Source organism: Schistosoma haematobium, chromosome 3 (assembly GCF_000699445.3).
Source record: "Schistosoma haematobium chromosome 3, whole genome shotgun sequence".
NCBI classification, from domain to species: domain Eukaryota; kingdom Metazoa; phylum Platyhelminthes; class Trematoda; order Strigeidida; family Schistosomatidae; genus Schistosoma; species Schistosoma haematobium.
Window position 1 is genome coordinate 33503703 of NC_067198.1, and position 144179 is coordinate 33647881.

The 144179-nt window shown below is 35.2% G+C and overlaps 6 protein-coding genes across 7 annotated transcripts in view; 3 read left to right on the top strand and 3 right to left on the bottom strand.

Moving 5' to 3' along the window:
- Positions 1-28416: 28416 nt before the first annotated feature.
- On the top strand, positions 28417-44933 carry MS3_00005581 (uncharacterized protein). The gene is made up of 13 exons (XM_012936632.3): positions 28417-28689; positions 31446-31532; positions 32589-32734; positions 32850-32911; positions 32984-33073; positions 34833-34950; positions 37620-37748; positions 38540-38726; positions 40911-41017; positions 41816-41957; positions 42830-43154; positions 43321-43510; positions 44563-44933. The coding sequence occupies exons 2-13, from the start codon at positions 31483-31485 to the stop codon at positions 44718-44720; spliced, it is 1704 nt and encodes a 567-aa protein (XP_012792086.1). The 5' UTR covers positions 28417-28689; positions 31446-31482; the 3' UTR covers positions 44721-44933.
- A 1812-nt stretch (positions 44934-46745) lies between these two features.
- On the bottom strand, positions 46746-50167 carry MS3_00005582 (uncharacterized protein; the record flags this gene model as incomplete). Its single annotated transcript, XM_012936657.3, has 6 exons — positions 50114-50167; positions 49151-49273; positions 47611-47633; positions 47063-47126; positions 46942-47031; positions 46746-46913 (listed from the first exon to the last, which is right to left on the bottom strand). The coding sequence occupies exons 1-6, from the start codon at positions 50117-50119 to the stop codon at positions 46746-46748; spliced, it is 474 nt and encodes a 157-aa protein (XP_012792111.2). The 5' UTR covers positions 50120-50167.
- Positions 50168-60837: 10670 nt separating this feature from the next.
- RBM15_1 (RNA-binding protein 15) lies at positions 60838-70333 on the top strand. 2 transcript variants are annotated; one of them, XM_051213673.1, is made up of 3 exons: positions 60838-61333; positions 65865-66210; positions 67938-70333. In XM_051213673.1, the coding sequence occupies exons 2-3, from the start codon at positions 65876-65878 to the stop codon at positions 69922-69924; spliced, it is 2322 nt and encodes a 773-aa protein (XP_051069670.1). In that variant the 5' UTR covers positions 60838-61333; positions 65865-65875; the 3' UTR covers positions 69925-70333. The 2 variants fall into 2 exon arrangements, with proteins under 2 accessions (XP_051069670.1, XP_051069671.1); XM_051213674.1 differs by lacking the exon at positions 60838-61333 and having other exon boundaries at positions 62545-68139; positions 68186-70333.
- PIK3R4 (phosphoinositide-3-kinase, regulatory subunit 4) lies at positions 69965-113715 on the bottom strand. Its single transcript, XM_051219037.1, has 20 exons — positions 113528-113715; positions 109027-109173; positions 104400-104595; positions 103062-103379; positions 100826-101205; positions 98569-98698; positions 97026-97207; positions 95307-95909; positions 93647-93701; positions 92074-92307; positions 89382-89824; positions 87944-88196; positions 83840-84053; positions 82480-82549; positions 81442-81852; positions 78478-78769; positions 76546-76867; positions 73876-74129; positions 72242-72663; positions 69965-70736 (listed from the first exon to the last, which is right to left on the bottom strand). The coding sequence occupies exons 1-20, from the start codon at positions 113653-113655 to the stop codon at positions 70439-70441; spliced, it is 5352 nt and encodes a 1783-aa protein (XP_051069672.1). The 5' UTR covers positions 113656-113715; the 3' UTR covers positions 69965-70438.
- A 2272-nt stretch (positions 113716-115987) lies between these two features.
- On the bottom strand, positions 115988-119935 carry OTUD3 (OTU domain-containing protein 3). The gene is made up of 2 exons (XM_012936630.3): positions 119741-119935; positions 115988-117176 (listed from the first exon to the last, which is right to left on the bottom strand). The coding sequence occupies exon 2, from the start codon at positions 117078-117080 to the stop codon at positions 116199-116201; it is 882 nt and encodes a 293-aa protein (XP_012792084.1). The 5' UTR covers positions 117081-117176; positions 119741-119935; the 3' UTR covers positions 115988-116198.
- Positions 119936-140550: 20615 nt separating this feature from the next.
- The window catches only part of USP49 (Ubiquitin carboxyl-terminal hydrolase 49), an 8551-nt gene continuing 4922 nt past the window's right edge, over positions 140551-144179 (top strand). The window contains exons 1-8 of the mRNA XM_051213675.1: positions 140551-140587; positions 142916-143109; positions 143146-143186; positions 143222-143380; positions 143416-143472; positions 143505-143562; positions 143601-143728; positions 143768-144179. The exon at positions 143768-144179 is cut by the window's right edge and continues 544 nt beyond it. Of these exons, the coding sequence (XP_051069673.1) occupies positions 142921-143109; positions 143146-143186; positions 143222-143380; positions 143416-143472; positions 143505-143562; positions 143601-143728; positions 143768-144179 (1044 nt within the window). The 5' untranslated portion in view covers positions 140551-140587; positions 142916-142920. The remainder of the gene's footprint in view (positions 140588-142915; positions 143110-143145; positions 143187-143221; positions 143381-143415; positions 143473-143504; positions 143563-143600; positions 143729-143767) is intronic.

Below are 144179 nucleotides of genomic sequence, written 5' to 3' on the forward strand. Positions count from 1 at the left end.
ATTTAAATATATGGGAAATAGATTACATTAATTCAATTTTAGGTCAATCTTCTGTGAGCAAAAAGACACATATATGTGTAACTAGTTAGTCAGTTAGTTAGTTAGTTAGTTAGTTAGTTAGACAATAGTAACTATGTTTCAAGAATTAAATTAACAACTGTTAATATTGTAACATACAAATCAAGGTTGTAACGTTACTTTCACTTCTCTAAAAGATATATATGCATGTAGTTGTCAACATTAGCATTCGATTAACCGAAGTTTCTGAATACTGTGCTTCAGATACCATAGCATTAGAAAAATATTTTTAAATGATGTATGTTTATACACATATATATTGATTGATTGGAGTTAATAGGCAGTAATCCCAAGACTCAGGTTTCGCACTAGCTGACACTTGTCAACAGGATGTACTCGAAATCTTGCGAGAACTAATGCTCCTAAACGCGTTCATGTTCTTAGATATTATCACCGAAGTACCGCTACTTGGTTGATAGAAATCAAACAGTACTAAGGACCAGACCAACATGACAGCGGTCATTAGTGATAAAAAAGTTGTTTATTCTAATCTAATCTAATCTAATCAGTTATTGGTGATTGTTTTCTCTTTACTAAATCCAGAGCTTGTCAACTAAACACACTCGTATATATTGTGACCATATATTGACCCACAATACTTTTAATTATTCATAAATTAACAACTTAGCTATTTACCTACATCTTTTATAAAGCTGATCTTGTTTAATAATGATGCACGTTGTTCTTTTCTACTTAAATTATTCCAGTCTGTACCGAGACTTCGCTTAAACAACGTAGTTTTTATTTCATATCACTGGATCAATAAGAATAACACAATCAGCATTATGGTGAAAGATTAATTTATCTAATAAAATACTAGTGAACTTCTGTCTTCTCTGATGATGTCTTATTTAAAATGAATTTTTAGTTTTGCGTCTCAATAGAAGCATCAGTAATCTTATCCGAATTCTTAATCATCTGATAAGTTACAAAACATAGGACATGGGTATCAGGATTTTACTGGGCACTATTATTCAATACAGTCAAAGTTCAGTGCATCCTACAAGTACCAGAATTAGGATGTCATGTTCACTGAAAAAAACTATCAGTCACTTTGTAAACAAGTAATCTGACAAAAACATTTCTTAAGGAAACTGAAATCATTTGATGTAGTTTTGTTGTTCTTTGTTATAACTAACATAATATTAGCAATGTCCGTTTCGTGTTATTAGTTGGAATAAGAAAAAAGAAATACATGTCAAGTCAATAAACTTCAACTTCAACAGTAATATTTCTACATTTTGTGATATATCAATGAGTAGAATGTTGTATTTTCAACATTTTGTAACTTAATACAAGTTACTTCTCCAGAGCAAATAAAAAATAACCTATCTGAGAGTGTTGTACATAAAATGTATATATATATGGGTAGCTCTATGAATAATTGTCATGTTTATGTTTGTTTCAGTAAAGAACCTGTTGTTACTTACTAAGTTGATTTGTGGAGATTGATATGGTTTAATGGTGGTATTCATTGTGAGCCAACATTAGCTCGTAAAATAGTGAAAACCGCAAATCTACAAACAAGCAATTTGTCCAAGCCTCTATAGTACAGATCCCTAATTCCAGGCGCGATCGAACCAAGAAAATCGAAGTCCAGCAGTTAGCATAATATTTCCAGACAACTAGTTGAAAATTAAGCAGTTTAATTGACAAGCATTCAACTGAATTTACACTATCACCTGATCCTTACTCGATATAACCGGTAAGTCATTATCTAACTCTTAATCTGGTTAGACAAACAAGTGGCAGAATTCCACTAGAGCTCATGGATACAATTTTAAAAAAATATTCAGTAGTGAACGAAGCAGATGTAATCAGTTGTTCATGAACCTGATCACATTTGAATTAAAACCAGTCTATACAGGTTACCAATTAAATGAAACTACTAAATCTAACAGTTAATGGATCTCAGCTTCATTCCATTAATTAGGTAAAATCAGAACAGAAGTATTTTTAAAAAAATTCATATTCTAATCAAGCACAGTGTATAACATATAAAATGAAGCGAAGTTTCCTGCCTTGAACCTTCAATCACTTAATATAAAAAAATAATCTACATGATATCTAGTCATATAGATTAAAGGCTACATTGTAACTTAAACGTTGGAATTCCATTACCACTATAAATTAAGAAAACATGACATAAAACACTTGAAAAATCATCTTAAAATTTAAAAATCCATAACAGTATTCTTTGTAAAAATCTTTTTAAAACCCAATTTAATCTCCCTCCCAACTCAGAAAATACTTATTATAGTTCATTTCTTTAAAGATATATTCAAATGACCATGATTATCTATTATTGATGAATTCTAAGCCATGATAAAATTGTTTTCCGATGTTGTTGTTTTTAAAAAAAAATCTCCTACTAATATTTGAAGAATAATTTCGCAATTTTATTGATTTATCACTTATCTCTATGAGAAGGAGTAACTAGTTCAATATTATTGATTATTATATTTATAAATGGTTGATCATGCAATGAATGACAAAATGCAAAGATTAAATAAAGATCTATAACTCATTTTTCTGTTTTGTTTTTTTAATCTCTCGAAAAGATATTCATGTTTCAACTTTATATTATATTTAAGATGTAGAAAGAGGGTAAATGAGTGTGACAATAAATGATATGTCGAGACATTTTCTCCTATTTAAATATTCATTTGTTTGTCTATATTTTTGCAAAAAAAAACTGCTTTCATTTACTTTCTAGAATATATATATGTTATTTTCAATGAAATTAAGGAACAAACAAATAACAATTTTTACTTGGTATTGATTGGCTTATATCTTCCCATTGAGGTTTAAGACTACAATTGATCAATCTGTTATTGGCATATGTACATACTGTGTATATGCCTCGATATTGACTTAATTCACAAGCTTTTTGTAAGCAATGATGGATAGTGGCTAGCAGTGGAATCCAGGACGCGCGTTTCGTTCTATTTGGGACTTGTCAGCTGGATGTACCTGAATCTGAGAGAGTTAATGTTCACTCCGGGACTCGAATCCAGTACCATTCGCTTCAAACTCCATCGCGTTATCCACTCAGCTACTGAGTCCTGATAGCCATTTGCTTGTGCAATGGGGTGAATTTAAATTCACTTGGTATTGTTTGGCTTGTATCTTCCCAAGCATGAGATTGATCACCACCCATTAATCAATCAATTGTGAATACTGTGCGTATGCCTCGATAATTTATTTTATGTTGTTTGTTTTGTTAATCAAATTATTTTGTAATATTAGAATGGGAATTTATAAAGATTGTAAAGATTTTAATAGTTAAATTCACGAGTCAATCTAAGTTAGAACACAACTGGAAACCTGAAAGCACAGGACGGTCATTCTGTTCTAGTATGGGACTCTTCAGTAATGCATGTGGAACTTAAACCCAAAATCTTCGGTATCGCATGTGAACGTTTAACCTCTAGTCCACTGATCCGGGATTCAGTGGTGTTATTGTCTAACTTCAGTTGATCTATGATCTTACGCAACCCTTCAACCATTGTCTGAGGTGGATAACTGTCTCACACCTGATACGGATTGGACTCCACTGGTCACGGCTTCTTGAAGCTACTCACTAGTGAGCACATGACTATTGTTAGAATGAGGATTCGAGGAGATTGTAGTAATTTTAATAGTTCAGTTCAAGAGTCGATCTAAGCTAGACCACAATTGAAAATCTAGAATTTCTCTAATGATATTGTTAAAACAAAACTATAAGTAGAAAATAATCAACCTTCTGTTTTTCATATTTAGTAGTGGAGGTCACCAATCCATATAAAAAGAGAAATTTATTTATAGTTTGAATTCATCACATTGATTTTCATAAAACCCCTTCAATTAAACTGAAATAGCCTGCTCACTTATGACTTACTTCAAACTATTCCTGGAATTCTTGTGAGAGGATTTGATTGGTGGAGTTCAGATATCCTGAAAGTAAAGCACTTGTCTTCAATGACTTTAGATGATCATCACTCTATATCAAAAATGGATTGAAATCAGAGTTGCAATACTGGATGGTAAATTAGTGCTTCTAATGGTTAAGAGTCCGTCAAAAAACCTGAAAATCCTGGGTTTAATTCTGGATGCGTTCTTTGGTGAACACCTCTAAGAAGTCACAAGGCAAGGTGAAACAGATATCCAGTGCCTTTTAGTCTTTGATGTCATCTAAGATAAGATCAATACATTGAAGAATATTATCTGGCAATTAAATCGATCTTCATGAAACTCATTTAACAAAACTAAAAATCGATTTGTTGAATATGCTGAACCTCTTTACTTCCCGTCTTCTGTTGTTTATAAAAGAGCTCAACAGTGTGTAAAAAGTTATTTTTTCTTTTACTTCAACTTTTCTCAAGTGATCATTCATGTTACGTAATGATATAAAATAGTCTAGGTGACTTTCATGGACTTGGAGGTTCTCAGTATATGGTTATGGAGATTGTTTAGTTTTAAATTGAGATCATGAATCAATTGGTATTAGGTCACCAGTGAAAACCCGGAAGCACTGTATGGCCATTTCGTCATAGTATAGGACTCCTCAGCAGTGTGCGTCTACGATCCTGCCCACGAGATTCATGACCCCAATTAAAAAATTAACAATCTCCACAACCCCATACTGATAATTACCATGTGCTCAAAAGTAATAAGTTTGAGTCCCAGAGTGAACATCAGTCCCGAGATGCAGGCGAATCCACTTAACGAGTCCCATATAAGATGGAACACGCGTCATGGATTCTATTTCTAGTCAAAATTCACTCATTTTATATAATGTCAATAAGTTGGTTCAGTATATTGTATTTTTCTTATGGTTATTGTGAAGATTTCTCAAGACAAGAACGATATATACTGACTTGTACAATAATCTGTATAATTTACAATTATCAGCGAAAGGTTATGGAGATTATTAAGTTTCTGGTTGAGATCGTGAACTAATTGATGTTAGACCACCACTGAAAACCTGGAAGCACTGGACGGCTGTACCGTCCTAGTGTGGAACTGCTGATAATTACCATGTTCTCACTAGTGACTAACGTTATGAGGGAATTCTTGGAGTTCTAGTCAGAAGCTATGACCAGTGGAGCTAATTCATGTCAGGTTGAAACAGGTATCTACCTCAGTACAATGGAAGATGGTCGCGCAATTTCGTGGATTGTTTGAGGTTAAACATTAACACCATTGGATGTCGGCACACTGGTCTAGAGGCTAAGCGAAGGTTCTGGGCTTGAATCCCGCGGACGGAATCGTGGATGCACACTGGTGAGGAGTCCCATACTAGGACAAAACAGCCGTCTAGTGCTTCCGGGTTTTCAGTGGTGGTCTAATACCAATCGATTAATAATCTTAATCAAAAACTTGGGGGTTATTAGACTATTTTAGTGAAATGACTGTTTTAACTCTTGATAGTTATGATGGTCTTTACACAATCTATTTTATAAAACAATAGACTAAATAAGGCTCTCATAATAATTCCTACATTCTGTTAGTGAGCACGATACTTACGGGACCGAATAAAGGTAACACAGCATTTTAGTATATTGTGCTATTTGATATTATTGTGATTATTTCTTTCACTTGATTTTGATCAAGAAAGTAAATACCGTAAAAATGTTTCAATATTCTTTCACAAATAACATTATTAAAGAACAGATAATGCTCATCTTATTAGGTAGTTAGAGGTAGTCTCTAGAAACTCCTAGACCTGAGCCTCGTGTACGATGACACTCGTCAGTAAGATACACGTAAAATTCTGGGAGATTGATGTTTCCCGGTGGATTTGAACTTGGTTCTCGCAGGTTTATGATTTGAGATATTGTCACTGGGCTATTCAGAATGACCTATTTCAGGTGATTAGTGATGTTCACTTTATTAAAGTTAATTCAATAGATACTGTAACCTAAGATGTATACATATTCATAGTCGCCTTACTTTACACATGTATGATATCAAAAAAATTAAAGCATCAGTTACTTCTATTAATATAAGTGAAATAACTTTTCTCACGGTTAAATGAAGTCAACAAACTTTTCTAATGTAAACAATCAAAAATATAATGACTAAATGAATTATTTATAAAAGCTGAAGAATTATTGAAATCAACGGAGAGTGTACAAAACAATAAATGATTAATATCATTAGATGTGAATTAGAAAATGAATGAAGCTGGAAAGTATAAATATTGGTCAAACTGTAATGTGTATCATGCTTACATTAAAACTTAAATGTTCCTCATTCGACCACTTTTGGTACAGTATATTAGCACTGCTGAGAAGTCACCATTTCCAGTTTCAGTGCGACTTCGGAAAAGGTGTTTTTACGTAACATAACTCTACAGAATTTGCTTCATGCAACTATGAATTACTTCAGATTACTGGACAGTTATATATAAATGCAAGTATTAACCTGTGAAAATGTTACCGAGTGATTCGAAGATTAAAATATTCATAGAGAAATATTATAATGATTCCACATTAGACTTCTTAAGAGTTTATGAATACATTTTGCTCCCAAATTATCGACATAATTTAATACAATTGTCTACTAGTCCTTATATCAAACTATTTTTAAAACTATTTAAATATTTTAATCCATTTTTGTATTGGTTGTTTGAATCTTTCCATTAATGGTTAGAACTACAATTAGTCAGTCTCTTATTGGCATATGTGCATTCTGTGCTGACTGTCTTGACATCGCCTTCAATCACAAGCATTATAAACAGAGATGAATATTGGCTAGTAGTGAAATAACGAAATGACATTTGAAGCGAGTAGTACTGGGTTCGAGTCCTGGAGTGAACATTAACTCTGGAATGTTGATACATCCAACTGAAGAGTCCCAACTAAAACGAAACGTACATCCTGAATCCGACTGCTAATCACCATCCATCTCTGCTTATTTAAATGTTTATTATCAATTTCCCTAACTTATCAACTGTAAATGATCTGTATTTTTCCAGTGAATTGATTATCTAAAAATATAGATTTACAATAGTTGTTTGCCATTCACATTAAGAAAATGTATAGTTGTAGTTACTACTTTGAACTTGTCATCCAAATCTGTAATATGTATATATTGGGAAGTGTTATTAGTTAAAGCGCTCAAACATCATCGTTCAATTATTCACTCTTCATAGAGTCAGATAATTTACAATGATTTATACATCATTTAGTTTTCTTTTTCCTCCATTTCTTATCTTCGATTTGTAATTATTAGATAATTGAACCATAATAAATTTAGATCACAGTTGGAAATTGAAAAGGAAAATAGTTGACTCATTCATAAATATATAGTTGATTAGTTTACATGAATAAAAGATAAATGTTTATTGCATGAACACTAGTAACCACTGAAATGAACAATGTAAACAAGTATAAAGGGAGAAAAAAAAACAAGTCATTATTCACTAAATTTCAACTCTTCATTTTACTGAATATTGTCTATGATCATCTCAGTATAAAGGAGTTAATCACTATGTCATTTTACCACAGCAACTTAATATACAAGTTGAATTCACGGTTGATTAACAAAGATTTTCATTCCTTTTTTCATTTGTTGACGATAACAAAAAGCCGATAGTAATATTATTATCATTATTATCAGCTTGAAAAGGTGACAAGTTGAATGATATAAAGAGAAAGAGAAAGTTATTATTGACGATTTTATTCTTTTTATTGAATCTGATGAAATTCGTTATATGAATTGATTGAATGGATAAATGCGTGTAGTAAGCGTATATGTATGTGTGTGTTCATGCTCATTTACATGTATGTATTCTTTCATAACTTGTCAACACGTAGATAATATTAAGAGAAAAGATTCAATGCTCTACTTTGTTTTGCTTGTTTCCCATTGAAGAAACATTTATGATTCTCCCTATTCAGTTTAGGATGCTTTAAACAAAACAAAAAAGAAGAAAACAAGCAAATAATGAAGGAAGTTTTAAAATAAGTAGTTCAAACAATAGAACATCGAATAAATTAAAATAATCACTAGGCTACTTTGTCTTTAACATCTTTTAATTTATTATCATGATATGATTATTTTCACTGTAATTTTAAATCAAAATCTCTTTCTATAGTAATTGAGATTGTTGTTGATAAATATAAGTGTTTGTAATAACTGTTAGAATAAGATTTGTGTGGATTATAAAACTTCCATAGTTTGATCTTAGTTAAACTACGGTAAAAACAACCTAGAGACACTGAATAGCCGTTTCGTCCTAGTCTGGGATTCCTCAACAGTGTGCATCCACGATCCCACATCTAGGGATCGTGAATTTACATGTGAAGATCCTACACTCTTCACAAATTCTTCAACGCTAAAAATAACTATGTGCCCGTCAGTAACTAGCTTCAAGATGCAACTCCTAAAGTTCGAGTAAAAAGCCTTGTTCAGTGGAATTGAACTGTGTCAAGTATGAGATGGTTATCCATAGCTTGCAATGGATGATGGTTGTACAAGATATTAAATTGATTGAATTTATACACTTACATTGTTAATTACCGACTTAATAGTGTAAAAATTCAGAGTTTTCTAGTGAGGTTGAAGGACCTGGGTTCAATCCCATTTGACGGGGTCGTGGATGCTATATTCTAAAAAGTAACATGATAGAATGGAACGGCCATCTAGTGCTTTCTGGTTTCCAATGGTGATATAGTTAAGATCAGTTCATGGTTTAAACTATAATAACCCCTTTGAATGAATATTCTTTTCATTTGCTAAACAATAAGCACAGACTTTAATGTGGCTCGATCTTTGACTAAAACAAGCAATTTATGTTAAGCCGAGTTAGATTTATGTAATTACACTGAATATATTCCGTCATAAATAAGTAAGTAATGTTGTAAATAGTACTGGATGAACTGAAATATATTTTCTTCATAAAATACATCCCTATAATCTCTAGTGTTATGATATAAAACATTATTTTTCAATATTAATTTCTAGTGAGCCAGATAACTCGATACGGAATCGAATGTTCAAACTTTAGCTCTCGGATTAAGCACAGAACCTTAACAGTGGTACACATTCATCGATTTATGATATTAGTGTGACAATCATTTAACACTATTGGGGATAATTATTTAACACTTTACTTTCGTTTCAACTATACTGATCACTGCTACATTTCTTGGTTTGATTGTTTCACTCAATTCAATCAAATAGTAGTTAATCAGAAATGCGAAAAGGGGTAGTATACGATCATGGTTACTGACTGATTACATGACTATAAGTTTGAATAGTTCCACATGTTTCCATGTCTCTAAATGACAGTGTTAATTAATGAAGTTGTGCATATGATTGAAACAACATCAGTTTCCTTAAAGTTTTTTTTTAGATACTGATACTATTGGATTAAGAATGAAATGTATATTCTCTAGGAGATACTGGTATTCAATAACTAATTATATATATAGATTAGGTGGTAAATTTCTAAGACTGAACAAAAATCGAGTGGGAAACAGAAAACAATCTTGTTCTTTCACGGTTAATGCTTGTTTTTTTTCATGAAAGAATATCGTATATTTTGGTTATTTATCCAACTTTCGATTGTTTTAGTATTCCTATTAATTCTAACGTAAAACTTAAACTTGATATGTTTTGTGTTTATTTGGTTCAGAAATAAAAATACAGAATTATGTCAGAATTAAAAAAAGACGGTTGGATTATCGTGAGGAGTTAACTAGACTATTTGTATCGAAGAAAATAGAATGAAATTTGAAGATAAGTAATTAACGTCGATTATATGTGTGTGTGTGTGTGCGAATGTCTATTTGTTTGTGCACTAACGTTTTGATTATTGTGTGTCAGTTAACATTTTTTAACCTCTGTAGAGATGATCATAACTGAAATGTCATCATCAAGACGGAAGCTACTGCTTTGAATTATTGTTATACTGAAGGTATAATGGTCTAAATCATGGGTAATAGACACTCTATAAATGATCACATTCATTAAGTTCAGGTTTCGGTTCAAGCATTTTGACAATCAAACACCTGATTGGTTAACAGTTTCCTTCAAACTAAGAAAATGTATAACAGTTTCGTGTTTATTAATGAAATACTGGGACAGCTTTCTTAAGTTCACGTTATTCAAGTCAAAAAAAAATATTTCGCTTGCATATCAGTGGTAGTGAACACTATTTGTTAAATACTGAGAAAAACGTGCAGCTGGAAGGAGCAAAACAATGAACTCCACCACAGTGACTGAATGATAGACTGTTACCTAGAAGAGTTATGAGTTCTTTGCTTGATCCCATAATAAGGGTGTTTATGAGATACTCTGAACTGAGAAAACGATTACTTAGTATTCTTTCCATCTCAGTCATTTCTTATGTTACAGTACAATTACATAACGGGAAATTCCTCATCAACATATAATGTCATAACCTATTCACCATTAAAGATTTTACATACATTTGATAGTACGAAAACTGATATCACCCTAAAACAATATTTAGTTATGTATGAACCAGTAATAGAACACAATAAATTATGATTGATCAGATTATCTATAATTAATTTTATTTCAATGGCTAAGATCATGAGTCAGTTGAAGCTAGACCACTATGGGAAACCTGGAAGCACTGGACGGTCGTTTTGTCCTGGCGCAGGACTCCTCAGCAGTACGCAGTGGAGTTCAACCGGGTATGTTATGAGATAGTAACTCAAGACAATGGTGGACGTGTTGCTCAGTTTTGTGGATTAGTTGAAGTTAGACATTAACACCGATGGATGTCGGCTCAGTGGTTTAAACGTTAAGCGCTCGCGCATGAGACCGATAGGTCCTGGGTTCGAATCCCGCTATGTGGGAATGTGGATGCCCACTACTGAGCAGTCCCACATTAGGACGAAACGACTACCTAGTGCTTCCAGGTTTTCCATGGTGATCTAGCTTCAATTGACTCATTATCTCAACTATTAAAATTACTATAATATCCACTATAATATCCCCTTCTGATATTAAATAACTAACTCATACGTTTTTTTGGGCATTAAAGTATTTTTCAAGATAAAATCACTTGATAACTAAAAATAACCATCACAATGGATAAATTATCTAATCTAAAGTCTTTTTCTTTTCAATTAGACAAACTCTTCAGAGGAAATAATCATTAATGTCATAAGGTTCATTCCTTAAAATCAACCAAATTCTTCTAGTCTTTAATACACAAATTAATCAGATTATGCAATTAATTTATCGTCTGTATTGTATACTGTAATTAGCACTAGTTATTTAAGAAGATATTAAAACGAAGCATAGATTTCATCATTTCCGTCAATTAGATACAAACATCATCTTCATTTTTTAAAAAAATAGCACGTAGTATTTAGTATTGGATTACATGCTATTCATCATAATGGTCAACACGTTCCTGTTGATACACTATTCAAACAATCATCTTACAAACCAATCACCTTAAAATTTACGTTGTTCTACTGAGCTAGTAAGTTTTCATCAGAAATATAAACTGAAACATGAAATTAACTTATCATCATTAAATGATATCAATACATTTCTATATATGATCTGAATCATGTTTAAATTAAAATAATTGTCTATATGAAATCTTATCATTGCGTCTCATTTGATTATATGTGGTCAAACAGGTATTTAACTCATCAGCTTAAGTATAAAGAAAGACAAAATTCTGACTAGCCATCATTCATTATATTTTTATCCTGATCAATTGCCTCAGTTACTTTCAGGCAGTAACAAAAGGTGAATGAGAATTATCTAGAATTCAACAACCCATTCTCATTTGTAACACGCAATATATTTATACATAGTATGGTTAAAAAGATAATAGGGAACAACGGTTTATATTTAGTATAAAAACGTTGTTAACTGTCGTTTTCAATTGTATTTAAAAGAAATGAGATGTTGTCGATCTGATTTCAACAATCAAAACACCAATTATCATTTGATTTTTTCTCTCATTGTGTTGTTGTTATGGTAATATACGTATATATTACCCTACTTATTGATATATGTTGTTGACAACTAATGATTTCTAATTTATAGTGATTTTTGATTTGGAATAAAAGAATTGAAAGAAGCAAAATAATGTAAACACGTTTACTAAGAAGAAGAATAATAAACACTTTAATCTTATTAACATCATAATCCTATTTGATAAGTAAATAATGATAATACTCAGAGAGTTTTAACCTCTATAAGATTACAGGGTACCTTGTCAATATGTTTCAACTTGGAAGACGCTTGAATCTAAGGAATCCCTCCTACTAATTCCAACTATCTGATAACAAGATATAGTTCGAGACACAGTGAGATACTTTGATCTCCCATACAAATTTACAGTAGTGAATATTATGTGCTATAACTAATTACTTCTTTGTTAATCATTCCCAATTAAGAACAGAATACTGTATAGATTTACTTAGTTTTCACTGGGCAAATAGCAATATGTGATTTCAATCTATAGTTAAAAATTTGAATGAATCCTTGTAGATAACGCTGGTTAATGCTTGATTTATATCTCAAATCTCATAAAGTCAGAAAAGTTTAACAATTAAAAACAATTTCAGTAGCTGAGATCATGAGTCAATTGAAGCTAGACCACCATCGAAAACCTGGAAGCACTGGACGGCCGTTTCGTTCTATTGTGGGACTCCTCAACAGTGCGCATCTACGGGATTCAAACCCAGGACCTATCAGTTTCGTGCGCGAGCGCTTAATTAACAATAAATTTAATCATTAGACAGAAAGTAACATATTTGTGATGAAGAGTGAATAGATTTACTTCCATCTCATTTCAGTCTTGAAATTTTACATTTCGGTGACCACTAAACGACTTGAAAATTCTAATATCCTGTAGTTAAATTACTAGATGTCACTAAAATAAACAAAGCTATTCTACATAATGAAATTTTTACTTCATATTTTTGTTTACAACTAAAGTAGGATTTATTCTGTTGAACGATTCCTTATCATTTTCTGTCATAAAAGATTTCAGAGAACTTACTCAAGGTTAAAGAGTTTCAAACCCTACTACTTAGTAATTCAGGATTATTTAACAAACGACTCACTCCAATAATCTAGCTGTATTTTGTAATAAAGCCACGATTTCATTTCTTTATTCAAGATATTCAAGATATCATCGAATATATTTAAGTTGAATTAGGTTTTCAAACACACGATCTGCTTAGAAGTTGTCATTGTCTCTTATTCCCTGTTCATTTCATTATACCCATATCTATCTCTTTGTTAATAATGACCCAGAAATTAATTTGGTAACGTCGGTACTTTAAATATATATATATATATGTATAATCGTGATAAAGATCCAACTCAAAATAATGTTGTTCATTTGTACGTATTGTTATAAATTACTACAATTACTATCATTATCTTTATTCTTACTCAGATTGACAAGGCACGTACAGTTCATCACGAATGTTAAAAAATATCTACAAAAGGTTTCACAGTGGAATTCAGAATCCAATGGGGGACTCCTCAACTGAATGTATCGTAGACTTGGCGTTCGCCCCAGGACTCGAACCCAGAAATTTTCACTTCAAACGCTAACATATTATTCAATTAGCTACTAACTTCACCTGGTCAGTCACTTGTGTAACGGATAGGAACTTATATTTAATGGTTTGAATTATCCTATTGTTGATATTTTAACTGAAATCTGATTAATCTTCGTTGACATATGTGCACCCTGTGTGGATTGCCTAGATAATATTAACCCTTACAAATTAAATTAGGATTATTGGAATTTATTTTCTGTACTTGCTTATTACTATTATTGTTAATATTACTACCATTAATACCAGTAATGGTAGTGGTAGAAAATCTGTCACCAAAAATTTTTTGAGTCAAGCTAAATATAAGCGTTTTTATTTGAGCATAATGACAGGATGTTTGAGCATATACTAGAACACGCACAAATGGATAGACACACTTATACATAGTAATATACTCACTTGCAAGTACATATACTGATTCTAAAAAAAGGTTATTCTAACTTCGAATATGCTAACGAAACAGATGACTAAAAATCAAATCAGTGAATGATGATATAGTCAGTTTTACAACTCATGATTACTATCCTATTAGATTCCAATTAAACATTGCACGAATCAGTTAAACAACAACATTGTCTAAATTGAACAAATTTGTATACGCCACATGATTTCCATATGGTTAGTAATATCTTCAGTGTATTACAACAGACAACAAGTTGATGGTTCGCTTCTTCACTACTTTCTTCTTACTTCCTTTACTTTCTAACTCCTTTTAAAGATGGGTGTAATTTTTTGGTAGACAGTTTAATATCAACTACATACCTGTAAAATCTTATATATATATATATATATATATATATATATTTGCAAAAATTGGGTTTTATTTTGTTGTTCCCGGAGTTTTCGTCCTCTCCTTACATGAATGTTACATTTATTTACCTCACTCCATGGTATCTATACTTCACTCTATCTCCTATTTTTTTGTCTTTCGTCTCAATTTCAACTACCACCACCCTGAATATATATTTGTTCACAAAAAATATAATTGCGTGTCTGCCAGTTATAGTATGACAAGTAAATTGACCTTTAAAATTATTCTATGAATATTCTATTATAGGAGAAAAAATTGAAGAACTGAAAAAGAAATAATTAGAACGATATCGAGTTTTCTGTGTTGCTTGTATCTTCAGCAAAATGTTTCATTTTCTACTTGTGCTGTGAAATCTTATCAAGACGATATATTTCAGCGTTGCTTCTCTCTCTCTCTCGAACACACACACACATACACTCACACTATCTAGCAATATCAATATACTTTTTCTTGTATGTTGTTGTTGTTGTTGTTTTGTTTCATTCAAGACAGTTGCGCATGACTGATTATCTACTATGTTAAGTATGACAAGTGAATTTTAATAATTTCTTATTTAAAATAATCAAGTCTATCATTTGTACAATATCATATTGCGTTAAATGGTTTCAATATGTACACGTAAACAACTTATGTACATTATTTAATAAATGTAATGGGAATAAACATACTCACGCACACGCGCTCAAATATGTATATACGGATAGAAAAATATCAATGCAAGAACAAGGAAAAACAATTCTGAGTTTTTCATAAATCTAATAAAAATGCTTGATTCCTTAAAAAAATTTTTTTCGTTTGGACTTGTTGATGAACATAAGAGGATAACTAACTGATGATTTTAGAATTGATCTTATTATTTTCAATAACGAAGTTATTTGAATAATACAATATATCACTGTTAATAACAAAAGGAGAAGTAGAATAGGATGTCATGGTTTGAATCAAGTCAAGTTTCAAATATTTTAACTCATTTTTTTTCTGATATTAGCTAAAACCAATTAAGTTTGGGCGTCGAAATCGTTCATTAATCGAGATCTGAGTGGATAGCTGATTACTTTTGAGAACTTGAAAAACATTTGTCAGGGTTCAATAAGTGTTTTATCGTGGATGCGCACTGCTGAGGAGCCCCACAACGGGACGAAACGGCCGCCCAGCGCTTCCAGGTTTTCAATGGTAGTCTAACATCAATCGGTTCATGACCTCAACCAAATATTTTCTTTTTAATTCTCAAACATTAGAAGTTGAGATTTCTACAGATTAGTAACTAATTAAAGTGAGTTATGAGAGTTCGGCATGATTTGCTCTTTTCAATTTGACTTATTAGTCGTTTGGTTTAGAAAGATTCATACAGAAAAATAAAATCAAAATTTATAGACCAGTTAGTAATTTACATTCTGTCTTTTATTTTTAGGAGTTAATATCGAATAATATTGTGTTTTGTTCTTACTTATTATTTTTTTCTTCAATTACATGCGAATGTTAATTGAACTGAATATTTTATATACTAAAGTATAAACCTATGGTTCCATGTAAATTCTTGGAAAAAAATGGTGTATTCTTTTATGATCAGTACTATAGGAAGTATTTGATTTTGCGATTTGTATATTGCCCAGGACAGGGTTAGATGGAGAGTGCTGGTGGGAGGCCTATGCTCCTCCACGAGGGGTAACAGGTGTAAGTAAGTACTATTGTTCATTGAACCGTAAAATTGGTTATGAAACACAGGGTTTACAGGTTACGATTTGAGCATTGTATATGTAGACAACTGAGTATCTGTTAATTTTTTGGCCCATATTTCTTGTTTCAATAAATCCTCGACATAGTGTGTTCTTTATTTTACATTGCCGGGGAATATATGTCACTCTCAACATGAATGCATTCACAGATCATGACCTTATACTGTAACTTTAAGAAATTAATCTTAATGGTTACTGTGAGACATGAAGTTCAAGAGCTTTATACTTTGTAGAGTGGTCGGAAAGTATTATGCAGGAATTAAATGTTAAAAAGACAAATCTCTAATATATATTGGTTTTTAATGATTATTCAGTTGATACTGTTTTATGACGAAAATTAATCTCGAGTAGTGAAAAATATCGACTGAAAATAATTAATTTTATATTTCAATCAACACAACCAAATGGATTTTCTATTTCTAACTATAAAACCCATAATCTTTTTTCCAGGAATCGAAATGGAACTGGTAGATATAACAGCGTAATATGGGAATTTAATTAAAACAGCTGTAATTAATATTCAGCTAGTTTTTAGTTATTCGAAAACCAGCTTTTGTAAATGGATAAAATTGGAAAGTGCAAACAGTGTTTACATAATTAATGAAGCATGCATAAATTCGTTGACCGTCTGCTTTTTGGGCCCTTAAACGGATCCAAATAAACCATTTAAAGTTTGCATATAGTTCCATGTTAGGATTCGAGACTTATAGTTAGTACTAGAGGTTTAGGGTTACAGCTTTCATCACCACCTGAAAATACTTTCTAGTCAATATGGATGAACGAATTTCTTTCAAAAATTCAAAAGTCGCTATTTAAATTATTTGTTCATAAACTATAGTACTAACAGGTAAGGGTTTGTTTCAGAATTTAGTGTTTAGGGTTAGGATGTAAAAATAGTATTGATTTACCTGTCATATACAGTTTAAAGAGACTGAATTAAATGTTTTATACGTTTAAAACTATCATTTTTACTTTATGGTGACAAAATCTTCTGTTGCCATTTTAAACATTTCGAGTAGTATGGTAAGGTATCTCTATTGCTCATTATAGACGATATTTAAATTTCGTACTAAAATCTAGAAGTCATGTCCTCTATTCTGAATGGTTCATTCCTATACTACACTTTCCTCCTAGTAGATTAGTACCTCAAAGTATAGAAGAAGATAGTTTGATTAACAATTGTTTACAAATAAAAATAATAATTTATGATAAGATCCAATATAAGCCAATATATCCTCAGAGAGTAAATTATCAAGTGAAATGTTTTTGTTTGTATGATGATCCGCAAAAAACAGTACACATTTATCATTAAAATAGTTATACATTTTTAATGATCAACACTTCACTACCTCATCCATTTTATTTTTCCCTATCCTATCGAACCCACTTATTTACCTACCTACATGTGATTAGTTAAGCTTTATGATAAATGGGAAGAAAGGTGTTTTAAAATTGTCTTTAAAAACTTTTCGACAATATAAATTATCTGGTTTTTTTTAAAAAAATAGAATAGAAGAAAGGTCTATTAGTTGAATATTTATGTCTATTATGATCTATTATTTTGTGACATTATTCTAAATATTTTTCTCCTAGAGTAAAATAAACAACAAGTAAACAACAGTCCTGCATGTTTACCAGTCGGTAAAAAGGGAAAAGAAACTGATGAAAAGAGCAAAATAACCTGTTGAAATATATATATATATAATTCACCCATTAAATCAAGTTCTTACATGGATTAACAGATATATAAGGGTACGAAAAATATCAACAGAAAACATTTTAAGAAACAGACCACTTTGATAATGTTTGAATGTATCAGTATGCTCCTGTGTGTGTGTGTTGTACGCGTATTTTTTCAAATGGCGAAGAAAGTCAACAATAAATGAATACAGAAGTTATGAAAATAAGAACAGCAAAAAAAACAAGCTATGTAATCACGTTGAAAAAAAATAATAAATGGGTTCAGTTTAGATGGGAACGAACCGTTAAGGAATAAATCATAAGAAAAGAGAGTAAAATTTGGTAGGAAATCTAAAAGTAACTAACATCAATAAGTGAAATGAATAACAAAACACATGAATTAACACATATATATCTTCTCCACCACCACAACCACCACATTGCATCTCTGTTGAACACAACTGTTTAGTAGAATAAGTTGTTAAATTTACATACATTTTCTTTTCTTTATTTTGTACTCTGAAGAGTGATTACTACATGCTTTGTAATAATTTATGGGTTTCTACAATGAAATATTTTAGAACATCAAAAGTCTCTCTCAGTTATATATTTAGAAATACATTTTAACATGTAAGTTTTAAGAACGATTATGTAGGTAACTGAATAATAATGTATTTAAGGGCTGGTACTCATTAGTTTGTCACTTTTTAGGAAAAAAGAGATTATGTAGTGTAAAAGTAAAGTAAGCGAAACTAGTTTATTATTATAGTATAAACGCTATGAGTAATAATGAGACGAAAGGGTAATAATAATTCTAAAATAGTGACAGTTGGAGTCAATTCATTTATCATAGTTATTATTGTGTGACTTAATAAATAGTTCTAGGTAGCAAAGCACAACAGAGTTTTAATGAAAAAAGATTAAAAAATTGCTAACATTTTAACATACACTCATTTTTGCTTTGAATTAAATAGGTTACACTGGTACAATTTGATATAATTCAAAAGAATTAATCCTAAAAGCTGAGTTTTAATCTACTATAGAATAAATGACAAAGTAGATATTCGTTTAAATCACAAATCGATAAACATTCAAAACCTGGAAGCATTGGATGACCTCAGTGGCGAGCATCTACAACTCCGTAACTGATAATCGAACTCAGACCCTTAAATCTCACGCACAAACACTTGATCAGTAGACCACTAAGTCGGGACTTAATAGTGTACAATTCAATACTGTTCAGTCGTTTATTATATTTATTCATGCCATTGGAGACTCTTTGATAAACACAGTGTCGAAGGTCAATTATCTTGGTGTTACCTTTTCCTCTGATCACTCTCGGTTTTATCATGTTTTACTGTTATCGAAGAAAGTTTTCCGTTTGATGTGTTGAATAAAGAGGCTGCATGCTTTTGGGATTACTCATCATTTACTCTTACAATTTATCAATTCCCGCATATTACCTATTACTCTTTACTGTTCTCCATTATTCTTTCCCGGCCTTTTGAGAAAAGACTTTGCTGTATTGCGGAGAGTGCTGAAGGCAGTTCGCAAGGTGTGTGGTGAATCTTTCGAGGTCATAATTAACATGGTTGTGAATAGACATCTAAAGTCATGCAAACTCCTGGCAGGTGTTGTCTTATCAGATATTAACCATTCCCTTCATTTATATCATTCTCCTTGTATACCTTCTGGTAGAACGAGACGTAAATACATTAAAATCCATGCACACAAGCAAAGTCATAAAAGTCCTATAATACATTACCTAGAAAATATAATCTGTGACGAACAGGTTGTTAGAGTTGACCTAGTCAATAACCTGTATTCTTAAACATGTCTCTAATTAAAAAGTTGTACAGATTCAGACCACTTTTTATCTTTTTCTTTTATATCTGTTGTTTTTGTAAAAGAAACTTGTTGAAATACATTGTGCTGAGAATTATATATTGTGCCAAAATATAATATTGAATAAAGTCATTTATAATAATAACGACTGTCGTTAGTTGCTTGCCCTTAATAATGATGAGGGTCTTTGAACTGTCCGACATTCATTTACTCGATTGCCGGATGATTTGGTCAGGGCGCAGGCCCTTGTAGTGACTCACATTTATCACGAGAACACGACTGGTTTAATAAAAACAATTATTATTATAACCAACTGTACCAGTGTTTGTTTTAATGTGCTTTTGTTTGACTGTGCTAATGACAGCTATATTCTGCTTCCATTCTTGTACTTACACTTCGATTGTAACTTCGCGCGAATTCGGTTACCTTCTGTAACCAAGGTTGTATCCTGGCACGATCTCTGTATCCTTTCGATGCCACGAGATCGCCAGCAAATAAACATCGACTTGGTCCATTAATTGCCTTCTGATATTTGGCTTCTCGGGGATTTTATGGAGTCATTTGGAACGAGCTTCTTACGCCTTCTGATCTATTTGGCACGTGTTTCTTGGTAGCGGTGTTCATAGTTAATCGCAACTCGACGCCACGCTATACCCTATATCAAACTTATTAAAAACGATTAAGACTAAGGTTAGCATAGATGCAGGTAAACAAAAACAAATAATTGATCTATAGCTAAAAGAATCATTTGTGTGTTTAGTTATTTATGGAACAGCCGCTGAATATTCTAGAAGATAAAAATGAGAAAAACATGGAGTTTCATGCTTATAGTTCCCTTTACCATCTTGAAAAGTGCAAGAACAAATATTTTAGCAGAATATCATAAATTCATTTTATTCCTTTGGTTCTCGTCAGCTGTTTACAACACGAAAGAGTTTAGTTGGAAATTGTGTTGAAGACACCTTAGTATAGCATAACAAGGTTGTAAAAAATATAACTTCAAACTAAACTCTTTCATGTTGTAAGCAGCTAATGAGAACCAATGAAATACAATGAATTCATGCTATTCTGCTATAATGTTTGAAGATAAAATTTTAGAAATGGAAAACAGACAAAACTGACGTAATAGCAATTACAATAAGTCGATTAGTTGTTTGAAACTCAAGTGAAAAGCAAACAGGATGAGAAAGGAATCCATAGTTAGAAGCTTAAGATATGACGTTGTGAAACTATTTATTAAAATCGAGGTTGCTTGAACGAAATAAGACTAATAATAGCAGGACGCAATAAATTCGTAGTCATTAGCTCATCGATTATATTGAAATATTTTGAAACATTATCATTGTATCCACTACCGAACAAATATGAATGATTGATCTACTAAAAACATATGACACTTTTAAACTCAATATTTCTGGACTGTGAGCAAAGTTATTGTGATGTTTGAATGAACTAATGATTTCTTTGTACTTGTTGAATGCTTGATTTCGAATTTTAAATACAATACATTCGTTCGTGCTTGTCTAGTACTTCTTGATTCAATTGCGTTATTTCTGGGACTCTTAGTTCCTACTATAATTCAAATAATTCGAAACATTATAGTTATGAACAATAACCTTGATTTTTGTCCTTCCAGTGGATATGCTTTGGTATTTACATGCAAACTGGTAGACAAAAATGTGAGTTAACATGGGCAGGAGATTTATTTCTATTTGACTACCAAAACGTGCAATTCTTTTAACATAGCGAAGCTGGTTTGATAACTGATTATTTTCTTCTACAATATAGCTCTTTGTCTATTCCTATTTCATCAATGCTGAAGCCAGCTCTCAAGAAGATGAGAATTTCATGAATGATTATATTATTAGCCTCTAAATTAAAGCAGTTTAGGATAATTAACAAATGTGAGGGTTAGTTTAGACATCCATGTATTACCCAGTCGAAATCCAAAACAGAGTAGTTGCGTGAAGAACGTCCCAAACAAATATTACCATCCACTAATTTAACTGGTAATTGCTCAGTTAATAAACAAATCCAGTTGGACAAATAAAGTTCCCTACTTTGTGCTCAGCACATATTGAATCAAAGACATAGTATTGAATAAGGTTGATAATGTTAATACAAGAATGTTATTTTGCCCTTTCTGGACAGACCACGTACAGATTGCTCAGAAAACAATATTTAACTTTGTTATAACACTGAGTATTTCCAGCTCTGTAAGTGTGCCTAAATTCAAATTCGAAAATGAGCAATTTTAGTCAATTTAAGCAACGCGATAAAAAAGGGATGGATCAACACAATAAAAAAACTTTCAAACAGGATCCTACATGTATTCCTCATTTTTTGTTCTATTCTGCCAAATAAACATTTATGAATCATCATCACTACACAAACAGCATTCATCTGATGTTAATTCCCTGTCAATCTCATCCTTCAGACACAGCTTTTTGTTTGGTTGAATAACGCTCTAGATAAATCACTTCCGTAGCTTATCCGACAGACGTCAGGGAAGTGTGGAAAAATCCATCTGTCCCTTTAATTAATAAATCTACGAAAACAGTCGTGTGTTTAATGCTCAATACAGTTGATATAAAATGAAGTATGTTATGTTAGATCCAACATTGTAGTGTCCTTTTCGAAGATATTCAATTTATGACTGGCATGATGGTAATAACGATTATTACTGACGTTATATCTGAAGTAAATAGATTTTTCACTGATTATCAGTCTTATCATAGTTGACTAGATTTGTCGAAATCATAAACAAGTACTAACTGTTTCATCAAAATACTTATGGTCTACTCAGTGTAACTACTGGAAATCAAAAACAAAAAGACATCATTATGTCCACATTAAAATCTTCAGTAGCGAAAGCAATTGTACGTAATGTCTATATTTTAAGAAAACAAGCAAGATATCCAAACAAAACATTGTAAAAGCGTACAGTAACAAAACAAATATATCAAAATCTCAGAAAATTCCCTATAGGGCCAACAAAATGTCAGTGGACCCTAGTCAAATCATCCGACAGTTAAGTAAATGAATGTCGAGCAGTCCAACGACCCTGATCATGGTCAAGGGCAGGCAACGCTCGTCAGTTAATTACACACCATGAACTGGACCATGCGCCGGTGGACGCACTGTGTTTCTTGTGTTTACTCTTAACCGTATATTTCTGCAATATGGTTGTTTGTATTTTGCGGTCATCGAAGTAGCCATAATACCTGGAAAGGACGAAAAAGTAATCCAATTTAGGTATTAATCATGGTGTGTGATTTCGACATTGGCTGGTTGGTCACACCATTCTAGTCTAGCTCAAGTAGGAACCCAATCATTCCACACAGATCACCCATAATCTACGTGCTCTACTTTGCAAGATAGCCATTTTACTTTGAATTTTGTGCTCCATATTTATTTCGTTTGCGACATTCACTACTTGTGTAGGTGTATTTCGGTACTTTACAATCACTTTCGACCAAATCCATGTAATTTGACCCTGGCTTAGACTTTCCTTGGTATGGTATTTATATTAACCAATGATTTCTTTGTACTTGATACAGTGCTTATTAGGAATTCCAAATAAAGTTTAAAGTGTGTTCATTGGGTTATACTCCATAGAATGAACTCTCCTAGGAATTCCCAGTTAGCTCAACATTTAGGCTACTTCTAATTATCATACTTCAATGTCCTATTTTGTTATAATGTAGTGATATCAACAACAATATCTCACGTGATTGAACACAAGGTTGTGTACTGCAAAGACTACTGTTCGTTGCTCTCTGTCTGTCAGCTGCAAAAGTGCGGTGCTTGTATGAATTGATTATTCATTTGTACTTGATATCTCTCTGATTCGGAATTCTAAATGCAATAGATTTATTTTTGTTCATCTAATTCTATGAGGTGTAAATTGTACTATTTCGAAAATCCCCAGTTCGTATAATAATTCAAATATTTCTGATTATAACAAAAAGACTGCTGCATAATCTGGTTCTTGAGAACACGATTTTGAGCACACTCTGTCGAGAATATCCCAGATAATTGACAGTTGTATTGAGTGATGATTTTTTTGGCGTATAGTAAGTTATTTCGTGACATAGGAAAGTTCGATTTTATTGTGAATGATCGGTATTATTGAATTATTCTCTATTGTTTTATTTAGTTTATTGAGATAGTACCTTAGATTCTTAAGCATTTTAATGTTTATTAATATCGTTGAGGTAAAATTGTCTACTGTAAATGACTCAAGAAGGTTTCGTGGCTTACAAAACAGCCAGTGGATTACCCGAATAAAATTAACAACGTTTTCCTCATTTAGACAAATACATTCGAACTTTGGTCGTAGCGTATACAGTTACCTATATGCTGTCGTTGGATAGAAACACACTTCTAATACGAGGCTTAAATTCACTCAATCTAAAGAAATCAGCTTAGCTGATAAAAATGAGTTTCAAAATGTTTTCGTTAAACTGGTACGTAATATACATAATACATTACCACAGTTTTCTAAAAGAATAATTCAACATCCTTGAAGATTTTATCGAATGTGATGAAAAAAGATACTGATTTCGATGTGCCTGTCAGCGATTTCTATCTTAGGTAAACAAGGACGAGTGCTTTAATGACAAAGAAAAAATTAATTTTCAATCAAATACAGACAAAGAATGCGAAACCTCTGAACTGGCTGTCTTGTTTATCATAGGTCCATGTTGTGATCCAGAAGTTTGTAGTGTTCAGTTTCCTCTAATAAATTCTGCATTATTGTCAAATGCTTGCTAAAGCAATCATTTTGAGTAGTTTTCATGACCAAAAGTGGGTTCTAATATTATGCGCATATTTTTTGTCCGCTAAAAAGCCGTTATATACATTCACTTCGAACGTAAACATTGGAAGGTAAAAGATCAGCACCTAAAGCCAAGCTGCAGTGCACGCCCCACTCTTTCACATCTAAAAGCCTCTTACTGGTTATAATAATTGGAACTTTTTCTTTTAAAGATCTTTAATTAGGAATGAATACTGTTTACAGTCCATAACATGGGACCAAATATTCAATTACCAAACAATTTTGTATTTCATCTTGATTATTATACATAGACCCTTTAATAATAATAATCGTTACATCCTATCTATATGTTTTTAAACGAACTGGTTGTTCTAATCTAAATAATATTTGGTGCTTGACGCGCTCTATTTAAAAGGACAGCGTTGTTGTTTCTCGTTGAGTTAATTAACTGTTTTGATCGTAAATTACGCATCAAAACTACTGTTTACACTTTAATTGCATCTACCCCAGTTAAAGTGATATTGTATTGAGTGTTTTGATTTTGCTTTTGTGTATTTATTGCATCGAAGCATACTTGGTCGACTTTTACTTGATTTATTTAGTTAAGGCTTGAGAATCCTTTTACATATCCTGTTTTTGTCACCGTTCTAGTTGATTTTCAAGATGGCTAGATCTGCTCATAAATGTGGACAACCATATTGTTTATTTCCTGTGGGGGAAGGAATGCAATGTGATGAGTGTAATAAGTGGTTCCATAAGATGTGCACCAGATTAAGCCCCACTGCATATACAAGGTGCTCACAGCACAACTCTCATTGCCTTTGTAGTTTTTGTTGCTCGAGCAAAACATTGCTTATCCAGGAAGCAATTAGTCTCCTGGTGTTGGCTAATAAGACGGTTGATGAGGGCTGTACTGGCAACATTGGTACTGATGGCGAAGATTGCGTTAGTGTCGTAAGTGCTGTCACGGCGCAAACCAGACATCTAACTGTACAACCCGCGATTAAACCGTCTACCCCAAAACAATCAATGAGTGACACCTCATTAGATATTGGTGGCCATGTTGCTACAGCAGCAACCGGTGACCCGGATAAAACAATTATTGTCCCGAATGGTTGTAATGTGGATGCTACGACTGATGGAATATCGATGACACGGAAACGCAGAAGAGTAGGAAAGACAGCTAAAACTAGTGACCGTCTACTTGATAAGTCCTTGGTGGACTCTCAGACCACTCCACCAAAGTCCCATAGTAAAGCTTCGTCTGGCATTGTTGTGAGTCATTCGCTTGACTCCCAGGACTCTGTTAAAATAAAAACTAATCGTAAGATACCATTAGTTAAAATACAGGATCCAACGTCACGGTCGAAAGCTGTGAACACAGTTTCAAAAGAAGCTAAACCCCTCCCTAGTTTAATTATTTGGAATCTAGAGGAGTCGAAAGACAACGACCCTGCTAAAAGACATGCACATGACCTGCAGTTAGTGGAGTCTGTGGTAAGAAATGTACCACCTGAAGAGGTTTCAGGGGTACATACTACAAAAGTAATACGACTTGGTAAATGGGTTGGGGGCGAGACACAACCAAGAAGAATCCTGAAGCTGGTTCTCGGGAGTTTTGAAGAAAGAGACATATTATTGAAAAACGCGCTAAAAACTCGTGACTCAAATATCCGTATTCGACCAGATTGGCCGCTTGAGGATCGAATCAAGTGGAAAAATGCCCTTACGGAGTTGAGGACTCGCAAATTAAATGGCGAAAATCACTTTAGCATTAAGGGTTTTCGGGTAGTCAGGTCTTGGAAGCCAATGCTTCCGAGGCCTGTATGGGTAGAACGATTGGTTGCCAAAACACCTTAAGTGTGGGTTACACGAACGCTCGTAGTCTTAGAAACAAAACGTCCGAGCTAAGTCTGATGGTGGAAGAATTATGTCCCGATATAACCGTTGTTACAGAAACTTGGTTCACATTAGATATAGACTGTTCTCCTTTCATTCCAGGCTATATCTGTATTAGAAGTGATAGTTTCAAGTCGCAAATGAGGAGGTATAATATTATACGTTAAGGATCACTTTCGTATACAGTCAACCATATCGAAGGCTCATATCAGTGGCACATGTGAGGTTGCATGTTGTAAGATTAAATCTAGAAATGGGTTAGTGACTATAGGGGGAATATACAGTAGTCCGTTTTGTCTTGCGGACGACTTTATCCTAAGACACATCTGTTCTTGGAGTATGGCAGAATATTGTCTCATCGTTGGGGACTTCGACGCACCGTATATCAACTGGCTAGAGCTTACAGCTCCAGATGGTGGTTTCGATAGCAACCTTTTATCAACCGTTATTCAGTGTGCACTTGTATAATGTATCACAAAACCGACACATATTGATTTCAATCATGATCCGTCACTGCTGGACCTCGCCCTCACCCACCACTGTGAGGATGTCTTTGATATTCAGCACCTTCCCCCACTAGTGAACAGTGATCACGTTGTAATTCACTTTAAGTTTAGGACACGGTATACAATTTGTATCAGCTCCACCCCGTCCCAATATCTGGCGAGCTAATATTCCGGCAATCAGAAACTGTGCTATCTCGACTGATTGGTCGGTCGACGCAGATGGATCGATCGAAGACGAGTGGAATAAGTTTAAGTATACATTCGAGTTCGTAACGTCGCCGTTTATCCCATGGTCAACACGTAAGCTATCACATTGCCCTCCGTGGATTAATAAGGAAACCCGAAAGCTGTTAAAGCGTAGGAAACACTTCTGGGACTTATTCTTGTTGACAGGTCATGCACCATTTAAGCGTGAGTACCGAAAATTCCGTAATATCTGTAAAAGAACCATAGCCAAATCCCGTACCACTTCCGAACGACAGTTAGTATATGATAGCCGTACTTGTCCGAAACGATTGTTTTAGTATGTTAAACGGCGAATGAAACGTAGTGATGGTATTCCCTCGTTACTGACACACGAAAATTCAGAATTACTAGCTGAATCAGATCGAGCAAAAGCTGAGACTTTTTCAAACTATTTTAGCGAAGTCTTCTCTACGTTTATTGTAACAAATACTTGTCCCACTCACACCGAGATACCAACCATTGAATCTGTACAGGTGACTGAAAAAACTGTCCTTCCGTTGATAACTAACCTCAAACCTGACGGGTTACATCCACGGTTGCTGTCATTTCTTGCGGACATTATTTCAAAACCGCTCGCGACACTCTTCAACATGTCCCTTTCACTCTGGAGAACAATAAAAAGTGCGGCTAATCATCTGGATCCTCAAACTGACTTATACGATTTATTTATTTGGGTTCGAGAGTGAGGCTTAGAAATCAATGCTAGGGAGAGTGTGCTAATGCACATCGGTCACGGTAATAGTTACCGTTACACTATTGAGGGTAAACCTCTTCCATGCGTTCAAGAGCATAAAGACTTAGGAGTAGTATTAAGTCATGATTTAAAAAGAATTATGCATTGCAAAGCAGCCGCTGTCAAAGGTTTTCGTGCGTCATGGTCACTTCGCTGAGCGTTCAAATCGTTTGACGAGGAAACGTTTCGAATTTTATATCTCATATATGTTAGACCAAATTTAGAGTACTGTATCCAAGCAGCTAGCCCGTGTCTGGTAAAGGATACTAACTCCCTTGAGCGTGTCCAGCGTGTGGGAACGAAATTAGTGAAGGGTCTTTCTAGACTCCCTTACGATGAGCGTTTAAAACGCCTAAATCTTTTCCCCTTGTTGTATCGTGGGACACGAGGTGACCTTATACTGGCATTTCGTATCTTTAATTATGATTTGGGTGTTAATATGTCTTATCTTTTTGCTGCCTCCAACACTAATAATCTCCGAAGTCATAACAAGAAGGTTCATAAACCACAACCTAATAAACTTATAGTGAGGTCCCGTTTTTCTCATTGAGTAGTCAATCATTGGATCGCCTTACCCGAACAAGGGGTATCAGCCCTATCAGTGAATACTTTCAAGGAGAAGCTGGACCTTCACTGGAAAGCAATGTGTCAGGATTAATACAGGTTGACCAACCTACTATTCTTATTACTGAAGAATGAAGACTGGTATTGAATTTCGAAGAGGGTCGATTTTGGGCGCATATTTAGGTCGTCTAGGCCGAACCGGTGTTGAGTTTAGTTTATCTTGGACTTCGTTGACTAGATTCTTGTTATCCAGTGAGTATATTGATATTAGAGATCGTTGTGGTGAGACTATAATTAACGGGCGACCTTTGAGCGACTCCAGGCTGACCTTGTGAGTGTCCACCTAATAACCAGAACCAAATGAGGACTATAAACATGTGTGAGGAATTAGAATTAGAATTTACAGCTGATGATTAAGGTTAAAAATTAGATTTTGGTTTTTCATCATGAACTGAATTCAGATATAGTGCCGAAACTCTATTTACCCGGATGAATGAGGGAATTTCGCGCCAAAATCCGAGACCTGTTATACGTGATTGGTTCGTTCATAGATCATAGTCTCGCCAGATTTACATGTTTGAAAAGTCTATTGAGCCAGTTAAATGTCATTCAGTTGCACAAGCTGTCGACTTCCTAATACAGAGAACTGATACTATTTCTGGAAAATTAGAAACGAAACTTTCAGACACTTTTTTTCTTCTGTTTTCTCATTTTGTGTTTCTTTTGATATGTCGGGCAACCATATATTCACTTGTCTACCGCGTGGTGATTACGTATTAAAAGAATGTTGCAACGGATATGTACAGTGTTCCCATATTCATATGCACTCATCTTTGCTTTTCACAATATATTAGGATTCATCACCATGTTTTCTAATGTTACGCGATTTTCAGCTTAATATTCAGTTGTTTCCCATGTCAACTCATTTTAAACATATATGCAAAATGTTTGTGGACTATTTATGCAGTACGTGACAATATCTTAAGAAATTTAACACTACTATCTCATTATAGGTCGTTTTCAGCTATGTAGTTGTTTATATTTTATTTTGTACCTTGTCCTGAAGCACTCTGCTAACAGTTTCTGAGGTTTCTACTGGTCAGTAAATGTTTCATTTTTAGGTGTTCCACTTTGCTAGTGCAAAATACGGTCACCAAAAATAAATGATATTCGTATATCACTAAATTTTGAATAGAAGTGCTTTTGAGGTGTTGCTCATGTTAGGACCACCAAGTAATCTATGTTGAGTTCAGGCATGGGGTTTTAAAGATGGGAAGTCGTCTGGCGACAAAATAAATCCTTATCGACTAAGATAGCGGGTGTATGCATTATATACCTAACCACCACCTACGTTGACGAGATATTTTCTGATGTAGGGTGGTTTGAGAGAAAGCTGTGGGTAGCCAAGCAAATACATCAGTACGTAAAGCCAATAACCTTTGCTCTGAGCCATGTGGGGTAGATCCAGACTACCTGATTAGGGTCCTCGCGATTATCGAAGGCAATGAGTGGAGATAATGAGTAACAAATCAAAATTAGTTAAAATGGTGCAAATGCATTCACTTTTTGTTTCTTCTTAGGTTTTAGGAATACCTTGCCATTTTATACTCTACAAACTAATTTTCTAGAATCATATTGTCTATGATTAGTCCTTTCTAATGCTATTGGTACTGTTATTGCTTCTACTACTCTAAGATTTGTCTTGATCATTTTATATCTTTATACTTATATTGTATAATACCACAGATACACATGTTTGTCAGATTAATGTTCATCATAACCGGTAAATGCAAGAGCGATCATTGTAACTGTTTTACATATTTTTTCCTTACTAGTGGTCTCACTTCACATACCAAGTAAATAGTATGTCTACGAAGTCAGAATTCAGTCGGTTATAATCAGCCTAGCAAAAATTTGTTAGCCCAAGTTGCCGTTTTACGTAAAGAAAGCTTGATGTAATTAATAAATATTTGAAATTTCTGTAGTGGGTGCTAATGAAAAGAATTAGTTATTTGACAACTGGTCTTGAGAAAAAAAGATAAATTGGGAAATATAAGGTATGGAAGTATATTAAAGCTTAGGGCTTGAGGAAAGATTAAAAAATTGGTCTATTTACACCACTCACACCGATTCTGAACAAAGTTACTCAACATCTCCAACTCCGGATTACGGTTGTTCCCAGACCCCAACCAGGTATTCTGTATCTACTAAGATGGCTCAGACCAGCGGCTTATGACCAATCTCATATTTTTGTTTGGGCACCCCTAACTATTTTTCCATGTACTCCTCCACTAAACAATATCTCATGTCAGCCAGTGGTTGTGTATACGTGGCACGCATCCGGTTTATCTCAGTTTATGAAGATTTACCAGAAAGGATATAAAATAATTACCAAAGTAACCGAAACAAACGAACTATTTTTATCCATAAAATTGTATTTAAAAATATGAATAAAATTTTGCTTAATGCTTTCTCAAAAGCACCATCTATGTTTGGTTACAGTAATGCTAAGTGTGGAATGTTTTTAGTTTAGTCGAATTTCTGTCATGTATATAATCAGTTACACCGAACCATCTAAATTGTTTAGTTTAATCACTTGTTTTGTAGCTACCGGCCCATATATTTGTATTAACACAGTTATGAATATAGTCAGGTTTTGTGGAACTTGTGTATGTAGGTAGCATGTGACAGCCATGCACAGACATTTACATACTTTGCATCCATAAATTTTTTGCGAAAAAATCTCAGCTGAAATCAATTTACAAAACCCTCAAACATTCAAACTGTTTTGGTGAATCTGAATATCTGTGGGAGATTCATTAAATCCCAAAGATATACTGCACAATCTCTTGTTAATTCATTGTTTTTCCACAGTTGTAAAAAAGGTATAATACCTAGCTGATTGTTTGTACTATATGTTAAATTAACCAAATTTTATTTCTAGCGCAAAAGTTTTATGTCAAACTGGTAATTCTTATCTATTCGCTTGAACTTTTCTAAATAAACAGATTTTGTTACTTGCACAGACATTTACACCTCTATAATATGGAAAAGGGTCAGACGTTTCGTAAACAGAATAAAGAAAAATTGCAAAAGTAAGACGTTTTTTTTGTTTTCTACTCTGTAAATATTATTTAATGTGAACTTATGTACCAACTCACAGGTTTAATAAGAATCTTAATTTCATTTCTGTGCATCAGCTGCATTGCACCTGTGGAACATAAACTCTCCAAAAGATGGCAAGCTTTAATTACAATCATATGATTTCGAGTTGTGTTCTGTACTCCACTCAATTAAGTTAAAATGTATTCAATGAACAGTCAGTTGATTAATTAATTTTTTCCTTTAGGAATCATGCAATAAATTTGCTACTTCGATTCAGTAGGCTTTTGATTATTTTCTAGTTATTACATGTTTCTTGTCACACGTAGTTGGAACATCTGCTTCTAAGTGGCACCCCCTTCACTTCGGCTCTCAAGAAAAAATCAGAAGAAGCACTGAACTCGTCATTTCTTAATTGGGCACATTACGTAATTCATAATTTGTCAATCCTTTCTAATGGTTGTAGAAATTATTAATTATATGAATTAAATTGTATGAGTGTATTTTTTAGGATCCTTAAGTTGCCAAGGAAAATGTAACTCCTGGTCATGTCTTTATTTCTTCATTCTATTTATTAGCACTATCATTACTCTTTCGCAATGGTATTACTTTATTTCTCCTATTCTGTATCTTGACATTATATTATTAGTTTATTCAGTATGTTGCAACTATTCATTGATTACTATATAAATTAGTTACCCTTTAGTGTTCAGTTCTTATTATTGACAGTTTTCTAGTTCATTCAATAACAATCCAACAGACGTGCCTAAAATCAATAAATAATGAAATAGTTTACTGAGAATTTACATTTTAATGTCTAGTGACTTGCTTTGTTCTATATATATGCGTGTATATATATATATATATATATATATATATATACTTGTCTATGATCTCAACACATGGTAAGGGTGAGCTACTTTTCAAAAAGTATTATTTATTTAATAACTTGAAAAATATAAAGTTCTCTTAACCATAATCATTCATTTTATTCACCACTTATTTTACTATCATTGTTATCCTGATGTTTAATTTCTTTTACTATACAGAGAAAGTCACAGTGAAATCGAAAGGAAACGTCGTGAACGAATGAAATTAGAAACAGAATTTCTACACCGTCAAGTACCACATTCACAATGTAAAGATAAATTATCCATTTTTCTTGCCGGAGCCGAACGACTTATTCATTATAACAGTATGTTTGATGCTTATTAATTGCTGTAATAATCATAATGACCATCATTATTGTTATTATTATTATCATCACTATTATTGTCATTCTTTTTAAATACACTCTATACTTTGTTTAGATAAATTAGGAAAAAGGGAATATATCATCAATGATGAAGAGTATTCGCGAATTGTTATCAATGTAAGATTTGTTCATTTCACCTACTTATCAAATATATATATATATATATTTTTAATACATATATACTATTAGACTATTAATGGATTTGGTATACATGTCAAATGTTCCAGTGGTGAAATATTGTATGAAGAAAACTCTGAAAAAGTACTTGATATTCCTCAAGTTAGTTTTTCAATGATTATTTTCATGTGTTGTGAACTGTATTATTGTTGTTATCATTTTTAACGAAATGGAGTTCATAAGCAAATATAATGTATTTGAAAATCTAAACCTAGTCACATAAGTGTTTAGATTAGCATAAGTGACTCTCAAACACTATGGTCCCTGGTATTTTTTGTATCCACTTAAGACTCATTGAATATGAAACTGTACAGATGATCACTAATAATAACTTGATAGTCTAGATTGGCTCTAGAATTTGCTTTCTGGGGCTTGTGTTATATTTTATCTAGCGACTGTTTAACTGAATCTACCATAGTGAGTAGTAATGTAACCTATAATTATGCGAATGAAACTTTCGAAATGAAATTCACAGGAAGAATCTAAGTAAAGACTATCAGTTTATGAATTAAGTTTACAATGCTATTGAAAGGCAGTATGAATAAAACCATTATTCGTCAACCAAGTCTACTCTTACATTTTAAGGTTATTAATCCAAAAACCAGTGCTTTTTCTGAAATATTTTAAGTGCAAATCCACAGTTTTCAGTAATACACAGTAACGTGTAGTGATTTTCGTGTCTACATCAATAAATTATTTGTCTGACAAATAGCAATTTTTATAAAGAAGAATGAAGGCAGCTCAACCTAGAAAATTTCCTATCCGATGATTTCATTCTCTTTACTGAATCACCTTTCTTCAGTGATACAATGGGTCTCTTTCGTTATTGAATATTTTCTTGTCATAATTCAAGTGACTATTCAAGAAATAGGTTACGTTTTATTTAAGCATCAAGACCTGATACAATATTACAACAAAAATGCGTCACACAATTATTTAGCATCAAATGGTCGTTTGTAAATTAAAAATCTATGAGTCAAATTTTAATGAAAAAGCGATCCCACTCTATATTATGTTTAGTTATTGTAGAGGATCATCGGCAAAAATAGAATATATTACAATTAATCATTGTTGAACATACATTTTACTTGTAAAACTTCGAATAGTCTGTTAAATAAAACTTTCACTAGTGATTATGTACCGGTTATCTCCAACTGTACAGGTTTTTCGACAGTTCTGCCTTTACAATGTGTCTCATTACGAGATATGGATGTTGCTCACATTATCGTAAAGCCTTTGTAATGTATATTTTACGCATGAATATCAATATAATTGTGTCTTTTTCTTCTGAAGACCGGTGACTTGGTGGCTATAGCATTCAATTTTCAGCCGATCAGTCGTAGGCTGAAATCTCGATTCGTCCACTTCATTTCGGGTAGTTGGATGCAAACTGACCACAAGCTCACATACACACAAATGTGGTTTAAAATAGATAGACAAAACTATACGCGACTAGTAACTGATATAATTCTTACAATGAGTGACCAAGGTAGAAAATTTACTAACCACTATAGTGTTTCCACCTCATAAACTTATATATTTAGCACCACAATAAGTTATGAGGTTTGATGAACTTGTGTTTACATTATGAGTTGAAAATACTTAATTCGTTAAAACAAGTCGTAAACCGAAAAATGCATTATAATACTTAAGCAACTGAGCAGACTACTGTAATCAGATTAAATTATGATCCGAAATTAAAGGTTATCAAGTCGCGTATGTTTTTCGTTAGTTATTCTTTAATTATCATTAGAAATTTTTTTAGCATTATCAATAAAGTTATCTGACTACTAATAATTTTTTCAATTGTCTTTTATATTATGCTAACATTATTTGCTGTTCGTTTTTCATTTTGTTCTAGAGTAGTTTTCTAGGCAAAACAATTTATGATTTAGCTGAACCAAGTGTTAATACAAAAAGAATTATCACTGATAGCCTCATGTTTTATGGTTCAGAGATGCAACAAGCAAGAGATGGACGTAAGTAATAGTAAAATATATTTATACCATTGTAAAATATGTATTCATATTTAAATTATTTTCGTGAATATTCTATTTTCTCTTATACTGATGAATCTCAAGCAAACCTATGAAGCTCTTTTTTTCTAGACTATAAACCGTATGTGTAACATTTTTATACGATCTAAACTTATTATCCAATGGTTATGTCGTTGAAATACAGGTCAGTTTTAAGTCAAAAATCTTTCACTGAACGATGTTAGTATGTTTCATTTGCCATAATCCTGTTTAGCGTACAAGGTTAATTAAGTGACTTATTTTTACCATCTTGATTGATACGAAATATCAAGTGAACATAAACAAAACCTTTCAAATCATTTACCAGTTTTCTTTAAATTTAGCGCACAGTTTACGCATTTATCTTTCATATATATAGCTAAACACATCGACATCCTTATTAACGAATCTAACCACTGTGCTCATAAGAAACTTGTGCAATCATTATCGGAATATTCAACACTAGACTGAGTTACAAATAACCTACTATACATTTTCTTTTCTTTGCCAATTTCTTCTTCTCAAAAAAATTCTTCCCGTTTTTTTGTTATAAAACTGTAACATTCACTTCACACTTACGTAACAGTTATCACTTCGAATTATCAGTCCTCGTAAAGCATTCTCTAATATTATACTATTACTTACGCCTGTTACTCCATAGGGCATAGAGTGCCGACTAGGATTCTCACACTAACTCTATACTGGGCTCTCCCTTTCAGTTGTTGCCAAATGCCGTTCATTCTTTTGATTTCACCCTTGAATTTCCGGCGTAGTATTAGTTCTTTGGTGTGCTTCCTTTCCTTTTATTTTGAGGATTTCAAGTTAGGGCTTGCCTCGTGATGCAGTTTTATGATTTCCGCAATATGTTTCCTATGCGCCTCCAGCTTCTTTTTTTAATTTCCTGTTCAGTTGGGATCTGGTTTGTTTTTTGCTGCATAAGGTTGTTGCTGCTGTATTATCTTATGCAATGAATCAACTCTGTAACTAAATGTGTGTCAATTCATTCATTTAATAATTATAATATCTTTCTCAATAATTACCACCGTACCCACCACCCGATCTTCCAATTAATTTGTCAATCATTCAGTTATTTTCATAAACGCATTATTATTATTATCTAACACTACCAATTCGGAAATCGAAATTGAGAGTTTGTTGAATAAGATTTTGAGTGCGCTACTGTAATAAGAGCAGTTAACTATTTTCGAACATGAAATATTGCACAATAGATTTTGTAACCTTTTAACATTGAGAAATGGCACGGTTCAAAAAATCAACACCAAAAAATTATTGTCAAATAATAACTTTTTATAGTTACCTGAATATTTATAAATTCTATGGTTTAAATCACGAACTGATCTTAGATAGAACACTACTAAAAACTGGGAGGCACTGGACAACTGTTTTGTCTTAGTATAAAACCCCTCGGTGATGCACATCCATGATGTCTCCATAGGGGACAGAAACGCAGAATCTTCGGTCTCGCAAGCGATCGCTTTACAGTTGATTTGGCATCCGACGGTGTACATATATGACTTCAATCAACTTACAATATTACCCAATCATTATCCATTACATGCAATGGATAACAATCTCCCACTCGACGTTGTTGAACTCCACTGATTATAGCTTCGCACTAGAATGCTCGGAGTCGCATCTTGAATTCAGTTATTAATTAACATATGATTATTCTCAGTATAGATAAAATCATTCAAATGCCAGAGGAGTTTCCGAGTAACTCAGTTCAATGCCATTAGGTTTTGAGTGATGTTCTAGTTAAAATCAGTTCATGATTTAAAGTACAAAAGTTCTACAATCTTCACAAATCTCTATGCATTGATATTATTCATAACTGTTTATGATTTATAAATGTATACAGTGTGAAATTTCAGCAAATCATGTATGTATGTGAATGTGAATATTTTGTAAAGAAATCATGAATCTAACAAATCACTATTCAGTGTGTTGCGGTTAGATTAGATTGAACAGTATTTAAAATTTCGTTGAGACTCTCTATTTTCAAGTTCGAGAGGTGTTTATCGCAGGGAAGAACAATTATTGGTCTACTTTTTAAGTTTAATGGTTTTTTAATGATATCGGCTGGTAAGAAAAGCTTTCCTCAAATTAATTCTTTCTTAAAAGCCACCGAATTGATTGGTAACATACTTTTTGTCCATTGGTAATTCACCTGAAATTATTTTTCTCAATGTTCCTAGAAATTTCGTTATTCGATCCAAAAAACAGTCAAGCTACAGTAGACGTTTACTGAAATAAAAAATTAACTGTTAATGGTTAACCATCGATGTATTCATCATAACACCCAAAGGACATTGCTCCATTCTCTTAAGGTATGGATGCTGTATACCGCATAGTACCGCTATGCCTTCGTTGTTGACTCCTTCCACTCTACTTTATTTATCTTAGTGCATGAAAAGTCTTCAGACATTTGTTTTATAAACAAATAAATCAAGACTTATTTTTCTAAGATTCAATAACAAATGACTAGTTGCGCTAAAAAAACGAGACTCAATAATTCGACTATTCAGTGTGTAATTTTAAGCAACACATTTAAACATTTGCTTATTCTCCTCTTATTCTAGACATTATGGTTTTTGTTATTTACGCTTTTATAGACCTCATTTCACGAAATTTCATCATTGCCATGCGTTGCGGATATAGTATTCCAGTAAAAAATTGTATACGTGGTTCTGATGGTCAACTGTATCGATTTATAGAATTCTGTGGGGATATTGTTTATCAAAGTACGTTATTGTTTGTTTAAATGCGTTATTATATTTAGAGAAAAAAAACCAACACATGTTTCTGCTTACTGGTAGATTTATTCTTCTTGTTTACATTTTCTTCCAAAAATCATTTCGAACCATAAAGAGATAATTATAATCCAAAAAGTTGTCACCTTTGAGGCAAAATATATCATTTAAAAATCATATCATGTGAACTTAGGATTGTTAAATAAAACAAAATTGTTAATTTTGAGATGACTAACTTGCAATGTCAACTTGAATCAGCTTATACGTTAAGTGAAATTATGAGATTCATTAGCAGAATAAATATGGGTCACATAGGATGAGAGAACTAATAGTACAATTACAAATTTATTCCAATGTCCAATAAAAGACTATATTGTGTATAAAGTTATATGAAATCAGTAAGTGGTAAGTGCTAGGTAGATTTATCCTATGTTCGAGAGACTAATAGCAATGCTAAACCAATAATGATATTAATGTAAAGATATGTGAGTAAATATAACGAAGGGGATTATATTTAACTAAGAACGGCTGTAAGTACATTAGTCAGACTAGCTAATTCACTAGTTAAGATTACTATTAATTAAATAGTCCTGATATTGGTCATTGCAGGAGAAGAGGTTGGAGATATTTCTTTTGTACACACAGCTACGTTTTTTTAATCTGGATGGCATTTGCCTATGCCTGTTGATCAGATTTAACTTTATGCATTCTAAACTTAATCATGATGTTTATTTATTATTGTCGTACTGATAATTTTTGAATTATTACTCCCGTACAATTAGATGATAGTGATTGTTCCGAAGCTTATTATTTATTCCGTGGTGTCTGTCGCCCTTTGGATATAGCCTGTCCAACTGTTCCCGATAATTCATTTGACAAACCCACGTCACCTAATAAAACTATCAGTTCTGATCATGTTACTTTACGCATTGGAGTGAATACTTTGTCAATAACAGAAGTTGTTGGAAAGTGAGTGCTACTATTCTTCTTGCTTCTGAATAAGTTATTGACTGTTTTCATTTATTACATAACAGTATAATATAATCGAAAAGCATTAGGTCTAATGATCAAGTTTAATTAACTGCAGAGTGAAAGACCCGCAGAACTGATTTCTTCAATTTCCGATGACATTTAATCATGCATATTTTTTCTAAGTTAAACTCAGGAGTCGATCTAAGCTAGTCCACCATTAAAAACCTGAAAGCACTGGACGGCTATTTCGTCCTAGTATGGGACTCCTCAGCAGTACGCATCCACGATCCCACACGCGGGACTCAAACCCAGGACCTTCAGTCTCGCGCGTAAACACTTGACATCTAGACCACTGAGCAGGCATCTAACGTTGTTAATGGTTAAATTCGATCGGTCCATGATCTTGCGCAACTCTTCATTCATTGTCTGAGGTGAACAAATGTCTCACACTCAACATGGATTGGACTCCACTGGTCACGGCTTGTGACTAGAACTCCAGGAAACCCATCTTGAACCTAGTCACTAGTGAGCACATGATTATTGTGGAGATTGTAGTACTTCAACGGTTGAATTCACGAGTCACTTAACATTATGACCTTTATGTTTTTCATTTTTGTAATGAACGAGAACACAGGTGGGGACGACTAATTCATTGTTTAATACAAAACTACAGAATATCTTGGTAAAATATGAGAACCATACATTTAATAATTCATTTGTAAAATCCCATCATTTGTCCTTCACACTCCGTATGATCCTTCCAGTTCACAATTCCTTTCAATTTCCATTTCTGTTTTCTTCAACTCGATCTTTTTAACCTTCTACTGCCAGCCATTCAACTTTTGATTGGTGTGACATACTACTTATGTCGACAGGCATAAGTAGCATATACCACAATATTTTCAAAGTTGAATTCACGAGTCAATCTAAGCTATCAACATATTTGATATATAAGGATACTATTCTATTAGAAAAAAAAACCTATTCATCTGATTAGTGGTTTTGTCAGCAGCCATCACTCAGCCGTATGGTATCACGGAATATTACCTATCAATAACCATTCTATTTATTCATTTTTACAACCGGAAATTCGTTTATCAGATCAAAAATTATACTCTTAATAACAGTGATAATATAGAAATCTATTGTTAAATGTGGATTACAGTGGATAAGTGCAAGTAATTATATATTCAGTTAATCCAATCCCAAATAAGACTTATTAAAACACTCCCAAATAGTACACCCTTTACAAATCATTAATGTAAAATAAAATACAAATGCAACCCTCAGTTCATGCAAAAATACCGTTGTATAACCACTTTTTCAAGAACTGCTACAGGTCCTACATCTACTTTAACTTGAATGTCAATTACCCAGTAAGTAAATACAAATATTATTTTCCTCAAGCTGAATAAAGAAAAACGCATTTAGATTTTCTACACCAACAAATGCAGCACCGAAACATAAATTCGTCTACCGTATCGCAAATCAGTCTGCTTTTAATGTTAAGTTGACATACCCTATGTAAAATCTGCCTTTCAATACAATAAATCATATACAGTTGTCTTACGATTGGCTGAAACGGTTTTAGATCTCAAGGCCTTTTTGCAACATAGCTGTTTTATCATAATCCATCCTCTTCTAACTAGTTTAAAAGGTTTACCCAAGAGAAAATTTTTACCAGTACACTCGACTGACATCAGTTTGTCGTCAACACCATCTATTTCATCTTCGGAAGACATGCTTTTTAATATAAACTGTGACCCTAGTGTCTGTTCGTTCGTCGGTATTACCAATAGTGTTTGTATAAAGCCCCCTATACTTGTGATTTTCCATCATCTCTCTGTAGCCCGTTTTATGCAGTGCTTCGTTCTTCCGTATCTCCGAGTGGGACTAAACACCAAAACTGTGCATACACTACATTAACATCTAATCATTGTTCTCGGGGTAGAAGTACCGTAACAATCTCTAACTTTTTTAACACAGCTTTCTGGGTCTATGTTTTTAAATAACTCATAGTCATCAATCTACAATATATACATATTAAACACATTTTTTATTCACTTTCTCTTGAGTTTTCCTAACTATTTCAATGCACTTTTAAACATACGTACGCAGTTATTCTTGATGGTATTATATTTTTCATCCTATATTTATTTATTATTGCCCAAATTTCTTCAGTTCACTGTCAATACTTGGTTGGGATGCTAAAGATTTGTTGGACAAACATGTTGAAGAATTTGTTACCATTCCTGAACAAAATATTGTCACACACGCAATACAAGAAAGTAAGTTATATATTGGCGCTCTCTTGTACCAATATTCATGTGTTCAAATAATAATAATAATAAGTTACAGACTTTTATTTACATGAAAATCTTTTTACATTTTATGGACATAAGTTATATGTATCACTACGGATACCGAGTTTTCTCCCTAAATATTTATTCATCATAGGTTAGATTCTGTCTTTCTAACAGTTCGCGGTTGCGTCGAAAGTATTAAAATAGACATCATTGAAAAATGATGTGCTTTGCCACATCAGCACGACGAGATAGAAACAAAAAGATGAATTGTGGGAGTCTAAAGGGATGTGGTAGTATTGGAAGTCAGAAAGACTAAATACTGGAAATATGGTTTAAAAAGACATAGCGGAAAGATATGTATCGACGAATAATGGGATTCAAGATCCAGAGGAAGATAAAGAGTGGATGCATCTGTGTCATTGTGGCAACTACTAGCCACGGTTATCATATGGACCTTAATTAGATAGTCCGCATCTACTAGCACAGCTCAGACCAACAGTCAGTCATTTTATGGACTGATACCGAATCTTGGTTTGACCTTACCCAACTTTCACCAGCTAAAATAACTCGTCTTGATAGGCATACGTTACACATGTCCTAATCAGGAAAGTTTGTGAAGTTACTGATGGCTGGTATGAGCCACGTAGAGACGTGGAGACTTCTAAACCTTGGGAAAATTGCAATACAGACCTCGATACTTTGAAAAAAACACCTGAATTTCATTCAGTATTGAACTTGTTTGCATTCAGTAATTATAATTAACTCCTTATTATATTATAGCTGTTAAAAATGGCTTATCTACAATATTTATTAATTGGTTAAACCATGGGAAAACAAAGTCAGTGTACTTGAAAGCTGTGTTTACAGCCATCCAATTGAATACCTTTCTTTACTGTATTATCTGCAAGCTATATTCAACTGAGTAAGTTACTTTTCTTCCCATCAAGTATACATTTAATTACTAATACCGAAGTTGAAATCAATAGAAAACATGGACAACCGTAATATTGTAGATAGTAGACTTTGAGTAGATAAACCGAAACTCGTATTTTCTATTCAAAATTAATCATACGTTTAGAATTCAGCCCGATAATTTGAATTGTTAGTTGTACGATATATATACTTGTGCTGTATATATGTGAATCGAATCTTTATAGACTAATTGATTTAAGCTCATAAAACACTTGTTCTTCTCAACTAATGAGCAATTTCAACTATTTAGTATTTTTGGAAGGTTATCCAACACATATTTTATCATTACAGTGTTATAGAGATTGTTGAATTTCATTGAAATCACGAACTAATCAAAGTTGGTTGTTTAACTTCGATCGCTTCGTGATTTCAATATATGTTTACGGTCCATCAGCTTCGTGTTTGTTATTAACGAGAAAACTAACACGCAGTTAACATCGTTCTATATACCAATCAGTAATACTCACAAATTAGATGAGTGACATTGTCATGTTTAAGTGGGCTGATCAGTTTCCGTTTTAACAGTGTCAAACATTTTTCAGGATGACTTTCTGACTTGTAGAATTTTTTATGACATAACCCTACTTTGTTTAAAATCTTCTAAGCAATAGAAAGTCACTTCCAATCAAAAGGTAACCTAGCGATTAAAGCATTATGGATTTGAGCCCTACCTCACCCATTTCATTATGAGCAGATGGGTAGCATCCTTGTCATCTATACGAATTATGGCTCGAGGATAAATACATAGACCTGTGTGATAAAGTTACATATAAAACAATGAAAAAGTAAAAAAAATGAATAGTATACACCTTTCATTTTTAGATTTCCTGCGTTAACTCAATCCAAACCAGAACCACAGACACCGGTTTTCAAATCACGAGAGTACTCAGAATTACAAGTAACTAATAACGAAACAATTGCTCCATTTGACTGGAACGATTCATTTAACTACAACACTACAACTAAAATGAAATCAACTGAATTTTCAATGGGATCATGTCAGCATACAACTAACAACAGCATTAACAATACACCAATCTGTAGACCTGATACACTAAACGTTACAGATGAACATCATATTGATCTAGCGAAAACCGATGGGGATGGACATTTTCATGCTCTGGATATTCCATACAGATCTATGCAGGTAATGAAATCTCATTTGGTCCTGTGTGACTTTAATAGAGCATTAATGATTAAGTAAAAATTCAATTTGGTGCAAATGACAATTTAATAATTATAAATCGCCTTTTTTGTATGTTAGCTTTTAGTATTAAAGTAGTAAAATGCATTTTAACAATATTTTTTATTAGGAAACAAATGGACAATGTTCAGTAACTAGTATATCCAATAAAAATGACACAACGCATATTGCTCCATCTACATGTACTTATGGTGAACATTTTGAAACACTTCAACATCCTATTTTCTCTCTTGATGCAGATGACATGATTTCTGTTGAAGCTAATCAAACAAGTGACTCCAAATACTTGCCAGATAATAGTATGTTTAAAAAAATTTTTTGTTACATCAAACTACTTATATTCATATGTAAATACCTTTTGGACCCGTGTAAAACGAACCGAAATGCGAGTAGCTAATAAGACCGTATGATGGACAGCCTATTCTTGACATTATAATTCCATTGTTATCTACAAGGAAGATTACATGCAGAAGTTCACTGTGAAAGACGAAAACTGCTTATCATGATATTATTCCGAAAATATGTGTATACTTTTTTAATTAGCGATAATGCATAACAACTATTATATTGCATAGACTTTCCGAGTTTAACATACAAATCAATAAAATGTTCTTCCTTTCAAAATAACTTCACAGATATATGAACAGTTACCTTGAAACTGACTCCATGCAATATAGTACATTCGTCATCACCAAGTAGGGTAATAAAAAAACACTGGTGAAATACAGACTTCAACCGTGAAATTAATTAAGTTTCATTTTGTTTGACAAAATATTGGGGTAACTGAAGTTATCGAACTAATATGTTACCCATAAATCAGATGACAGGATTACTGGGCAGTTAAATAATTTTAGCTGAGGATAGAAGTTGTCAATTTTTACAAAATCCACTGGATGATAAACGATTGATCAGAAAATGAAAATATTACAAAGCTACTAACGATTCGCAACAGTATTCACAAGATATATTTTAAACTCACGGTAGTCCTATTTCTAACAGGATATTATAGTAGTTAATTAATATAATGTTTACTGCAGAAAGTCATCTTCTCTTAGTGCCCTATAAAGTATTCTAGTCTAACCGACTAAAATAATTTCACTGAATGTTATCATCCTCACTGGTTAATCTGAAGTTTCTGGGTTCTATTTTGTGCAAGTACTCATGAACGGTTCTAAATTAAGATGGAACAACTGATCCGGTAGAACCTAGTTTTCAGGTCGATTTCAATAGTATCTTCAATTTTTTTATTACGTTGACCGTTATATCTTGATATGATGAACTCGCTGTCCATCCTATTCATTGACAATTATTTGATTCAACTAACTGAACTAATTCAATTTTTTTAATACAGCAAATGACTTAAAGCACAATAATAACGATGGACAAGATTGGCGCCAACTTCCATTGAATACTAGTTTCAGTAGTATGTTTTCTGAAAGTGGACTACCTGAATTATTCAGTTCTGATTATATAAAAGATTTGATTGAAGAAGATGTAACCGACCTGTGATATGTTTTTTTTTGTTTCAATAATTTCAAAACCTTTACTACCTATGAAGTATGTGCAATCATCCTTTTTTTAATTTTAAAACTTGATTAGAGAACAATTATTATTTTTCAAACGACTGATTTCACTGACTGCATAATTATCCTCTGTACAACATACAAAAAATATTCTTGTGAAGTGAAAATTCTTCATTTCCTAATATATTTTGTATTAAATGATCTTGTGAATGATATTTGCAAATTAGTTAAATGGATTAAAAACAGACTATATGGACTACCTTTACTACTGGTCTATTGCCATATAAATGTTACTGCCAGACTTGAAGAAGTATGTTTAGTGCTCTTCTAATTATTTGACACATGTAATTACTATAGGTTAAAAAGATAATGATTCATAGGCTCAAATCTTTGAAACCAGTAGAACTTGGTGTAAAGGGGTTGATTAACCAACAAGGTCAGGAGTAGACGATGAACTTTCAGAATGACTGAGAGTATGACACATGGAATAAAAGTTGGATTAGTCTCGATGGTCTTACTGGTACGCAAGCTTGACTGTTAAGGTTAAGGGAAGACTCGTTCACGTCAGTCAAGCAAAAAATGCTGATGAACACTTATTTGATTCTGAACCACTAAAAAGCGACCATGGTCTTTCCATTTATCCCTCATAATATATGTGGCAAACACCAACAATCTTACAGAAATTATAAGTCGGAAACTCATCCAGTTCATGGGGATTACACACTGAAATCTTTCCGCAGTAAATTTTAAGTCTCGATAAATACCTTGGATAACACGTCGGCCTGTACTTTCCAATTAAGTTCTACTTTTAGCCAGGATTTCAAAAATATTCCCTACAGTTCTTATGGAATTTTTCGATAGTGTAAAGTGCACATCATACGGATAAATGTTATCTCTGAACACAAAGACCAATAGTTTTATATATCAAAACTAGAGTGACTGGCTTATGGACAAAAAGACATCATTAGATTAACAAAGATTAAAAAAGAGTCACGACATTAGGTGTGGTTCGCATAAATATATCTACAGAATAACCTATTCTGTTGCATGCAAAGTTTTATAAGGACGAATCATACCGCCGTTAAATGCTTAGGAGGGACTGAAGCCTACCACATCACTAAGATTGGTGTAATCTAGTTGCACAAAATGGGGGACGAATTTATCTGTTGCTAAAAACCTTGATTACAGCACCCAGAAGTGTACAAGAGGATGCTTTTAGAGGTTCATTTCCCCATAGGATGAAAAAGACAACATTATTGAGAATCCAAGTTACCTAAATTAACCTACTACTGCTGATTTGCTTTAGAAGTGTTTAAGACACAAGCAATTATTCACACTGCATTAAAAGCTGGTTTTGTTTTAATTCATACACCCTTAGCCACAACCAAATTTAACCCACAATGTTAACTGACAAATGATTAAGCTGAATACCTCCCGGATGTAACTCGCGCAATATTTGGAGACGCTGGGGAAAATTTTGAAATAAGTTGGAGTGATACAGTTGCAATAATTTCATTTCACTCTAAATTTCAAGTCCATTGTTATCCTAAACTTTCCACCTCTCAATCTGATTTGCTTCTTTTGAAATAATTCATTACATTTAGCTTTCAACTGCAAATGGTATTATCTCTTCTCTTCTTATTGCCATCTGGTCAACCTCCTATCATTGTGCTGATATGAAATGTAGTCATTCAGACTGTTATATATTCATTGTCTAAGACTGACCAGAATGTGGGTACTTTGAAAAATATGGACAAAAATAAGCAAAAATGAAAAGTCGGCAACTGTTAAACCACCTTGCCTGAAGCATTTAAATTTTACTGTTTTCAACAAACACGCTTCTGTTTAAAATAAACCGTTGAGTGTGATGCAGACCTAAACATACTAGATATACTCTAATTGCATTTACATGCTTAGGTTGGACACATGCGACTTAAGCGAAGTTTTTCTGTAAATTACCAACCATATCGGAGTGTGAATATGTATTATATAAACAGTTATTTGCCCGGTACTACAATTCTTCTGGTTTGAGTGTGATAGTAGCAGGGTCTATCCCCACTTTACTTAATATTTCTTGTTCAGTTGTTTTTTCTCCAGAAAAGGAAATCAGTTCTTGTAGTGCCTTCCAAGCTGCTTTTTTCCATTTGTTTGTAACCGTTTCTAAATTTACCATTTCATTCTAAAATAAATCAGTGGTTGTAACTTACCTCACTATCGTATCGACACAACAGTTGTAGCTTTCTTAATACTTCTTTTTCATCATCGTCTGATATCCCTCTAATTCTTGGATTAACGTACTAAAAATAAGTTGAATATATATGTGACTACTGGTTGCTTTTTTGCACTCGTCATATTTTGGTCACATGTGTGATTAACAGATTTAGACTGATTTCTAAATGGAGGAAAAGTGTACAGAAGATGACTTTATACTACTCACATGAATTTAATGTAATACTTAAACTATTCATATTACACTAACACCGAGGTCATCACGATAGTTTTTTTAAATAAAAATGATTTTATGTATGCTTATCATATTTGCATCGACATACTGCTTGGGCATGGTTTTTGGACTTATTCAGACTTCATTTAATTATTTCTAATAGGACCATCTCTGATTTGTTTCTCCATTGTTTGTTCATGTCAGTGGCTATTTCATTATTTTCTGGAGAATTGTTGTTCTTCAACTACATGGTGCTGTGGGCTAGTGGGACCCCGCCCCATGAACTAAAGCGAGGGGCTAGTTGACGATCAGACCGGTCACCTGCTCTGCTGATTACAAAAAGCCTAATTATACAAAGCAAAATTTGGCTTATGAAATGTCAGAGGATGGTCCCAAGTAGCCGATAGGAAGCAATGCGTGACAAAAGAATTACAAGATAAAAGACAGTAATCGGACCTAGAGACTAAACTAAAGCAAAATAAAATCTATATATGGTACGTTGAAGACCAAAACTCAACCACTAAAATAAAGAGAATTATTCAGAGTCAAATAGACAACGGAAATAATCACAAAACGTCGGATGCGCCAACTACAACTGTGCATGGATTCACTGAAAGCAACTTTCTCCCAACTATTTGAAACACTCATCCAAAAAAAAAAAGATTCAATAGAAATAATAAATATGAGCCAACGATTTATAAGAATAGGCTAAATATACGAATAAAGACTGCGACAGAATGCTTGCAACAATGAACAAGCATTTCGGAAACTATCACGCCTCAGCCTAATTAATAATCATAAACCTGGACAAACACAAATGTCCGCTCATTGACTACTTTAAAATCTTTAGAACAAAAGCACATCCAAACGTCCCATATTCAATACGAACAAATCGGAACGCTTCAAACAGCACACGCAAATCCAAAGACCAAAGTAAATGAACAATCGAACTAACCACATAATAACAATGAATATCAGTCCTCATCCAGAGACTGATATGGAAAGGAGTTATCAGTCATTTTTATGCACCGTACAAATGATCGGGAATTACCGGACAGGGAACAAGACAGAAGCAACTGGCGCATATGTAGTTGTGCTGTTTCATCAATGAAACCCTTCAGAAAGGCAACTAGTTTCGCTAATACCAAAGGACTGGAAATTGAACGACCATATTGTTCTACTTACATCCTAGATGTTGGGTAAGGGAATGGTACACAGATAACTCGTGGCAAAAGTTCGTAAACGGCTTCGTTGCACGAACGCATTAATAATTAGGCCCACTGAAGTCGCCTACATAAATTCGAACAGGATTTTAGACAGTTAAATGGGAATTTATTAGCCTACCATCTGAAGGTTTACTATAGTAAGGTCAATTCAGCATAATATTATTTTAGTTTTGCATGATCCTGTGTTAGTTTTTATGCTTTTTTCTGTTGTTTCACTATCTCCACAGATTATTTGGATGTTATTTTTCGCATACAGTATGATTGTTATGCCTCTGTAACTTAATATGTCAGTTCTGCAGAGTAGGTAGCCCGGGATTCATACTTCGATATCACTTATCTCTTAAGGGATCCAGGTTTCTGAGATAAGTTTTCAATCCCTAGCTTTATTGTTGAGTTTGTGACTGGTGCGTTACGTTTAGTTTCGACTACAGAGACACCAGGCAGGTTCAAATTTTCCATTTTTGTTTATCTCTAGGTTGCCTTACAAAATGTTGAAGTGGATTCCCAAGGTTTGCACATGTTTCCAGGCGGTAATTTCCGCTATGCAGTGGACTTTAAGACTACGGTTGTCATTGCATGATTGTTTACAATGTGCATAGTAGATTATCTGTCAGACTTTACACTAGCTAGATTATGTTTAGACGTAGTTTGGGGTTTGTTTATGAGTGTTTCCGACTTGCGGAAGATAAATAAACCAAGTCTTTGCTGTGTGCATGCTTAAGAAGACAGCTTCTTAAACGCACCAACTGGTGGAGCCAATAATAATTGTTCAAGTGAGGAGTTTTGGTCGATGACTGTCCGATACATCACATCGAACATTTCTTGCATATCGGAAAAGCCAATTCCAACTTTATTATTCACCAGCCGTTTCTAGAAATTTCTTAAGACCTAGAAGAACGTAATTACTAACCACCAAAGACGATTTTTATCATGATGAGTTGACTGAGCTCATTTATTTTGTGTTGATAATTATCCCTATAGACCTTAAAAGAGTAAAGGTTTCCAGACCAGAAACATTCCATGAACATACAAACTATTTGGTTTTAATCAGCATTATATTACAGTATACTCCTTTTCCTTAATACATTATTGTCAAATTAGTGGATTGCATCTGACATAAAGGTACTTTGGGTGCTGAAGGCGAATGGTGTCAGTGAAGAGAACTCGGGAAACAAGAGGAAAAGTGAGCCAGTGGATCAGTATGCACATAAGACGGGCTATCATATATTTAAAGCGACCGATAAAAATCTTTAATATTATGGGACTAACAGTAAAACAACAAGAAGAAGAAACAAATGATAATTTGGATCCGTAATAAAGTCTTTGAGAGGATCACGTCTAAATCGAATGTGCTTAGTGTGCTGAGGTTGAGTGGCAGTATATGGAAGTATTTAGGAAAGAGAAGAACGGTGAGACTAAATTAGACGAAACAAAGAGATTTCAAATAGAAATTATTGGATTTTGGAGCAAGACTCACTAGCTAAGTCCAAACATGGACTAGTCCGTAGGCCTATATAGCATTTTGGCATCACAGCTAATGTAAGGTCGTCATTTAAACAGTAAATGTAATTCGCAACCCCGAAGTAATACCATACATCCTGGCCCTAAACTCTCAACAGTAGCAAGTAGGTCACTTTTGAAGCACACAAGGTTGTTCGTGAACGACAATCTAACCAAAAAATAAGGGATAAATTTAGTCGACAACCTTACAAGCATACAAAATGAAAACAACTATAAATGACACATTCATGAGATTAAGACAACCTGATAAGCAAAACCAGGTTTCGATAACGTGAGGTTTCGAACAACTTCAAATAGTTTTCAAAACTTTAAGGTCATGGGAAACTAAGAAACAAACGATAATAACAAAAAGCGGAAAGTTCCTATGTACAGTGTTTTCAACACGAGCTTACCTCGTTCTCGAATCTTTATGTTAAGGCAAGACTGCGAGTATCTCCGAACCACAGTTACCCAAATTTCTAATCCTTTTGTTTCAAAGGATTTATAGCGACGGTGTAATAACATGGATTTTCAGGTAAATGACTACCGAAACCGAATTTATTATGGCTCAGACGGTAACATTCGGCCTTTGGATAATGCATGAAAAATGGCAGGGTGAGATCAGGGCTCAAAATGGAAAGATCATAGAAACTGCTGGCAACTCCAGAATGTTATGTGTGCTATGAAATTTACTGTATTAAGGTACTCAGTTAAGTTACTATGTTACACGACCTGCCCTTAATAGATAGATTAATTTCAATTTTCTGCACAAGAATATTATCAATCATAAAGATAATGAAGCGAATAGTGTGAAATTTGTCTCTCTTTTTGGAAGCTGATTTGTGATGAAAAACCTGTTCCAGTTCCACTTTCAGCTCGGAAAGTAAGATAATAAAAGCGAGGGCGTGGAAGATGCGAACCCAGCATTAATTTGAAACCTGTGATCAAGTCACCTCCAGTCTTTTTATATGACAAATGGGTTAGATTTAGTTAAACCAGTCTTTCGTCATTGCTTTTCAAACCAAAACATAGCATCAGTCAGTGAAATCATTGAAAGTTGGACTTAACCATGACAAAAGGTGAAGACCACCGTGTCTCGGTCCATGTGATTATCGTAACCAATATTTAGAGACTTTTGTTGACCTTGTTTGTAATAATGCAGGTGCATCCGTTCTTTGTCTTCTCCCAAATTCTGGGATTCCGAATTACCCATAACCGTTGTCGAAAGCCATGAACCTTTCGTGCCTTAAGGTAACCCTCGTGCTATTGATGGAAAAAACCAGACAAGTAGTGAATAGGTCTTTATTTCGATCTTCGCGCAGTCACAGTGGGGCGTGGGATTATTTGTTCAGACAAACAAAGCCTTTCAACATTCAATATAAGATAATGGGAAATATAACGCCTATGCAAAATAAGGAAGTGAATGAATACTTGACCTCTACTGTTTTGGCATATGCTTGGTTGTTTGAGGTCAACTCTTAACCAACCAACCTATGTTGTTACAAACCAATGTAATAAGACTTTGCAAATGTACGAACACCAGTATAGTTTGATATATTTGTCTTAAACCTAAAATGCTTTCCGACATGTAATCTTTCTTGGACCAGATTTTTTCAGTTGGTAAGTCACAATGGCTGACGACACGTAAGCATGAAAACAGGAGATTCTCTGGATATTTTTCTCGAAGGGTGTGCAATGTCACTCGGTTAAACACTCTTAGAATATAAAATATGTGCAAAGTTTGTATATTTTAGACGAAGCCCGACAATGATAATTTATTATTATTATTATTATTCACAAACATCTTATGAGTACATAAGTGTTGTGGGGAAACCATTTCGGGTTTCTTCAAAAAATGCAATAATACACAATTTTCAATAATGTTAGCATTATACTTGCCATATTTTAAAAAAATTTAGAGTAATAATAATAGAATATTAATAATAATAAATCGGTTCTGTGTAATTGAGAAGAATGCTGAATTAAGTTTAAAGAAGGAAATGGAGAAAATAAGGGAATAGAAATAAAGGAGACGTGAAATACGCAAATAGTTTACTTGGCGTGTTTATGAACAGAAAACAAAAATAAACGACTATGTATGTATCGTCAAATTAATAACAAAAAAATAATTAAGAAAAAACAACTTATTATTGTAGTAAGATATGACGCTAGAATAAATGTTTGTGCAGTTATAGTTTGGAGTGATGCGATGAAAGTCTCAATTAAATGAAAAGGATAATGAAATATCAATATGTATGAGACATATATGCATAGTGGAGATAAAACGGGTCTAAGAAGTTAATTTGAGTGTAACACAAGTTATTGTCTTAGTTACAAACTCCATGATCTTCAGAATAATATTTATTTAGAAGAGAAAGAAGAGAGAGAGAAAAGAAGTGAACACCTAGTGAAAAGTTTCATCCATGATAAGAATAATAATTGTGTGATGAATATCGACCTCAGAAGTAAACCAGCAATTGAGAAAAATAAAATAAAAATCCTTTAATGGACTCGGATGAATACATTTCGATTTATGTAATAGTATGCTATGAAAGTCACAATTAATTTCAAAGGACAGTCAGGAATATGTCGGGGGAACAATAATGATATTAATAATAGTAATAATGATAAATACGAACATAAGCAGACTTCATACATTAAGATGAATAGAAATAAAATAAAATTGACATGAAAAGATTCGAGGGTTTCATTTTGCTTTTCAGGCAATTAAATGGATGACGGACCTTGTTTGTATAAATCATTATTGAATACATTGATATTCAATAATCCACTTTCGGAAAGAAAATGTTCAAGCAGACTTCTGAGCCGGGTTGTGGTTTCACTGCAACGGAGGTTCACTGGCAGTCTGTTCCACATGGTTGAGTAGCGAATAAGGAAAAAATTCTGACGTAAGTTTGTGTGGGTTCTTGGAATCGCTTGAATGTTCTCCTTATTGCGTAGATTGTGGGATGATATTATAAGGTATGAAGGGGTGGATACCAAAGAGTAGGAAATACCGTTAATGAACCGGTAAATAAAGACAAGGTTTAATTTGATACGTCTGATCCAAAGAGGTTCTAAGTCGAGTTGTTGACATCTTTGGCGATAGTCTTTGTTTTCGGAATATCCCAGAACAGCTTTGGTGAACTTTCTTTGAAGACCTTCAATTCTAATCAGGTCATTATATCTGCAATTACTGTAAACTAAAACACCATATTCAAGAATGAGTAAGATACATTTTCTGTATAACAATAATCTCGATTCGATATTATTAAAGTTTATCATTATCAATCCGTTCAGCTTTCTAGCTTTGGATACTTGAGATATAATGTGCTCAGGAAAGTTCAGACTGTTGCTATATCTTAAACCCAGGTCATGAACAGTGTTGAGAGGTTTGAGTGTATGTGTGTGTACAGTCAGATTCAACTTAAGGCAGCGACCAATGTGAATAAATCCACTTTTGTCAAAATTAAGTGGCATATTCCACGAAACAGTCCATTCGTACAACTTGTTTATTTCCTCTTGGATTACCGCTGAAATATAGCTTTCTTTCGTAGGAGAAGAGAATGAATATACTACTTTCAGGTGATCAGCAAAAAGAAAAGGCTTACCATACTGAAAGAGGGAACAAACATCATTGATAAAAAGGAGAAAGAGTAATGGACCAACCACACTTCCTTGTATAACCCCACTGGTTACATTCACAGGTTTAGAGTAGCAAGATCCAAACCGAACGATTTGGCTACGTTCTTCGAAAAAAGATTTGAGCCAAGATAAAAGGGGATTCTGTGTGCCAAATGAAGAGAGTTTTAAAAGAAGAAGTTTGTGTGAGACACTGTCGAAAGCTTTACTAAAATCGAAGTAAAGAATTATCACTGACTGACCAACATCTCTTCTCTGGGTAATTTGATCAAAAAACTCCAGGTGCGATGTGAAACATGAGCGTTTAGTCATGAACCCGTATTGGGATGGGCTGATCAGACTAGCTGAAAGTAAAAATGATAGTAGCTGTTTGTGGATGATTTTTTCCATGGTTCTTGAGAGCACGGATGTCAAATTAATTGGCCTATAGTTAATAATATCACTACGTGGTCCTGTTTTGAATCTAGGGGTGATAAGGGATGTTTTCCATACAGATGGATAGGTCCCATATTCCATAGATAGATTGAAAAGTTTCAAACAAAATAGTGGAAATTCTCTACTTCCATATTTCACAACTGATGAAGGTATCCCGTCAGGTCCACCATCAGAAGACCTTTTCAGGGAAGCTATGGCCTGCTTGATGTCGGAGGGTGTGAAATCGATTTTCGACAGATGTCTGGATGTCGGCATTGGAAATGTAATGATGGAGTTTTCAGTTCCAGTTTTGTAGCACTGCGAGAAGTGCTTGCCGAATTGTTCGCATATAGTATTCGGGTCGTTAACAATGCTTCCATTAACTATGAAGAGTTTAGTCGTGCCAAGGGAATTTGACTTTACACGGGATTTAAAAAGTCGAAGTATTGATAATTCTGGGCTTTTACTACGTAGAGCTTTATTTTCTATATTCATGAAATACTTATGTTTAGATGAAGCATTTCTGTCGAATAATTTAAGTATACTCTGAAGTGCATACACATCATCCTGCTCATAGTAACGGCATTTTAATTTCCTCAGCATTCTTTTAAAAGTATTTTGGCCCCTATTAGCATTATAAGCCACACGGCCAATAACTGGAGCAGTGCAGTCAAGGCAATATATCAGGTTGTGGTATAGACTGGAAAGCGCAATGTCAACATTATTTGTGGTAAAATAAGTTTCCCACGGTAAACATTGAATGAGAGTTCCAGTCCGTTTCCATGTTTGTTGATCAAAATGTCTGCTTTGGTACATCAATGAAGCTTTAGAGTTCAATTGTATGGCGTTTAAAGAGTGAATAATACTCAATACAACTCTATGGTCACTCATAAAAAACTCATGAGTGGTATGCACTGAGATAGAGTCTATGTTGATTGTGAACATTAAGTCAAGTGTATTATTCCCCCTGGTCGGTTTTCGGACCTGTTGAACCCATCCACAAATTTCTAATGTTTCAACTAGCTTGTTATATCGACCTGGTACCGGAGTCAAGTCCCATGTAATTTTTGGCAGATTAAAATCACCTCCGATGATTTTAAAAGTATGCGGTTGGTGCGAAGCAATGGAAAAGATATTTGTTAGTAATCTGTCAAACTTAGTATCCGCATGAGGTGGTCTATATATGCATCCCACCAGTAAATAATTTTGGGATCCACAGTTTACAGTAACCCAAGTGGAGTCTTCTATAGCATCAAGGGATTTATCCTCAAATTTGCATGCTTGAATGTCTGAACGGACATAGATAATTGTACCGCCTCCTATTCCATAACATCTATCGGTTCTAAAGAAAACGTAATTATTTACATTCAAGGAATGATCGGATATAGATGAATTACACCACGTTTCCGTAATAAGTACAATGGTTGGATTTACAAGGAATAAAAGAGTTTTAAGATGAACAATTTTATTGGACAGAGAGCGGGCATTGAACGAAAGAATAAGAAACTCAGAGGTATCATAGTGAAGCAGGTTAGAGTATAAATCGCAATTGGTAGTTCCATGAATACTCGTAGGATTAGCTAAGGTAAGAGTTGTGTTGCAAGGGGAAATAGATTCAGCCACTTTGTCATCATATGAAATATGTTTACCGTTGCCGGCAGGAAGGCCGGCGGAATTACAAAAAAGTTTTCTCATTGCTATTGGTTACAACATCTGATAAAGGCATAGTGTACATATTGGGAGCCGGACCAAGAAGGCTATCAGGTCTATGGTTTTGACCAAGTGGCCAATTACAATTCAGATAACTATTTATACCTGACGTACGGGTAACGTGTTTAGGACGTTTATTTCCAAGGTTTGTGGTTGATTTTGGCTTCTTCATAAGTTGGAGAGGATTGTGTGCTGTTAAACATACTTGCGATGGTTTGCGAGGTTCGAATATATCAACGTTAAGTGCGTGGTCAGTTATATGAATGTTATGATTAGTTTTCCTGTTATCCGTTGCACAGCTACTGTAACTGGGTGTTGCACTAACAGGGGTTTGGACTGTGTTATCCCATTCGTCATGAGCACAACTACTTCGGGTTGAGTCTAAGTCAACATTCTTAAGAGGATGGACACCACCTACATTGGGATTGCTTTCTTCTGGGTTTTGAACTTTAGGAGATTCAGAAGAGTTTTTCGGTGGCGGCATACTTGTAAAGCTAGATGTCCTCTTAGAATCAAACTTAACTTTACGACAATTAGGATTATGATGCGTTTGAGAGTTTGACGCTGGTGGTTTGTAACTATATCTTCCTGCTTTTCGCTGGCATGGTGTTTTATCCGGAAGAGTCTTAATATTTCGATAATGATATTAGAAGACGAAGATTGTCAGAACTATGTGATATATAAGCGCAATACATTTCGAACTATCCGGTCACACATATACTTGTTAAGAGCATTTATATATAAAAGTAAAAGGTCAACTAGACAGGTCTAAGTATTCTCTCTCAAATAGACATTCTTCAAGACCGAAGAATTCGGAAGGAAGAACTCATGGGTTAGATCATTCTAGAACTATATCTGTAAGAAACATTTCATCCAAGTTGAGTGCTGATGTTGTTGAACAATGTGTGTACCGGGAACTAGGAAAGTATGGAGACCTTTCTATCAATGTTGGGCATTTGGGTGGCGAACGCGTCGCTCTGGTTACATATCAGTAAGTTTTTCAGGTACACATTAATTAATTCACATAAACAAACAGTGTTTTTCTAAATATTATTCTGAATCTACATTGTTTTTGACGGAATTTTTTTCGTTTCTGTACTACTTCAGTAACACTGGTCCAAGGAGCCTTTTATAACGTAGGTGTATTGTTAAACTTTGTTCAATCTTGGATTAGCAAAATTAATTTAGTTTTGGTGTCAAAAACAAAAGATGACAATGGCAGGAAGATTGTAGTGGAGATGAAGTATTTATGTCAGTATCTGTGTGGAGGCAAAATAGAATATAAAGGAGCAAGATGTATAAATTTTAACATATGTATGACACGAAAAATAGCATTATATAGTGAAGTAATTTAGAGATGTCTATAATTAGTATCAAACAATCAAAGTGAGTACGGTAGGTGATACATATATAAACTGAAAGTCCGTATTAGTAAAAATTGGGAGGTGCAGAGATAAGTAGTTTAAAAGATTATTACCATCTAAGCTTATTATGCTGCTTCATGAACAAATATATGAGAAAGTTTTTGAAAAAAAAATACTGTCAAAAAAACTATGACAGACTCACCGAATTAGACAGGTAATTTCGGAAATTAAATGACTTATAGTACCCAAATACGATTTAAATGATAGTTCATAAAATAGTGAATAAAGTCCTTTAACATAAACGGTTATATATATTTCTTGATATTAGGTAGAGGTTTGAATAGATCCTGTAGATACATAAAGTACGTGGGTTAAAGCATCCAAATACGATATAACCATATATCCCTTAAGAAATTGAATACAGATATGAAATGCAAATCTTCGTCGAATATGATTATATATGGTTTCAAAATGATAGAGCATAGTTTGATCATATAGCCAAAATGAATATATGTAATTATATGATTACGAATTATTGTTAATCAGTATTCTGAACAGCCATCAATTCTATCTTAATATAAACAAAATTCGACTAAATCTCAATCGGAAAACCTTTCCTATCTGAAGTTTTGTACACTTCTTGTTGTCCACTTTTCTGTAAGTAGTTAGTAAAGAGTATAAACTGTAAACTTTGCTGAACACTTCGCCCTCGCCGATGTCAGGAAATTGTTGTGAAACGACATAGTATGCCAAAAGATAATACTATAAACCTGTTCGTCGATTTTGGCGTGATCTATCGTAATGTTCTTGCACTGTATCTGTCGAACACAGAAAATATACTCGAACGTTAGAACCATCGATGATGAGGTCGGACACAAAACAATTAATCACAATTCATATAGTATTTGATGTATGATGCACAGTTTATAGTTTGGCGGTGTCAATAAGATAAAAACAGTTAATTTTGAGCTAGCTACTTCATCATTATATGTTCATGTTAATGATATTAAAGATGCCACAAGTAATTGGGCTTTTACAACACTCCAACGAGTAAAACTACCTATAATCGAAACGCGCTAACCCAGTAAAATCAGAAGTCAGAAGCAAGCAGTTTCAAAAATATGTTTGATAGGCTATCGATATATCGAGAGGTGATTGATCTAAGCTGGCTAGCGTTTGCAGGAAAAGTTAGGTATAGTGTACCCACTCGTGATCTGACACGAAAGCGTGACCGAGCGCCTTCAGCTTGGTCAGTTCATTAAAACTAATGCGGTCAGCATCAAATTACGAAGCCGTAAAAAGCTATTGATTTTGGAAGGTTATTTATCGCTACAGATCACTCCACCCCTTTGTTTGGTAATAGTGACCCTAAGACGTGGCCAGCCAGAAGTTTAAACCCATCGAGTTTGCCGTTGGTAGACACTGTTCTGATAGCTTACTATGTTTTGAAGTGTCTTGTAGTCTTTCTTTACTACAGGGGGCTATGCTGTACAATATAGTAATAAAAAACAAGGTCTTATGTAAATTTCGGTTCGTCGTAAACTTCGCCGTTCTTTTTTTCTTCTTCTCCAGGACGACTGGAAAAGAGAAAAGGTTACGTATGCGCATGTCGAATTACACTCTTATATGTGTAGAGACACAAAAAGAGCGAAAAAGGTAAATAAACTCGTTTATATGCGTTTAATAAACACGCAATAGTGTGAAAAGATTCTTCTAGAGTGATTTTTAAAAAAGGAAATATACACATATAAACCAGCATATTGGGAAATATATATATATGTATATATATATATATATATATATATATATATATATATATGAGCATATTAAGTATAGAAATCAAGACGAAACGAAGCGCTATGTAGTGTCTTACATGCAGTAATCGTTTAGGTGTTCTGGAAACCTATCTCTTCTTCCAGAAAGCATTGTTTTTTGGTCTGTTCTCAGATCACGCACAAGTATCACCGTGATTGCTGGCTATCGCATGAGGTATCACAATTGTGGGGCTCATTTCTTCGATTGTACCGAAGGGAAATAGATATGAATAGCGTTTCCCTCTAAATACGCGATTTTTATGCAATCGATGCTGTTGCTATTGTTAGTTCCGTTCTTATCGATTATATGGTACTTAGGTTCAAGCTGAAGAACTCTGAATGGCACTTCGTATGCTGTTTCGAGAGGCCGTCAAAGTGGGTCGCGCCGTACAATGACGTAAGTACTATATCATAGGGCAGGTAGAACGAATACATTAGTTGATTGAGGTCATGTGAAATTAGGTTTAACCATACTCACGGCGTTTGTAAGCCTTTTCGTGTTAGAGTTTAGATCCGTATTCACTGAAAAAAAAGGGACAACGAAGTCTAACGGAAGTCGAAGTGTCGTTCAAGAAACGAATTAGATCGCAGCGTATCCAATTTTAGCTTACATTGCATTGCGAATACCATGTGAGACGAGTGGGAGAGCATCGGTCCACTGTGAAATGTTTGCAGCTGAGAGAGAAGCGCTGAGCTGCCAGTGAAGGCGTTCTAATCACCCGTTTGTTTATGAGTTGTGGGCAGTTCTAAGGAGTCGTGTGATTCCTAATAGTGTAGTCAGACAACAGAAAAGTTCAAATTCAAACTGTAGTCCATGGCCTGTAGTGATAGTTCAAGGGCCGCCGAAGTTTGCTGCCCATCGTTCGACGAAACGGCGGGCCACTCTTTCAGCAGCAATGCCCTCGATGGGTACTGCTTCTGGCCATCGAGTGCAGCAGTTTACGCAGGTTTAGAGATAAGAGTGTCTTTTTAAATCTGGTAAGAGTCCTACCAAATCCAGATGAACATGGTCGAATCGAGCATCATGAGTTTTGAGTGAACTCAAGGGACATTTGTTGTGTTTAATCACCTTAGACTTCTGGCAAATTTCACAGAAGCGTGCCTACTTCCTCACGTCTTTATTCATAACAGGCCAGCAAAACAGTTCTGCTATGAGCTTGATAATTGCTCAAACACCTGGGTGAGAAAGCTTGTGCAATGTATTAAAGACGTTGCGTCAATAATATCTCGGTGAGAATGGACGATTCCTACGTGTAGATGTGTCGCACAGTATGGTTTACCACTACAATAAAATCCGCTGATCATGTGATGAACGTGCGTAAGAACATTGAAAATGGTTTTAATTGTCAAAAAGTACTAGGCTGTTGGGAAGTTAGTGAAGAGAAACACAAAACCACAGGTTCCGTGTTTTTTCTCATTTTGGTCGATGTAAAAAAATTTGCGAAGTTATGACTGTGGCTAGAGCTTAGGGTTTTCAGAAATCTAGTAAACGGAGGCTAAATACTGTTTTGTCGCAGAAGCTTGATCTGAATTACCTATTTGGTTGCCAAAAGACTCTAGAAAATTAAAATAAAAACATCTTTCTACGTACATGAGAACAGATAACAGATGCGAAATTCCTCTGACTATTTAACCTAATCTTTATTTGAGTTTACACAATGAAATTTTGTTTTCCATTTGTTGTTAGGCATTTTACATTTTGTTTGGGTTCATTGCAGCTATACTTTACATGTGTATAGCAATGGCTGTCGATGTTTATTTTTATAAAATTTTTCAGATGCACTCTGGTTTTGTCTCTTTAATGCAAAGCTATCGTTTTTATTTTTTACTGCCTTTCTGGGAATATAAGGTAAAAATTATGGGTGTGTATATACATTATAGTAAGCTGTTTGTTATTTCTGAAGATGGTTTCCTATATACAAGTTAGACGTTAATTCGGCGAGTAAATTTTATATTTCTGTTTACTTTGTCTTACAAAGAATGTTTGGATATAGTAGGAACGGACAGTAATGCCATGAGAATTTCATCAGACTACCAAATGAACTGAAAAGGTTGTGATTCCTCAATTATTTGAACAGCTAATTCGTGTACCGTAATCATCTACGTAACAGCCACAAGGGAACAATGCACCGTGTAATAAACAATTATATAGGTTGTTTGATGGATAGTGTTCTTTTTATGATTATATTGTAGTGACCTATTTTTATCAACAAAACGCGATTAGTGTAATGAAAATAATTACTATCATAATTAATTGTACCAGGGATTGTTATACTGTAACTGTTTGTTTAACTGTACTAAGAATGTACATTCTTCCGTTGCTTGTGACCTTGCACGCACTTCGTTTGCTCAGTAGTCCTACTTGTATTCCTTTGGCATGATCTTGGTATTCCTTTGATACCACGAGATCCCCAACAAATATATATTGACTACAGCCATCAACGTCTTTTTGATTCCTGGTTTACTCGGAGGTTTAGCCTGTTCTGGTAAGCAATCGTCTTGTAGTGGTGATTATAGTCAAACGTGACTCGACACGACACTACAATGTCGACCGTACCGACCATATTTAATGTTATACTGCATATGGTGATGTTGATGAATTAACTAATATACTGTCAACGAGTGGTTAGTGTGTCGAAAACAGTCAGTGGTGTTTTAGATGTTATGAACCACTTAAGTTTTCGTATTCGTGCGCATAATGAGTATGCTAAACCAGCATTTTATGATGGGTAACGTGGTATGTTTGTGAGTCGTGATGCCGAAATAGATAGCCACTTATTGCAAAGTTTAACGTTTTGAGTTTCATAGATTCTTTTGCGCAAACTACAAAAAGTGCGACGTTAAAGTTAAATGTTTACTGTTTTTCCGTTGCATTTCTTAACGCTGTGGCAAAATAACGATGATGTTATATATACTGACTGCTGCTCTAAATGTGTGTTTGGGTATTATTAGTGTAATAGCTTAGTGAGTAAGGAAAAAATATATATGGAGAATATGGTAGGGTTTGTGGGGATTTCTGTAGACCGTTTAGGAATTCGCAGAACCCGAATTGCATGTAAGTAAATGGATAACAAAATCAGGGTGATGTACGCGTAATAAGAATGTCGGGTAGTGGTTTACCATGACAGAAAACCGTAAATGCAAAGTGGATAGTAAGCATTGTAAAATAAATGGCAACTATCCTCACTACCTGACCGCGAGATGATTTGACTAAAGCCCAGTGACACTTCCTTGGTCTTACAAATCCATAGTTGAAAAACACGGCTGAGAACACACACCTGATTATTTCTGAATACACCACTAGTCGGTTTGGATTCTACACACTACAGGACATCAATATTTTGTTGTAATGTGCATAGCATCTAATCGACGTTGACCTCAGGTTTAATTGATTTCGAGATCATTGCTCAGTAATACTTTCAAGTTAATATATCACTAACGTGAAGTACCTTTGTGGTTGTGCTAGGACTATTTCAGCTGGAGAAGAATGGTGTGACTTACTAGCTTACTGACTTACTCGCGGTTAATTCTCAGTGGTGTTTGGCTGAACGTTACCAGCTATTGGCTCGCCGACTAACACTGCCAATAACGTTTCCGAGAAAATACAAGCTGTCAGAATTTTGAAATTATTTATCATCACGTCTCTAACACTTTTCAACATATTAGTCTATTCATCCTTGCTATTTTTCGATCGGCGGGTTAGAGCAACTGAAGGTCATCCTATTAGTCGCTCAGGTCAGATCTGAGACTCAGGTTTGTATGGTAAGGACATAACCCCTACAGCCTATGTTAGTGCCTTTCTAGAAAGCTGCTGAGAGTGTCTAGTCTTCCTTTGGATGAGTCATTTGAAGAGGTGGACACCACTTCGGGTAACAGGTCCCGAAAATTGATGGACTTCCACGGGTATCTACCCTCTGTACTTTTTTGGTGCATACAAGTCATCTTCCAAACAGGGGTTTAAAGCCTAAACGCAGTTTTCAAGTTTGCATCTCATTAAGGTTATGTATACTGTAATGAACATATTAGTATCCAACTTGGCAAATGTCCGTCTTAGAGCCTATGTTGTTGTAAACCTCTTAGCTGCAAACACGCTCTAGTGGGCCGTAGTCTTAAGATCATGGTTCATTGTTATCCCAATATAATTGTGAGACCGAACTGCGGAAGTGACACTTCACCTATGCTGCATCTATTAACCGTTATGTCCGCAATTTTACATGTAGACACACTTGGCCTCGTTGGTAGGCATGCCACCGTCTAATTTAGTTTTGAGATTTCATATTAACTTATAGGATTCTGGTTAAGTTCACAAAACACATGTGCATTATGTACTCAAAGTAACTAGTGTCCATTTTATTTGTTTATTTATTTGAACACAAACATTGGTACAAGGAGATACCAAATAGATATGCGCCACACCACCGTTTGATTTGTATGGGGGTTGGGACACTGTTTGGTTGCTCAAACCGAAGCAGGTGGTTTTATCAATTGGCCTCTCCTCCAGCCTCTGACCTACAGATCTAACCCACAAGACATTGAAGCAACGTTAGCAGATGCAGTCCCATGGTAGCCGGTGACCAACAATAGGCTCATAAACCATTTGTCCCTTCAGGATCCTGAAGCCCATGTGCATCACTGGTTTGGAATCAGGGTTTTTTTAACTTCCCTAGGTGGATCCTCCGTACCCACCAAACCGGTTAAAGCGCTGAACATTCGCTTTTCGTCCTTTCAATTTCGTAAACAACACCCTCGCCGAGAGAAGGCAGTGATTAGGACTTTCCTGTTAGTGGCTGTATACACATGACCATGTAAGGGCATTTCGAAACTTTCCCCATTCGGCCGTACCAGGGTATTTAAGTACATTTGTCCACCATATATAATGGTACATATGAGACAATAGAAAATAAACTCGATCATATCAAGCTTTGTATTATGTGACTTGGGTCAGAAAAGGCCATTGTAGTGCAGGGACATTTAATCCTTATCTTTGTATCTTGGATCCTAGCACTTATTTTTCATCACTTTATTTCACGTTTCAAAACATTCTTTGAGTCTTTGGGCTCAAAGTAAAGCTATATTTCCTTGCTCATAATACCCAGTTTTTCTACAGAAATTTATTCTTTATACTAGTGTATTTTGGCGTCCAGGACTCGCTGGTATGCTGGAAATATTGCACTCTTAATCGGTTTATGGAAGCTCTCTATAGCGGTTTTCTCTTCTAGTAAATCTTGTAGGACTTGGAGCTTTTTGCTGAGATCTATCGTGAATTTGCCTTAGTACATCTACTTTTGCATGTGGCGCGTTTCCCTCTTCGTGACTGGAGTACAATAACCGCTTTCCTAAAGTCCGTCTTTTTTGTCCAGCTTGGTCAGAGTCGTCTATTCCAAATACGGCCAGATTTTATTTTAATTGTGCCAATTCTTGAAGGGCCGTCATGGCGCCCCACGATTTTCGGACATTTCATATATTTATTTTTATTATTTCCGTGGTTGTCAAAAGGGGAGTTGGGCTTGTGACTTCCGGAGATTTCCGGCTTTCAGCATAAGAGGGATTATAGTTTCTACATAAAGCCCTTTCAACTCTCAGGGCAGAGTTATATTGTTCACCTCTGATTATCTTTTCCACAGAAGTCTCACAAAGTGAGTTTACTAACTCTAACCCAACCCTGCTTTACGCAGTCTTGGGATGGGCAGTAATCCTAAACAGTCCCCAGGCGACGTATCTCACATATTATTAAACTACCCATTATTACGTTGTTTAATATTGTCAAAGGATCTGACTACTGGGGCTACTCACCAAGTGGCAAGTTGCGCGTCCTGGAAAAACACTATATTTGAACTGTTTTTGGGGTAAATGAATCACCCAGCCAGAGTTTATGTTTAACTGTATTATCACCGTTCCTTAATAATGCTTCTCATTTAATAGACGAGTTCTCAAAAATTTATCAACAAACTAACTCGAAATAGATATTGTAGGATTTAATTTGTCTTACAGATATTCTGCTAGAATTGAATACAGAATTCAGCTTGTTGATCTGGAACCTGGGCATATAATGATTCTTCCATTCGGTTCTACAACACTTGAAAAATTTCCCCGGTATTGATAGTAGTATGGTGCCTCTGTAGTTCATATACTTCCTGAAATCTCCATGTTTTGGTATCTTTATGAGATATTCTTCCCAGTCTGTCGGCACTCATTATTCCTCCCAAATCTTTCTAGATAGAACGTTGAGCATCTTTGCAGTTACTTATATGTCTGACTTTGGTGCCTCGGCTAGCATAGTGTCAGGTCCTGCTGTTTTAACGCTTTTGATTTGTCTGATGACCATCTTGGTTTCTTCTGTTGTTGAAGGTCTGTAGGTGCTGCTTCGATATCTGGTGTATTTAATGGGGCTCGCCTATTCAAGTTTTTCGAAGTATTATACTACCCATCTGTTCTCGAATTGCGGTGATTGTCTTGCCTTGTTTGTCCTCGATCGATCTCTCTGGTTTGCTATATTTCCCTGCTAGTTTCTTCATTGTGTCATGTAGTTGTTTCATATTTCCTTATCTTGCAGCTATTTCTGCTGTCGTTGCTAGGTCTTCCGCATATTTCTGGTTATCGGCTCTAATGCTCCTCTTCACTTCCTTGTTTGACTGCAGTGCTTCAGCTGGTATGTTGTCTGGTCCTGCTTCTTTTCTACTCTTGATAGATGGTAATAAATAAATCATGTAGTCATTTTGTCTACGTCATTAGTCTTTCATATTATTAACCTACAGTGACGGCTATAGTGATGTGCCTCCCACTCATTAATATCGTTAGTTTGGAATGTATCTTGTTGGCTCTCGCATTACTATCCAAGTAACTACTGTAGTCGGCAATTTAAACGCATTATATACTTGTTATTTAAGTGCTTTTCAAAAGCCAGGATAAATCCACTGGCTATCTTGAAGCAGTTAGGTGTCTTCAATTTTTTATTATTAGTTGCTATACCACTATGTTCTCCTAACTTACCTCATATCTGTGTCTATTCTGATTTAGGCCTTAGTGCGATGCGAAGACATGGAGATCAAGACTTCTCGCCCCCGTCGAAGCGACACAGAGATCGATCAGGATATTCAGAGAGACATCGATCGGTATCTCGAAGCTCTCCTAGTTCGAGGTCTAAGTATTCTCTCTCAAATAGACATTCTTCAAGACCGAAGAATTCGGAAGGAAGAACTCATGGGTTAGATCATTCTAGAACTATATCTGTAAGAAACATTTCATCCAAGTTGAGTGCTGATGTTGTTGAACAATGTGTGTACCGGGAACTAGGAAAGTATGGAGACCTTTCTATCAATGTTGGGCATTTGGGTGGCGAACGCGTCGCTCTGGTTACATATCAGTAAGTTTTTCAGGTACACATTAATTAATTCACATAAACAAACAGTGTTTTTCTAAATATTATTCTGAATCTACATTGTTTTTGACGGAATTTTTTTCGTTTCTGTACTACTTCAGTAACACTGGTCCAAGGAGCCTTTTATAACGTAGGTGTATTGTTAAACTTTGTTCAATCTTGGATTAGCAAAATTAATTTAGTTTTAGGATTAAACCACGATGAGTTTGGTGATAAACTTTGAGCTGATTAAATTTCTTAAATCAATTCATTTGAAACTCATTTATGAAGAACAATTTTATTTGGCTTTAAGCCATACTTTGCTAAAGCTATAGTTATACTACCTAGTTGTACAAATCGAAGTAACTAAACTGAAGCTTGAACAAGTTTTTTAGTGGTTGAGAGTCAAACACCCTAAGCGTCAAGCTACCACTTTACAGATTCCTTTTAAGATACTTCGATAGCTAATCAAAGCATGATGCTTCTCCTGAAATAACAAACACACATCCAACTTCTTATTTCATGCATGCCTTATACGTGTTAATAAACTTACTGTGTCATTCATTAGTGCGTAATCAGGATAGAGATAGTTTGTCATGAAATGAGCTACTGTACAATGATTATTCGACTCGTCATTCGGATTGAATTAGCCAAGTGAATATCCCTTTGATAATACAATTAGATAAAGTAGTTGCAAATCAGCTACTTTCCAGATCTATCCCGATATTTCATTACTAGTTTGTTTTCTTTTACTTTTGTGACAAGCAAGACAGACTTATTCATAAGAGGAGAACTTCAAAAACACATCATTGCACCCATGACTAAAAGAGCAAATGAGGAGGAAATAAAATACATACCTACACAAAAATTATGGGCTAAAAGCGAAAAATATCTAAACTTGGAATGTTTAGTATGTCGAAGATAAAGAGTTAAGGTATCCAGACCACTATAAACGGTTTGCGGTTTGTCACCTAGGCTCTAAAACCACTAGTTCCTGTCACCCCTCTTAAATTTGAGAGCGAGACAGTGATTTCACAGGTCGCCACCCTGTCTTGTTCTGCCCACTTTTAATCCTTTTCCAATGATTCTACTTCAACCAACATCGCTTGTAGTAGACTGAGCCGGTGTACGTAAAATGCTTTATTAGTCAGCCATAAGGTTGTTCATCTCGACCACGCTTTAGCTACTTTAATTTAGACAGCCAGGTATTATCGGTATTCGCCACACAGGAAGTGTGATTTGAAAATAAGTATATAAACCTGTACTTGATTAAAAATGTAACCTACTGGATATCAATACAAGTCAGATTTGAAGAGTTGAATAACTAGTGTAAGTACTTTTAAAATTATAGGATAATTCCACTGGTCGTACTACAGTTACGACTGCAAACAATCATGGTACGAAGCTTCGGAACAATCGTTTGCTAAATAAGCCATAATTATAAAAGATAATGTATGTAATGCCTGAAGGCTTAAAATTCAGTAAGGCGTGTGTTAACTAATCATACATGTTGTCTTTACGAGTCACAAATGGACTGATGTGAATAAGGATTTCAAGAATTTAATACGCGATTCTCGGCACAAAACTCGAAGTATAAATTGAACTTATGCATAACATAAATTACGCTTCATATAACGTCCCAGAATAGATATAATTACTTGTTATTAGTTTATCGCTATGAAAACTGTTATCACTATTTTCCAGTGTCATGTATTATTAACTTTTATCTTCAGATATTCTGAAGACGCACAAGAAGCTCTTTGTGATAGCCCAATAATTTACATACTTGATCGTCCTGCAAATGTTACCTCATTAATTGATATTTCTAGTGAAGGTGATACGCGTAAAGTAATTGCCAGCAAAAAACGTCAAGAAGGGATGGAAGCCGAAGATATTAATGACCGGCGACATCTTATGCACAATATTCCCGGCAAAGTAGAGTCCGCTTTTCCTGATTTTTTACCTAAACCAACTCCACTAGGTCCATCAGGTACTACAAGCCTACTTGGTATGCCTGGAATGACATCTTCTGCCATGATGGCTGCTGCTGCAAAGGCTCTTGGTCTGAATGCTGTCCCTGGGGTGTTGCCACCTGCACAGTTAAATGCAATCACTTCTCACAATCGCTTTGGCTCTGCAAGCCTTCGACACTATGAACATAACAGAAGTGGATTCTCTCCTGGAGCATCTGATTCAGAAAAGGAGTCGAAAGCCACAAGGACTTTGTTTGTTGGAAGTTTAGAACCAGACATAACGGAAAAAGAGGTACTCTCAGCTTTTGAGAGGTATGGTTATGTTGAACAAATTGATATTAAGCGTTCTCCGAAACCTGGTGCCCATTCTTATGCATTTGTACGCTTTCAGAATGTTGATATGGCCAGTCGTGCAAAAATGTCCATGTCTGGTCGTTTTATTAGATCCTTACATTGCAAGATAGGCTATGGTAAAGCGATCCCATCGCACTGTCTGTATATTGGTGGATTAGAATCTTGGGCTTCCGCTGATTCACTGCAGCGTATGCTTTCTCGTTTTGGACAACTAACTTATCTTGACTGGTCTCCTAGACGTAAATATGCAATCGCCATTTATGACAGCTGTGAATCAGCACTCGAAGCTAATAGACAATTAAAAAGTCTCTCAGCAACCAGTCGTCCAAATTTAAGACTTCGTGTAGATTTTATAAACCCGGAATTAATCCAGCCAAAGCCACAGATTTTAAACAAGACGGACTCTAACATGGAAAGTGACAGTCAGGACAATCAAATGTCAGAATCACGAAATGCTATAATTAGGTCTGATACTGGAATTCCTGTAACTGCAAATAACTATCGTATTCGAACAAATGAACATTTTGATGGAGGGCCGTACACGATGAACCAGTATTGCATAGAGGATCACGCCGGTGATAAAAATCTCACTAATGTACGACACTTACCTTATGCAAAACCATCTTTTCATATATCTAATCGGTATCACACATATAATCGGAACACACCTCGCTACTCGGACAACCACGGTATACTCAATCCAGTAGAAGATATTCCATGTAACCTGAAATCAATCGTCACTCTCCAAGAACTAGACCAGCATCTACAACCGGATTTATGGAAAGGAAAGTTCTTATTAAAAAATAACCATTTTTATTTTCGTTGTTTGATGTTAATAGGTAATAAAGATATCAGTCAAGACTTACTGGATTATAGAGACAATAACAGTAATTCCGAACGACTATGTAGTCCGACTTTACGTATTTCACGCCGAGGCACTCTTGATGCTTCATGGATGGCTGAAGCCACGCATCGTATTCATAATGTACTATCTACAGTTCGTCATAATTTATGCCTCATGCTAATATTACCCGATATGGAGCAAACTAATAAGTATCTGGACAAGGAATCTAAACTGAATAATCAGTCGAATACTGAAAGTACGGATGTAAAAACAACAATAAGTCATTGTTTTTCACTACACGCTTTAATTGCTTATTTAAAATTAAAACAATCAGCTGGTATAATCTGTCCAAATGAAGAAAAAGTACTACAAGAATCACTGAATACTAGTTCCGAGAAAACAACTACAACACGACGTTCATCTTTGATAGTATATTTATTTGCACCAAGCAGTTTTGCATTAAGTTTATTAAAACAAGCGGCACCTTGCTTAAGTTCAGACTTGGCAACAACAAGTGATTATATGGTTCTTTTAGCATTAAAGCGGTAATATAAAAAAACCCCTTTGGTCTAGGCAAAAAACAACACACTTTGATTTCTTATTTTCTTTATTTTGTACAAATTTATATGTATGTAAGCATTTTTCTTTAATTCACTTGTTTATTTATATTGTTATTCAGTTCGAAATTAAAACAAATCGTTTCTGTGAATCATAATCCTATAATGTTGTATATGTAACAATTTGGTATGTTGTTTTGTCTTTTTCGGTTAAAACCAAATCGAAATTAACGCTTAAATATTGGTGTTCAAAATTCTTTATAACAACTTTAATAAAAAGAATTAAAGTTTTGACAAACGTACACAACTTTAAATTTTAATAACCGATATTTAAACAATATTTGCAAGGTTGTTTCATTTATGTTATAAAATATGTAAAATAAAATGGTGTACAAGTAAAAGTTGTTCTATTATCACCATAATCACAATTTACATTAATTAATAAATTAGTGAAATCAATTAATAAGAAAATACTTTATGAATAAATTTTATGATTAGTATATATATTATCGCCAAATTTTTATTACACCATCCATTGAAGCAGAGACTAGAAATGCTTGACCTGCTTGAAGAACAGTTAAATCAGATATAATATTCTTATGTCCTTTGGTTGATTCACGTAATTCTAAACGTCCTGACACAGGGAATGCACTATTTGATACTTCTGTTATATTACTTGATGATTGTAATTTTTGTGATATTTCTGTGTACATTGTTTTTGTTAACAAACTACTTGATGTATCACTAACGGAAGAAGTATCAGTTTGTTCAATCAAAACATAGACATCATTTACATATGTTGACCTATTAACAATAGAAGAAAATGATCATTTTTTTGGGAAGCTTTTTTAAAAGAAATATATATAGTATTAGTTCACTTCCTGTGTGACAATGAAAGTATAGTTATGTAGAAACATTTTTTGTTGTTGAAAAAAGTAGGTTATTTGTCATCTTGGTTAGGAAGGTGGCAAAATAAAAATACTGACACCAGTCTATAAATTCAATGAGTCTTGGTCTAAATCACGCTAGTAGATGCAGACTACTTGGATAAGGTCCACACGATAACCGCAATCACTGTGGCTAAAGACGTTGGCTGACATAGCTCAGAACTTATCACAGTGGTTCAGATCCACTAGCTCTTTATCTTACCCAAGATTTCTGGTCCCAGTATTACTCATTTATACATACCTCTATATCCTGTTTTTCGAACCAAATTCTCAGTATTTAGTATTTTTTAATAAAACTGAAACTACAATAACATGACTCGTCACTAATCATCTTGTCGTGCTAGTGGGGTATGACAATTTGAGCTAATGAATATTTGTCTCAGGCTTCATGTTGATTCTAACTATTGAATGACAATGTTACTCCATTCAGGTCAACTTTTAGTGAAATAGTTTACATCCCATTATTGATGATAAATATTTTTTTCAAAACTATTCACATTTTCTGTCTTATTTTACACAAACAGTAAGAACATTTTTAAGACGAATTGCAACAGTACTATCGCCAACTGGTTCGTGATTTATTAGCCAAAGCTAATGCGTACCAAATTATCATTTCCATCAATAGATCTCCAGTGTTACATAGATTGCTTAGTGGATATAGTATTTGGTACTATTAAATCACTAGTTCATAAATTTAGCTAAACAGTACAGCAAAGCAGAGTAGAAGTTCGCAAGTGAATTGAAGAATATCGATACGGAAAACGAATGTGTTGGTTTTGTTTAGTCATTACGATAAGCACAATTTCGATATGGGGATTTCAACTCGTGTAAACAACTCAACCAATTATGGGCTTTCATCCAAGTAAACTGTAGCATACTATTAAAGTACTATGATTTAGTGGTCAGTTTTTACATTATAGTGTATGGAACCCTATATCATAACTAAGCTTCGATGACTTAACCCCCACTTATGAATCGTGGTGCCAAACGGATAGTGAGAAAGGCAAAACATTCGGAACAAATCAGACGAGATTACACCTTTGATAATGTATATTTATTAGCATACTTGTAGCTATTTCTCTACTTAAAGTTCTGGAGTGACGTTCAGTCTAACTCAAGGGGAAATTAGAATTGAACAATTAAAAATGCTTTCATAGAGCTGATTTTCGGATTTTTTAAAATCCAGAGGGATTGGTTAAATTATTTTAAGGAGTACAGAATCTTACGTTAAACCAGAAAATACATTCAGTGTTGTTGGTAGGATGTATGAACATTCATATTCACATCAGCGTCCTGGATATAAGTTCATCTTAAATGAATGTCACTGTGTCACTGAATATAAAATGACAAAAACCAATTTACCGGTAGGTAAGTCGAGGAGGCGTCGCTTCATCAATCCCAGCCCAAACTAAAACACACGAATTTTCTGGTTTTCGGAAGTTCCAATACCGTAAACGTGCATCATTACCACCGGCCACTATAGCTGGTAAATGAGTAACTTGAGAATGGGGTTTGTTATGTTCATTAAACTGTATAACATTGTTGTTAGGAAGGCACAAAATTGATCGGACTGATCGATGTGGTAAAGAACTATCAAGAACAAGAGGTGTTTTATTTCCTGGTTGAGCCCACGTCGAAGCTAAACATCCTGTACTGCGAACTGGTGCGAAAGAACCGGGGAGCCCATAATTACAGGATGAAATAGCTGCAGATGATGACGCTGTGGCTGAGGACTCCAAGTCCCAGATTGTCACTTCATTATGATGATCGGTTGCAGCAATAATCTATTAAATAAAATTTTAGAGGTTAGATTTATAAGAAGTTACAGGTTACTGTAAATAAAGCTTTAAAATTCCAAAAAGACATCTTGTGCCTTATCCTTGATTGTCATATGAAGAGATGCAACTCCAACGTCTAGAAAATCAGTGTTTCAGTGACCAGTATTATTCTCAGCCAAGAAAATAACATTGTAGAGTACACTGCTATTTACCAATAAGGCCTCTAAAATAAGAAAGGTGTTATTCCAATCACACTTTAATTAACAATTTAGACAGTTGACATGCATTACCCATCAATGAAAGATATGCGTAAGAACCACCAGTTGTTAGAAAGGTTGGGAAAACAATAATCCTGAACGAGCGAGAAAGCATTATGACTTTCTAAATTAATTTCAGAGGTATCGTAGTATAATGACTCAATATTACCACTTAAACTAACTCAGTAGGATGTAATTCTATCTAATAGGTTCCGATCGAAGGTTTAGGATTTGGACGTAGATGTGTTGGTTAAGTTGTTACACTGAAAAAATTCTAAAACAGGTATGCATACCGACGCTCGACTGCAGTCATTACTTAGCCTGAATGCGACACTGTCTACCAAGAAGTCTCGTGGCAGTGTTCGTACCTTGAATCAGTGTCAAAATTGTTTTACATCTGAAAGCTCTGCTCTGGAACATTATTGATCATATCAGCGATAATGCCAAACAGTAATCTAAATTAGTAATAGTAAGTGGTGTTCGATAGATGCCTCTCTAGAAATAACACTACATTTCAATTTTCAGTAGTCGACCATCTCTTTAAAGATCCAATCTTCAACTTGAAGTACGTGGATCATATAGTTCTGCTTGATGGAGAAATCTGACAAAATTCAGTCTTATAAATGCTCCGAATTATATTTCAAAAAACACTTGGGATAAGTTCTTACTGCTCAAAATTTATGAAAAATATCTTGTTGGAGATATTTTCACCTAAGGACACCGTCATATCACAAAAAAACATGATAACTTTATAGTTTGTCCCAAAATCAGAACCCTGTAACTTTATCTTAATGTAGATGTTTCTCTAAAGCAAATTTAGGCAGTGCAATACAAATATAACATGACATCATCCGTGCACAGACCTTGTATAGTACGATAATGGTCAAATAGTTTTTAGTTTTTATCATGTATCATATTTCATCCATAATGCAGGATATATAAAATGAAATTAACAACTTACCAACGTTTGTCCTACTTGATATGACTTTTCGGATGACTGAGGGAGATTTTGACCAGCATACTTTTTATCCAGTTCAAACCGAGAATGAGTTTCAGCTATTTGTAAATCTAAAATACCTATACCTGGTTGGTATGGATGTTCTGTATACGCTATCTGACGTTTATATCTTAAATCCCAACATATAAGATGCCCACGACTGGTTCCTGTAACAAGCCATGTATGAAAACTATGTACTACCATCGAAAGTATTAAACCTAAATAAGAGTTGAAAAATATTTGTTAATTAATATATCAAAAAATCACAATTTTCAACTTACGAAAGCATGATAATATATTCCCATTAACGTTAAGCAATTAATATCGACTGATAGTTTCTACTTCGATATTACCAGAACTTTCTGTTTCATTCGCTTAAATTTCTAATCCTATTTGCTAACCAAGTACAAAGGATTTGTAATTATTTCTGAGTCATACCCATAGTGTAAGAGCTGGTGAATTGTAGACTGGAAAGTAGGTAAATCAGAATAAGAACAGATGACTCAGTGGTTCAAAGTCAAACTATGGCTCTACCACCAAACTCATCCAAGTGTACTAGTTGGAAAATTTTTCTTTTGAAGTTAGAAAACTGAACGTACTTTTACAGAGTTTATAGATTTTCACAAAGGTGGTGAAGAACGGGGTTCGAACCCAAAGGCCGAAATTTCGAGTAATTCTGCCTTATCATGGTGACAGGAAGGCAAGTTAAAACAGACTAACTAAATGAAGTTTACATCTCACATTCACTAAGCATTTCCTATGTTATACAGTATGGTGAAAATAAAGCTTGACAGAAAAAACAATTGACTACATACTTCGTTGATCCTGGATATATATATCTGTTTAATTTCGTACACATTGAATGACTTATTACGTTTACGCAATGCAAAGTCGAAATTCCGATTAAAAATGCTATTAGAGAAATCATAATTCGGGCAATCGTTTAATCAGATAAACCAATCTATAAGACAAGCACACGCAGATAGGATTGGTGACAGTCAAACTCTATTTAATCAAGAGTAATTTTAACACAAAGTAAATAATGTGTAAAATACAGATAAATAATGAGATAAACAAATACAAGTATACAAATAGAGATGTAGACAGATGATCAAATGTCTGAGCTAATATAAGGTAATCAATCGATGAAGTTTTAATGACCTATTTATTTAACATGCCTTTCTTTTAGTTAGTAAGTGTATATAAATCGATGAGGCCCGTTACAAGCTTATCCTCATGTACTACAATGCAATATAGGAAACGAATAAGATACGTCAACCAATATGAGAGATGAATTCAGAATAAACGTGTGATAATCCAGCATATTACCATAACTCAAATGAATTGTTTTGATGTCAGTGCGTTCTCTGAGCCAGCGTAGTTTAATTGTAAATGTTTATTGCTTTATCTAGACATCATCAGTATAATCCTCGAGATGTATTTATACTGACTAGAAAGCTCATTTTAATTGGAACAGATACTTAAAAAAATATATTCACGATAAGAAGTTAAATGCTGAATTTATCATTGAGCCTATACCCTAAAGCTTACATCACGGGTAAAATCTTAACTCTAATTAAATAAAATTTGTGCCATATGATATTACTAATGATCATTTTATAGGATAAGTAGTGTAAAATTTAATTCATTTCAATGAAATTTATCAGAAAAAAATCCATTTCCGTAATCAAGTACAAATACGTTTGATCCAACTAGCCTGAATTAAACAGTGTCAGTCTAATATGAAGAAACTAATAATTAGATTAGAAACTGTAACCTAATGACTAATAGTTAGATATGTAAACGACTCTACTGAGCAAAAGAAATTAAACATGTTTCTTATATAGTCTTAATAGATGGGAAATGATATTATCTAGGGAATAAATTGAAACAGTGCAAAGCTGAATAAACTCCGCCTGGAGTCCCTCCGGGGGCTACTGCCGGTCCCAAGCCCGGATAAAGGAGGAGGGTTGGGCATGGGGTTATCGTCACAATTGATTGATCACTGGGTGGTGATCAATCTCATGCTTGTCTAGTCATTATTAGTGCATATCGAATGCTATCGATCATGTTGCAATGTGGCCACCAGTCTAGGTGACTCGACACTGCGGGCACTATGTAATGAGATTAGATGGTGGTTGGAGGTAGTCAACAGGAAACCCTGGACCCGGGTTTCGTGCTACTTGGCTCTCGTCAGCAAGGTGTACCTGTAATCTTGAGGGAACTGGTGCTCCCTGGCGGATTCGATCTCGTGTCACCCAGCTTCACAGTCAGAGACGTTACCACTGAGCTATCCGAGCCGTGACTAACCTCCTGTAGGACTGAGATGTAATCACAATTGATTGATCACCACCCAGTTCCCTCAAGATTACAGGTACACCTTGCTGACGAGTGCCAAGTAGCACGAAACCCGGGTCCAGGGTTTCCTGTTGACTACCTCCAACCACCATCTAATGGGGTTATCGTCCCCATCCCGTAGAAAACTAACTCGCTAAAAAGACGCTGACCAGAAAGTAAGTAAGTAAGTGAAGCTAAATAGTTTAAATCGATGTTGTTTTAATTATTTATCAATGTTTTCACTGAATTTTATAGCTTTTAAAAAATATATTATTCACATTACAGTTTATTTCTTACCATGACTTCTGTCTTGTTTTAAAATCCATATGGGTGAACTAGAATTTGGCACACGTAAATCACGTGCAACAATTTGATTACTAGTTGTAGCATAAGCAATTGAATTAGTATCACTTCCACCGATCATAACTTGATTTACTAAATTGTACTGAGAAGGAAAATGACAACATGTTGATGTTTTTAAACATACAGCGCGACCAGAATTATTTATCTTTAATTGACTTAGACCATTAGATTGCCCAGTAGCTACATCAATTTGTTGTAACCATTTTCCATCAAGTATGGTAACTAAACAAGATCCATTCGATGTCCATACAAGACTCTATAAAATAAAATAATTTATTTTCTATGAAATCCAGTGCAGAGAAGCACCTTTAAAGAAACTAATTGTATTCAAAACATATCATATTGCAATTTGAATGTTTGAAATTTTTAATCCTTTTTACGATGAATATTTTCGTAGACGTTTTTTTTGTTACTTAAAACAGTTTAAGTACATTGCATTTAAATACGTTAAATGTTATGCATAAATGATGGTACAAGAAAATGAAATTTCACTGAGCACATTTCAAGAAAGGAATGAATGCTGATAATACTTTTAAAACTATTCATGTACTACTAAGCATGTTCATCTCTGTTGACATTGTATCTAAAAATCCCCCGAATGCCCTGGTAACTGCAAAGATACTAAACAGTCTCTACAGCAAGATTTGGGACGATGAATAAGTACCAACAGACTGGAAGGAAGGACTTCTGATCAACATACTAAAGAAAGGCTATCTCAGCAACTGTGATAACTACAGGAGCATCACTCTTCTCTCAATACCAGGAAAAGTCTTCAACAAGGTATTATTAAACAGAATGAAGGACTCCGTGGATCCCCAACTTCGAGACCGACAGGCTGGATTCCGTAAGGATCGATCGTGTACAGATCAAATCGCGACACTACGGATCATTGTGCAACAATCATTTGAATGGAATTCATCTTTCTACATCAACTTCATGGACGCCCCCGAATGCCTTGATACAGCCGAGAGTGAGAAGAGTCATCTCTCCCTCTCGAAACGCTCTCACATGGCCACGCGTATATAGCCTCTGCCAGGGAAGTCCTACTCACTGCCGTCTCGTGGCCGGGGTGTTGTTTACGAAATAAAGAGGGCGAAAAGCGAATGTCCGGCGCTTTAACCGGGTTGGTGGACATGGAGAGTCCATCTAGGGAAGTTGGACAACCCCGATTCCAAACCAATGGTCACATGGGCTCCAGTATCCTAAAGGAACAAATGGCGTATCAACCAATCGTTGGTCACCGGCTACCATGGGACTGCATCTCCTAACGTTGCTCCATTGCCTTGTGGGGCCGAAGGCTTGGCCACCTACTTCGATTTGGGCACCCCGGTAGTATCCCAGCTCACATAAAACTGAATGATAACTACTTTATATGGGGCACATATATCTTTTGGTGCTCCTTCGCACAAATCTTCATTTGTTTAAATAAATAAACATATAAGATCGTAACGTATTAACCTGCTCGTAAGACCCTCAAACATTGTATGAATCTCGAACTATGAACAAATCGAAAAATGACAAAAATGATTAGAATTTAACTTTGAGGTTAGTTTTGGTATAAAAATCAGAAGTTGTTAGTATGGCTTACATGTAGCCAAGAAACAAATAAGAAAAATCACAAAATACGTTATAACTTAATGATAAGTACGTAAATTTTATGGAATTCATAGTTTACTTCACGTACTAACTTTGAATAAACAATCACTGAACAGATATTGGGTATTATGGAAATTCGCAGCAACGCACATCTACAACCTACCTCGCTAGGAGTTAAATTTATGACCCTCATCAAGGTTCTATAATTATAATGAAATAATCGATTTAGCGGAGTTTTGTTGCTTTTATCATTTCGTTACTCATACTTACTCGACATATTTTAATAGATGAATCAGTTGAGTCCTGTCCACTACAATTAAATGTCCAAGATGATCGTGTAGGTAAACAATAAGCTAACCCAAGTTCTGGATTTTTTGAACTAGATGATTTTTGGACTAGTTCAGATGTTGCACTGTTAACACGACTAGAATGATTACCGGTAGTTGACTGGTCTAAATAACCATCAGATTCAGTAGGCCAGAATCCACAATTCCATAGTTTCACCAAACCATCCCCACTGGAACATGATGCAAATAGTCGACCGGAACTATGAGTTGCTAAACTGTAAAAGTAGGAAAAAGATTAAGGATGGGAATTTCTGTTCAGTTATATCAAGAAGTTAATAGCGATTAGAATGATAGGGATTGTAATTGTAGATCATACTATACGTAAGCAATAGATGAAGTGTCTAAAAATTGGGTGGTACATGACAGTTTTCTCGTTTGATTCTGAAACTTTTCAACACTACAAACCAATATGAAATCACGTAATTGAACTAGTGATTCCCAACACATCGAACTTTCGATTATTTAGACCGAATTTCAATGCCTAACATCTATAAAGTAGGATAGTTTAGTGAGTAAAAAGGGTAAACGTATAGTAAAGTAAGTTATTCTCTTATCCTAGAGTAATCAATTACTCAAGAAAAGCATAATGTCTCATTAGAAGGTGAAAGAGATTAGTAAATAAAGCTTTAAGAATTAACACAACACAACTTATAACATAAATTGCGTTTCAGATGAAGTGCAAGTGTAAACAGACGGTTGCTAGTAAGCGAGTAAAAACTGGAGCTAGATAATCAACTTGCCTCAACGACCATATTGAAACATCATCGGCATATTTCAACCAATATGACACTGATTACTACTCAGTAGCTGATTATTGTAAACATTAAGGTCCTACAACATGTCAGTCAAAACGCGAATGCGTCAATGTTCAAATTTCCAACTGTTTCACCGAATGACGAAAATTGAGATCTCTGAGGAAGCATGAGTTCCCTGAAAATTACAAAAATGTCTTGCCGACAAGTGCTAACCAGCACAAAACCTAAGTCTAGGGACCCCCCTCAACTTATTAATCTAACGCGAAACGTGCTTTAAAAATCGTAGGATATAGAAGTGTGAAATAGCTGGATGTTTGAGAGTATAGGTGGCATAGAAAACAATATAAATTATCAAGAAACCACATTAAGCTGACAGTAGTTAAGTAGGAGAAAGAGGTACAGAGAATAAAAAAGGTTATTTACTGAAACAAAGACTACTACAAATTACAGTGCCTATAAAATGAAAGATAAGGATTATTGTTTCATTGTAGAACTCTTAACACTAAAGTTATTTATTTGAGTTACTCAAACACTAAGAACTATTGCTGTAAATAGGATCAATATCAGATGGGTTTTGTGGATATTATAGTAATTTCAATGGTTAAGATCATGAGGATCAGCATATCAATTAACTATTATTATTGATCCACGTTTTTAAATGAGGTACATTATAACAGCTTGAAGTAATCCGATTCAGACAAAATTATGAGCGATAATGTAAATTAAAACAAAACTGTGATATAGACCAACATATGAGTGAATGACTGAATTTACACCTCAGAACAAGAACTACATGAAAACAACATGGAGGTATTTACTATGATTTACATACATTTATACATTTATAGTTAAGTGCTGAACTGCTTGATAAAAGCGAGAGTTTAATTGAATAAGTGACTTAACATTGGTACTGTTGTCTATTTGTTCACTTGATTTGTCTAGGATGGATAAACAAACTATAGTTCTTGGAACAAATTAGCAGATAAGACTTCGAACTGAATGATTCTAAAAACATATCTACGAGTTTATATGCCATTTTTTCATTTAGGATCAATAAATGGAAGTATACTAGTGGTTTATAATCAAAATTTTTGATTCCCATAGGTGAAATCATATTAACCACCTTCGTTTAAACGTCGAATTAGGCTTGTCTACAGACAAATGGACTCACTGAAAGAAGAATGAAGGGAGTCGGTTTACAATATACTATGGCAAATGTGTATTAAGGGCCTGCTTTACAATAATAAATAATAAGCAATAAGACGTTCTTGACATAATTATGTTTGGGTAGATATGTTTTGGTTAGGATTGAGCGAATAATGAGAAATGTGAAAGTTATCTAACAGGAGATCAATAACGATACGTTTAATGTGTATTTGTTAAACAGTCAATTTATGTTATTCCTATAGTGTTATTATCGTACACTTCAATGTAGCTCATTAATCACTACCATATCATTCACTTTCATTAATGACAGTAAGTTAAATAGAAACTTGTGACTCAGATTTACACCATAAAAGTATATATGATGTAGAAATATTAAGATTTATTATTCATCGCTCGTCAAAGCCTTGTATTTTATGTATACAAACAAGTGAGTTTTCAAGTCTGAATAATATACGATGCTTTGATGGCTTTCCTGGTGTTCTAATCGACAAACTGAAAACATATCAGAATTATGAGTAGGAAATGAAGTGCTAGCACGTATGGTATCTGTGTTAAGGGACTCAGTGTTAGTGATATTAGGTGAAAGTGATAATACTACGATAGACGTGCTTTTTGGAGACTCTGGGTGACATGACTCAGAATCTGTCACAATGGCCTAGGTGTATACACTCTTTGTCTTCCTTTAAACTATGAGATTAATATCGTTTCATATCTTTCTTTCTGCCTTATATCTTTACATAAAATCTTTCTTTTACATATTACACCATTGAGTTAACTGCTCTTATGAATCCGCTGTTCGTCCTGCTGTGCAAATGAGGTATGGCAACTTGGACTGATGCATCTATATGCCTGGTCCTACGTTGTAACTGACTGACTTGTTTTAAAATGCACCAGGAGTTCATATTTTAAATAGATAAGTGTTGCTTCTTATTTAAGACAACTGAGGGCAATCTCGTTGTAATTACCTGATCATTCCCGCACGATGCTCTTGTAGATTTGCTAACATAATACCTTGAGGACGTGATTCTGGCCAAATAGGCATTTCACTTTGTACTTCAAACATATTTTTCGGAGTTGATCGAATACCAAACAATGGATTAATCATTTCAGCAAACGATGATGATAATACTTCACCATGTACTAGTGTACCGATTGTGCCCATTTTTGTTAAATTTGTATTTGATGTATTTGTCGATGCATATGAAGAATTATCCCCACCAGTGTTAAGTAATGTTGACGGTGGAGATAAGATTAAACTACGCCCAATAATAATTTTCTTCCCAGAATCAAAGGAATCACGGTGTAATGAAAGACGACCAGAAAGTAAACGTTCCCGTAAGAGATTTGCATAACGTTTCAGTGGTGAACTTAATAGCCTAAAACATGAAAGTAAGAAAGGAAATGACGTTAAATAAAGGAAATATGGTTAAACTGTAGTTATAGAAAACATAGTGTTTAAAGCAAAGGGAACTGGGTCCGAGCCTTGGTGCAAACATCAGCACTGAGGTGTAAGTGCATATATCCGAAGGGTTCCAAATAAGAAAAACGAGTGACTTGAATTCCACTTCCAGTAGCCATGAAGATCTGCTTAAAAGTGCATAATAAGCCAATCCATTCAGGACACATAACAACCAGAAAACTGATCAATTGTAGTCCATAACATCAAGAACGTCAATATTCGAATCCTTACAACCGAAATTTGTAGTAAATTAAGCATTAATAAACATTAATTATTGCTTTGACATTTAGTGTGAAAATTCACTCAGTGTACTCAGAAACGATGACAAGTGATGAAGTCATCAGACGTTAAGCTTTGGGGTATGTAAAGTACTGTTTGTATTTTGCATAAAACGACGTGGACGATGATATGTACTTATGAGGGTTACTCAGATCTGATATCAAGCCTGTCTGTCACGGAGAATATAAACCAAAATCAATCTAAAAATAAAGACTAACAATGTAAAGCTTCGAAATGACAAAAAAGACAGGAAAAACTTAATTACCATTGTAAATGAGAAGGATCTTCTAGAAAATCTTTGGGATTAGTACACTGAGTATTTGTAGGTTGTGAACCTAAAATATAAAAAAGGAAATTGTAAAGCACAACTATTACAAACATACATTCATAATGATAATAAAATAGAAAGTAGACTTATCGGACCCCGATTGTCCTTCTGTAAAATTGATGTTTAGCAAAAATCACTCACTAAGTAATATAACCAATGCCATGCTGTCTAGACCACCTCAGTGGTAATCGAATTCTGCCGGTCAGTTTGAAATATAGCCATTAAGCTAAATGATTCGACTTTGCAGTACATTTCGTTTAATGTTAAGTAGTTACAGTCAATTGATATGCATCTATGGATCAAAGCTTTGAGTTAGTTGACACTCATCACTGAGGCTTACTTAAAGTAAAGAGAAAACTAACATTTTTCTGGAAATTCGGGCCAAGTGATCACATATCATACCAAGGACTGAAAAAATACCAAAATATAGTATTTTTCGGATTTTTGAGTAGCGATAAACCCCCGGTTCCAAAAACAAACAAACAGAACGACTGCCAATCATAACTAGACTAGTAGTAAACTCCCACAAAATTAGTGTAATTTACAAATTTACATATTCTCCTTAACGTATGATATTGTACAAAACAATAAATTCAACGATTAAACAAGAAATCAAACACTATATAGAACAAAGTGATAGCTATCTTTGCATATGTTCAGACAAACATCAAGGTATGTCTTATTGTCATCTTAATGTATGTGGACAACCATTACAGAAAGAGGTCTCAGATATTAGATACGGGTTAATTAATATATTATGGAATCAAATAAACTCCAACAATTAATATATAAAGAACGTGATGAACGACTATAATATTGAAGATGAAAGCTAGTCCAAATATATGCCAACAGTGACGATGGAATTAACAAGTAACGATTGATCAGAAACCTGAACATTGAAATACCAGACAATTAAGCAGAATTCTGACAGTTCAATATTTTTCCCTTGTGCTAACGATCTGAACTAACATTACACAGTATAAATCATACAACAAAATCATTCTTTTGCAGATATTCAATAGATAAAGAAACCAATTCAACATAACTGATGTTTATCGTAATCCACCAATCTAGCACGTAACGATTTGATATTTAAAGCACTGGTTAGTTAGTTCTAAACTCAATAAGAGCAATGATATATGAAAACATAGATATATATTATTTGTGGATTGCAAGTAGAACGCAGTGCACATTTGGATATTAATGGTATAATCATATAAAGTATTCAGTTCACGTAAACCAGTGACGAAATTAAAATTTTATTTATTTATAATACTTAAGACCTAGAGACACTTACTTAGAAACATTTTATCACGGTCTTCAATGGGGTAAACTTGGTATTTTGGAAAAATATGATTAAGTTTCGGATTAGATGAATGAAAAGCATTATGAGGACGACCGTTTTGGTATAAGTTTACAATATAACTGGATAAATTTACCAACTGAGATTCCATTAATTCCGTTAAACCCAGCGATTTGAGTTTTAAAATTAATGAATCAATGAACTCATCCTGAAGAAAAAAACAAAGAGATAAGACAGAAAAAAATAATCGAACTAACGCTGATAATGACTAAGAGAGAGATTTATTCAAACCTCATTATGCTTATAAATAATGTAACTGTTGATTTATTAATCATTGAGGCCTTGAAACTAGATACAATTTATAGCTTGGTGAACAAAATCCAATACGGTCCTTTGAGTTATAGTAAATTATCTATTGATTAAATAATAGAAATGTTATTAAACCATAAACTGGAACCAGGAACTCGTTAAACACCTGATAATTTATCAAACAGTTCGCCAGTTTTGTTATGTAGGGACTAATGACGAAGTTAGACAATTCAAAGCAGGAGGCCCTGAACTTTATTAGTTGATCTGTGCCATCAAGGTGCGTTTTCATGGTTGAAGGAATTGATGTATCCCTTTAGCATTTTAACACATGCCATATAATGTCAAAACCAGAGACATTACTACTGCTAACTATCTCAAACCACTTAAAATGAAAACAGCACACCCAGTCTCGAATCTTTCAAATTAGAAGGTATACTGCAACTAAATTGACAGAACTCCAACAGGACTAGAAACAAGATAAAAATAACGTTTGTTATTACTCAATGAGTGATTAGTATTGCTACCGATGAAATTTGATTTATCAGAATAATGTCGAGTAAAATAGGAGTGAGGGTGTGATTTTAGAATTAATAACACTCGAATATATATATATATATTCGCAAATTGTTTTTTCGGGATGAAATCCAAATTATGACCGCAGAAATGAATGTTAGACATCTAAGTTCCACGTAGTTGAGTAAGTATAAGTTAATTTATATGAAGTATTATCGACTGATATATACAAACTGAATCTTATTTCTTTCCAAGTTAATAATTACCATAAAATCGATAAACGAGAATTGAAGTAATCATTAACACAACAGGACACTTTACAAATGAGTCGAAAAGATTACATTAATAATTGTTAACAGATGAATAAAGTACGGATAAGTAGTTTGTTAATTATAATGTAGGCAGAGACGGAAAAAAACCCACGACATCCACAAAAATTGAAAGTGATGAAGAACAGACTATCCATCAGGAAACGCTGTGGTGTGTGCTCCTCATGTCGACTGATATAAGTAGTATGTATCACCAATCGAAAGTCAAATGTCTGGCGGCAGACGGTTAAGAAGATCGATAAGAAGAGAACGAGAACAGAGAATGATTGGTGTGGAAACGAAGGAACAATCAAGTTTGAGACAATCGATCTACATTTTGCAAATGAAATATTTGCTATATGGTTCTCAGATTTTACTAAGATATTCTGTAATTTTGTGTTCAAATACATTTGGTTGTCCCTACTGATGTTCTCGTTCGCTACAACGTAGCAAATCTAATCTATAAAACAATCATTATTTTAGTTCACTCTAGAAGGTAACTACTGAATTCAAAGCTGAAAGTTTGACATAAAGCCATTATTATCTTTGGGATTTTGAAAGATGACATGAGAAAAACTTATCAGGAGGAAAGAAACACTCAAATATAGAATTGATCAAATCGAAAGAACTACAGTTTATAGGTTCAGAATCCAAATAAAACGAAACTTAGCTTCTGATAACAAGATTTTGTACTTGAGATATAAAGGTTATAGAGAGAAAAAAAAGGAAATATGAAACGTGAGCAGCTACAGTTTGGTAAAGTCGGACTGTATATTTTTAATGAATGCTTATCAAACATATGTTTTATGATATTCTTTTGTAGTTCTAACCATAATCTTTATTGGCATGTTGACCATTGCTTTATGATTCGGCCGTCCATAAAATTACTGCCAATTAACTAGGACTTGGTTATTCTGCTTTGGATTTAAAAAAAATCTTTTGGTCATATGCCTATTTTCATTGATTAAATGTGGTATGTTGTGGTCTGATATTTTACCTTTATAGTCACATGAATTACGAGCCTAAATAATAAAGGTATAAGTGACCACTTATCTGAATAATTGTGCTATTATTAGAGATAGAGGAATGTGGGTATTTTTGTGAGTGAACTATCCATCACATGACAATCATAATAGTAGAGTATGTGAATTTTATATTAGCTATGTAGGAGGCGAGATCACAATACAAACAATTCATGTTATGTAAATCACCGATATTATGTGATCTCATAAACAATGCTATGAAAAGACTATATATATCACAACAAACACAACAATAAATATTGATTCAGAAATGTACTATGTTTTCCAAATAACCAGGTAAGTTCTGTTGTTCGGACTGCATCACCACCATATGGAAGTAGATGCTGATGACGTTGACCAAAAACAACAGCGAAAGATATACAATTAGACCCTTTGACTTAGAACATAATATCACCGAAAAAATTCATCAACTATTGATACATTTAAAACTGATAAGAGCTTAAAAACATAATGAATATGGTTAATGACGACCTTGAGTTAACAGAACAGAGTTAAGACAACGCCTCACGTATTTTGTGCGAAGTTTAAAATGCAGCGATAACGTGTATGTTATTATTGTCCGAGCGAAAATTGTGAAAATTTGGTCCTTAAAATCCTTGAAGTCAATGATAATAACTGTTATGCAACTGGGAAATGAATTTTAGATCGAGATTAAGCTGAAGTACATAACATACTAGCTTCTAAGGCACTTTGTGTGCTAAAGTACTTTATGGGTGTGTCTGGTGAAGCTAGATAATGTTCTGGCGTTCTTACTCTTACTCTAAATCTCAAGTTGATAAGCAAGAAGGTGGTAAGATATTGTCCTATAGTTTATGTCAGTTCGTATTGAAAACACTGACCTCAATTCGTAAATCTAAATCAAAACTTCAGTTCGATTCCTAATACCAAAACATACCGTTTTTGAATTATAACTGACGTCAGTTGGTGTCGGAAACTCTATAAGATGATAACTCTAACTCACAACAGTAACCCGACTCCTAATATATATGTATATATGTAAACTTGCACCTTTTTTCTTTACTAGAAAAGACAATCTGACTTGTGAAAATTAATTATTATGATCAAAGTTGTTACTCCACTAATATTGCATTCCTTTATATTGCTATTTGTAGAACTAGGTAGTGCTTCTTGATGGGTTGGGTGCAGGAACATCCAGCTGACGAGCCCCAAATAGGACGAAACGCGAACCTTGGATTTCAGTGCTAGACACTAAACATCATTGTTTACTAATGTTAAACGTTGTGCAATAAGAATTGTAAAAATAATTAAATTGACTAAGTGAAATGAGTAAAGCTTAAAAAATATCAGCCAAGATTGAGGAAAAGGAATTTATAATTGTGATCATAAAATAAAATATTAATCAATCATAGTTAAAATAATTAGTTCATTTGGTAAATTTCGATAATGCAATGAGATAAAGATTATCGGAATTTGATGGAATTATCATCGTAGAAAGCTCAACATAGACCAGTATCACATTGAATTGTCGTGAAAATCTTATTACATTGTCTGTAGTTGTACGTTATATATTGATGTATTTCTTTGCTAATTGAACATACCTTATTTCACATTAATCTTCTTACTACTAAAAGGTATAATAACTTAAGTATAGTACAATTTTTGAACGATTCTGTAATGTTGCATCCATCTATTAATAAGTCACATAAACACAATGAGTAGAATTTTTTACTACTATCTATCAGACCCTTGATGAATATCAATTCAGTTTGTTCAGTACAATTTATTGCTACAGTCATTGTGCAAAATTATCAACGTAATCACTTAATCCACATGAAATTTCGATGTTAATGTATTTACATTAAATGAAAACATGATTTATAATAAAATAAATAGCAAAAGAAATTCACAAAAAAACAAATGCAGAAACTTAAGCAACCTCCTCACAAGAAAAAAAGAATGCTTACATTAGGCGAAGTATAACAAGGTGTTTCACCACTTCGTGTTACAGCACGTGACGATTTTCTTTCTTGAAATAATTTCAATATCTGATTTAGTCTGTCTAAACGGGACAACTGAGAATCTTTGGATGTTAATTGTTGCATAGAATTAGATGAATATGACATAAATACTAAAGCTTCTAGAACAGTTCGACTAATTGGTGGATGTAAACTATGCAAAAGGACCGCATCATTTGTAAAACAAAAGTTTACAGGTCGTCTAAATTCAATTCCAAAGAATAACACACAAAAAAATAAGTAAGTATATTGTATGCACATATAAGTAAGGAACTTATCTTTACATGATTATTCTGGATTGAAAATGAAATCTGTTCACCATTTATTACATAAAAATGTAGAGAAAAACTTAGGAATCATTTAAATTCAAGAATCAACTGTAATCTTTTTCTTTAATATTAAATTAATATTAAACCACCAAGATAGAATACTCAGAACACTACAGGTTATAGATTGGAGATAATAGTATAATCAGACTACAGGTTCATGACTTAACTTGATCTAAATTCTGCTTGATATATCAGTACGTCTTGATGCACAAATTTGTTAAATAACTGTATGAGATTATACATGCTGACGTACAGTGCTTAATCACATAAATTAAAAACGGAGTATATTTATAGTGTAACTAAATAACAATTCATATTTAGCATGTATATATCACATTCAACTGAACTTCCAAAGCACTAGGAGTATTAATTAAACTAATCTGATTCTGCACAAACCCACTCTATTTGATTTAGTCTGATCGATCACATATCATTAACAAACCTCATATAGAAAAAATATGTGACTCAAAGTGAAGTAATTCGTCGAGAGCTTGGGAAAAGGGATGAAAAACTTTCTCAATTAATCCAACGTATCTAACCATTAATCACGAATACTATGTTGACTTTAACCAGGAACTTTATATCTATCAGCATGGCTTAAATGGATCATCCACAATTTAATGAGCCGATGCCGTGTCCTCAATTAGTCATTTCTAACTTTCTTTCAGCCTAATCTTAAGCAACCGCACATAAAAGAAAATGATGGCTAAACATTTGCTACAAAAGTATTAACCCGATAGGTCCGTAGAGGTTTTCAGACTTACCCTAATCATTCATCATCTCTATCTAGTATCTTGGGAATAACCCCAGTATACCTTACTTGGTGCGTACACTATATGTCAGAATTGTTTCGAAGACAAATAATCGGATACATTCAACAATTAGTCATTTTAAATGACTAACTGATTGGTAAAAAGCTTCTTGAGAGAACTCTTATCACATAAACAAAAGAAATAATCCGAAAGGATTTAACTGATAAATGTTAACATAAAATGCCATAGATTACAAAATAATTCAGCCTTAAAAAAGCTATTATATTTTTGGATACTATGACTTACCGAAAAATAGTTTTCTTAACTTCAATATTAACTAAACGAGCATAAACACTTGCAGGACTACAAATACCTGGCCAAAAATGATGTACCATAGGTACAGTGTCTTCATCTTCAGTTAGAACTCGTGATTGAGACTTTTCAGCAAAGTTAACAGCTAGTCGAGCAAAAGATGTAATATAAGCCACAGATCCTTGACGAATTCGTAAACATGGATGTGCGGTTAATGCTAAAGCACGAGTTAAAAATGAAACTGCAATGGGTGCACTGAGCAATCGTCTACGTAAAAGATTAGTTAGACAGTGTAAACACTCTTCAATAACCATATCGTCAGGATCTATTAAACCCTGTTCGAGTAATGACCGAAGAATTGTAACAAACTGTGCTCCAGTCAATGTTGCCAAAGGAGAAACTTGTCGAAAAAATGCAGCTCGTAATTCGGGTTTACACTTTGAATATAAAAAAGACAGCATACAGTATAATAAGGAAATGCTTTATAATTACAACAAGCTACTGAAAAAAAAACACAATAACAACATATTAAAACGTAAACAGCCCACAAAAAAGTATTGGTCAAGCTAATTTTCAAAATTCTTTATACAGAGTAAGATGTGAATAACTCAACTTTTAACGAACTTTAAAAATATGTAAGAATTAGTAATATTTTAGGGAGGGGATAAGAAAGGTCATTGGGAAATTTAATTGGTAAAAGAGATGACGATTCTGATTTCGTTCTTGAGTAACACCGAAGGCTTGGGATGTTTATTTAATAAAATTGGCCACTAGTCTAAGTGACTCGACATTGCGGGCACTATGTTGAGATAAGATGGTGGTTGGAGGTAGTCAACAGGAAACCCTGGACCCGGGTTTCGTGCTACTTGGCACTCGTCAGCAATGTGTACCTGTAATCTTGAGGGGACTGGTGCTCCCTGACGGATTCGATCCCGTGTCACCCAGCTTCACAGTCAGGGACGTTACCACTGGGCTATAAGGGCCGCGACCGACCCAACTACCTCCAACCATCATCTTATCTCAGCATAGTGCACGCAATGTCGAGTCACTTAGACTAGTGACCACACTGCAACTTGGTCGATAGCATTCGATCCGCACTAAGAAGGACTTGACACACATGATATTGATAACCACCCAGTGGTCAATCAATTGTGATTACATATCAGTCCTATAGGAGGTCGGTCGCGACCCGTAGAATTTATGTCCAGGTTAGGCTCTAGCAATTTACCAGACCTCTGTACAAAACAGTTATGTTCAATCAATGATACTTCCATGGTTTTAACACTCCGTCTAACTATATAAAACGTAAGTGCTAATTATAATCTTGTTCTTCACTTCCTTTTTCTCCTTTGTAAATAAGATAGTGGTCTTGCATTTCTTCCATAAACTATTACGTAACTTTATATATATATATATATATATATATATATATATATATATATATATATACTTGAATCCTAATATTAACCTTTGGCCTTGCCTCGCTGAGCCTTGATTCTATTTGACTACAAATTAGCCTCTGTATTCGCTCGCTGTGCTTATAACTTTGCTATCTGTGCTATCCGCTAATAAACTGTACTCGCTGCTTCTTATTGCCTTCTGATTTCAAACACCTTTGCGGTTCATACAATAACAGTTATCAAGATAAGATTAATTAACAAAGTTAAGCCATTACAATCTAATTAATATAAGGCACCTAATTTAACTTGAGTATTGGGAATCGTTCTTTAGTCGGTCAAAAAAACCAAGAATTACAAAAAATCAGATAAAGTGAAACTTTGTTACTTAAATAAGTAATCTTGTAGTATTAGAAGCCAGAACGACAATTTCATTTACAATATTTTATGCGGAACAATTAATGCATGACTAATGTTTCTGATTAGTATAAATAAATGGTACCACTGTGAACTAGTTTGCTACCATAATTTTCCAAAATTTAATAAATTACTGTGAAGCAATGAGAACGAATAATGATAAATTGTTATAGACTATAGACTTTATTGATGAAAACATTTAAACTGACAATGGAAAAATAGGTGTTATATCCGGCGAAGCAAAATGGATATTAACTTCCAGGTTTGATCTATGGATTATTATTGAATAGATTCCTTTTTTATGATTACTAAGTAACTAAATTTTACATATTCATATTCCTTTTATCATAAGCTTTCGTTTGACCCACTAACTACTATTATATGATGTACTATTCTTGATTTATTCCCAATATATTCTTTACAGTCTCCTCTACTTACAGCTACTTGCATAAATATTATTTTTCACTTTATAGTGTGATGCGATATAGTTTGCTTGTAAATTTGTCTGAAATAGGATAGCCGTATAGCAGAGACTGATTTTGTGTTCTGGACTCAATGGAGAGGCCAAGGCAAGATGCTACTTTATCGAGGACCAATAAGAACTTAGAGTTGAACCACGGCTACTAGTGCTGGTTGGGGTGTCATTGGTTAATTCAGGGACAAAGCCATAGAAATCGATACTCTGGTTGGCGGTTTCGTCACGTAATATTTGACAGGGTCATAAATCATAACAAACGCCGATTCAAGTCTACTCTATAAATAACAATTCAAATCTGAAGTATTTATATTACTTAAGCCACAACAAGTATTAGATTAAATAACATACATAACTTAATAGTGAATTAAACAAAGATTATAATCCTAACACTTACTTTATCATTTAGAAATGTGATCATATGTGATAACAATGTGCCATTTGTACCGGATCGACCAAAAAATGATGCTAAACATGACAAACCATTTGTGTTCATTAGACCAAGACGAACATGTGGATGTGGATCGGAGAGTAATGCAACTAATCTTTCTTGTATATGTAATCTTAAAATAGACAAATAATTGTCAGCAGTTTTATGATCACTTTGACAATCATGTACAAAATCAGGAGACTTGTTTTGATGGTAGATGATGAGAAATATTTTTATAAAAAAAGAAGATAAATTGTCTTATTTATTTAAGGTTAATACAACTTGACAATTTACAGCATTTAAAACTTTGTATTTAATAAAACCTATATATATATATATATATATATATATATATATATATATATATATATATATATATATATATATATATATATATATATATATATATATATATATATATATATATATAAGAATTTAATAAGTTCATTATCAACAATATAGAGCATAAATGTGTATGAATTGAGGTTGCCTAATTAAGTAGTAACATACAGGTGTGTAACAAGGGAGTCAAATGACTAGTTGTATTTATGACGATCCATAAGAGTCGATATAGAATATACGGTTCAAAAAGAAGGAATGAACTTGCGTAATGAAAGGTATGAAACAATATTGACATTTAAGATCTAGAGGAAGATTAAAAAAGGATATATCTGAAGTACGATGGCTAATTCTAAGCCATATTAGCCACGATCAACAACCATTGATTTGGATCATCCCACGGATTCAAATAAAGTAGTATGCACCATCGAAAATGAGAATAATTTTCCTCGATTTGTTAAGAAGTTATTCATAAAATTAAAAAATGGATAAATTTCAAAATAATACTTTTTGTATTGTTTATTTGAATCTTCCCATTGATATTTAGGACTGCGATTGGTCTGTATATTATTGGTATATGTGCATCTTGTGAGGATTGCCTGAATATTGCCTTAAGTCACATGCATTATAAGCAAAGATGGATGGTAGATAGCAGTGAAATCCAAGACGTGCGCTTCGTCCCATTTGGGACTCGTCGGCTGGGTGTACCTGCATCCCAGAGTTGATATGCTGATAAGAGACTGATCAACTGCACTTCTAAACATCAACCACAATATTTAAACAAACAGTACAAAAATGAATCAAAACTTCACCCCACTGCAAAAGCTAGTGGTTATCAGGATTCATGAGCTTAGTGGATAACGCGATGGTGTTTGAAGCAAAAAGAACTTGGATCGAGTGTCAGAGTGAACTACAACTCTTGAGTGCAGGTACATCCAGCCGACGAGTCCCAAATGGGACGAAGCGCACGTCTTGGATTTCACTGCTATCTACCATCCATCTTTGCTTATAATGCATGTGACTTAAGGCAATATTCAGGCAATCCTCACAAGATGCACAGATGCCAATAAGATACAGATCAATTGCAGTCCTAAACATCAAGATAATACTGTTTAATTCAAATATTAAGATAAGAATTTAAAAAAGAGGAAATAACAGTATACTAAAAAAGAAGAAACGAACAAAAGGTACTTAAACTCACTTTATTCTTGACATCAGTTGACTCGGAACGCAACTTTGTTATGATATTGAGAAACCTTTATATATATATGTAAGAAAAAAACAGGATAGTAATAAAAACTACGAATGAAACATGAAGGGAAGAATAAAGTCTTAGTAACCATGACAACTGTGCGGCTTATCGTAAATAAGTGGAAGTTATCAAACTATTTTGACCTAAATACAAAAATGCGGATATCTTTAGCCATGTCATAGGTTAGGATCGCTAAACAACATAGCCCATAATCTATCTCAATAATACAAATGTGTTCATTTTTATCTTCCATCGGAACTAATGTTCCGTGTAACGTTTAATTAAAATTCCAAAGTTAACCCAAAAGGATAAAATACAGAAACATCTGAACCCTGAAATTTAGCTACTGTGACAAAGTTATAAGTTCAAATTGCCAAACATACCTGGTGAATAATCGTTGTCATTTATAAATATTAACTAATCTTATTAAATGCCTTTCCATTATTAATACGAATTCGGATGAACATCATTAATTTATTTCTAAAGAAATGGAAATTCTTAATTAACTGTTTCTAATTAAAACTGCCATTTCTTTTAATAGGAAAAAATATATAACGGATGCACCAGTCATATTTATGTGGTCTTTTTATAGTGATTAAGCTAAAAACAAGTGTATAATGGTAGCTTAGTGCTTAAAGTACTTTACTTTTAAGTACTCCACTTACATCGGTTAACACATAAAGCAAATCTCAAAGTCCGGTAGTTAAACATGTGCTTGACAAATACCTTTCATTGAAAGATAAGTTTATGAAAATCAAACATACTCAGTGAGTAATGGCTTTGAGGAGTTACTAGCGTTTGATAAATATCTACCAAACGAAAAATCTTCAAGATAACTAGATTTTGTGTGGGGCGACTAAAACAACTAGAAAATTAATTAACGCATTGTCTTAAAATTTTAATATATATATATATATATATCCACCTGGAGCCCATATGGGGCTACTGCCGGTCTCAAGCCCGGATAAATGAGGGGGTTTGGCATAGAAAAACTAACTCGCTAAAAAAGGTTAACCGGAAACAAGAATTAATATATAATCTTAGACATAAAGTGTAGGCCTTCAGACCGAAACTCTTTTGAGAATAGTTTAGCACAATTTAGAACGTTTTGTGACATAACTCATGGTTATTTACATTCAAGAAGATGTACAGACATCAGTGTGAACATCAGCACTAAGATACACGTACATTTAGTTGACGAGTCCGGAACAGGACAAAATGTGAGTCGTGGATAGCAAACCTAATCACCGTGTTACTTTGATAAAATCTTGTGACCAAATAACAATGACGACGCAATCCGCTCAGGATGTACATATGCCGTAGAGACTGATAAATTAGTCTTTAAAATTAACACCGGGAAGTTAAAAGTCCATATAAATCAGATGATTTATTAATACTAATATATATATCTTCTATCTTTTCGCCTCTTCCGTTTTTTTATGTCATTTCGATTATCACTATAATCTTTTTACCTACTGAACTATTCTCTACTGTGTTGTGTTAAACAATTTTTTTAGTAATTTCATGATAAAACTTTAAGTTGAATGTGTACATCGACATAAAAATCAAGTAACCAAAATATTTATTAAACAATTTATAGTAGACTAACTTTAAAGAGCATGTTGCCAGTATAGGTAAACATCGTGCCAGAGTTAACCGAACTTCTGGCTTAGGATCTATGCTAAGAGGTGCTAAATTAGGAAAGAGATATTCAGTTAAGAATGTCTCCTCCAAAAATGATGTAAATTCATTAATTTTTTCACATTTCTGTATTACTAATTTGAAAATATGTGTCAATGACTCAATAGCTAAGCTGCGTACCTCACCAGAATGTGATAATGTTGTTAATTCCATACAATAAGGTATTACACGATCCATTAACAAATTTGGTTGCATATGGTTAGCAATCTCGAGCAAACATATTAATGCATTAATTTTACCAGTTTCACTTAAACGATTTGATTGTGTTGAATATCCTTTTTTATCAGAGGTATGCAAATTGTTGCGTATTGAATAAAACGGATCAGTAGTATTGATTCTATTAATTTGCGTTAAAGTTGGTAAATCGGCAGCTGTGATTGGAGTTTGTGTATTTTGACTATATGATGTAGGTCGTAGAACACTAATAATTAAATTGCATATAATAACAGCAACAGTACTTAAATTTTCTGGCCCTGAATCGGTAACCTGTTGAAGGAAATTTGTAATAGTTCTGTAAAGACAGAAAAACGGAGATAAGGCATTCAAAAAGTTGGAAATTGGGAGATATAGCGAGTAAAAGATGAAATGTAGTGATAAAGATAGTTGAATCAACAACATCGACGTAAATTGTGGTAACTGAGCGTGAGAATAATCTTACAGAAAGGATTCACCTTGCTAACAACTAAGTAAAAAAGTGTAACTCTCATTAACTGTAAGTGAAAAGATCGAATAGAACTTATAAGTGTTCTAATAATCTTCATTTAAGCAGATAAATGCGATAAGAAAAATTTACTGACAAATAATGTGAACCATCAGAATAAAATAAATCCTTCTCTGAAGTGTGACTGTATTGTAACCTGTCGATTACTTATTGAACGTTAAAAAAGTTACCGGATTGTTTCATGAATATTCAGCCTCGATGTTATCAAGAAAACTGCTATGACTATACCACTGGGTCCCATAACACAATAACTGTATGTGTTAGTACTCGAATTCTTTCGCATAATGCATATCTATTTTTAATCTACCAATCAAAACACACAAAAAAACATCCAAACACAGTGTATTATTCAGACTCAATGACTCGCATGATTATATGCATAAAATGCAAGATTGTGACGAACGATGTGATAAATCATAATATGTACATCACAAAAACTTTTATGGTACAAATCTGAGTAACAAATTTCTATTTATCTTACTGTAATTAATGAACAGTAAATGAGATGACACTAGTTAATGAGTTACATAAAAGTTTATAATTAGAACTATTCGTGTCTACAATATCCTGTTTCAATCATCATGTATACAAAGTACATTAACTATTCATGAAACACTATGTTTAGCATTTTGAAACAGTTCACATTCATTCATTTTCGGCATTTTTATCTGTTATTTACAACTTACTCTTAATTTTCCGCTTTTTCTGGTAGGTAATCATTCTTCGTTAGGATCAACAAGAGTTCAAGAGTGTGTATAGTAGTTTAAGACTATAAACTATCACATGACCATAGTCTCATTAATATTTTTGTATTCAAATAAATGTAGGAAAACTATTGTACTAATTAATATATATATATATATATATATATATATATATATATATATATATATATATATAACTCACAGTTTAAGAAATGATATCCTTGAATCAGGAGAATTAAGTATTGGGTTCAGAAAGTTTTGAAGATATGGTGTCAAATGTGTATAAAAGACACTTGGAAAAGTTTTGCCTCGTTGTTGTTCTAAATGTTCGGCAGCTGTACGGCGTTCTTCTTTGTCCAATGACAACAAGGTAGAGATTAGAAACTAGAATTACACAAAACATTAAATTCATATAAAATTGTAATAAAATGAAAGGCAGTAAATTAGACTGAACTGATACCTGACATAAAATCACTTAGTGAATAGGAGTAAAATTAATAAAAGACAAGAATGAAGGAAAGTTAATCTATGAGGTTTGATACCTTATAAAGGCGTTGGACCTAACGTCGAGGTATTTCAATACTTTACATATGACTCATGATGAAAGATAAACTAAAAGACGATCAAAGGCAAGAAAGCTATGATACCGAAAATAGAAGGGAAATAAAAGAAATAAAATCAGCGAATGGAAAAAATGAATGCAACTTATAGGACAACAAAAGATGTAAGCTTAAGACGAACATAAACAAAAGACATATGAGGTACAGTGGGAGAATGATATTATGTATTGATTTAATCAAATTCACAGACTTTAACCACAGCAACTTCCCCGACCGATAAGATAATGTCATTTGAAGACCATTAATCCATCTTTTAGTGATCTTCAGTTACATAGACTGTTTGGGTAGGAGAAATATTGTTTTACAGTACATCAAGCTAGACAACTAATAGAGTATGAGTGTGAGGTCTGTGATAATACCCGGGTGCTCAAACCGAAGCAGGTGGTTTTCTTAGGCGGCCACGCCCGGAGCCTTCGACCTGAAGGTCTAATCCACAAGGCAGTGGAGCAACGTCAGGAGATGCAGTCCCATGGTAGCCGGTGACCAACGATTGGTTCATAGGCCATTTGTTCCTTCAGGATACTGGACCCCATGTGACCATTGGTTTGGAGTCGGGGTTTTCCAACTTCCCTAGGTGGAATCTCCATGTCCACCAACCCGATTAAAGTGCCGGACATTCGCTTTTCGTCCTCTTTATTTCGTAAACAACACCCCCGCCGCGATAAGGCAGTGAGTAGGACCTCCCTGGAAGTGATTGTATGCACGTGGCCATGTGAGAGCATTTCGAGAAGGAGAGATGACTCCCCCCACTCTCGACCGTACCAAGGTATTTGGGGGCAGGCCGTGCGCCGGCCGGGAGTCGAGCCCGGGTCGCAACCTTGGGATAGTTGTATGATACTGCTACACTACTAGGATAGTTAAATTTATAAACTAGTGAATAGGAATAAACTGCAATAAGCACTGAACCACAACTCCACGTGGCTGTCAGTTTGAAAGGAAAACATATGACCGCACCAACTATTGAATGAACTGACGGGAATATATTTACAAATCTATACTGATTGTATATAACTAACATGACCATCAATTTATTGGATCAATAAAGCTCATACATATATATGGTCAAATTATTTTCTCTATCCTGATGTTTTAAATTATATTCAAAGTAATTAAGTTGACATTTACTTTAGCATGTTCACATGGAACTTGTTCTAAAAGTTTCGATAGACGACTTTGATCATTTCGTCTGTAGGCCAGTAAATCGGCCAATGTGAAGGCTATTGATCCATCAGTAAACAATTCCAACAGAACACACCTATAAAATTTAATAATAATAATAATAATAATAATAATAATAATGTGATACGAGCATATTAAATACTTTAAATATTAAACATAATGGAAATGAGACATGTTGAACATTCGAAATAATTGATTAATTAGTAAACAATGTTATGATTACGTTTGCAGATTTAACTCCAAGTCAGCTAGTGAAGTCATGTGATTCATCTAAGAGATACATGACTTTAAGTTATCCCAGTTCACTGATATCATTTCTGAATGTAACATTGAAAAGTTTAGATTATAAATTACATGGGAAATATAAGCTACTTGGGTGGGAAAATTAAGAAGTTTCAAAAAGAATATTTTAATCTGTCGAAATTTAGCATATAGATGTTTATTGTCCCCTCCAGCAAATGATGATTAACTGTGAACACGTAACTGATAATTTCAGTAAGATAAAGGTTGTTTGACTATTATATAATATTTGTTACCTCATATTATTATATTGGTAATGGTTTCCACTAGACGTCCTTTTTCTTAGAATAACAGATATGGTATCATTCACGATTCAGTGAATATTATAGAAAAGAGACATCTGAACGTTATTTGTTCAACGCCACGAAAATAACACCTCACATCCTATTGTTATCTATTGCAGACGATCAGTACATCACGAAAACTTCGACTTTTAATTTTAATTTATAAGACTGTTATTTATGATCAGTAAAACTAAATTTATTAATTTTTTAAAATACAGTCTACAATTAGGAGCATGTAACAACGATAAAAAACAAATTACGTACAAATAATCTTTGGATTAATTGAAATAACTAGATCAATAATAATTACTGATATTCCCCTTTTCTCACGTCCTTCTAACAATTACCAATTCACTTGATAACTTCAAAAACAACCACTCTTTACAATCTATGAAGCCAATCTTCATTTCACATGGATTTTGCCCTCCATTATGATTTGAATTATTTGGAAACTTGCTAAAGTAGTTTAAACTTCAGGACCAGTGTTACAGTGTATACACCACACACGCACCTAAGAATTTTATTTCTACGAAATCCCCAAGAGTTCGATACAACAACTGGATATTTAATCCAAAGAAGAAAATATAGTGGTGCTGTTATAGTAAACCTTTTTAAAAAAGAATCTTTATTAAACAGTTTTAAGATATGAAAGTTTGGAAAAGGCTAACTATTAGCTTGTGGATACCAGTTTTACAGTCATCGAAAAGACATCTTACTTTTTACATGGATATGAAAGTTAATGAACCATGACAAACATTTTTTTGACTCAGGTAGTTGGAGGATGTATTATACCCTGCTTACCTTAACTTTTAATGGCTACCATAGGAGTGGGATTTAAGACAACTTAGTAGAAATCAAGCAATTACTCAACTCCAACCCATCCAGCAATTGACCGTTGAACTAAGGTGTGTGGTAAAGTGAAAACTTCCTAGCTGTGGTCAGCGTGGTAATCACAAAGCAATAGCCATAAGCATTAAGTAATGTGATTTGAAATCGGTTAGTCAGGAAGTTAATGTTCATTCTTTATCTTTCCGTACATCTTGACTTTTAATGCAATTCCATACTTCTTAATGGAGAACTACTACGGCCATCATCAAAAAGGTACAAGTATTTATGAGCCATTGTCTACGTAAGATACTCAATATCCGTTGGCCAGATACCATCAGCAACAACCTACTGTGCGAGAGGACAAACGGGCTTCCAACAAAAGAGGAAATTAGGAAAAAACGTTGGAAGTGGATAGGACAGACATTGAGGAAATCATCAAACGGCATCACAAAGCAAGTCCTAACATGGGATCCTGAAGGAAATTGGAAAAGAGGAAGGCCGAAAAACACACTATGTCGGGTAATGGAAGCAGATATGAAAAGGATTAATGGCAACCGGAAAGGATTGCCCAGGACAGAGTTGGATGGAGAGTGCTGGTGGGCGACCTATGATCCTCCACGAGGGGTAACAGATGTAAGTAAGCATATTTCTTAACTCTCCACAGATTAGTTGCATATTACAACACTGTTTATCTTTTTTTTCCATCTCCAACAAAACTGACTACCGATGGGAACATTTACCAGTCAACAACAATAGTATAAAACGTTTTTTAAACAAAAAAACGAACTTACCCAATCGAAAATAAATCCATACTTGGTGTTAAATGACAATCTAAGTCAAGTAAATTTGACGTCATAAACTTTGTTCGTTGCTTTAAATCAATCACTTCATCATTAGAATTTTGTGTATCACAGTCTTCAGTGTTTAAGATGAGCGAAGGCGATGAAGTTACACTGAGTTGGGTAGATAATTCACTGGAATTCGCAATCAAATAAGACGATTCACTTTTAGAGAAGTTGTTATTATTACTACTACTCAAATCGGAAATTTCAACGGTGAGTTGTTGTTTATCAGACTCGATATTGTATTCCTTGTTTAAAGGATTCGATTCGTTTACCGTAGTAGGTTTTATCAAAGTATTATCACACACATTTACAAGCATGTTTACATTCTAGAGATGAAGAAAAAACGTAGTAAGAGGAAAGCAATCAATTAAGATGAAATAGATGAGGTGATTTTAAAAACGATATCGGTTTCATTCTATGCTGGAAATTACCAATGGTCTACAACGAACAACGCATTAACCAGTTGCTTATTAAACTCTTCAACTTTAAGGTCCATTTTATGTCCGTTGTTACAAAATGAATCAGCAGCCGTTAGGAGTGACTTGTTTGGTTTATTTTTTAAACAACACTCCAGACCTTTACAACCAGTTTTGTAATGATTGATTGGATGATATTTAATTATAAAGAAAATAGTTATTATACTACAGGGAAATGTGAATTAATGATTAAGTGAGTTACATGTTCATCTAAACAACATTTTAGTTTAAATTTATTAAGTGACAGTTAAAGTAAATACACAGTAACAGTTTTTGAATTTATATAACTTAAGTTTACATTTGAATGTTACACAAAGAGATTCAAAATATCACTCTACAACTTTTGTATAAACTTTGAAGATTTAACTGATCAATTACAATAAAGTGAATATCACTGATAGGTTGTAAAATCATACATTACATATATAGAATAGACCTAAAAGGACATTTTTGGTTGATTACATTTACCACAGATTGAAATCATGAGTCAGTTGAAGCTAGACCACCATGGGAAACCTGGAAGCACTGGACGGTCGTTTCGTCCTAGTATGGGACTCCTCAGCGGTAAGGAATCCAAGATCCCGCGCCCCGTGGCATTCGAACCCAGGACCTACTGGTCTCGCGCGCGAGCACTTAACCATTAGACCACTGAGCCGGCATCCAACGGTGTTAATGTCTAACTTCAACCAATCCACGAAGTTGCGCCACCGTATACCATTGTCTTCAGTGAGCTGATATCTCACAACAGACCTGGTTGAACTCCACTGGTAACGGCTTCTCACTAGAACTTCAGGAGTATCTCTTGAAGTCAGTCACTAGTGAGCAGATGATTATTATCAGAAGGGGTTTGTGGAGATTTTAGAAATTTCACAGATTGAAATCATGAGTCAGTTGAAGCGGGGTGCGGGTTAGTGGATGCGCACTGCTGAGGAGTCCCATACTAGGACGAAACGGCCGTCCAGTGCTTCCAGGTTTTCCATGGTGGTCTAGCTTCAACTGACTCATGATTTCAATCTGTGAAATTTCTAAACTCTCCACAAACCCCTTCTGATGATTACATTTAGTTTTTTTTTCTATGATCAAATTGCAACTGATATAGGTGTACGATAATAATAACATATTTGGGTAAAACATTGAATAAACAAAATCATTTTAAGTCAAGTGGTACGTGATAAGCGAGCAATTACATTATTTTACAATTATTAAAAAAAAACATACTTTGGACTGGATTTGATTAGGGAGTTGGAATCAGTTATTTTCTAATTATTGTTATTACATTCAAACTATATCCCAAAGCACAAGTAATAACAAGTCATTTATATCGGTATTAGAAGTTTGTTGAAATTAACGATTACATATAACTTAACCATATAATCTTATTACTATAATTAACCGTTCTCAATAACAATGAATCAGTTAATTTATTCCTAAAATTACTTGTTCATATGTGAATAAGATATGGATTCGATTCAATAGACTGTTTGCTTATTACATATGGTTTCGGGAAAATTACTCAGGAAGCCAATAAAAAATTACTAACTTATTACATATAGCACAAAGTTTTGAATAAATTTCAAATCATAATTTTAGGCCAAGAAAAATTGGAGAAAATTTTAGGAGAGAATCTCAATAAACTTATGGGGAAAACATATTTCCTTAATGTGGACAACACTTATTGTAAAAATCATGGATTACTCCAATTTTACGTTTTTTGTTTCTTCAGAGCATATAGTTACTTCTTCCAAAAGGCTGTCCAGATTTGTTGCTTCGGAACCAGTAACAGTTGGAGTGGTGGTTGTGATAGTGGTACTAACAGTTGTCGTTGTACAACTGTGTACTTCGACAAAGCGTTCTGGTGCTAAATAACAAACACGTCGACGTGATGAGTCAAAAAAATGTGTAAATTCACTCGGATTATCAGATGGTAACCAAACTGGTTTAAATGGAGCTGGATCAGCCAAAAGTACCCATCCCCAAGAGGTGATCAATACATTTTCCGCTTTAATATCTCCATGACAAAGAGACTGAAATATAAAAATAGCAATAAAATGAAAAATCATTTATAAAAGATTTTTACGAAAAATTCTAGTCAGTTTTTAAAATGCTTTAAAATTTGTAAAATGGAAAAAATTGTGCTATCAGTCTTAGTTCAAACAAAGTATTTTATTTAACGAAAAGAAGATTATCACTTTGAAAATCATAGTAGTCTCAACGTCCATTTTATATCTCTAACGAAAACTGAAGAATCGCATAAAATCGTTCTATTCTCTTCTAGACTTAGCCACTCCAAAAGAGGGATCTTGTTAGGAAGATTCATTAGACAAGACCAAAGAAGATAAGGATTTCTATGTAATACAGTGATATATTTATATGTACGAAATATTAATACAAAATGAACATAATAAAATATTACATAAGCAGCTGAAGAAATCATTTTGTATGTTGCTTACTCTCCAGTAAATTAAAGCCTAATTTCATTGAAATCATGAAACGATCTAAGTTAGATCATAATTGAAAACGTGGAAGAACTGAACGGCCGTTACATCCTAGCGTTGAATTCAGCAATGATCGTCTGATACACCGCAACCGGGGATCGAACCCAGGACCTTTGGTCTAACGTGCGAACACTTAACCACTCGATCACTGAACTGGCATTCAATGGTGTTAATGTCTAACCTCAATCCATCCGCGACAATGAGCGACCATCTATTTTCTTCGGTGGATGCCTTACAACCAACACGGATTGGACCTCACTGATCATGGCCTCGTACTAGAACTCCGGCAATTTCCTTTCGAAGCTAGTTACTGATAAGCACATGATAATTGTCAGTAAGAGGTTATGGAGACTTGAATTCCATCGATTCATGGTTTGAATGAAGCCCAACAATTTCCGCAACACTTCACTGATAAAACCTAATTGTTAGGCTTAATTATTGGGTAACGTATTAATATTTAAAGAAATACGACTCTATGACAATGAAACCTTTAAAAAAACCATGGTTATTTTTAAAAAAAATAAGGGTCAGTTACGCAGCTCCACTTACTGAATAATTAGTTCCAGAATGTTTACTATAAGCTTTAGTTGAATAACTATGAAGCTGGTCAACAGCGCATAATAATTGATAAGCGATCCATCTTTTATCCTCAATACATAAAAATGGTCTTGTACACAAACGATCAGCTAATGACTGATCAATAAAATCTCTGATAAGTACTCCGCTACGTTCAGCTATATATGATCTAAATTAGAAGGAAAGAGATAGAATAATTTATTATATAAGAGAAGAAACATTCTACTATAAATCATTTAAAAATTTCTTTTAATGCACAGCTAAGAGTTGAAAAATACCAACTATAACCTTTCTCAATTATGGTCATCAAAAAAGGAGTTCAACAGTACAATTTTTAGGAAAAGGATACTAACTAGATAGATATTTTGAGATTTAAAAACCTAATAAATTAAAATTTATTATGCCTTGAGTTAAAATGATCTTCTGTATACAGTCTTTGCATATATAGTCTACAAGAACCTTCATTAACTTAATTCAAATCTTTATGATGATTGTTGTAATATGGAGATATTCATTTGAGCTAACTGATAATCGACATTATTTCTATGGAAATCTTATATTCAATTTGGAATATCACAGGTTGTAGGTACAGGTAATGAAATGTCACAAATAAATTTACTGCATATTATAGTTCCATTCAAATAACTATTTTTCTATCGCATTGTTCATTTTAAAAATTAGAATCGTTCATCAGATTAAGATAGAAACAACAAAAATAATAATGAAGCAGCTGATTGACTGATATAAGAAAAAAAGGAAGGTTTTGTTTAAATAAATGTCTTAAAGAAAATTCGTAGGGTTGAATTCTAACTTTCAGTTTAAAAACGAAGATTAACAAGTACTGAAGTAAAAGGATGTTCAGTCAGGAACTTACTTACTTACGCCTGTTACTCCCAATCGAGCATAGGCCGAAGACCAGCATTCTCCAATCCACTCTGTCCCACTCTGCCTTCTTTTCTAGTTCCATCCAATTCTTGTTCATTTTTCTCATGTCTATTTCCATTTCTCGGTGTAATGTGTTCTTTGGTCTTCCTCTTTTCCTTTGGCCTTGAGGATTCCATGTGAGGGCTTGTCTTGTAACGCAGTTAGGTGCTTTCCTCAATGTGTGTCCTATCCACTTCCAGCGCTTCTTCCTGATTTCTTCCTCCGCTGGGATCTGGTTTTTTCTCTCCCACAGTACGTTGTTGCTAATAGTGTCCGGACAACGGATCTGAAGTATTTTGCGTAGACAACTGTTAATAAACACCTGTATTTTCTGGATGATGGCTTTCGTAGTTCTCCAGGTTTCTGCCCCATGCAGTAGAACTGTCTTGATATTTGTATTGAAAATCCTGACCTTGGTGTTGGTTGACAGTTGCTTTGAGTTCCAGATGTTCCTCAGTTGTAAATATGCTGCTCTTGCTTTGCCGATCCGCGCCTTCACATCTTCATCAGATCCATCGTGTTCATCAATGATGCTGCCCAAATACGTAAACGTTTTTACATCTTCCAAATCTTCTCCGTCAATTGTGATTGGATTGGTGCATTCTGTGTTGTATCGGAGAATCCTGCTTTTCCCTTTGTGTATATTGAGACCTACTGCTGCTGAGGCTGCTGCCACACTGTTCGTCTTCTCCTGCATCTGTTGTTGCGTTTGGGATAGAAGGGCCAGATCATCAGCGAAGTCTAGATCGTCCAACTGCATCCTAGATGTCCATTGTATCCCATGCTTTCCTTCAGACGTTGACGTCTTCATGATCCAGTCGATCACCAGGAGAAAGAGAAAGGGTGAGAGTAAGCAACCTTGCCTAACACCGGTCTTCACTTCGAACGACTTTGTCAACTGTCTTCCATGCACGATTTTGCAGTGTAATCCATTATATGAGTTCTGTATGATATTGACTATCTTTTGAGGCACGCCGTAGTGTCGAAGGAGTTTCCATAGTGTTGTTCTGTCCATGCTATCAAATGCCTTTTCGTAGTCAATGAGGTTGATGTAGAGTGATGAATTCCATTCAATTGATTGTTGCACAATGATCCGTAGAGTTACGATTTGGTCTGTACACGATCTATCCTTACGGAATCCTGCCTGTTGATCAGGAAGTTGGGCGTCTACGCAGTCCTTCATCCTGTTTAACAATATCCTGTTGAAGACTTTTCCCGGTATTGAGAGAAGAGTGATGCCCCTGTAGTTATCACACTTGCTGAGATCGCCTTTTTTGGTATTTTGATCAGTAGTCCTTCTTTCCAGTCTGTTGGTACTTGTTCCTCATTCCAAATCTTATTGAAGAGAATGTGGAGTATCCTTGCAGTTGCCGCTACGTCTGCTTTTAGTGCCTCTGCTGGGATGTTGTCGGGTCCTGATGCTTTGCCACTCTTGATTTGTCTGATGGTCATGCTGATCTCCTCAATTGTTGGTGGGCCAAAATCGATTGAGCGGTCCGTGGGTGCTGCTTCGATGTTGGGTGGGTTCAGTGAAGCTGGTCGATTCAAGAGTTCTTTGAAGTGTTCTACCTACCTGTTTCGTTGTTCTTCAATGTTGGTGATTACCTTGCCTTCCTTGCTTTTCACTGGTCGCTACGGTTTGCGGCGATTTCCAGAGAGTTTCTTTGTCGTGTCATACAATTGTCTCATGTTTCCTTCTCTTGCAGCCTTTTCCACCGCCGTTGCTAAATCTTCCACATATTTACGTTTATCGGTTCTGATGCTCCTCTTCAATTGTTTGTTTACTTCTGTGTATTCAGCTTGTGCCTTGGCTTTTTCTGCTCTTGTTCGACTGGTATTGATTGCTGCCTTCTTGTTCCTCCTTTCTTGAATCTTATCCAGTGTATCAACAGTGATCCATTCCTTGTGATGGTGCTTCTTGTGACCCAGGACCTCATGACATGTTGAAGTGATTGCTTCTTTGATCCCCTTCCAGTTGCTCTCCATAGTAGTTCCTTCTCCATTGAGTAGATCATGAAAGGCCTGGAACTTGTTGCTGAGGACTATCTTGAATTTGTTGAGTTTGTTAGTATCCTGAAGAAAGGCCGTATTGAACTTTTGTGATATTGTCTGCCCCATTGTCCAGTGCTTCTTGAGTTTCAATTTCATCTTGACGACCAGCAAGTGATGATCTGATGCTATATCAGCTCCTTTCTTGGTTCTCACGTCTTCTATAGTCCTCCTGAACGTTTTGTTGATGCAAATATGGTCGATTTGGTTTTGCGTGGTGTGATCCAGTGAAGTCCATGTGGTTTTGTGTATGCGTTTATGTGGGAATATGGTGCCGCCTATGACCAGTTTATTGAAGGCACATAGATTTGCAAATCTCTCACCATTTTCGTTTCTTTCTCCCAGTCCGTGTCGTCCCATGGTGTCTTCATATCCAGTGTTGTCCGTTCCAACCTTGGCGTTGAAATCTCCCATCAGAATGGTCAGGTCCTTTGTTGGGCACTTCTCGATGATTGACTGCAGCCTATTGTAGAATCGATCTTTAGCGTCTTCATTGTAGTCGTTGGTAGGCGCATAGCATTGGATGACGGTCATTGAAATGCCGTCTTTCATTGTTTTGAAGGAAGCTTTGATGATCCTTGGTCCATGAGATTCCCATCCTATAAGTGCATTTTGCGCTTGTTTGGACAGCATCAATGCAACTCCTTGTGTATGTGGGGCATTGTCTTCTTCATGGCCGGAGTATAACAGGAACTCTCCTGTAGTTAGTCGTTGTTGTCCAACTTGTGTCCAATGTGTTTTACTGATCCCAAGTACCTCTAGGTTGTATCTTTTCATTTCTGCAGCAATTTGGAAGGCTCTCCCGGTGTCCCACATTGTACGAACATTCCATGTACCTAAGTAAATGATCGCTCTGGTTGTCAGAAGGGGCATCGGTTTCGTAACTTCCGAAGGAATTCGGCTTTCATCATGAGGCGTCATAGCTCTTCTAAATGAAGACCTTCTGACTCCCAGGGCAGAGTTTAAAAGGTTTGAATAATTTTTTCTGGTTAGCGTTTTTGTAGCGAGTTAGTTTTCTACGGGATGGGGACGCTAACCCCATGCCCAACCCTCCTCCTTTATCCGGGCTTGGGACCGGCAGTAGCCCCCGAAGGGACTCCAGGCGGAAAGGTCTTAAAAAATGGATAGAATATCGAGAAATCCCATACATGTTGGTTTAAATTGTTTTCTTTAGAATCCTTTATAGTTCAACCGTTATTAGGCCTTAAAGATGAGCTATCCTTTTTAAGATTCCACACAATGAGCAAAAATAAACATTCGCTATCCGTGTTATTGTGGTGCGTGCTACTGATGTTGATAGATATAAGTAGTATCTATTATTAATCGAAAGTGAAATGACTAGAGGCAGAAGATTAAGAGGATAAACGAAAAGAGAACGAGAACAGAAATGATTAGTGTGGAAATGAAAGAACAATGAAGTCTGAAACGATTGATTGACATTTTGCAAATGAAGTATTCACTGCATGGTCCTCAGATTTTACTAAGATGTTCTGTAATTTTGTATTCAAATACATTCGACTGTCCCCACTCGTGTTGTCGTTCGATACAGTATAAGTTAGTGTTTCAGTATGTCACATTCAGTACAACAATAAAAGTTAAAAAATTACACTAGAAACCTTAAACTTACGTGCTAAAAAATAGTAAATTATAACCAGAATTAATACGATGACAGTAAGGCAACATAAGAGCTTGATAGCGCCATAATAATTGGGAGATATTTGGATTGGGAAATATTTTTACTACAAGTGAACGCGGATTATCTCCATCAACAGATCTAATAAGAAATTAAGCAAAGTCGATATAAAAAAATTTCCCTTATGCCCTTTTTAATAATCATGAATTATAGTTAGCTAAACTCAATACATACTTAATTACTTACACCTGTTACCCCACGCGAAGGAGCATAGGCCACTCACCAGCACTCTCCATCCAACTCTGTCCTGGGCAATCCTTTCCAGTCGCTATCAATCCTATTCATGTCTGCTTCCGATTCTCGGCGCAGTGTGTTCCTTGGTCTTCCTCTTTTCCAATTTCCTTCAGGATTTCAAGTTAGAGCTTACTTCGTAATGCAGTTTGATTTCTTCAATATGTGTCTTATCCACTTCCGTCTTTTCCTAATTTCCTTCTCAGTTGGAAGCTCATTTGTTCTCCGGCATAGTAGGCTGTTTCTCGTGGTATCCGGCAAACCAACATTCAGTATCTTGCGTAGAAAACTGTTGATAAATACTTGTGCCTTTTTGATCATGGTTGTGGTAGTTCTGCAAATTTCAGCTCCATTTACTAGAACTGTATGACGTTCGTATTGAAGAGTCTGACAGTGATATTGATTGACAGTCGTTTTGAGTTTTATATGTTCTTTAACTGTAGGAATGCTGTCCTTGTTTTCCCAATCCGTGCCTTCAAGTTTGCGTCGGATCTTCCTTGTTCATCCATGATGCTACCCAGATATGTGAATATCTCCATCTCTTCAGGAGCTTCTCCATCAAGTGTGATTGGGTTGGTGTTCTCCGTGTTGAATTTGAGGATCTTGGTTTTCCCCTTGTGTATGCTGAGGCCTACTGATGCAGAGACTGCTTCCACACTGACTGTCTTGACTTGCATTTCTTGATGTGCATGGGATAGAAGGGCCAGATCATCTGCGAAGTCCAAATCTTCTAATTGATTCCGAGCTGTCCATTGTATTCCGTACTTCCCTTCAAATGTCGAGGTCTTCATAATTCAGTCAACCACCAGAAGAAAGAGGAGGGAGGAGAGTAGACAGTCTTGTCTGACTCCGGTCCTCGCTTGGAATGCGTCAGTCAGCTGTCCTCCATGCACCACTTTGCACTGTAATTCGTCGTATGAATTCCGGATGATGGTGACGATTTTCTCAGGTACTTCATAGTTTCGAAGAAGGTTCCATAATGTTCTCCTATCCACACTATCGAATGCTTCCTCACAATGGAGGAAGTTGATGTATAGTGACGAATTCCATTCAATTGATTGTTCAACGATGATCCGTATTATCGCGATTTGGTCTGTCACGACCGATCCTTACGGAATCCAGCCTGTTAATCTTGAAGATGGGCGTATACTGAATCTTTCATCCGCTTCAACAACACTTTGTTGAAAACTTCCTGGTACTGACAGTAGTGTGATGCCCCTGTACATGAGTTCCCACATTTGCTCAGATCTTCCTTCTTTGGTATCTTCATGAGATATCCTTCTTTCCAGTCCGTCGGCACTTGTACTTCCTCCCAAACCTTCCTGAGTAAAATGTAAAGCAGCTTTACAGTTACTTTTATGTCTGACTTTAGAGTTTCAGCTGTTATACTGTCAGGTCCTGTTGCTTTCCCACTCTTGATTTGTCTGATGACCATGCTGATTTCTTCGATCGTTGAAGTGACATCTATAGGAAAGTCTGTAAGTGTTGCCTCGATGTCCAGTGTATTTGATGGGGCTCACCTATTCAAGAGTTCCTTAAAGCATTCCACCCATATTTCCCCCTGTTCTTGAATCTCGGTGGTTGGCTTACCTTCTTTGCTCTTGAGCGGTCACTCTAGTTTACTACATTTCCCTGCCAATTTCTTCACAGTATCACACAGTTGTTTCATATTTCCTTCTGTTGCAATATTTCGCGCTATCGTTGCTAGGTCTTCCACATATTTCTGCTTGTCGGCTCTAATGCTCCTTTTTACTTGTTTTTTGGCTTCAGTGTATTCAGCTTGTTCCCTGACTTTCTCTGTCCTTGTTTAGTTGTTGTTAATTGCTGCCTTCTTGTTCTTCCTTTCTTGAATCTTGTCCAGGGTTTCCATAGAGATCCATTCCTTATGATGATGCTTCTTGTTGCCCAGCACCTCCTGACACGTTGAACTTAGTGCTTCTTTGATCCTTTACCAGTTATCCTCCATAGTAGTTTGTTTTTTCAGTAGATCCTGTAAGGCTTGGAACTCGTTGAATGTGCCAGTATGTCGAAGGTAGGCTGTATTGAACCTTTAGTAATTGCTGTTTCTCTGTTTATTGCTTCTTTAGCTTCAGTTTCATCCTGCTAACCAACAGTTGATGATCTGAAGCTATGTCAGCACTTCTCCTGGTTCTCACATCTTCCACTGACCTTGTGAACTTTTTACTGACGCATATATGATCTATTTGGTTCTCCGTGGTGTGGTCCGGTGACATTCATGTAGCTTTGTGCATACGTTTGTGGGGGAATATTGTGCCGCCTATAACCAATTTGGTGAATGCACATAAATTTATAAATCTGTCACTATTCTCGTTCCTTTCTCTCAGTCCATGTCATCACATGATATCTTCGTATCCGGTGTTGTCCATTCCGACCTTAGCGTCCTGGTCTCCCATCAGCATGGTCAGGTTTTTTTCCGGTCACTTCGCTATGATTGATTACAGCCTTTCGCAAAACTGCTTTTTATCGACGTCATTGCTATCATTGGTGGCTGCATGACATTGGATAACATTCGTAGTAATTCCCTCCTTCTTTGTATGAGGGATGTTTTAATGATCCTAAATCCTTGAGATTACCATCCTATTAGTGAATTTTGTGCTTCTTTAAACGAAATCAGAGCATTTCCGTGAGTGGGTGGAGCATTTTTCCTCTTCGTGAACAGAGTACAGCAGCATCACTCCCGTACCTAACTTTTGCTGTCCAGCTTGGGTCCAATGGGTTTCACTGATTTCGAGAACCGACAAGTTGTATATCTTCATTTCCGTTGTTATTTGACTGGTCCTCCCGGTCTCCCACGTTGTCCGGAAGTTTCATATGCCTATAAAAATCGTTACTCTGATTATTAGAAGAGGTATCGGCCTCGTGACTTCCGAAGAATCTCGGCCTTCATCATGAGGTTTTATAATACTTCCTTCAATCCCCAGGGCAGAGTTTGAATGATTTGATTTGCTTACTCTGGTTAGCATTTTTTAGCAAGGTTGTTTTCTACAGAATGGGGTTGCCGGCCACACGCCCAACCCTCCTCCTTTACCTGGGCTTGGGACCAGCAGTAACCCTAGAAGAGCTACAAGCGGAGTTTAGACTCAATAATCAAATCCAAACTCGTAAACTTTAAGCAATTTTCATTTATAAAAAATAAAACTCTGGTACTGTAAGATACTTTTCTCATCTAGTTCGAACGTGAGCAAATAATGACCGGTGAAGAAGCCACTAGGATAACACTTATAGAACACGCACAAGGTAACGAAGCCGATAATACCAAAAATTGAGTTGTCATCATTGAGTCCAAAAATACATTGACAGATATCAGTATTACTTACACGATATTGCTATTGAGTGTCAATAATGCTTTGGAGACAGAGATGATTTAACATAAAGTTGTTAAATATTCTTAGTTCAACGCCGAAGCGTTGTATACTGGACCTCTAACAATCAAATTACTATTACAGTGATGCCAAAAATAGGGCAGATAAGAATAAATGATTCTGGCCTTCACTATATGTAGATCACATCACCGCCAAAAGTAGTCATAAACCTATCCAGATACAAGAACGTTTCGGTTATTTTCAAGGGTTCATAATGAATTTTAAAAGTAAGAACACGCTTCTGTCATTTGCAAAGAAATATTGCTACATAAACTGAAATATATATGGAATGTGAATTGGGACAGTAAAGATTCAAAATAACGAAGGATTCTCAGTTTCACAGTATACAGAACGAATGAGGAAATCAGACAGCAAACATGTTTGCTTATAGAGCGAACGACAAAATGGAAGTGAAAAAAACTAAAGTATAAAGTAGTCAATTAATTAGATGTTGGTAGGGAATGCTATCAGTGTGAATTGAATGAACTTAAAGTATTTAGTGTTTTATTACTGATTAGTTGACACGAGTACTTTGTACTGTGCTGAATTTAGTTTTCAACTTCAATTTTTGCTGTCGTGTATGTTCCAAGCAAGAAACATACAATAACAGAAGTCACTGGTTTGATTAACTGGTGTCTAGGCTTTTTCCAAAAAAACTTTACACTTTGTCTATCCGACCCTAGTTATTTTAGTGATTACGACTGAAAAAAAAGAAAGATAAGCATCAACCCAGATTACAGTAACACTTATAAATAAGAAATAAACCTTTACAAACTATTACCAACATAACTTCAAATAAGCGAAGTCGAATAAACACTAACCTTATTTTAGCCACTTTAAACAATCTAGAACCGCAAAGTTCTTCTTCAAATACAACTAGGCCGGATAATTCAGATAAATAATCTTCAACGACTGGTGAAGGTGATAGTCCAGTGAGTTGGTTACCCATCCCTCACTCATAAATGAGTATCTAATTTTGTATTTTTTTCGTACAGGATATACAAAAACCTAATTGTTGAAAATATAGAAAAAAGTCAGTAAAGACGGTACATTTAAACATACATGATGTAAACATGATATGGTTATTTCTAACAAATTATTTTTCATTTTCAGTTGGTTGAAAACTGTGAAGTAGTGGTTGAATTAAAACAAAGCATAGATATTAAAGAATATCAAACTGACTATCTAAATAACAAGCAAGTAACATTGTATTTCCTTAATAAGATTCTAAAAATAAAAATCAGTACCATAAAACTAAGCGTTAGCAAAAGAACCATTTTTTATGTGTATTCATCTAAACCTTGAGTATCATATCGCTCTTTACGTTTTCAGTTGCTTTGCACATAAATCCCTTTACATTTCTTTATTTTATGTGGGATTATTTCTCGAATGTTTTTCTTGCTGACATTGGAGTATGTTATTTTGGTACTACTTAATAATGTAAACCAAGTCTCAATTCACTTCTGTGTATTTCACTTTCAACTGTGATAACTATACATATATATAACAGTTGTGGAGCTACTGAGGGGAAAGACGAGGGTTCCGACTTATGAGGTAATAACCAGCCCGGTATACCTTCTTATTAATACACACTTCCGACCACAGCTGCTACCCTAATGAGATGGTCAAGTATTCCTACCGTGATGACCCGATTGAGCTACATAGGGTGGAACAATTATTATTTTGAGTACTACCAAAAACACCACTTTCTTGTTTTATATCTTCACAAGTGTTTTCGGTTTACTTTAAAACAAACTTTAGGGCCATTTGTCCCCATTTATACCATTATAATTGAATGTTTTACAATACATTCAATTGTTGAATAATGACTTATAAACGGCATTTGAAGAAGTTATAATTTTATATGGAGCGTATAATCAACGGATTGTCATCCCATTATTTTTTAATACCTATTTAAATCTGTTTCACACTATCACTCCATATTATGTATTTTATTAGAATCTATTTCCTAAGTAAAAACAAAATATATTGGAAATCAAAAAAACCTAATGGGTGACAGACATTGAAAGGTGACCGACAAACATTAATTGTATACGAACCTCGCAAAACAAGCTCCCATAAAGCTTGTATAAGTTACACCGATTTACTATTCATAAACTCTCTTTTATGGAACTAAACGGAACTCATCTAATTTAAGCATATACAAAATTGCATACGAAATATAGTGAAAATCCAGTGGGAGATTTTCTAGTACCTTAAGGGAAACCATGAATGGTTGAATGCACATTAGTTCAAACCGTCAACCCATAACCTTTGAAATATTAATTTGTATTTTACTTAATATATTTGAAATATTAAAAATTAAAAACACGAAGTTCAGTGAAGAGATCTCTTTACAACGAATTTATTATCAAGCTGTACAATCGTATATATGTAAAAAATTTTCTTGTTAAAGTACTAATTCCGTGAGGATAATAAATTCTTTTAAAAGAGATCCCTTCGCTAAACTTCGTGTTCTTAATATTTTAAATAATCAAATACTATTATAATTTTAGCCTACCATAAAAAGCTTGCATCATTAAATATAATGTGTAGTTATTATGCTGTTAAACTAGTTTAAATGTTTTTTAAACCCTTATCAGTCAGTCATACACAACGTAGAACCTGGAACACATGTGTAGCAATTCAAGTTGCCACACCATATCACCACAGCGAAATGAAATTATCAAGAAAAGTGCTAGAGTACTAAAAGTGGTAATGGTGCCAGTAGCATTGGAAAATATCGGATACAAAGAATATGATCCGAAGGGAAGGAATAAATTCGCAGAATAAAAAGTTAGTTTCGATAGTTTCGAAATGATAACTACGGGAAGACGAAGGGTGAATGTATTCGCGTCACTGCTCCAGTAAAAGAAGTAATAACAGAAATATGCAAACTATGCAAATAACATGTAATGGTTAAATTATTCCAATATTTCGAAAAATCTCTTTGTTGACTAATGAACTATAACAATAAATATGCTGGATAATGCTGAGAACGAAAACAGTAGCAAAAACTTCGTGAAATATAAAAATGAAGAAATAAAAGCATCACAGTTGTGAACTACGTAATAAAAGTGCCTGCATTACTTAATAGGACTCTTGTACTTTCACCTGCTCAGACTAAACTCCCTAGCGGAACACTAGTTATTTTTAATTTCAAAAACTGAGAATTTTCACAACATATCTTTCTTTTTAATGTCTTCATAATATGGCTGTTCAAAAGTGAATTTTAGAAGCACTTCATTTCCCAAACACTCAGGGCAATTAAAAAAAATCAGTACTAAGAGAGAATGTAATCTGGAATAAGTACACTGCAATCCTGTATTCGTGAAAACTACATAGTTGTAAAATATAAAATTAATAAATATAGTTCAATAATCGAGAGAAAAAAATACGAAAATCTCAAATATACAATTTCTTATCTAGTATGAAATAAGAAGCAGAAAAGTCGTTGTGACAAGAGAAAAAAGAGTGACAATCAGTTATAAATTATATATGTAGTGCGGAAATAGATTTAATAACAAATTCCGAGTTGGACAATTCAAGAGATCTACGTCTAAGTTGACGTTTTTCTTTTTTACTTAATTTTCTGTGAAGTGGAAATGTTTGGAAGTAGTCTGTATTACAGTAAGAAAATTTATCCGACTGTCTATCACAATTTTTACACGAATGAATAGAGCTTTTATCATCCGAGCCATCAGAAGAGTAGTCCACACACTTTCTATCAAATGTATTGCTTGCACACGAAGCAGAATTATCAGTTGAAAGACAAATTCTTATTCTTGTAGGATTACTGGAATTATCTCCGAAAACCCGTACGCTTGAATAATGTTCACCATTATGATAAGCTAAATGTAATTGAGGGTAGCTAGAAACGTTGACATGTGTTTTGTCAATAACAGGAGTTCCGGCTAGCCAAGGTTTTTGTTTTAGCTGATGTATAATAATATATACAGAAAAATGCCGTGATATTGCAATGATACACTCGTGACCACCGTAAGTTCCAAGTGATCGAAGTTTATTTAGTCTATCCTTGACATCGAAAAATGCCTCAAATTCTTCTTTATGTTTTTCTATATAAAGTACAGCTTGTTCACGAACTTCTTTATGATTAGTTATTGTTCCATATAATTGATCAGATAACGATGAAAATAAACAATTCCCATCTGATGGTACCTCCCGGAAATCTAAACCAAGTTGATTTAATTGCTGACGGAATTCCGGCGCTGATGGGTCATTTTTCAGATAATAATCATTTTCATCATTTCCTTTACAACATACTTTAGACGCTCGATCCTGTTGAGCTTCTAAGTAAACATTATTCTTTTTGCACTTTTTACGATTTCCATGAGCTTTTGACTTTGAGCCCATACAAAGAAACAAGTTCAGATGTTTACTCCACAGTCTCACAATAATAGACGTATCAATTAGTAAAGGCAATTATTGTCGACAAACCCGATTCTTAGGCTATATGTAAAGAAATAGAAAGAAAAATATCAGAAAAGAAGAGTAATCTATGTTCCATGATATAAATAACATGACTCAATACTATCCACTAACCAGTCAAAGTTTCATGTATTAATCTAGCCTACAACTGACGAGACTTTAGATAGAACTATTATTTACTCATCTAAACATAAACATCGATACAAGGAGGAACCAAATATATATGCACCGTACAAATCATTTGATTTATGTGAGGGCTGAGATCAACAACCAACAATAGGTTCATACGCCGTTTTTTTCCCTCAAGATCATGGAGCTGATGTGACCATTGATTTAGAATCAGAGTCCTCCAACTCCCCTAGGTGGATCCTTTATATCCACCAACCCGGTTAAAGTGCCGGACATTCACTTTTCGTCCTCTCAATTTCGTAAATAACACCCCTGCCACGAGGTAGTGAGTAGGACTTCCATGTGAGAGCATTTCGAGAGGGAGCTGACTCTCTTTACCTTCGGCCATACCAGGACATTTGGGGACTTAGGTAGAACTATTTCTAATCGGTTCTCATTTGGAACTTGTATTGAAAACTATGTATTGGGACGAATATGATGTCGCGATAATAGCTAGATATACTGGAATGTCCATAAAAATATACTGTTCTCCAGTAAACTACCTAATATTCCTATTTGAAAGAAACAACTGCAAATAGCGAATCCAAGCTTCATTTAATTCAGTAAGTTTATTTTCGGATGATCTTTCTACTAAATACAGGAAATACCCTAACACATACAAAACTTTCAGGATAAGTGAATTATTCACTTTGTTATTAAACTAAGACTTGATGCAGACTAGTCTTGAAGTAACATTTTACATTTAGAGAAAAAGAAACGCATCCCGAACATGGTCAAATTGTTGCGGTCGACAGACCCTAGAGTTTTTTAGTTCTTCCCAAACAGACCTGTTATTAACGTATTTTAAGTGAATTTTCGGGATAGACATCAACCTGTGAGTAACCAAAAGGATATACCGTTGTCTCTAAAGTCATATCTATGATAATGTTAGCTAAAGAGAAGCTGTATGGCGACGAAACTTTCTACTAACCATTACAGCAGCCTAATGATACAAAAAATTACTAAACAGCTTTTGGACACCAACCCGAAAAGAAAAGGCTTTTTAACGATGAAACTAAACTGGCCACATAGAATTATTTATAATTAAACGTTTAAGACCGAATTCGCGTCATAATGACAACAAAAGCGACTCAGGCTGATAAAGGTGTATTTTGCTATCAGCAATCACAAAAATATGCGAGTGCACACACTTATCGACTATTGCTAACGAACCACCACCATGACTGAGTAAAGTAATAGGGTTTCTTTGGTTTTTCGAATTTGCCTTACACCTAAATAGCGTGAAGGACATAGGATCCTTCAAGTTGATCACTAGTTGACAAAGTGCAATTTTAATGACATGCATGCCATCGCGCAAACACACGAAATCAATATATTAAAAGACGCTCAAGTTTAATGAATTATCGGCAACACTGGAAGAGATAGAACACAATGTGGAAAAGATAATGTTCTGGTTTTCATTACTGAGTCCAACAATATTATACTCACAAGCCAATCGGAACTACATACGAGCCTTAGGGTTTCGCACAAAATTAAAACACGGCAAGAAGCTTGTTCCTTGAGGGTAGATTTTCGAAAGATCCCTTTGTTTGGAGATACAATTACTTAGGATTGGCAAAGAGCTTGGGGCACCAAGTAGCAGAAATGACGATGCGGAAACAAAACTTCACAAATTGCTAATTGTTTTCGACGCAGATTTAACCCGAAAAATGATTTAGTGATAGACTGTTTCCCCTATTAAACCTAATTAAGCTCAACCAAATGATATCACTGATGGTCCACAGATCATTAGGGATTATGTGAGGCACATGAGCGATTGGTTGGGGTTTATGTTTCTTAGGTCGTTGTTTAGTGAAGTATTTTGTCAGCCCAATAAGAAGTAGGAACGATAAGAAATAATCAGTAAAGCCACTTATGACCCATTTTCAAGCTTAAACGTATACTGGCCTTCTAGGAATATGTCTCGAGTTAAAATAACATGCCTGGAAGTAATGAATGTGTACTGTAAGCCTAAAGAACTCATAAGCTATGCCAGGTAAGAAGACAGATATTTTCACGTCTTTAGTGATAGGCTTCTGACTCAGTGACATGTGTACTAAGGCGGTAATAAGGAGGCTAAATACTTCAAAGTCAACTGTGAGCTACTCAATTCTTGTATATTAAGTTTCAAATTATCACTCTTGCCAACGTTATTTATCGCATTGTCATAAATTTCCATTAGGAGTGAAAATGTGTTCTTTTAGGCGTATGGACGTTGTCCAGATATACCATTTCGAGAGACACTGTATCATTCTCTCAGGGTCCAACAATGTTAAGTGGCGTGCGATGCATCTTAAATTTATCCCAAACGCATTTAGCATCAAGTACACTAAGAAATTCGTTGGCATTTACAACTAATGAGTTTTAAAAATGTCCCGGAAAATGGTGTTTTAGGAGAGTAACGGAGAAAAGCTTACTTTAACAATATGAGAATGCTGAGTCGGTATTGTAAACCTATAGAAACGCAAGAGCACTTTTCACGATGTAGGTTTATAATATCATGATCTTTAATTAAAAGATCTTATGTGTAGTCAAAAAGGAACACAATTAAAAGGAAGTTAAGCTCAACAGACGTCAGGACAGCCACACTACTAAATTGTACCGCACAAGTCAACTTTACCAGGTCCAACTATATCCAATATCCTTGTCTTAAGCTTGTATAAACCAACTGATTTATTTATGCTTGCTTCTTGTTGTTTCGATACGGTTTCAGGTATTTGGTAATGTCCAACGGGTGGTAGTTTGGCCATTTGGCTGCACTACTTTTAGTCGTTGTGGTAGTTATTTGTGGGTTTATATATCTTATATTTTAATGAGTAAGTTTGTCTCAGGGCAATAGAGATTCTGGATACCAGCAGCTATCACATCACCAGGCATGAAGTTGGTTAGTTGCAATGTGAGAATAATGAAGTGATAACTCGGGTGCTAAAAGAAAATGATTGTCTGAAGAATAAATAACTAAGTTAATCAATTGACAATGTGTAAGGCGACGTAATTGAATGAATAAGGGGAAGCAGTCAGGAAGTTGTTACTGATATGTCGTAATGATAACCGTGTTAATTCATATGGCATGCATCAGACAACTGGCTCTGCAGATAGATGGTAATCCACTATTAAGTGTGCATTCATGAAGTCCACACTTCTTTCGGGAGAACATTTCGAATAGAAGCGACTCTTCATGAAAAGAAGTGAGATCGTGCCTGGATTTACTCTCTTTGGTGTTCAATTTTTCGTGGATTGACGCTATGAGCATGTTGATGTCCTGGTACTATACTCGTGTTGGAGTGCTTGGCGTACTCAATATGTTATATTCTATTATAAGATTACCTCACATGATTTCAAATGGTTTGGGACATTGTGGAGATAACTCTAACAAGCTTATTTTGTAAATAGTTTTTAATATTATTTGTATTTATTTTGTCAATTTTTCACTGTATGTACATTCATCATTAAATGACTGTACGTGTTGTTTTAGTCATTGACCTTGAAGACACTTTCCGTTGAGCTACTACGTAGCGTGACATATTCGTGCTGGTTAACAAATACATTACTACTCACGCATTCCTCGTTCTATCTTCATTTGTGATTGAGTTAATGGAAGTTTAAATCAAATACTATCTACATTTATAGACTGTAATCGGAATATATCACATCCTACGTTGGACTATATCGCTAGAGAGTTCACCAACCTGCTCAGAGTCATCAAGCATTTATAATTGTGGATTTACATTACTGGACTTAATCAGAACACGCAACGTTTGGGCAATTTAAGTAACGTCCTTAATTATTATTGTATTTGTAACATTTAACTTGTATATATTAATATTACTATTGATTGTTATTAACTTTGTTGATACCTTTTGCGTTTATATATTGTCTGGTTCACCACGATTATTTGGTGAGCCTCGTGTTTATCCTAACGGTTATTTTGTTTTTCATTTCATACAATTTACTGGCTTATTTTTTTCTCGTAATGTCCTCTCCCACTAAACTCATTGATATGGATTCGCCTCCAGTAACAACTTTTGTCTCATTGTCGAACTCTCCCGAAAATAATTTTAGTCCAGTTAATTCTATCTCAGAATTCAGACTCCCAACTTATGAAGCTAATAATTCCAGAGTCTGGTTTGCTCAAATTGAAGCTTTGTTCATGGCTAGAGGCATAAGATCTCAGGCATCAAAGTATGCATACGTAGTCGGCGCACTTCCTATCGAGATTGCCGCTGAAGTTGGTGATTTAATCGATCACGTGCCAGAATCTGAACCATATGATAAGATAAAAGCAGCAGTTATTCAACGCACCACGGTCTCAGATGAGAAAAGGCTACAACAGTTGTTAACATCTTGTGACTTAGGTGATAAAAGACCCTCGCAACTTCTCCACCACAGGAAACAACTCGCCGGTCCATACAAGCTAGACGAAGCCCTCCTAAAGCAAATGTGGTTTCAAAGATTACCACACAGCGTTCGACAAATTCTCAGTGTTTCAGGGAAATCCGTCACACTTGATGACTTAGCCGACATGGCAGATAAAATGATGGAAGTATACCACGACAATCACTGTGTGAACTCATTGCAACCACCTGGACCAACAGATATTAGCTGTTTAGCCTCCTTTCAAAAGCAGTTAACACAATTAACGAGCCAGCTGGCGTCACTGCAATCGACCATAGCAACCATCCAAGCTAGACAATCGAGATCCCCCTCCAGACGAAGATCTTTTTCTAGACAACGGTCTCGGTCACCGAAGCGAACATTTGATGTTTGTTGGTACCACCAAAAATACGGCACCAAAGCACGGCGTTGTACATGACCGTGCATATTTTCTGCGTCTGACACAGAAAATCAGGGAAACGACCCGGCCAGACAGTGATGGCGGCGCCTGTTTCTGGCCACTACCCGAGCCGTCTATTTCATGTCAGGGATCGAATTTCGGGCTCAGATTTTTTGGTCGATACAGGAGCCGAAATCAGCATTATCCCATTACAGCTCTCTCAACGACGGCACCCTCAGAGTACTAAATTGTCTCTAGTCGCAGCCAATAACACAGTCATTAAAACTTATGGCGAGCAATCACTTATTTTAGATCTCGGTCTCCGGAGACGTTTCACATGGGTTTTCATCGTAGCTGAAATCAAACAACCCATTATCGGGGCCGATTTTCTCGGTGCTTACAACCTACTTGTAGATATGGCAAAAAAGAAACTAATCGACAAAAACACAAGCTTACAGGTCAGTGGCACAACTATCTCCAGTTACGAAATTCATGGAGTCCGTATGTTAAGACCTGAAAACAAAATTTTCGCCGATATCCTATCGAATTATGAAAGTATAACCAGAGCTGATTACCAAAACGAATGCTCCACACATCGTGTCCAACACAGTATTACTACTACAGGACCACCTATTCGCGCCAGGGCGAGAAGACTCCCTCCAAACAAGTTGCAGTTCGCTAAGAGAGAATTCGAACATATGATGCAACTTGGGATAATCAGACAATCTAACAGTCCTTGGGCCTCGCCGCTGCATATGGTTCCCAAGAAAGATCAAGACTGGCGCCCATGTGGAGATTATCGCCGATTGAATAACCAGACTATCCCAGACCGGTATCCGATCCCTCACCTGCATGATTTTTCTTTAAATCTACATGGAAAACAGATTTTTTCAAAGTTAGATCTAGTCCGAGCATACCATCAAATACCGATGGCACCTGAGGATATCGAGAAAACAGCTGTAATCACACCTTTTGGCTTGTTTGAATTCTTGAGGATGCCTTTCGGACTAAAAAACGCCGCTCAAACCTTCCAGAGATTTATGGACGAAGTAACTAGAGGTCTGGATTTCGTATTTGTCTATATCGACGATGTTTTAATCGCTAGTTCTTCCATTGACGAACATGTTCAACACCTACACACGCTTTTTGAACGTTTCAAAAGTTATGGTGTTGTAATCAACCCTTCGAAGTGTATATTTGGCGCCTCATCTCTGGAATTCCTGGGACACCATATTGATTCCCAAGGAATTAAACCACTTGAAGAGAAAGTCAAAGCCATCTCCAGCTATCCAGAACCAACCTCAGTAAAATCACTACGCCGTTTTCTTGGAACATGTAATTTTTATCGACGATTTCTACCAAATTGTGCCTATGTACTACAGCCATTGACAGATTTACTGAAAAACGATAAATCAGGTACCAAGAAAGAAAAGAACCAAATATTCAAGTTACCTTCCGATGCCAAAGTAGCATTTGAAAAAGCTAAATCCATGATTGCTAATGCTACCATGCTCCAACACCTAAACACTGACCCCACAACACTGTTGATCCTATGCACGGATGCTTCACAAAATGCCGTAGGGGCAGTATTACAACAGCGAGTAAACAACACGATTACCCCCATTGCCTTTTTCTCCAAGAGATTATCGCCAGCACAAGAACGTTATAGTACTTTTGGACGCGAACTCTTAGCTATGTATTTAGCAGTAAAACATTTCAACTTTTTGCTACAGGGTCGTGATTTCATCATTATGACAGATCATAAACCCCTTTGCCATTCTTTTAGCACATCGTATGACAAACACTCCCCACGAGAAGCAAGACAACTTGATTATATCTCACAATTTACCACAGACATCAGGTTTATCAAAGGTCACTCGAACATTGTTGCAGACGCACTATCTAGGAGGGATATCAATACGATGGTACTCAATCATGACATCAGCCTTGAAACCTTGGCTAAATTACAAGCAGACGATGCAGAATTAAAAGTCTGCAAAGAAAAGTCTAGCTTAGACCTCAAACCTGTACCTATTCCCCTTTCAGACGAATTCATCATGTGCGACACTTCAACAGGCAACAATCGTCCGTTTGTCCCACATGCTTGCCGACAAAAAATATTCCAGCATTTGCATGGTCTTTCATATCCAGGCATCAGAGCAACAACAAAGCTCATTACCGAACGTTTTGTGTGGCCTAAAATCAACTCGGATGTTAAACGTTGGACACGTAACTGTCTCCAGTGCCAACGCAGTAAGACGCAAAAACACACCTACAGTCCAATTGGGAAGTTCCCTATCCCTGACAAACGCTTCCAGCACGTGCATTTAGATTTAGTTGGGCCTCTGCCACCATCAAACTCTTTCACACATATCCTCACCGCAATAGATAGGTTCACAAGATGGGCCATAGCATGCCCCATTAAAGACACATCGGCAGAGACAGTGGCTTCAGTTTTCCTTGACCGCTGGATATCCAACTTTGGCGTACCATCAACAATCACAACAGATCGCGGTCCCCAATTCCAATCCGTTCTATTTAACGAGTTCACTAAACTTCTTGGAGTAAATCATGTTAAAACGACAGCTTATCATCCGGCAGCTAATGGCATGGTTGAAAGATTCCATCGCCAACTAAAAAGCTCTCTGATGGCACAACCGGACCCTTCAAAATGGAGCGATGCTTTACCGCTCGTTCTCCTTGGGATTCGCTCGTCTGTAAAGGAAGACATCGGATGCACGGCCGCTGGACTAGTCTATGGCACGACATTAACGTTACCAGGACAACTAGTCAAGAATGAAACCACAACACCAGTAGACCCTTCTCGTTTTGTAAGCAGATTACTACAAATGATGCAGAGCATCAGAGCAATACCACCTCGAGAATACGACAACCGAGTCCATCTCGATAAACATTTAGAAACTTGCAAATTTGTTTTTGTCCGAGTAGACGCGGTGAAAAAGCCACTGACACCACCATATGAAGGCCCTTATAAAGTAATAAAACGCACTGACAAATATTTCATTATCAACAAAAATGGGAACCATGAGACAATTTCTATAGACCGAATAAAACCAGCTTCCTACGAAGTCCCTCATGACACAGAAGACAATACTGCGAACAAACAATCACTCCCATCTATTGCTAAGAAACAAGAGGAAGAGGAAAAACTTAGCACTACACCCTCTTGTTTAACACGTTCTGGGAGACTTATAAAAAAACCAAAGCGTTACGTACATTTTGCCATATAAAAAAACTAAAACAATCAAAGCAAACAATTATCGAGGACCTACACTATCAATCCCATTTAAAAAATTTTTTTTAACAGTGTATATGATTAATCACATTTTCCCACAATTATTCGTTTTGTCACTTTTTCAAAAAAAAAATTTGTCACAAAAATAAACGGTTCAATTTTGTTTGTGTGTGTGTGGGTCATTAACAGTTTTACACATTATCATTGTTAGCTAAACAAGACATTAAATGACAGTATATTCATTTTTTTTTGTGTTTGTTCTTCTGTGACATCACTGTTATTTTTTTCACTCGATAACACACGGTATGTCTCACTAATATACATATCATACGCATCTCCACATCTTTGTTGGTTATAACTGTAAATATTATTTTTTTTTATATACATATCATATTCTCACATTTTTGTTGTTATTATAACCAGTGTTACCTCCGGACACTCTGGGGGGAGCTATGTGGAGATAACTCTAACAAGCTTATTTTGTAAATAGTTTTTAATATTATTTGTATTTATTTTGTCAATTTTTCACTGTATGTACATTCATCATTAAATGACTGTACGTGTTGTTTTAGTCATTGACCTTGAAGACACTTTCCGTTGAGCTACTACGTAGCGTGACATATTCGTGCTGGTTAACAAATACATTACTACTCACGCATTCCTCGTTCTATCTTCATTTGTGATTGAGTTAATGGAAGTTTAAATCAAATACTATCTACATTTATAGACTGTAATCGGAATATATCACATCCTACGTTGGACTATATCGCTAGAGAGTTCACCAACCTGCTCAGAGTCATCAAGCATTTATAATTGTGGATTTACATTACTGGACTTAATCAGAACACGCAACGTTTGGGCAATTTAAGTAACGTCCCTAATTATTATTGTATTTGTAACATTTAACTTGTATATATTAATATTACTATTGATTGTTATTAACTTTGTTGATACCTTTTGCGTTTATATATTGTCTGGTCCACCACAACATAATAGAAGTTTTCGCTTGACAAGCTTCTGTATCTGGTGGCAGTGGATCACCGATGCGACCAGGTAAAAACCAAAGTATTTATAAAGATACATGATACTCTAGCAGTTACTTAGTGAACGATTATCGGAATCCTTCAGGAAGTCTTTCTACTTGTTCTGGCCTCTCCATCTATCTTTCAGAGATCGTTCCGAGCATCGCTTAACGCAAGACCTCATTTCGGTTTTGTCCTTATCTTGAGGTACTTTATGCAGGATAGAGTTCCTAAAGGTACTCTCCACTAATTCTCAGTGATCTACCGTTGGCTCTCGCTATTCTCGTGGCCATGTAGAATGAAGAGGATGCTTTCATATTCTCGTTTCATCTGCTCTAATATGACCGAAGTAGGGAACATGGTTGTTACTTCAGATGTGTGAGTAGACATCGATATCTGGAAGTGTAAGCTGTTAATTTGTCAGTACACTTTCTGTGTCTCGAGATTTTCCGTTTGTGTCATATCTCATGACGGCATACATATATCCAGCCTTTCCTGAAATTATGATGGTTGTGAGAAACCACTAATGAAACCACAATGTGGGGTTGTGTCCTGCTTGCTGTGATTTTGTGATGAAGTAATTGTAGCCTGAAATCTGACTCTGGATAGATCGTTTGGTGCTTGTTATCGAAATATACACGTCATCAATCCCCGTATATAATTATCCACTTAACTCGCATTGGTGAATAACGACGTTAAATGAGACAAATATGAGAATGAAGTTTTTATTACGTGTATTTTGTACAACCGTTGATCGGAAAGCGAAGCAAAACAAAATGATGCGCAGTTGAGAGGGCAGGTGAGCCAACTCAATTCAAACAAACGTGAATCCACAAAAATAAGTTACGAACGTGATGAGTAAGTATGTAGCACACATGCGAACATATAAGAAAATCAGGATTAATAAGAGAATAAGTGACAGGGTAAAAATGTGGCTTGCGAAGAATGGCTAGATTGATCTGCCCAGAGGCTAAAATTACCTATGTGGGGTTGACATAGTACTCGCCCCTACAGAGTGTCGAAATCACCAGCTGGTATTATGTGTCAAACCCCAGATATGGCAGCTCCAGTATCACCTGGATTATCCAACATTTTCGGGTGTTAGATCCTGTGATGGGCCAATATCGCCCTCCAATCAAGTACTTTGTGTCGTTTATATTGAAGTAACACCATCATGATTCTGTCACCTCGATGAATTCAGTACACCGTGGTACGGCCTTCAAGTGACTGTTGGTGTGTGTCAAGACCCCAATCCTGCTTTGTGTAAATTAACGCGTCTGAAAATCGTCGTGCTTTACAAGCTCGCTTCTTCATCGACGATGTCAGACAACAGCTATGTTTCAGTTGCGATCTGGTGATCACATCTTAATAAGAGCACATGTTCTTGACATCTCCTAGCTTACCCCTCGGGTCCTCTTACGTTGCTACAGAGGCATTTTACGGTTTGTATTTTCGTGCTGACAGATACCTCTCGTTTTATCTACAGACGAAATCAGACTAGTGGTCGAATATTTTATTGTTCAGATTGAGGAACACAACATTTTCAGAGCAAAGTTGACATTCAGTATAAAATGATAGAAAATATAGTGCCTACACAAAACAAGCAAGTAACTGAATACCTGAGCAGTAATATTTTGACATTACACAGACGTATGAAGTCAACTCAACCAATCAGCGCAGGTTGTTACAACGTCGAACTATGCAGTGAGAGGGCTTCTCAGTTGTCTTTGGAATCACTCCACTGGTCCATTTGCTGCCAGATGGTATGCTGTTGTAGTAATGCGATGGACGCCCAAAATGCATGTGAACTCACTATAGAGGTGCGATTTGAACCATGACTCCCTGTCGAAAGCGACGGTAGAAGATAAATGAAAATTACAAATCGATCTCCAGAAATACGATAGCAACAATTTGTGCTGAGACACCTTTCACTGGGCATGCGTCTAGTAAGACAGCCCACCACTATGAAAAAACAATTAAAACCAGTGGATGAATCCAGAAAGCCAACTAAACCGACTTGGGAATATTGAAAATGATCATTTGGTTGAGTGAATGTTGACAGTGTAGCATTTGCTGTGCTGACATTGTAAGCAGTTTCTAGTCAAGTGCTTTATGTTTGAGTTTATGCTTGGCCAAGCAAATCTTTCGCCACCAGTCTCAAGATAGCATGGACTTCTGGATGAGATAATGTGTGGAGACATCCAGAAGACTTTGTCTCGCAAATTGTTGGTACAAGTTGTCTGTGAATTCCATTCGAGGTATCACATAATATAGTAGAGCCGGAGTAAGCTACTGGAGTATTTTTATTAATATTACACATAAATTATGTTTGCACGCAGTGAGATCGAGATTGTAGGTATGTAAACCTGCAATAAACGAATTCCTTCCGCTTTGGGTCGCTACAAAGTATCTGCCATAACATTAGGTTCGACTCCTCGTTAAATGTTGAATATCTATTTGCCCAGTTGTCTCGTGTTCAACTTTGAGGAATGTGTGATTAGGACTTTATGCCACTACACTACCCTCACACTAGAATCAACGTGGCGTTGGTTCGATACAAAATTGAGTGAGATTTTCGCGCATTGGAGGTTACCAAGAATAATAAGAATCCTTCGGGTATTGATAAACTGAAAGACAAATAAAAAAGAAAGGCGGCAGCACTACTACTACTACTTACACCTGTTACTCCTCGTGAAGGAGCATAGGTCGCTCACCAGCATTCTCCATCCAACCCTGTCCTGGGCAATCCTTTCCAGCTCCTTCCAGTTGTAATTCATCCTTTTCATATCTGCTTCTATTATCCGACGTAACGTGTTCTTTGGCCTTCCTCTTTTCCGCTTCCCTTCAGGATTCCAAGTTAGAGCTTGCCTCGTGATGCAGTTTGACGATTTGCGTAATGTATGTCCTATCCATTTCCATCGTCTTTTCCTAATTTCCTCTTCAGCTGGAAGTTGGTTTGTTCTCTCCCACAGAAGGCTATTGCTGATGGTATCCGGCCAATGGATGTTGAGTATCTTGCGTAGACAGCTATTTATAAATACTTGTACTTTCTTGATTGTGGTTGTTGTAGTTCTCCAAGTTTCAGCTCCATACAGTAGAATTGCCTTGACGTTCGTATTGAAGATTCTCACTTTGATATTGGTTGAAAGTTGTTTTGAGTTCCATATGTTCTTCAATTGTAGGAATGCGACCCTTGCTTTGCCAATCCTCGCCTTTACGTCTGCATCTGAACCTCCATGTCTATCGACGATGCTTCGCAGATATGTGAAGGATTCTACATCTTCCAGAGTTTCGCCATCAAGGGTGATTGGATTGCTGTTCTCCGCTTTGAATTTGAGGACCTTGGTTTTCCCTTTGTGTATACTGAGGCCTACTGATGCAGAGACTGCTGCTACATTGGCTGTCTTTATCTGAATCTGTTCACGTGTACGTGATAGGAGGGCTAGGTCATCTGCGAAGTCCAGATCGTCTAATTGGTTCTGAGCTGTCCATTGTATTCCGTGTTTTCCTTCAGATGTCGAGGTCTTCATAATCCAGTCGACCACCAGAAGAAAGAGGAAGGGAGAGAGTAAACAGCCTTGTCTGACTCCGGTCCTTACTTGGAATGCATCTGTCAGCTGTCCTCCATGCACTACTTTGCACTGTAGTCCGTCGTATGAGTTCCGGATAATATTGACAATCTTCTCAGGAACTCCGTAGTGTCGAAGAAGTTTCCATAATGTCCTCCTACTACACTGTCGAATGCCTTTTCATAATCAATGAAGTTGATGTATAGTGACGAGTTCCACTCAACTGATTGTTCGACGATGATCCGTAGTGTTGCAATTTGGTCTGTGCACGACCGATCCTTTCGGAATCCAGCTTGTTGATCTCGAAGTTGGGCATCTACTGCATCCTTCATCCGGTTCAGCAACACTCTGTTGAAAACTTTCCCTGGTATTGACAGTAGTGTAATGCCTCTGTAGTTTTCACATTTGCTCAGATCTCCTTTCTTTGGAATCTTGATGAGGTGTCCTTCTTTCCAGTCCATTGGCACTTGTTCCTCCTCCCAAATCTTTTTGAATAGAGGGTAAAGCATGCTTGTGGTTACTTCGACGTCTGATTTCAGTGCTTCAGCTGGTATGTTGTCGGGTCCTGCTGCTTTCCCGTTCTTGATTTGTCTGACGGCCATTCTAATTTCTTCCGTCGTTGGTGGGTTGACATCTATAGGAAGATCTGTGTGTGCTACTTCGATGTTCGGTGGATTCATTGGAGCCGGCCTATTCAGGAGTTCCTCGAAGTATTCTACCCATCTGTTTCGCTGTTGTTGAATTTCAGTGATTGGCTTGCCTTCTTTGTCTTTGACCGGCCTCTCTGGTTTACTGTATTTCCCTGATAGTTTCTTCGTTGTATCGTAGAGCTGTTTCATATTTCCTTCTCTAGCAGCTTTTTCCGCCATCGTTGCTAGTTCTTCCACATATTTCTGCTTGTCGGCTTTAATGCTCTTCTTCACTTGCTTGTTTGCTTCCATGTACTCAGCTTGTGCTTGGACTTTCTCTGTTCGTGTTCGGCTGTTGTTAATTGCTGTCTTCTTGTTCTTCCTTTCTTTGATCTTGTCCAGTGTTTCTATAGAGATCCATTCCTTATGATGGTGTTTCTTTAGGCCCAGAACCTCTTGACACGTTGAAGTCAATGTTTCTTTGATGCCTTTCCAGTTGTCCTCCATAGTAGTTTCTTCTTCCTTCAGTAGATCTTGAAAGGCTTGGAATCTGTTGTTGAGAGCTATCTTGAATTCATTGAGTTTGTCAGTATCTCGAAGGAAGGCTGTATTGAACCTTTGTAGTGCTGTTTGTCCACTTGTCCAGTTCTTTTTTAGCTTCAGTTTTAAATTGGCTACAACTAGGTGGTGATCTGAAGCTACGTCAGCTCCTCTCCTGGTTCTCACATCTTCCATTGTCCTTCGGAATTTTTGTTGATGCAAATATGGTCTATCTGGTTCTCTGTAGTGTGGTCCGGTGAGATCCATGTAGCCTTGTGTATACGTTTGTGTGGAAATATTGTGCCTCCTATGACTAATTTGTTGAATGCACACAAATTTGCAAATCTTTCTCCATTTTCGTTCCTCTCTCCCAGTCCATGTCGTCCCATAATATCTTCATATCCAGTGTTGTCTATTCCGACCTTGGCATTTAGATCTCCCATCAGAATGGTGAGGTCCTTTCTTGAGCATTTCTCTATGATTGACTGCAGCCGCTCGTAGAATTGATCTTTAATGTCGTCGTTGCTATCATTGGTGGGTGCATAACATTGGATAATATTCATTAAGATCCCCTCCTTCTTTGTTTTGAATGATGCTTTGATGATTCTGGATCCGTGGGATTCCCATCCTACAAGTGCATTTCGTGCTACTTTGGACAGCATTAGAGCAACTCCCTGAGTGTGTGGAGCATTTTCCTCTTCGTGACCGGAGTATAGCAGCATCTCTCCCGTAGCTAGCCTTTTCTGTCCAGCTTGGGTCCACTGGGTTTCGCTGATTCCCAGTACTGCTAAGTTGTATCTCCTCATTTCCGTTGCAAGTTGACTGGTCTTCCCGGTTTCCCACATTGTTCTAACGTTCCATGTACCTATAAAAATTTTTGCTCTGGTTGTTAGAAGGGGCATCGGCCTCGTGGCTTCCGAACGAACTCGGCTTTCACCATGAAGCGTCATAATTCTTCTAAGTGAAGACCTTCTAACTCTCAGGGCAGAGTTAAAATGGTTTGAATTATTTTTTCCGGTAAGCGTTTTTTTAGCGAGTTAGTTTTCTACGGGATGGGGACACTAACCCCATGCCCAACCCTCCTCCTTTACCCGGGCTTGGGACCGGCAGTAACTCTAGAAGAGCTACAGGCGGAGTTTTAATGCTTAACACGCTTAAAATGAAAAGCCACATGAACATTGTTTATACGTCAAATATAGAGGGATTATTACATTGAAGAACGATTTAGTGTAGGGATATTTTAACGAGTCACATTAAAATAATAACATTTGGTTAATGGCCCAGATCGTAGTTTGTATGATAAATTTTAAAATGTTTTGTTTTATTCTTAACACGCAAAAAAACAGAAGTCTATGTGAAGATTATATAGGAGTTGAACAAAGTGGAACAAAAAAATTAAGAATGGTTTCGTGTATAGATATTTCAATAAATCGCCGTAAGATACGTAGAAATAGCCGTAGGTAATAACATTTCATGATTAGGAATATTAAAAAACAATCAGTATTGTATAAATGTTAATATTGGTATTAGTTTCGGTTATAATTGTGGAGTCACATTACGTTTGAGCCGGTTAGCTGTCCATATGAGTTGATTTCCAATTACATCTGAATTAGTAGGCTAACTGAAAGAACAAAAGTATAGCCGTGGAAAGAAGAATTCCAACTTGTGTTCCAGTTAGTATTGTAGAATCCAAACTACGGTTTGGATAGAAGAATAGCCGTTCAGGTACGTTAGACACGCACCCTTTCCCGTCAAAATCAAAACAAGTATTTGGGTAAATAGCGGTTCTATAATTCATCATAAATTTAAATGTAAATCGTTACCTAAACAAATATTACCACCCGGCTATTCAACCAATAATTGTTCAATCAATAAAATCTAAACTACAATAAATAAAGGAGTTGATGAAAGATGAGGGAAGATTACCAGTCACAACAAATGAAAGTTATTCTATCCTGTCTGGATAGAACACGCAAAGATTCGTTCAAAAGATTATATTTGGTTGCTTTATGACACAGAGTGTTTCCAATTCTGGAAGTGCTTCGACTCACAATAAAAAATGCTTGATTCCAGTCAATACAAGCAACGCAATCAAAAGGAGGAACAAACCGATATGGCTGCCGACAAGACTAAGTATCAAGTAAAACAACATAAATGCAGTTCAGGAAGAAACACAGAAAAATAGAAACCATAATAAAATACAAATATTAACAACTCAAATGGAATCAAAAAGACTAACAATGTACAACTAAAGGAATCAATAGGAAGAAACTGCAAGTGTATACATGGAGGGATTTCCACACACATAATATTCAAAATAGACCTTACGGTTACATAAGTAGGATCACGCCTACAAAGTCGAACCACGCCATTCGACCAACTCCAACTAATTGAATTAATTCTCCCCGCCTTCTCCATCTTTGGGGTTCTCTCTGCGTCAAATGATGAATATCTATTTTCCCAGTTGTCATGTGTTCAGCTTTGAGGATTTTGTGGTTAGGGCCCAACGGAACTACAAGAACCTGAGTACGTCAGCACGGATTGTGGAGCGTTTGTTTTTTTAGCTGCAGAAAAGGCGTTTCGCTCTTCCAAAATGATATGAACTTATTGACTTTGCTTCCTAATGCTTCCATTACGGGTTGTAGGAGGGCATAAGAATGTGAAATGAACCGACAACAAAAAATAATCACCTTCCAGAAACGCCAAAGTTTGCTAAATGAATCTGTTTCCGGCAAATTTTTGATGGGTACAATTTTTCATTTACAGGTTTGGTTCCATGTTTATCGATCAAGTGGCCTAAAATGTCCAAAAATGCGTTTGGATGGATTAATGGCTATACCAAACCACTAGAACTATTTGAATACCTGACGTAGGTGAACAGTATGTCTGTGAAGCGAGCTACTAGCTGTCAATACATTACCGATTTACACAAAAACAAACTCAAGGCGTTTGGTGACCTCATCTATAAATAGTTTAAATGCATATATAGACTTCTTCAGTCCGAATGTCATTCTTAGGGATTGGAACAAACCAAGAGGAGTATCGATTACTGTTTTTGCTGTATCCTAGGATGCTGCTGGTATCTGGCGATAGGCACGCATAAGATAATAGAGTGCCAGAGAAAATTTGTTCTTCGTGTAGCATTAATGAAAAAATAGTGCAAACGAGGAATGGGAAAGCGATCAGGTGCCATTAAGTTATTCAACAGCAAGTACTCGCTCAAGGTTGATGATCATCATCTTTCTTAGGTACCACGTGAAGTGAGTATGTCCAGAGGCTACTGGAGAGACGTATTATTCCCAGTCGCATAACGTGCTCAAATTCGGTTTTGCAATGGCAAGCTTGTCTGGTTGTGACTGATGTGTACCTTTAGTAATGGTGTATTACCAAATGTTGGATAGTATATCCGGTGTAGACTGATTTCGTTATTTCAGGAAATTCGAATATGATATTGGCGAAGATATAATTTAGTGAGGCGTTGATTTTAATATTGTGTGTATGATAGTTTGACTGAGCCCTCAGGACTCTCAGTGTAATCCACTTCTTCACATAATAAATAATCAAATCCAAATTCAATTTTTCTACTCATTTGCATTTTTCAAATATCATAATTTATTTATGAAAATCGACTCAGTGCTCAATTTACTCGAAATTATCAAGTTGACCCTTTGTAGTGATACCTACAAGAATCAATTAGTTTTCGTTCCTTAACATCAAGTATGTTGTAATAGTTTAGCAGGTCTGTACGGTGACGGACATAGGCAATAATAAACACCTAGCTTAAACGACGTGTTATTGCCAAGTCTAATGTCAAGAGTTGTTCTCTAAGCATCTTTGTTCCAGTTTTATTAGCTGCATTCAAGGATTATTCTCCGTTTTCGGCAATTGGTCTTTCGGCCAAGATAACTAGGATAATAAAAATTTTGACTGCGAATTTGTGACCTGTGGTCTTGTCCGGGACGTAGAAGGGGCAACTTGGACCACGGATAGTAGAAGTCGTCGCCATTCACTTGGATGGTGAGTTTCCCAACAAGGTAAGTGACTCAAGAAGTTTGCAGGACGTAACACACTGCCTGGCTTCATTCCCATATTTTCTATGGAACTAAGAGACGTAATCGTCATAATTGTTTGTCCTTGTAGAATGCTGACTACTACTCCTCCGAGAACCAGTACGTGACTTTCGTGATGTCAGACTGGAAATTGAAAATTGTAATACATCTAGCTCGTACTCTGGGCTAGATACAGTCCATGCGCGGTGTCCGCGTAGATGGTTCAATGCACTTGTTAATGACGCTGTGGTTGGAGTTCTTGTGCTACTAAGGGTGTTTGAAATCATACGTGCAATAACAGAGCTACAAAGAAACATCTGGTTGGTTAAATATGGACCCAAAATAATGGTTTTAACGAAAAATATGAACCAACCAGATTCGTTGTGGACCCAAACGAAAGAACGTGATCAACATCTGATAATGCTCAAAGTTATTAATATAACAAAAGGAGTTAAAGGTGCCACAAGCATTCTAAGTTTTACAACGCATTGACCAGTAACACCTTTTTAATCGAAGTATGCCAACCCACTGAAATCAGAATGCGGAAATGAAGGAGTGTGAAAGTATATTTAGAAGACTATCAGTGTTTTGGGAACCTTTGTTCTAAGCTGGGTAACAGTGTAACGACCGAACAGCCAATATTCGGTTGGAACTACGGACTGACGAACCCAATATTTATTCGATTAGACCAGACCAAGTTCCGCTGTATAGCTCACAACGCGTCTTTGAGATACTCGTATTATATTATATCAAAACACAAACTCTGTGCTCAATATAAACGGTTCTAATTAGGAAAATAGAACAAATTACATCAAAAATACAAAATACCTCAAACGGTACAGCCTGTGCTATACAGTCAGAAGTTTCTCTAACGCAAAGTAGCGCGCTAAACAATGAAAGAGACAGTTAATACTAAAGGGTTTGGTACCTGAGAATCAATACAAATATTCCCAATAAGATGGGATCAAATATCTATCTGCAGGGATTCTAGCAGTTCTCCCAAGAAGACAGTCAGAAGGTCAACAGTCACAAACTGAACCACGCCGTGAGCTTGAGCTTAGTCAAACACAACCTTACTGTCAATGGTCCGGCAACATGCAATTGAAAATTAGGTAACAAAAATAAGTCTTTAATCAAAATCACATAATAAAGGCTCAAACGGGGAGGACTGAAGAACAAAAGACATGGTTGAACGAGATCGAAACAAAGGTTGGAATACACAAAAGGGAGAAGGAACAAATAAATGAAAATACTGTTCAACAAAGAAGCTGCAGAGGGATTTTCACTGTTCTCTTTCCGTTACAAGCAGTTTAAAGGGATGTGTAGCATGGCGCACCCAGTCATGACCTGGGGTAGACACGTGGCCGAGCACCTTCGGATAGATGAGTCCAGTAAAACTAATGCGGTTAGCATTAAATTTCGAGTGCTTACAGAGCTATTGATCCTAGGGATCCAGTCGTCATTGCAGACTAGTAACACTACTAACCAAAATGTGTGTTTATGAATAAAACAAAGGGGTAACACAATGCATTTACAAAAAATTGGTAAATTAATCAACAAAATGATAGCAATTGCTAAGAAATATATTTAACTTTTAAGTTCTTTTCTGAGTTCACATTTTTAACGAAGGTTTCCCTGCACATGGTGGCACCGTTGTTACTGAAAGATAATCCGGGTCAAGTTTCAACGTAGTGTTACTTAATTTGCTACTACTGTTACCCCCGCTAGAACCAAGGCCACCAACGAGCATTCTCAAACCCACTCTGTCCTGGGCCTTCCTGACTGATGCGTGTTGTGTTATTCACAAACATCTTATGGGTACATAAGTGCTGTGAAGGAACCATTTTGGGTTTCTTCAAAAATGCAATAATACACAAGTTTCAATAATGTTACCATTATATTTGCCATAGTTGAAAAAAAGAGAGTAATAATTATAATTTATAATAATAAACCATGTTCTGTTTAATTGAGAAGAATATTGAATTGAGTTTAAAGGCGGAGAGGAAGAAAATAAGGGAACAGAAATAAAGGAGACATTAAAAACGCAAACGGTTTGATAGGCGTGTTTATGAACACACAACATGAATAAACGACTATGTATATATCGTCAAATTAGTAACAAAAATAAACTAGAAAATAATCAGAAAAAAACTTATTATGGCAGTAAGATATAACGCTGGAATAAATGTTTGTACAGTCATAGTTTGGAGTAATGCTATGAAAGTCTCAATTAAGTGAAAATGATAGCGAAATATCAATATGTATGAATCATATATGCATAGTGAAGATAAAATGAGTCTGAGAAGTTAATTCACATGTAACACAAGTTATTGTTTTGATCACAAACTTCGTAATCTTAAGAATAATATTTATTTAGAAGGGAAAAAAGAGAGAAAAGAGGTAGATACCTAGTGAAAAGGTTCGACCATATAATAATAATAATTGTGTAATGAATAACGACCTCTGAAATAAACCATCAACTTAAAAAAATAAAATAAATCCTTTAGTGCACCCGGATAAATACATGTAGATTTATGTAATAGTATACAGAGTGAAACCGGATATTAGCATAGACATTTGTGTAATAATAATTGAGAATGATGCTATGAAGGTCACAAATAATTTCGGGGGACAATCAGAAATTAAATACTTTTAGAAGGAATAGAAGAGATAAAAAGAATATTTAGCGTGTCGGGGGACCAATAATGATATTAATAACGGTAATAATTATAAATACGAACATATGCAGACTTCATATATTAAGATGAATAGAAACAAAATAAAATAGACAAGAAAAGTTTCAAAGGTTAGATTTTGCTTTTCAGTCAATTAGATAGATGACGGACGTTGTTTGTATAAGTCATTATTAAATAAATTGATGTCCAATAGGTGACACAATACACTTTCGGAAAGAAAATCATCAAGAAGACTTCTGAACCAGATAGTAGTTTCACTGGCAGTCTGTTCCATTTGGTTGAGTAGCGAATGACGAAACAATTATGATGTAGGTTTGTATAGGTTCTTGGAATCGCTAGAATTATTTTCTTACTGCGTATTGTGCTGCGCGGCAATTTCGGTACTATGTAGAAGACCGAAAATTCACTCTGTTCACCAGTCACAAACTTATCACCCTCCAGAACTTCTCTGTCAAATGTGATTTAATTGGTGCGTGTTGTGCTGTATCGGAGAATCTTGCTTTTCCCTTTGTGTATATTGAGACTCACTGCTGCTGAGGCTGCTGCTACACTGGTCGTCTTCTCCTGCATTTGTTGCCGCGTGTGTGATGGTAGAGACAGATCAGCTGCGAAGTCTAGATCGTCCAGTTAGATCCTAGCTGTAAACTGTATCCCATACTTCTCCCCCCAGATGTTGACATCTTCATGGTCCAGTCGATCACCAGGACAAAGAGAAAGGGTGAGAGCAAGCAACCTTGCCTTACACCGGTCTTTAACTCGAACGAGTCTGTGAGCTGCACTCCATACACGATTTTGCAGTTTAATCCATCATAGGAATTCCGTATGATATTGACTATCTTCTTAAAACACCGTAGTGTTGTTCTGTCCACGTTATCAAATGCTTTATTGTAATCAGTGAAATTCACGTGGAGTGGGGAATTCCATCCAACTGATTGTTGCACAATGATGTGTAGTGTTGGGATTTGGTCTGTACACGATCGATCCTTACGGAATCCAGCATGTTGATCTCAAAGTTATGCGTCTACGGTGTCCTTCATTCTGCTCAGCAAAACATTGTTGAAGACATTTTCCTGTATTGAGAGAAGGGTTGCTGAGATCGCCTTTCTTTGTTATTTTGATGAGGCGTGCTTTTTTTCAGTCTGTTGGTTATTGTTCTTCGTCCCAAATATTGCTGAAGAGAATGTTGAGTATCTTTACAGTTACTGCCACGTCTGCTATCAGTGCCTGTTCTGGAATGTTGTCTGGTCTCGCTGCTTTGTCTGATGGCCATACAGATCTCTTCAATTTTTGGGGGGCCAATATCGATTGGGAGTTCTGTGTTTATCACTTCGATGTTGGTGATGCAGAATGGTCTATAGGGACGTTATAACACTGTTATATCCTTCATTCACAGGATTTGACCAATCAACCAGAATAGATAACTGAGATAGTGTTTATTGGAATAGTAACGGTAATCTGAACATTATTCAGCTAACCGACCTCGTCCGTTTTACAAATAATACACAGTAACAATAGATGTTGAATCTTAATGTGATTGCTAGTAAGTAGAAAATTCGACCTTTGCTCTATCGTCAGAAGTATCACTGAATATACATGTCACTATAATAATAGCATCAAGTTAAACCAACTAGATGAATAACAACTTCAAGTAAACATAATAGAGATGACATAAATATTCAGGGTTTGACTATGCATTTGTCTGTGAATTCTTTAAATTGAAAGGAAATTACCCAGTCAAACTGGAACTCTGGGATAAGTGAGTCTGATGAAAATTTTAGAACATTATCAATGTGTTGAGAAGCGATTAGTTTGTGGTGGACCAGACAAATATGAACGCGAAAAAGTGTTAACCAAGTTATAAAGAGTAAATAATAATGTTAATAGTTATTAATACAACATGAAAATATGGACTTTACTTAAATTCACTAAGAGTCTCGTGTTCTGGTTGGGTCTGGTATTGTAGATCTACAATTATAAATATTCGATAATTCCGTACAGGTTGTCGAACTCTCCAATAATGTAATCCACTGTTATGTGCGATGCGTCTCAGCTCACAGTCTATAAATGTGAATAATATTCAATTTAGGATGCAATTAGCTCAATCACGAGTGAGAGTAGAACAAGGAGTGTGTGTATCAATGTATTTCAGAATAACCACAAGAGTGTCACGTCTATAGCTACATAACGGAAAGTGAGTTCAAGGTCATTTACTAAAACAGTAGTTACAGTCATTTAATGTTAAATATACATACAGTGAAAGATTGGCAAAATATATACAAATAACATTAAAAACTATTTACAAAATAAGCTTGTTAGATCTACCTCCACAAGTTCAATTTGGCCAGTAGTTGCAAGGGATTTGTAACACGGCGTATCCACTCGCGATATCTTATGGACGTATGACCATGCGCCTTCAACCAGAGTATGTACAGTTAAACTGACGCTGTCAGCATCAATATCGATGACTTACAGAATTATTCAGTTTGGGGACTTATTTATATCCACATTTACGTTATTTCACATATGTTCTTATCAATTTATTGCTGATTAAAACAGTTTACTTCGTCATGAATAATGAAAAAATCTTAAATTATAAGCAGGTCACACTTTTGTCATTTATTTTGTAAATCCGAAGTCTAAACCGTCGATGGTTAATTGTACCCTTGACACAGGATGGGATTTATTAAGCGCTGGTTTTGATGCTCAGTTTTCTGGTTTTCGTCTCTAAAGTGAGTTGTTGTGATAATCTTTTATTTGAATTGAGTATCAGTGAAGAATTAAGTATTATATGTGGATATAGTTTAAAAGGCACTTTTGTGACATTTTCATCTTGACATAGTCTAAGACATATGTAATATATCTGATAAAGTCAACTTAAATATTTAATAGTTACTTTCATTCGACATCATTATTCGTGACCATTATCATTATGACAAGCTGAAGGATAGTATTTTTGCGATGATTATGTGAAGGATTCCCAAATTAACTACAAAGTTGCCAACTCGAGCATAGTGAAACCCAATCTAAACATCAGTATATCGTTGGTTGATTGTTAACTGATCACACATGTCATCCTGGTTTCGAAATCTTGTCAGAAAACTTGTCACAAGTTTATCCTATTTAATTAACGTCGGCATTTCTCTACGTCACGATCGGTACTTGCGTACGCAATCCCAGAGACTTATTACTTATCAAAGTATCATCGTTGTTACTGATATTTGTATATTGAACTAGAGGAGTTAGCTTATAAACTTATCGTCGTATAGTTTCACTCTTTAAATGTGAAATTCTGGCTTGGCAGTAGCAAGTGCTCTGTAGGGTCATCAAAAATAGGCATAACTATAACACTACTCAATCGATAATTTGTAGTTACATAATTTTTTCTTGAATCAGTGTCAGCAGGTCGCATGCGCGTCAGCTATTTTGTGGCCACCGAGTTGCCATATTTGTATAGACACAAAGGTTATGCGTCAACTTATTCCCGGCTTTCGAGAATGCAGAATGTCTAAAATTTCAGCGTCAATAGGCTTTACAGCATTTAGGTAAAATAATGCCTTCTGTTTTATTGTAACATTAAATAAATACAACGATCCGAATAGCACCTGTGGTTAAAAGTCAGGCAGCAATTAATCATAAGTCTTAAGTTGATCATATTTCTTAACCTTTGTTTTGTCATAGTTAATACACCTTATACGAGACTTACGGCAGTAGCATTGTAGGCGTAAATTGTATAAAAATGTATGACAAATGTAATAGCGTTTCCCGTTGTAGCCTATGATCGAAGGATTATGTGGAGACGTTGTTGGACTATGATCTTTTTGTTGGTGACATTTGCACTTTATTAATTCCTTTATTCCTTCAGACCTCGTTTAACATCATTATGCTAACACCATGGTATTTAGTAGTTCATAAAAGACATTAATTTTGCGTGAACCATTTAAAATCTTAACTTACGTGATATTCTTAGACCAAGCAGTTGGCTCGCTACATGTATTATGAGCATATTGATAGCTGCTAAGTTATGTATAAAACATAACCAACCACTCCGAACCTCGACACACAATGATGGCTGGTGTAGGAGTCGGTGGAAAGAAAGCTAGATGCTAAACTAAAACGTGGTATCAGTTCATGGAGCCGCTAACCATTAGACTGAACCCTGTAAGTGTAAACTACTTGACTGAGGTCTGCTCACTTATCGTCATTAGTAGTTAGTGACTATAAGTCGAAATGAATACTGGCTAGCAGTAAAACCTATGGTGCGTTTCATCCCACCTAGGACTCTTCAGATAGATTTACCTGCACCCGAGTTGATGTCCATCCCGGTACTCGAACGCAGTACCGTCCGCTTCAATTGCCATTACGTTATCCACTTAGCTACTGAGTCTAGATGGTCGTTAGCTTGTGCAATGATGACGGTTAATTTATCTCGTATTAGCTGTTTGAGTCTTCCAGTCGACGTTTAGGAATTATGGCAATATCGAGGTAAGTCATACAGAATACGTATATGCCAATAAGAAACTGATCAATTACAGTTCTAAGCATCAATGAGAAAATTCAAATAACCAGTGTGATATAAATATAATTAAAAACTTTAGGTGACATGGCTCGGAATCTTCCGCAGTAGTGCAATTTCATCCACTCTATATCTTCCCCTAAAAATATAAAGTTTCTCGATTATCTTAGAATCTATCTTGACAGTCCAATCTTATTGTAGTGATTTGGTGTGGGAACTTGAATCGATACACATATGTTCCAGGTTCCACGTTGTATATAACTGGCTTAGAGATCGCAAAATTTGTTCAGGGCTGTTATCTCGTGTGAAAATCTCCATAATCTGAATATTTTATTCAGCTGGATGATATTAAGTTGCCTACGGAAATATTTCTCAAGCAAAAATATGAAATAGGCTGTCGAATACCTAAGATACAGAAATTGTTTCCCCAATGTTAGGACAATATTTGTGTTTTAGACTGTAGTCAGATATTGTTTTTCTACGTTTGCGATCTGTACATGTGTATCTTACATAGTTCGTTTTTTGTATTGCTTATGGTGTCAAGTTTTGATGACGGATAATTGCAAACACGTCCTCAAAGTAAAGACAAGCATCCAGTTAGGAATACTCTCGCCCGAACACTGGCATTGCAGCAGTTGCCATACAAAAGAAAGTGTTTGGGCCTGTCTGTCATGTAGCAACTTTGCATGTGGTCGTTATATTTCCGAGCATGCGTTGCAACACTTTCAACAAACAAATGTAAGTTTTCTACTTCACTATTTTATTGAAGGGTAGCATCCTCTGTGTATAGATGTGAATGAAAAATTTGTATACTGGTAAGTACTGTTTCTTCTAACCGTTTGATATTAAGTTATATATGTGATGATTTTGTTCTCAATGATAACGCGCCGGGTGATATTAAACTTCTCCGCATGGCTTTGGATGCAGTCACTACTCAAGATTTCGGCCAGCTTTTCAAGCAAAAAAGAGGCAGACGAATTCTTAGGTTCCGTGGTAAAAACGCTGAAAAGTAAGAATGCCACCCTATTTTTTACAGTTACTTAGGAACAGTTTACGTCTGTTAAAGGCAGATGATATACAAACTGCAGTTGTCCGAAACAGGTAACACTTCTTATAAATCAACAAGTTTCAAGGATTTCTTGTCTTTCATGGGCATTACATCTTTGGTGGTCAAGGTATGCTGGGTCGAGAGTAAGTCATTACTAGTCAGCTCTATATAACGTTATTAGCTTAACGCAGTTAACTCCAAGAAAAAGACAAAAAGCAGAAAGATACCACTGACACTAACTCCTGCATTTACAGGTTTGCGCAACTTGGGAAACACCTGTTACATGAATTCGATATTGCAGATTTTACGGTAACATGATTTCGTAGTTGTTAATAAACTTGATTTTAGTCACACTGCTCCTTTCGCTAATTATATCATGAACCATACGTTGAGTGAAATTAATTCTCATTCAAGGAAACGCCGCAGCCACCTTGATGATTTATCGATTGGAGACCCAGTGTGTCTTATCAAGCGACAAGCAATTACATCATTATTTTCAAAAAATCAAGTGATAATAACTCACAACTATGAAAATTTATGGAGTTCACTACCAACTAAAACACCCTCATGTTCTCCAAATACAGAAAATAGTTTTGTTCCTTGTTGTGAGCCAAATTTAGTTTCAGTAAAAAGGAATATCATTCCTAAGTGCAAATCCTTTGGTGGTTTAAATGGCGGCCAGTGTCAGAAGTTTATGTATGACTGTTATCAGCAATCGCCTTCGTCATCGCTAGTTAACCCGCAAGTATCATCAATACCT

Bases quoted from the DNA above. Each gene is read 5' to 3' on its own strand.
- PIK3R4 (XM_051219037.1), bottom strand. From the start codon at position 113,655: ATGGGTAACCAACTCACTGGACTATCACCTTCACCAGTCGTTGAAGAT. The intron at 104,596-109,026 runs GTAAGTTTAAGG...CTTCTAATTTAG, and splicing joins AATTTACTATTTTTTAGCAC to ATCATATATAGCTGAACGTA. The intron at 88,197-89,381 runs GTAAGTCATAGT...AATTGAATTTAG, and splicing joins GTTAAGAAAACTATTTTTCG to ACGACCTGTAAACTTTTGTT.
- MS3_00005581 (XM_012936632.3), top strand. From the start codon at position 31,483: ATGGAAAAGGGTCAGACGTTTCGTAAACAGAATAAAGAAAAATTGCAA. The intron at 31,533-32,588 runs GTAAGACGTTTT...TTTACTATACAG, and splicing joins AATAAAGAAAAATTGCAAAA to AGAAAGTCACAGTGAAATCG. The intron at 32,735-32,849 runs GTATGTTTGATG...TACTTTGTTTAG, and splicing joins ACGACTTATTCATTATAACA to ATAAATTAGGAAAAAGGGAA.
- OTUD3 (XM_012936630.3), bottom strand. From the start codon at position 117,080: ATGGGCTCAAAGTCAAAAGCTCATGGAAATCGTAAAAAGTGCAAAAAG.
- RBM15_1 (XM_051213673.1), top strand. From the start codon at position 65,876: ATGCGAAGACATGGAGATCAAGACTTCTCGCCCCCGTCGAAGCGACAC. The intron at 66,211-67,937 runs GTAAGTTTTTCA...TTTTATCTTCAG, and splicing joins GTCGCTCTGGTTACATATCA to ATATTCTGAAGACGCACAAG.